The sequence below is a fragment of the Pelodiscus sinensis genome, chromosome 4 (assembly GCF_052426305.1).
Source record: "Pelodiscus sinensis isolate ZL-2025 chromosome 4, ASM5242630v1, whole genome shotgun sequence".
Classification (NCBI taxonomy): domain Eukaryota; kingdom Metazoa; phylum Chordata; order Testudines; family Trionychidae; genus Pelodiscus; species Pelodiscus sinensis.
In genome coordinates, this window is record NC_143055.1 from 108,400,424 (window position 1) to 108,544,602 (window position 144,179).

Genomic DNA, 144,179 nt, shown 5'->3' on the forward strand with positions numbered 1-144,179 from the left:
TACCAGCCGTCCTAATTCCCTAATTCGTCGGCAGGTGGCGCGGTGGCGAGCGGAAAGCCGCCACAATGACCTTGTGTGTGGGGGACTATTCCATCTTCTTCTCTTCTAGGGTTAGGGTGGGACTGTTGCTAAATCGCATGTTGTTTGCTGATGTTTGATCTTTACCTTTAAAATACATGGTTTGGCCCTAAATTCTTGTTGATTGGTGATTCCTAAGTTGTTGCCCTGGTGATTAGATACAGGTGATTAGATACAGGATACCAGGCCGAATCTGGCTTCTGTGGGAGGACACCTTAGGCTTAAATTAAATTGCATAGCCCACAGCACAGCAATTGTTTATCTCAGCTCTCCGGGTAACAGTTTGGCGACCGCAGCAGGACCTGGTGAGAAACAGCTTTGGTTTCCACCAGGCCCTAGGCCCACTCCCACTTATAGGAGTGGAGCCGGAGATAAGCATCAGCAACAGTGAGCAACGAGATATGGTCCAGTGACTCGGGGTGGGTATCTGCCCCGGACCCATATCCTTTTTTTTTTTTTTGAGTGAGAGTGATATCGGTGTAGCAGAGTGGGGACACCCCTCTGGAACCCGATTCACCACACGGCAGCAGGCTCCCGACCTGGCTGGCCGAGGGCAAGGCCCAATCCTTGGAAACAGTTAGCCGGAGTAGGCCATGAACCTGCTTCCGGGTTTTAAATCCTTTCGCTGCTTGCCACTTTACGGGCTAAGCAATACAACTGCTCCTTTGTCTTTGTAGTGTTTATTGTTGGGATTTTTTTTGCGTGTACCGGTTTTCTAGCAAGACATTTCTGGCAGGCTTTGAGCAGTCAAGGCTTGCTATAACAAGGTGCCTTGATTTTCTTTATTGGAGGTTAGGTAAGCAGCCTTGACAGCGATGGTAGTGCTCCAGCTTTTCAGCACCGAGGGATGGAAACCAGCGTATAATAAATTGTCTGTGGAATATGCGGTTAATTGTTATTGGAAGGGGACTAACCCCTGGGCTGATGGGTCCTTCAAAGGGGAGGATTCATTGGAAAGGTTCACTAACTTATGGGAAAAGAACATGGGGGTGAAGCCTCAGCCTAAACGCAAACATAAAAAGCCAGCACTGTTGTACGGGCTAGCGATGACGAGCAAGGAGCTTGCCTCGCAGCTTAAAGAGCTGAAGGCCCGATGTGATGAAAAGGAAGGTCAACTAGTGGAGGTAGAGAATTTATTAGCAAAGAAGGTATCAGAATTAGAGGCTAAGGACTCCCAGGTTCAAGGTTTAATGGTTAAAAGTTCTAGTTTAGAAAGTAAATTGATGGAATTGCAAGAAATGAAAAGCAACTTGGAAGAAATCATATTAGAAAAAAACGAACAGCTTACAGATAATCAAGTGGTTATTAGGCAGCTTCTTAAAGAGGCTTGTGGCTCCAAGGCTGCTGGGGATCACTCACAGTGCCAGATAGAGGTTGCCAAGTTAAAACAACAGCTGGGGATGGCTAAAGGAGTGGTAGCAGCAATCCAACCTAAATACCATCAGGTGGATTGGCTGGGAGACTGTGAGATGGAGTCTTGCTTTCCTTCTGCTCCCCCTCCACAGTATCAAGGAGGGGAGGATAGTAAGGAGCTAGCAATCATGGCCCCTATTACCACAACCAGGGTGCAGTATCCTGGACAACCGAGCCCTGTTATAAAACAGGAACAGCGAGTGTTAACACCAGAGCAAGCTCAAGCTCTAGGGAGAAATATAGGGCCATGTAACCAGGAAAAGGTGGTAGACTGGATTGCCAGAGTGTGTGCTACTCCAAATCTGAGCCTGGAGGATATTGTTGTTTTATTAAAAGAATGCATGCCAGTCGAAGACTACTTAGCATTACCATATACTGTGGTTGGTAATCCTGCTATAGACCCTAAGGAACTGTATATGGCTGTATACAAAGTTTAGTTTCCTCAGGAGGATCTGATAGAGAAAGCTTATTCGGACACTCAAAAGACAGGGGAAAAACCTGATTCATATATTATAAGGAAGAAAACCTTATTTTGGTTATTTAACACACAGAATGGTCAGAGGGGTGATAGCATCTGGTGTGACAATCCCCAATTTCGACGGATGTGTTATCAAGGTCTGTTCCCTAGTTTAAAACTGGCATTGGGGGCATATGACCATACCAATACCCCGCTTTCTCTCTTAGAAGACCAAATAATAGAAATTTATAATTTGCAGCAACTAGCAGGAGCAGAGGTCAAAAAGGTATCTGCCCTGCAAGGAGGGGTTCCATCTGAAAAGAAAGAGAAAAGCTTAGAGAAACCTTCTCGTGTGTCGTGGGGAAAAAAGGATGAAATTTTTGCAACGAGGAAAGTCTTGATACAGAGGCTTTCAAAATACTTACCTTGGGATAAAGTAAAAGCTCTAAACACTGATTCCATCTTTACTGAATTAATATACTGGGAAGGAAAGACCAAAGAGGATGCTAAGGCAAATGAAGAGATACCATCTTGTGCGGTAGTTGCGGAATGTATTGCGCCATCTTGCTGTACGGAGTCGCCATCTTGGGATGCACAAGAGGGCAGCCATTTTGAAGGTCGTGGAAACCAAGGTCCTGGGAACCAAGACCGTGGGAACCAGGAAGCTCAATACTGAAGGTGCCAAGCTTCCCAGCCCCAGGGAAATGGAACGGATTATTCTAATTACATTTGACCTCTGCGGAAGACCAACAGTATATATCACCTACAAAGGGAAGTTTGGGAGTTTTAAACAACGAGCCTTGGTGGACACAGGGGCCTCCACCAGTCTCATATGCACTAAGCAATTACCCAATATGAAGAGTGTACCTGTGGATTACATCTGGACATTGCAATCTTATAACGGCAAGACATCTTTGGTACCGTTCATAACTGGAGTCATTTGTCAGCTGGGATTGTTACTGTGACGTAGTGGGGTTTCTATGCTGGTTTCTATGCTGCTGGCTCTGGGGTACCATGACCCAGCAAAACAGGAGGAGTCACTATGCAAACCAGTATGGCCAGACACCCCCCATGGAGAGGAACAAAGGAAGGTGGAATGCTGCCCTGGCTGGGGGGCAGGGCTGGAAGAGTGTGAGTTAGTTGCTGGCTGGGAGCATGGAGGAGACAGCCTAGGGAAAGGGGCTGGAATTTAGGGGCCCAGTCTCTCCCATCTCAAGGGGGCCTGAGGCATCCTAGCCCAGCTCTGTGACCAGACTACATCTGTGCTGTGCTGTAACCTGGAGAGGCAATAAACTTCCTCTATTCCACCGGCTGGTGCAGTCTGTTTGTGCCATTTCGGGGTGCAGGAGATGGGGGACCCCCAACACGCCGTCACAGTTACAAATTACCAACGCTATTGGAATACAGGAGCTGGACTGTACAGGAATCATGGGCATGGATTTGATACAAAAATTTGGATTAATTGTGGATTTACCCAATCACTACATGTACAGAACTAGTGAAAGTAATGATGTGGGAGCAACAATATCTCCTACCCATCATTTAGGATCAATAAAAGCCTGCCACAGCTTTCCAATGCCCACTTGGGAACCATCCATACGGACCATTACCGATCAACATCAAGAGGTATTTGTGCCACATAAAGTAAGTTGTGGTAAAGTAAAAACATCGGTCACGGTATCTGGATCGGACCCTAAGCCAGTGCGCCAATACAAATTTCGCAAAGAAGCAAATGAGGGAGTAAAAGACACAATTCAGGCCTTGCTGGCCCAAGGGATCATAGTAAAGGGTGAAAACCCTTGCAACTCGCCCATTTGGCCGGTGCATAAAGCCAATGGGAAATCTTGGAGACTCACCATCGATTTTAGGGAATTGAATAAGGTAACACCACGGTTAACTCCTGTAGTGGCAAAATACCCAGAAATAATAGCACAAATTGCCAGTGGGGCAAGGTGGTTTTCAGTTATTGATATTTCTAACGTCTTCTTTTTGATCCCAATGACTCCAGAATCATGGTATAAATTCACGTTTACTTACCAAGATCAGCAGTACGCATTTACAAGGGTGCCTGAACGTTTTCATAACGCACCCACTATTTGCCATAAGATTGTGTCTAATTTATGGAAGAACAGTAAATTTGCAGAGCACATTGTTAGTTATGTAGATGACATCTTGATTACGACCACCAATCGTGAGAAACATTTGGAAGTGCTAGAAGAGGTGTTGAGACTCTTAAAAGAAGCAGGATTTTTAATTAACCCATCCAAGGCCCAGTTGGTCCAGCAAAAAGTTACGTACTTGGGGGTGGAGCTAGGAGAAAAGGGGAGGAAGTCAGACCATGAGAGGGTTAAGATGATAGCTGGTCTTCCCGCACTGACGGACGTCCACTCATTATGGATCCTTGGGTTCAGTAGAGACTTTATTGAAAACTTTGGAGCCAAAGCAAAGCCCCTATATACACTACTTAAAAAGAATCAACCATGGTAATGGACCTCAGTTCACCAAGAAGCGTTCAAACAATTAAAACAGGCCTTAATGGAAGCCCCAGCTCTGGCTTATCCTGATTCGTCTAAAGAGTTTTACATGCAGTTATCCACCAATAAAGATGGGATTGGAGTGGTCCTTATGCAGAAATGAGGAACTTCCATTAGACCTGTGGCATATGGTTCAAGAACTTTGTCAGAGACAGAGCAACGATTTTCCACCTATGAAAAGGAAGTACTTGCCTTGGTCTGGTCCCTAAACTATTGGGAGTACCTTGTAAGGATGGCACCTATTGTTTTAAGGACATGTCACTCCCCAGTAAGGTACATTATTTCTGGGCGTATGAATAATGGTCGAGTAAGCCACCCTCACCTCACCCAATGGACCTTGACATTAATGAATCATCCGATTGTGGTTGAAAGTGCTAACACGCCAAGTATTGTCCCTGCAATATTATGTCAACCAGTAAAGGGCTCAGAACAGGAAGATCATGAGTGTCCTATCCCAGATGTCCGGCCTCCTGAAGTAATGTCTCCTTTCATTCTAGTAGAAGGCTACGACCTCGTCCAGAAGAATACCCCAGAACATATATGGGTGGTGGACGGGAGCTGACATAGAAAAGAATGAAAATTAGTAACTGGAGCTGCTGCCCTACATGTCCAATCCAGAAAAGAAATTTTGAAACCCATTAAAATTATGTCTGCACAGGCTGCAGAAATTGTAGCCATGATACTAGCCTTAGAAAACAGCGATCCTGGCATGGACATAACTGTGTATACTGATTCGGAGTGGGTCCTTAGAGCGCTAGTAGATTGGATGACCATCTGGAAAGAGAGAGGGATGTGCACAACCAACAATAAACCAGTAGCCCATGCGTTGCTGCTCAATTATGTATGGAACCTAGCCAAGATGTGTAAAGGAAAAACCTATCTATTTAAAGTGAAAGCACACTGCAAAAACCAAGCGGAAATCTCCAAATTTAATAATGAGGTGGATCAGCTAGCAAAGACTGCAGCTTCATTGCCTCTGGATCAAGCCTGGGAAATGACGTTAGAGGAAGTGGTACATGGAGTCAAACAACCTAAAGACCATCAAGATGTGAGTGTTACCATGGACTTGGTGAAAATGCAGACTATGGATAGAGAAATAACAACCCTAGCAAAGGAAGAGAAATATAGAGATCGTTGGATATTTGTCCGTCCTGGTGGAATAATAATGACACAAAGACAAGAGACGGACGACGTTCCAGTAATAGTGTTACCAACTATCCTCAGGCAAGAACTACTCACTCTCTCCCATAATCAAGGGCATTTTGGGTGTGAAAAGACCATGGATCGATTATCCACTGTGGCTTGGTGGCCTAATATGCAATCCAACATAGAACACTTTATTCAGAACTGTTTAACTTGTGCGAAAAACAACCCAAAAATGGACCATCACTGTAAGCCAATCTGTCATCAACCGATCCATGGACCCTGGTATCGATTACAAATCGACTTAATCGGTCCACTTCCGAAAATAGCAGAGGGCAATTCATACTGCTTAGTAACAGTAGATCCATTTACTAAGTGGATTGACGCAATACTCACACGAAACTGCATGGCAAAGACCACTGCCAGAGTACTATTGAATGAGGTATTCTCCAGGTTTGGGTTGCCCCACGAAATAGATAGCGACCAAGACACTCATTTCACCAGTGACGTTGTAAAACAATTATGCATAGCCTTAGGGATCAAACAACGATTCCACATAGCCAGACACCCTCAATCATCAGGGTTGCTTGAAAGATCAAACCGGACACTAAAAACAGTGCTAAGAAAGGTGATTGATTCATCGGGGAAGAGATGGGATGAGAATATCCCACTAATACTTATGGCTATCCACTCGACCATAAGTGCAAATGGTTATTCACCCCACGAGGCGTTACTGGGAAGATCTATGAGGACACCAGAATTATGGTGGATACAAGGAGGGGTGCCACCCGATGAATTTCAACCCAGGATGATGACAGACAATTATATTCAGAAGATCCTTACAGTCATATCATCCATACAATACAACGTAGCGTTGAATTTAAAGAAAAATATGCAGAAAATGGACCGACGATTAGGAAGTCAACTGTGGACGCAAGAATGGGAAATAGTAGACCAAGTATTGTATCGGTATATCAGTGAGAAGCAACATCCCCTCAGCCCAAGGTGGATGGGACCCTGTTTCATTATCAGTAAAACAGGTCCTACTGTAAATCAAATAGAAATAGCAATAGGAAAGCGAAAACTAAAAAAATGGTTTCACAGTTCCCAGTTAAAGAAGTGGAAGCCTGGACATCGACGAGATCCTCCTAATAACCTGTTGAAAGATGTAACTGAAGTCAGTTAGCTAATGTTTGTTTTCTTCTTTTTCTTTACAGAACAATATGGACACTGTTATGCTTTTGATTTTATATTGTGTCTAGATGACATGGGGCCTGTTATTTCTGGAGAATGACTATTGGAGGTGTACAGCTATAGATAAGCCGTTAAGCGAATGGAACATCCCAAAGACTTCCTCCATGATCATCAGGAGGCAGGGGAAAATATATCTAGAACGATTCAAATCACAGGACCTAATTATGTATGCATTTATGGCAGAGGGAAAGTGTTATTTTAAAGTCATGGACGAAAGATCAGGCTACCCAGAACTAACTTTTGCAGCTGCTAAGCAGTCTAAGAAGATCATCTTGAGAACACTCAACTGGTTCGATATGGGTCCTAATCCCCATGGAAGATGTGATTGGGGAGTAGACATATAGCAAGTTGGATGCACAGAGAAACAACCAATAAGGTGTCTTGTCAATTGTATACCACTTATCAGCAAATGGGACCAAACTAAATGTGTATTCAAGTCCGACAGTCGTAAAGCCTGGACCTATGAACATCTCCATTCAAATAGTCCATCTGGCAACAGGCGTGGAAAAGGTGCCAGTACAGGCAGTCCCCGGGTTACATGGATCCGACTTACATCGGATCCCTACTTACAAACGGGGTGAGGCAACCCCGCACTAGCTGCTTTCCCCCAGCAGACCAGGGAGACGCGAAGCTAGCGCCCTCCCCCCCAGCAGACCAGGGAGACGCGGAGCGGCTTTTCTCAGCAGACACCTCAGCTTGAGAATAAAGGACTGAAGGAAGTGAGGTGTGGGAGAATAAAACTGAGCTCTGGAGAAATGTTTGGCTAGAGTTTCCCCTACAATATGTACCAGTTCCAACTTACATACAAATTCAACTTAAGAACAAACCTACAGTCCCTATCTTGTACGTAACCCGGGGACTGCCTGTAGTTATTTATAGCCCTAATGGTCAGAAGATATCTCACCAAATTCATTGTGGAATGCATGGACAAACAGCCCAATCCAACACCCACTATGAGTCGATATATTTTAAGTGGGAAAACAGGAGGAATATGGTCGGCTATGGATGCCATGGTGACGTTGAAGTGAAAGCGGAAGCTTCCGGCACCTGGACTGTTAGGGGACCATACGAAGTGGTATACCAATTAAAAATTACGGTAGCTCAATCACCTACTGTCACTAATATAGACCCGTATGTAATTAAAAGGGACATTGCTAAAGTGATGATGATAGAACTGAAGTATTCTGTAAAAATGATAACTATGCCTATGCAAATTTCTACCAGCAAAGTCAATCCGGATTGTCAATCATATGTTATCCCTATGCTGAATGGATGGAATAGATGGTTAAGAATTATGGAGCCTGAAATTATAACAAAACAGCCCAAAAGGGATCTTGTCGCAAAATTGATAGGAGGAGCAGGAGCGAATATAGGACCGTTAAATGTCATAGGCCAAATCATTATGCCCAACAACAGGCTGCGCTTTCAAACAATTTTGTGGACTTAACACATCCCATACAGGATGCATTGCTAGCTGTGGAAAAGCTGCAGTTGGATATTACTAGACTGTTGCCCTTATGGATTGCCGTCCAAGAAGCAGATAATTTACTTCTATTACAGACCATGGAAAATATACAGAGCAATGTGTCACTCACTCTAGCTTGTATCCAAGCTCAAGCAATATTGATAGATATCACCAAGGACATCTTGCGTGATAGTGCTAGTGGGAATGTACCTGTTGAACTTTCAAAATTACTTCAGCCTTATTTGAATGAGTTTGAAAGAAACAATCCTGAATGGTGGTCGGTAATACACACCAAATATGATTTGAAGGAAGAACAACTTCAAATGTCCATCCTTATAATGCAGGAGGCGCTTAAGGAATGCATATATCCTATTATACCCATTGGGATGTTTGTGAACAATTCCTTGCTGCTTCCATTGCCGGATAGAATGTGGGCACATGTGAAGGAAGAGGATTCTACAGTTAGAACTGTAAACCTCCAGGCATGTGTGGAGCAGGTCAGTCTCGGATACACGTGCACCACCGGATTATGGGAGTATGATCACATCTGTTTTAATCCCGATTTTGGAAAGTGTCACTACGACTTGCATCCCTCTAATAATAACAACAATCATTCTATCGTGGTTCAGATAGCAGATGGGTGTATATGCATTCAGAGTTTGTGCCCCCAGTTTATGGTAAATACATATTATAAAGTAATGAATCCAGGTACTTCCAATCTATGTTTATGTAAGGTATTCCACATACAAAGATGTGATATAGAGGTGACCTTGTCCGAACCATCAGAGGAGCAATATACAGTTAGTTTGCACATGATAAGAAATATCAAGCCTATAGCAATTGGCCCTAACTTAAATGCTATGAAGTCTTTGTTCCACCACCCAGAGCTTATTGGTCTAGTAAAAGAAATAAACGAATTAGGGAATAGGACTGGGATAATTATACACAACGCTGTTGACAAAATCAGTGAAGTTAGAAAGAATGTGAAGACAAATGTAAATATAAATGCAAATACAGATGTACCTGTACACCATTGGTGAGATGTATTTTCCTCTTTTAACAAGATGTCGCCACTAATTAGTTACCCCATGATCATTAGTTTTGCGTTACATTTTTGTGTTCTGGTATACGTGACTGCACTGACTATGGTTATGTGTAAAATGGCTAAGTATGGAAATCGTAAGGTCAGGAAAACTTTTGTATTAGAAAAAGAGACAGCTTGATACTGTTAATAATGTTACAATGTTGGGTACCTATTTTGTATTTTATTGCATATTGTAATTGTGTAACTGTAAGCTTTGGAGTGACGGTATGTAACATGTTCAGTTCCTTCACATCGTAACACCGTCAAGGAGGGGAACTGTTGCCTGGGCATAATATATAAAATACAAAATGGAGTCTGAAGGGTTCTCTTTTCCTCAGAGCAACTTTCCCACCAAAACCAGGAAGGGAAAGGCTGTGCACTCAGCACCAAAGACTATGCACACCACCCCATTTGCCTGCGTGCGCATCCATCCTTTGCACATGGCACTCAATTCCTTATGCACCTGGCCCTAGTTCTCTGCACCCCTTTCCTTTAGCATTTTCCCGCCTTAAGGTGTTTATAAGCTCTTGTCAAGGAACATTCGTGTTCTTTGGCTCTCCTCACGTCCTGCATGTGCGTCTGTGGTTCATCATTTCCCTGCGTCGTCGTCTACCCGGAGAAGGTTCCAGCCTGCAGTCTGACAAGGCTACCCATTTCTAGTGACATTATTTGGAATAAGGGAAGTCTTTTTTGCTACCACTAAGACTTTGGGACTTATAATATCGTCTCGCTTATGGGATACTTGGACAGGATCCGGTACTCCACCAAGCGTCAGCTCGCAGGAGGCGAGGACTCGGTTGCGGTATCCGCATTGGAACCGGCAATGGACATCCATCGAGGGATCGCTCCGTTTGTTCTCCCTTAAAGCTTTACATTAGCCGCAAGGTTGAAGGTCACGGACATCTAGCATCAATCACCGATTGTGAATGTAATGTACGACCTTGTGTGTGTGGGACTATTCTATCTTCTTCTCTTCTAGGGTTAGGGTGGGACTGTTGCTAAATCGCATGTTGTTTGCTGATGTTTGATCTTTACCTTTAAAATACATGGTTTGGTCCTAAATTCTTGTTGATTGGTGATTTCTAAGTTGTTTCCCTGGTGATTAGATACAGGATACCAGGCCGAATCTGGCTTCTGTGGGAGGGCACCATAGGCTTAAATTAAATTGCATAGCCCACAGCACAGCAATTGTTTACCTCAGCTCTCCGGGTAACAGTATTGAAATTCATTTTGCATGTGTACATAAAAAATTAGAGAGGACACTGAATGTGATATCTTTAAATCAAGATTTGAGGTCTTCAGTAACTCAGCCAGAGGGATGGGCCTATTATAAGGGTGAATCATGGGTGGATGAAATTCTGTGACCTTCAACATGCAGGAGCTCAGGCTCCCTTTGGGCCTTAAAGTCTGAAGAGATGTCAGTATTTTAGCATTGCAAGTGTTGTAATTATACTTATGGATCACTGCCACTTATCTGTAACATTTATTTGGCAAGAGTGATTTTATTAAGGGAGTAACTTTTAGTCTGCATAGCTTTACATTTCAAGCAGTTTGATCCTGATGAATGGCCCAGATGCCCAGATTAAGGGTAGATTGAGATGAGAGGGAGCATGGAGGGAAAAATATAAACATGAATATATATATTGATTCTGCTGGCATTACACTTAGTTTTGAGATTCAAAGCTTTCTTTGTTTGATCCCTCTTTAGCTCTTAGTAGCTTCTTCCTTTCTGATAGTTTGTCCTTCCTATTCAAATGCTCCCAGATACCGGGAGCTTTATTTTTTATTCTTCCCTAAGGGTGCGTCTATACATCACCTTAAACTCAAAATAAGATACACAATTTGCACTACACAAATTGTGTATCTTATCTTGAATCTGTTTTGAAGTAGCGTATGTTGAAATTTGGCAATTCTACACAGTGCCAAATTTCAAAATAACATGCTATTTCAAGCCATCCCTTATCCCTCACCGGGGCAGCCCGTCCATATAGGCGAAATAGGCAGTCGCCTAGGGTGCCAAGTTAAATGGAGCGCCAAATGGTAGCACAAAAGCATTGAGAGGTTTGGAGATGGGGGTGCCAATTGCATGGTTTGCCCAGGGTGCCAGTTGCTGGCAGCTAGTCTAGGGCCGCCCCTGATCCCTTATGCAACAACGTTTACCGGGATGGCGAAATAGCGCACCCGTTATTTAAAAAAATATTTCAAAATAATGGGCAGCTTTTGTAGATGCAGGGTAGCTATTTCAGGATACTTCTGGTATCCTGAAATAGCTGTGCAGTGAAGGCGTACCTTTACATTTTGAAATGTGATTCTATGGTATAATTCCCTCAAGAATAAAAGCTCACAATTAAAATGATATTTTCACTGCCTGGCCACACTATACACCACTGCAATCTAACTCTTGATTCATAACTTTGCTATGAAAGATTATCCATTGAGAAAAGAGAGTTTCCATAGGTGCACAATAAAATCTCTAATTTCTTTTAGAAATGAAGAATCCCATTGTAGATTGCTGATGTTTCTGCATCAACTCCCTTTGACTTTGGTGCAGGATGAAAGCACTAAGGACCTGATCCAATGATAACTGAAGTCAACAAAAGTCTTTTAGAGTGTGTCTACACTGCAGGGCTTAACTTAATATGGAAATACACATATTTCATAGAACTGGAAGAGACCTCAAGAGGTCATTGAGTCCAGTCCCCTGCCCTCATGGTAGGACCAAGTACCATCCCTGACAGATTTGTCCCAGATCCCTAAATGGCCCCCTCAAGAATTGAACTCATAATCCTGGGTTTAGCAGGCCAATGCTCAAATCACATATCTTATTTCCAAATAGCTTATTTCAAAATACTTAGCGTCTATACAGCACTTATTTCGAAACTGAGCACTCTTCCTCTGACTTCCCTTACTCCTTGTTCAGTGAGGGTTACAGGAGTTGGAGTAAGAAGTCCTCCAGCTTGATAGTATTTTGACACTATTTTGAAATAACTGCCTGCTGTGTAGATGCAGACTAAGTTATTTTGGAATAGCACTAGTTATTTTGAAATACTGTTGCAGTGTAAACATGCCCTTAGATAGAAAGGACCCGATAAGCAAAAGTTTATACTGCCTTTGAACCACACTCACAAACCCCATTGACATCAAAGGAAGACCTATCACAGACTGAGGGTGGTATATGGCTCTAGTTCTGTAAACACCCTCAAAGTAGGAAAACAGAAGAGAATTTTAATCTAAGGGCATGTCTAGGAAATTATTTCAAAATGATTTATTTTGAAATAATAACCCCTGAAATAACTATTTTGAAATTAGCTTATTCTCCAAGGAAAGTAGGAGTTATTATTTTGAAATAACTAGCCCCTTACTTTGAAATAACAGGCCTGGCAGCACGAGTGCTCTGCTTGTTATTTTGAAATAACCAGGGCTAAGAGAGGTTCTTCAGGAAGCCTCTCAGATGAGGCTGTTTTAAGCCTTCAAGTCTGGCAACTATCTACTGTATATTTTTACCTTAAAGTGATACCTGTTTATTAAATATATTAGATTTTAAAAGAAGTTGATCTTGCCTGCACTTTAATTACTGGGAGTAAATCACCTCATAAACCGAATTTTAAAAGAGTTTTGATCACATCTGTTAGTTTTTTCCTTGGCAGCACTTCAAAGAAATGCATATGATATCACAGAATGGTTACGTAAATAAAATAAATAATAGTTATGTCTTGCACAAAATTATTCTAAAATTTCAGAGCATTTTACCAAAATTAATTCACCCTAAAAACATTCCTGTAAAATAAATATCATTATCTTTATTCAACAGAAAGGAAACTGAAGCACAGAAAGGCTAAGGGCAACATTTGAAAAATGTTGATCACTGATTTTTGGGTATCCAACTAAGGTACCTTGAGTCACCTTATTTTCAGCAGTACTGGGCTGTACCTTGAGTCACCTTATTTTCAGCAGTACAGCAGTACAGGTCCTATTTTCTTAAACTTCAGAGTGTTTATCTGGCACATCAAAAATCAGATCAAGGTGTCCCAAGCCGAGCTCCTAAAAACTGGGAGTGCCAAAAATTAATGGCCTATTTTTGATAATTTGAGCCTGAGTGATTTTCCCAGAGTTACATGAAAGGAACTGAATGCACAGTTCTTAACTCCTTATCCTCTGCTCTGACCAGTAAATGATATTCTCTTTGTATTTCTCTATAGAGACTTCATAACAGCTGTTTTTATGAAGCCATTTTTCAGCGTTTAATGCTAATATGGTAATTGGCCACCTGAGTCGTCATTATCCACATGCACAACATTTTACTCTGTAAAATGTTCCATATTAAATGCTTTTCCTAACTCTTCTTCTTTGGTGTCTATAATAGCCTATTCTACTATGAACTAGTTGCTAAGGTTCATTTAAAAAAAATGAAACCATTTAAGTTGACTAAACTTAATTTTATTCATTACTAAAGATGAGTAAAACAAAACATTTGTAGAAACTTCATTTTAAAAATTGCTGCTGACCTAAATTTTTAAAATGATGTGCCATAGTTTCACTATGTAGTGAAACTACACCTGAAACTATCTCCAAAATGTAGCACATAAGAGCCACTGCCAAATAAAGTGGGTGAGCTTGGGACACAGCCATCTATTAACTATCCAAGTACCTCTTAAACATAGAGAGAAGTACAAATTGTACTGTACTTAGGCCATGGATATGAATGTTAAGAAGTAATGAATTATTGAAAAGCACTCTGTTTGTAATGCTTTCTTCTCTATTTCCTACAAATCAAATGACCGAGGGCAACATTTGATTGTGAATGGAGAGAAAGTGGGTTTTTTTGGTATATAAAAAAAACCCTTTGAATTATCACTACAAAAAGAATGGGGCTGGACCCCCAATATATATTTTTGGGGTAGTAGCGAAGAAGATGCAGATCACCTGAAAATTCAGTGAGGCATCAGTTAGGTAGTCTGGAGACAGCGAGAAATGGTCATGCAAACATTTATGCACAGTAGGATGTGCAACAGACATTTGCTTCAGGGAGTCACAAATCATTGTCAGTTGTCTGGGGAACCTTATAGCCAAAGGGTCTTGTTGGGAAAAGACAGCCTGGGAGAAGTGGTACTTTGGTTTTGTTAACAGATATATCAGCCCTCTCCTCTTCCCTAGAAAAGGAAGAAGAAGCTCAAGCAGTACCGCCCTTCAACCCCCACCAGACCAGCTGCAACATAGGGAATTTGAGAGCTAATTGCTTTGGACATGGGCAACTATGGTTATATCTAGACTAGAGTTTTGTCAGAAAAATGGCTGTTTTTCCAACAAAACTTGAGTTATGTCCACACAGCAAGCGTGTTCAGGGGACTTTTTGCACAATTGGTAATCCTCATTCTACAAGGAAGAAGTCTTTTTGCAAAAGAGCTCTTACGCAAAAAAGGTGTGCGTGAACAGGCAAGAGGGAGTTTTTCGGAAGAAGAGGGAAGGGGAAAAGGCACAGGTGCCCTCGTGGCCATTCTGTCCATAGCAATCACTGCTTACATGCGAGATAGCATCCAGTCTGGATGCTATCTTTTGAAAAAGCGCATCGCTTTTTCGATGTGCTTTTGCAATGTGGACGCTCCTTTGCGCAAGAAGTTTTTTCAGAAGATCTCTTCTGAAAAAAGCTTTTTGCACAAGAAGCCTGTAGTCTAGACGTAGCCATTATATGTTGCTACATTGAGAGTGGGAAGTGCACAAAATCTGTTTATTCTAGCAAAAGACAGAAAAACTCCACATATTGTTTACCAACAAGCCCAATCTAATGTTTGAATCACTTTCATTCTTTTAATACAATTTTTTTCCTTTTTTAAAAATTACAGGAATTTAGCTAAATAATAACAAATGGTCTGGTAGCACTTTATAGACTAACAAAATATGTAGATGGAATCATGAGCTTTCGTAGGCACAGCCCTCTTCTTCAGATGACCGGAGGTATGAGTAGGGGATATGAAAACTGGAAATAAATAGGAGAAGGGAAGAGAAAGGAAAATGGAAGGGTACGTATGGGAGAGAGGGGAGGAACAAGGCATCATTAAGTATCTGGAGAATGGGTACTTAAACCTAAGCAGATAAAGATCAATAGATAGATTGCTGAGACAGGAAGGATACCGCACAGAAAGCTGTTAGCACCTTCAGTGGTAGAGTCCCCACCAGCCCATATCTCGATTGAGTCCATTAGTATGTGAATTGAATTTGTGGATGTACTGTAATTCCGAGCTTTCCCTGTGGATTTGGCTTGAAGAGCTGGCTTGTGGCAAGACCGCCACCTGCAGGTCTGTCAGAGTGTGGTTAAGCAAGCAGAAATGTTCTCCAATTGGCTTTTTGTGTTCCTTTTACGTATATCCTATTTGTGTCCATTGATTCTTTCCCGCAGAGACCGTCTAGTTTGTCCAATATATATAGTGGAGGGGCACTGTTGGCATTTGATGGCATAGATCAGATTACTAGATGTGCAGTCAAATGACCCTTTGATTTTGTGGCTTATGTTTTCCTTTTATTTTGTGGCTTTTCCTTATTTTCCTTATTTTCCAAACACCCTCCCCCACAATAATCCATTATTTGATTTCAAGACCCAAACAATGCCAGGTAAATCTGCTAGTGAGTATATATTTGAGGATGAAGGACTTGGTGAGGTGATAGAAATGTAGCCGTGTTAGTCTGGTGTAGCTGAAACAAAATAGTCCTGTATTTGGTGAGGTGGTGTTCAGTGAGTATACATAAGTTCACAAGCTTCTCCCTACATTTTTGTTTATATCTGATATGGTGTGTGCACAACTGAGGGCCTGTAACAATACGGTTTTTCTGTAAGCATGTTGGAAGGCCTGTAGCCATATTGGTAGACCTGAACAAAAGCCTTCTTCTGCAGCCAGAATGAAGAGCCGCAGCCATTAGCTGGAAAGCCTGGAGTCACAGACTCACATGCCAATCTAAATTGCATTAAAATAGTGTCACACTAGGCTGTGAGAAGGCGACCTTGTCCTAATGGCCCCCACTGTCACCAGATAAAGAAACAGATCAAGATGGGTAAAGAAAACTTAATTAACAGCATTTCGTCTGTCAAGAAACTGCTTATTTATTCTCCTATTTATTTCGAGTTTCCTTATCCTCTAATCATAACTCCAGTCATCTGAAGAAGTGGGCTGTGTCCATGAAAGCTCATGATACCATCTACATGTTTTGTTAGTCTATAAAGTGCTACCAGACAATTTGCTTGCTGTTTTTTTCTATAACAGACTAACTCAGCTGCCCCCTGAAGCTGCTTATCAATAGTTGAGGTTGTGGAATCCACATTCTGTGATCTGAAGAAGTGGGTTGCGCCCACGAAAGCTGATGATACCATCTACATGTTTTGTTAGTCTTTAAGCTGCTACTAGACTATTTGTTGTTTTTTAAGTTTTTCCTGTTACAGGCTAACTCGGCTACCCCTCTCAAGCAGGTAAATCTAATTAGCTATAATTGTTTTAAAAGGCAAACTAAAGACCATCAGCTTTAATTATTTCCTATGCATGTATTCCCTCCAGTGGAGGACATGCACTATTACAGATTTCATATCAGTAACACCAATTATTTCATAAACACCAATATGCAGGGGATAGATCATCTTTTTTTTTTCCTCCTCCCCTCGGGGGGCCCTCTCCCTGTGTTTTATTTTTAAAATGGCCCAAACTTTTCATTTAGAGATTGGTTGAACCTAAGTGAGTGGTATTATATGTCCCTCTCTCTCTGACAGCATACAAGTCCTCACGTGCCCTTTACATTTGGGACTACTTGGTTTCTGGGCAGTGTGACCGGCTATAGAGAACTGGGCCCAAGTATGAACCATTTTCTCTGGCATTATCCAATTCTAAAATCACACAGGTTTCCCCTCCTGAGTTTTGGTTTGTTAATTTCTTAGTACATTCTTTTTGTACCATTCATGGATCTTAAAGTCCTTGAGTAGTATAAATAGATCTTGTTGTTTGCATTAATCCAGTCAGTCTTGCTTTAGTATCTTTTTCTAGTACTGTCAAGGCTGTTCCCCACTCTGGCACTCAAGTGCAGAAGGTGGGGACCTGTAAGAGACCTTAAAAATACCTTGCCTTTATAGGCTTCTGCTTAAAAAGCTCCCCAAGGTCAGATTCCTAGGCTGCCACCACCAAGCAAAAAACGCCTTTCTTCTTGAACCCAGGAAGAAGCACTTGAACTTCTTCTATAGGAGTACCCCCAAGCTCTTTTACCAGAAGGGAGCTTGGAATAAAAAAAGAAGACAAAATGCAATCTCTGATAGTTGGCCTCTCAGTCTTAGGCATGCATACACACACAGACCTTCTGCAGCCTTCCAGGACACAAGAATCAAACCATTGCCTTAAAAAAGATTTTATTAACAGAACAAAACGATATACTTGGTTGCTAGGTGTTAGGTGCTTTAAAGCAATTGAGAAAAGAGCAATTGAAAAACACTGAAATTCCATCCATGGGATACAGCTTAAACTTACAACTTAGAGGTGGGGTGGGGGCATGGACTTAGCACAGAGAAGTTTAACCAAACAACAAATAAAAGAAAATAATCTGATCGTATGTAAATAGACATTTCCCTATCTACTCATTGTCCGTGCTTCACATTTCCATGCCCAGTATTCTTTGTAGGCATGGTAGTTCTGTATGGTTCAATTCATCTTGTTCCCCCAACTCCTTGGGCTGCCTGCCTTGGCTGGGCTGCCAGCCACTGGCCCCAGCAGGGTTGCCAGTCCTGCTGCCACCAGTCCTAACTAGGTTGATTGCCACCAAACCCACTCAGGTTACTCATCCTGGCAGGGCTCCCCGCCGCTGGGGCTCTCTGGTCCAGGAACATCTGGTCCAGAGGTTCAACCTGTATTTAGAAATTGATATACAAGTACTTATAAAACACTGGTCTACAATTTTTTAGAAGTTGTCTGCTTCAGAGATAAAATGTGCTATTTATTATGTATTTTGATGTGCTGAATTCAAATATGACAATTAAAACAACTGTTTCCAAGATATTTAAGTTTTTACATTTTACGTCTGTGTAGATAGAGTTTTAATAATAAATTGTAAACCTAGGTCTTTTCATGTGTTTATGGTTGCTTTACATGATAATATTTCACCTGTCCTGTTTATGTAAGACTTTAAAAAATCAGTAAAAGGGTTATATAAATAAAATGTATTATGAAACAAAAGGCAAAAAACTATTATGTACATAGTTTAGTCCTATTCAGTGTCTACTCAGCGCTTCTTGGCTTGTCTCTTGTATTCATTAAATGGAGCATCTCTTGTCACTGTCCAGCAATAGTCTGCAAGCATTGATGGGCTCCATTTGCCCTGATAGCGTTTCTCCATTGTTGCAATGTCCTGGTGAAATCGCTCGCCGTGCTCGTCTCTCACTGCTCCAAAGTTCGGTGGAAAAAAAAAAAAATCTAGAGAGAGTGCAAAAAAAATGTATCGTTAGTGACATGTTGCAACCAAGGCTTTTGTATGCCTTGAGGAGGTTTTCCACCAACAACCTGTAGTTGTCTGCCTTGTTGTTTTCGAGAAAATTTATTGCCACTAATTGGAAGGCTTTCCATGCCGTCTTTTCCTTGCCACACAGTACATGGTCAAATGCATCATCTCGAAGAAGTTCACGAATCTGAGGACCAACAAAGACACCTTCCTTTATCTTAGCTTCACTTAACCTTGGAAATTTTCCACGGAGGTACTTGAAAGCTGCTTGTGTTTTGTCCATGGCCTTGACAAAGTTCTTCATCAGATCCAGCTTGATGTGTAAGAGTGGTAACAAAAATCTTCCTTGATTCAACAAGTGGTGGCTGCTGAACACTTTTCCTCCCAGGCTCCAATGACTGTCGGAGTGGCCAATCTATCTTGATGTAGTGGGAATCTCTTGCACGACTATCCCATTCGCAGAGAAAACAACAGTACTTTGTGTATCCAGTGTGCAGACCAAGCAAGAGAGCAACAACCTTCAAATCGCCACAAAGCTGCCACTGATGTTGGTCATAGTTTATGCACCTCAAAAGCTGTTTCATGTTGTCATAGGTTTCCTTCATATGGACTGCATGACCAACTGGAATTGATGGAAAAACATTGCGATTATGCAGCAAAACAGCTTTAAGACTCGTCTTCGATGTATTAACTCATCATTCACTGTTTTGCCTAAAAAGCAAGTACTGTCCAAACCCAGTCATAGATTTATTCATAGATCCAGTCAAAGATGTATTTTAGTCATTTCTGGTTTAAATTGAGATCCCTTCCCTTTATAAAACTCACTTATCCTCCGCTATTACCAAGTCAAGGGTCGTATATACTGACCTAATAGCATATCTTGAAAACTAGAGCCAATCAACAATTTTAAGCATCATTTTCGTTCTCAGTGACCCAGAATTAGTAAATTTTGACTACATTTATTTCAGAAGCATTTTGGCTGTAGAGCAGTGAAATTTGTGAATATTTAGTTCTCTGCTTTCATCTGAATGGGACTCTTTTCTTTGATTGTTTTGCTTCAGTTCCTATTTTTATCAGTTTCTATCCTCTTTACTAGGATATAGAATATATCCTCTAACAGATCCTTCCCTAAAGGATGTCTCTGTCCAAAACTTGTGCTCCTCCACAACTGTTAGCTTTCCCCTAGCCATTAGTTTAAAAGCACCAGTTTTGCTTTTTAAATTTTACATGCCAGCAATCTGACTCCTTTTGGATTAGGTGGAAAGCATGTTTCTTGTATAGGTTCCTTTTTCCCCAAATTGGTCCTCTGTTCCTAATAAACGTAAATATCTCCTCCCAGCAGCACTGTCTCCCTCATCCATGCATGCAGGTCCTGCCGTTCTGCCTATCTAATTGGCCTTGCATGTGGAAATGGAAGCATTTCTGAGGCTATGTCTAGGCTGCAGAGTTTTATTGGAAAAAGATACGCAAATTGCAGTTTGCAATTTGCGTATCTTTTTCCACTTTTTTCCCCCTCCCGGAAGAGGCTTTTCTGAAATTTGGCCCATCTACATGGGGCCAAATTTCAGAAAAACCTCCTCTTTTGGAACATCCCTTATTCCTCTCACTGAGAGGAATACAGAGATGCTGAAAGAATGCGTCCGCTTTTTCGGAAACTGTTCCAAAAAAGTGGACGCATTCCTTGGATGTGGCAGGGGTTTTCCAGGATATCAGAGGTATCCCAGAAAAACTCTGCAGTCTAGACATAACTAGAGAATGCTATGCTACCATGCTTTCTACGGGTAGGCAGGGCTGCTACTAGTTAGTCAAGCTCTTGCACCAGATAAGAAGTGGCTACGGAACTTCATTTGTAGATAAATACACCAGAGAACTTTCTTCCATAAGGGCCTTTAATGCATTGCAGTCCCTGTCTAGCTATTACCAACTCAAGATATTTTACACATGGGGTCATCTAGTGGACAAACAGTATAATACAGTTTAGCTTTCCATTACACAGCATTGTCCATCTAAAAACACTCAACAGATCAAGGAAACTAGGGATATTGTTCAAATAAAAACCTTACTCAATACTATATATTTCAAATGTGTAATTTTTTTTTCTGTATTAAAAGGTACATAGTAACTGTAGCTTAGTTGCATGGCAGGCAAAATCTCTATATTTGTAGCCACTAATCATGTTTAACTGTTTAGTGTTGTACAGTGACAGGATCACATTAGCAACTTTTACTCTCTGAGCTAAGGTCTTCTATTGGCGTTAACACAATACCTCTCCAGTTGTGCATGTGATTAAAATAGGTTGTCCTTTCAGACAATATCAAAATGTACAGACCTAATTTTCCTTACACCATTGGAATTTTTGCATGTATTTAAAAACAAACAAAAAAACCTCTTGAATTTCTAGCTCCTCCCAGGCTTTTAGCTATACAGTAGTAGTTTTTCATTTCTAGGCGTGTCATTGCTTATTGAGCTTCAGGTTAGGAATCCTGGGTCATAAACTAAACCCTATTGATTTTCCCCTCTAAGCAAGGTGGTGGACCTTCCTGCAGAGGGGTGGGGATGAGTCATGGTTGGAACACCTCACTGAAAGTGAGATGGTTTAGGCTATGATATCACTTATCATAGAATACTATCATAGAATCATAGAATACTAGGACTGGAAGGGACCTCGAGAAGTCATGAGTCCAGTCCCCCAGATGGAACATCATTATTTCCTGTGAAATCATAACAAGAGCTGGGAGAAATTATTCGAACTAATTATTTACTTTTCAAGAAATGCAGATTTGGGTTTACCAAAACTGTTTGGTTAAGTTCACTGAACAGTTTTGACCAAAAAGTTGAAGTGTTTGGATAATACAGGCAGTCCCCGGGTTACATGGATCCGACTTACATCGGATCCCTACTTACAAACGGGGTGAGGCAACCCTGCACTAGCTGCTTCCCCCCAGCAGACCAGAAAGACGCGAAGCTAGCGCCTTCCCCTCCCCCCCCCCCAGGGAGACGCGGAGTGGCTTTTCTCAGCAGACACCTCAGCTTGAGAATAAAGGACCGAGAGAAGTGAGGTGTGGGAGAATAAAACTGAGCTCTGGAGAAATGTTTGGTAGAGTTTCTCCTACAATATGTACCAGTTCTGACTTACATACAAATTCAACTTAAGAACAAACCTACAGTCCCTATCTTGTACGTAACCCGGGGACTGCCTGTACTGAAATATTTCATCGCCAATCTCTTAACTCTCTGTCATCAGGTCTATGGGAGCTAGGTCTGTAACTGTCTTATCCCACCCAGAATAACTGATTGTCACAGGTGCCTCACTAGTAAACAAGCACATAGACCTAGTTCCCAAGTTCAGCAAGGGGGGAACTCCAAAGGGAGACATAAAGCTTCTGTGGAGAGACACTCCTAAGAGAAGTCTGAGGCCAGAGGGCTGAGCAAAGGTACCTAGTCTGAGTTTGCTGGGAAATCTATCAGAATGGGGGACCTTTAAGAGGTAGTCCTAGAGAGAGGAGCCTTTTAGATGGAAAGCTGCAGTCAGCAGGCATCCAAGAGGTCCTGGTCTCAGCCAGGGATCTCAGAAGCCTGGCATAGCAAAGATCACTCACCTACCATTCCTGGAGAAGAATCACCTTGCTGTGCTCCTGACTCCAAAGAAGGATCTGATTCTGCTGGGGTAAGAGGCCTAAGGAGCAGAGACTGGAATTGAGAGAACACCTGGGGAAGATCCAGAATAGAGATGAGCATTGGCCTCAGCTGGCGCACAGACGGAGGACACCCTTTCATAAGCAATTGTGTTAATCTGTCTTCCCTTCTAATCACAGATGGTTCCAGTGATGGAGCACAGTTGGTTCACCTCCTGCTTCAATGAAGAAGGCAGAGAGTTGTGCCAAGTCTTTCTTTCAAGAACCCTTTGCCTAATGTGATGGTCTTTAGTGAAGCTAGACTGGGATGTTTTTCTTTACTAGTTCAAATCTATACCTGGACTTCCTCATTCTCAAGAGTGATACTCAAAAATTAACCCACTGGTGAGGTTACAAGGCAGCAATGTCACCACAAGACAATGTCATCATGGTAAGGGGAGAGCTTTTAGAGCAGGGGGGTGGGAGTGAGGTGGGAAGTTTGGGTAGAAAAAGGTGTTTTGAGGGTTAGTTTTGCAACCAAGGAGGAAAGAAGCTTTTGAGTTTGATAAGGCTGAATGTGCGTCTGAGGTGGGATTGACTGAGGGAGGGGAGGATCTGCTGGGAAATGGATACTGAAGATATAGGAGCAGAGGCAACTTGAGGGAATGCTTGTGCTGGGATTGGAATCTTGGTTTGGCAAGGATGAGAGTAGGTGAATTAAGATTAGTGTGGATTAATTTTTTGTACATTATTGGGGAGAATTGTCATGATAATAGCTAGATTGGAGGGGCAGAGATTGAGAGGAGGGAACAGTGAAAGGACCATAGGGATAAATGCTGATCTCCTCCCTTTACAACAAGACATCCCAGCATTCCATTATGAAAGAGAAGGTGGTAAGAATGTGACCCTGGCTGGCAAAATGCTAAGCTCAGATGTTAACTAAGAACTGACAAACTCATAGCTGGAGACTAGAGAAGTTCACTTACACATTAAACCAATAGGATTTAGCTCAAAATAGGTATTAGTCTTATAAGAACGTAGTTAGTGTTTAGCCTCTATAGAATGCTGGTGCATGAATTAATTTTATTTGCAACGTCTGTATTCCATGCTAAGAGGAAATGTGTAAGTTTTGCTTTATAACTTTGAAAATTTTTGCTGTGAACTCAGATTGTTCATTTTAGCTTTTCTCAAACTGAGTCAGGACCCCCTTTAATGGAATTGCCAGAGCTGGCTTAGACTTGCTGAGGCCTGGGGCCAGAGCTGAAGTCCAAGTCCCAGTGTCTGTGGTCAATGCCCGAGGATTTCAGCCCTTGGCAGTGTGGCTCAGGTTACAGGCTTTCTGCTGGGGCAGAAACCCCTGCACTTTGCCTCCCCCGCCCCACCAAATCCACCAGGTGTAGAGGGGCTCAAACTTTGGCTCAGGCTTCCATCCCCTCTCCTGGGATTTGTTACACCTTGGTTCGGTGATGTGATGGGAGCCTCAAGGGTTAAAGCCGACTACCCAGTGAAAACTACTGGATGATGGTGAAACAAATGATTTTTATTAAGTGGTCAAAACCAGCAATTAACAAGTAGGTGTTTGAACTAGCAATTGCTTAGTACTTTTACAGCGTAGAAAAGCTTGGACACAATTATACCCAACTGATTACAATTCTTTGATTACAATTCACTTATATCAAATCACTATCCCTAATTCGCCTACGACAACGTAGCATACAAATGAAAAATACAAAAAATAAAGCCAAAATAATGATAATAAAAGAACCACCCACAGCCAATCCCTCCAATGTCACTTTAGGACAGCTGGTGGAGTTAGTCATTGATTTTTTACTGTTACAAGTTGACAACTCAAAGGTTTTTCTTCTAACACTAATACCTGGGCTAAAGCTTAACCCTTTCACATAGCACAAAATCACACTATCTATACAATACAATTAATATGACTTACTTATACTTCACAGGATTATAGGATATAATTAATACAACTTAACTATTAACTAAACCATCAATTAATAAATTTAAGCAATACTTACAAATCCAGAAACGATAACAACATAAAGACACACTAGAACTCGGAGCATGCTCAGGACTCGTGCACCCCTATATTTGATTCGAAGGGTGGAGAGGCAGCCTCAGGGTGATCAATCCTTTAGCCGGGCAAAAAAAAGACACGTGCCCTCAATACACGGAACCTCCGTCGAACAAAGGAATTGAGGGTCTTTTATACAAAAATTTGGTGTCTGTTGCCATGCTAGGGTCTGCATTTGGCAGGGCCTGATAGGCTAGTGATGAGGTAGTATGACAATACTGCCCTATAGAAATTTTCGTGATGTATGCGTGATCCCCTCGTGGACAGGACCAGATGGGGCATAGTTAGTGTTAGACAATTATGTTTTATTACCCTATGTTTACTTTTTCCCTTGCCCCTAAGACTGGTCAAGCAACGGTCAAATGAGGCTTATCTGTAAGCACTATCTAGTCATGCTCACCTCCCTATTTTTTGGCGCCTGTGAGTCCCAGAATGCCTATAAGATCAAATTCCATTCACAAAACTGCATTGTGCTGCCCATGCTCCTCTGAGTATCTGGGTTTTGTGTGAGGGGCCTTGTGTGGCAGGATGGGCTATACGCGAAGGCTATGGACAGAAAAAGCCTGCTTTACAACAGGATTGTATAGTATTTTTTGCTGTCAGAAAGGGCTCACAGTGCAATGAAGTTTGAGAACCCGTTTTATTTTTTTCATTCAACCTCCAAGTCCATAGAAAGAGCTTCCTTGCATGTATGATCTCCAAGGTGCAATAGAGCCATTAACCAATCCTTTGTATTTAGATGTTCCTGGATGGCCCATCTGAATTTGATAGTTCTTTATTTAGATAGATGGGCAGTGGGCAGGGAGTGAAAATTTTTCAGGAAAGTTTTCCATCTTCTTTGCTCTTTGAACTCTCACAGGGCCAGAGTCGCTAAATTGAACCCAGAGATGCCCTGTGGTTACTCTGGATCAGCCCTGAAAGACATTTTGAATTGTGAGATCACTATGGTTCTGTCACTCTTAGGAATTAGATTGCAATTCATTTGTGGGTATATGGTTGCTTGTTTTGACCTGTAAATAATGCTTTTATTTCTTTTTCCTGTTTCATAAAACTTTAGTTTGTTATAGGATTGCTACAGGCATTATCTTTCTGGCGTAAAATCAAGGTACCAATTGATCTGGGGTAAGTGACTGGTCTCTTGAGATTGGAAACAACCTGAATATTTTACGATTTTTGGTAGAAGCGACTAAGTTCAGCTTGCCTGGCTAACAAGATAGACTAGAGAGTCTAAAGCAGGCATGTCCAAAGTCCAGCCCGCGGGCCAATTGCGGCCCGTGTTCCGGTTTAATACGGCCCCACAGCTAATTTGGCAATATCTATCTTTTATGGCCCCCAACGAATCCATATGTATTGAGATGAATACATTGTAAAATCTCAGTTAATGTCAGTTGGTCTAAATCAGTTATAAATATATTTGGACACAACATGTATACTTGGTGTTATGGTCCTGTTCATATTTTTTTAACTTAAAAGTTGACAGACAACCTTTATTACCAATAATATGTAATGTACTTTACAATGTTCCTGACATATATTTCAGCTTCCTGGATTTTTTTTTCATCTGGCCTTCAGATATGAAAGGCAGAGTGATTTAACACCTGTTTAGATTTGTCATCCATGTGACGAAATGAAAAGTATGCCGTTTGCAATAAACTTTGCATAAAATAGTTAATTTGCATTTAATTTTAATGGTTCAAAGAATGTCAGGCAAAATGGTCGGCCCTCACGCTTGTTCACTTCATCAAATCTGGCCCTCTTTGAAAAAAGTTTGGGCACCCCTGATCTAAAGACTGTCTGGCTCCATGGTAAGACTGTTACAGTGATCCAGAATTTGTTACTGACATGGTGAAATCTATTTATAAAGCACACCACTAGTTTGGGGTGTCTGCTTTGGTTTTGACAATCCACCTTGAGGTAGGTACCAACAATTGTGAGCCACTCCAGACAGCATAACAGAGTGAATGGGATCTCTCTTCCTCCTACATTGTCAACCTCCCGTCCCTCACTAAAACCCTAATCCCACTTTACTCCTCTTAGTTCCAGATCTTACACTGGGAAACACTAGCCAATCCCCAAAAGTAGAGTGGAGGACAGATACCACTCACTGAGTCTTCCTCTGTAGTGATAACTGAATTCATGTCTCCCATATTGTAAACGTTCTTCCTAACCACTAAACTGCCTTTCTCAGATTTTTCTTTCCCCGAGAATAGAGAACTCTCCTTCTAAGATGAATTGATTCAGAATAACTCTATTTTAGCTAATAAAATTTCTCCATTTCTGATATACACTGATTGGCATCTAGCCAGCTTGATTTTTCTGTAATGCCATGAAGGAAGAATTCCAATTAATTCATATATAATGTCAAAATAAATTTAGTTAGTCCTTTAAATTAACATTCATGAGAGAAAAATGCATAAGTGCTCATGGTGAGCTAAACTCCCAATTTTCATAGTATAGACAAAACTCCTCTTGTGTTCTGATTAACTTTATTCAAGTGGAAGAAGTGATGTTCGGCATTACACTGAGAAATGATTGTCTAATATTTTGCAAAATCTCCCCCCTCATTTCAACAAATAAGTACTATGCCATATGAAAAGACTCAGGAAACTAATTAAACAAGGTTCTCATTGCTGCATTTCCTTTATGGATTCTTTCTAAAATAAAGGATTTGCAAAGCTGCGGAAGGCATTACTCTCTAAGGGTATATCTACACTACAAAGTTAGTTCGAACTAACGGACGTTAGTTCGAACTAACTTTCATAAGCGTTACACTAGCGCTCCGTTAGTTCGAACTTAATTGGAACTAGCGGAGCGCTTAGTTCGAACTAGCAAAACCTCATTTTAGGAGGATTAAGCCTAGTTCGAACTAGCTAGTTTGAATTAAGGGGTGTGTAGCCCCTTAATTCGAACTAGTGGGAGGCTAGCCCTCCCCAGGTTTCCCTGGTGGCCACTCTGGCCAACACCAGGGAAACTCGTCTGCCCCCCTCCCGGCCCCGGACCCCTTAAAGGGGCACGGGCTGGCTACGGTGCCCGTGCCAGGTGCAAGCCTGCCAGCACCCAGCCAGCAGACCCTACACCTGGCACGGATCGAGCCACCCACCCGATGCCCCCCAGCCCTTCCCCCTCTTCCCGGGACCAGGCTGGCGGCTCCCGGGAGCTTGCCCGGGACCGCAAGAGGCGGGCACCTGCCTGGACTAGTGCAGACATCGTGGACCTCATCCACGATCTCCGCACTAGGCACAGGAAAGTGGCCAGCTAGGGCAGGAGAGCTGCCAGCCTGGCCACCCAGGAGCAGGTGTGCAAGAGAATCAAGGGGGTCCACTGAGACCCCCAACCCTGAGCCCTGAGCTTACAATGGCCGTCCTGGGTCAGACCAAAGGTCCATCTAGCCCAGTAGCCTGTCTGCCGACAGTGGCCAACCCTAGGGACCCTGGAGGGGATGGACCAAAGACAGTGACCAAGCCATTTGTCTCGTGCCATCCCTCTCCAGCCTTCCACAAACTTTGGGCAGGAACACCACTCCTACCCCTTGGCTAATACCACTCCATGGACCCAACCTCCATGACTTGATCTCACTTCCCTTTAAACTCTGTTCTAGTTGTAGCCTTCACAGCCTCCTGCAGCAAGGAGTTCCACAGGTTGACTCTTTGCTTTGTGAAGAACAACTTTCTGTTACTAGTTTGAAGCCTGCTACCCATTCCTTTCCTTTGGTGTCCTCTAGTCCTTCTTTATGGGAACTAATGAAGAACTTTTCTGTATGCACCCTCTCCACCCAACTCCTGCTTTTAGAGACCTCTATCCTGTCCCCCCTTTGTCTCCTCTTTTCTAAGCTGAAAAGTCTCAGACTCTTTAGCCTCTCTTCATATGGGACTTGTTCTCAACCCCTGATCATTTTAGTTGCCCTCCCCTCTCCCAGCCTCTCTCTTCCCTTCTTCCACCTCCTTTTCCCAGTCTCCCCGAGTTTTGTTCAATAAAGACAGATTCCATTTTGGAAGACACGTTATCTTTCTTTTGTACATCAAGAAGAGGGGCTAGGGAAGGGTAAGTGGAAGGAGGTGAGGGAGGAATGGAGCCCCCGATGGGGAGGACTGGGCTGGCTCTGCGGGTTTCTGGGGATGGAAGCTATCCTGCAGCCCTCCAATTGCCCCCTCTCCCCAGATGGCAGCCTGTGGCAAGTGCAGCCGGTCTGATGGCCGAGTGCTGTGATGTGCCCCGTGTGGGTACTCCGGGCACTCCAAGCCAGGACTGCTTTGCAAGCGGGGCACCCCTGAGAACTGTCTGTCCAGGGTGGGGGTCGGGACCCTTTAAGCACAGCCCTCGGCTAGCCTGAGACAGCATCTCCACGCTCTAAGTCCTCCTCTGATGCCCTGCCGGCACTGCTTCCAGCCATCCTTAAGCCTGGTTCAGGGTCCACTTAATGTGGACATGCTAGTTTGAATTAGCAAAACGCTAATTCGAACTAGTTTTTTTAGTCTGGATCCGTTAGTTCGAATTAGCTTAGTTCGAATTAACTAATTCGAACTAAGTTAGTTCGAATTAATGTTGTAGTGTAGACATACCCTAAGGGTATGTCTACACTGCCACCCTAGTTCGAACTAGGGTGGCTAATGTAGGCATTCGAAGTTGCAAATGAAGCCCAGGATTTAAATATTCTGGGCTTCATTTGCATCCTGCCGGGCGCCGCCATTTTTAAATCCCCCTTAGTGGGGACTCCATGCCCGCGGCTACACGCGGCACGGAGTAGGTAGTTCAAATTAGGCTCTCCAATTCGAACTACCGGTATACCTCGTTCCGAGGCGTGTAACCACAGGCACGGAGTCCACACCAAGGGGGATTTAAAAATGGCGGCACCGGCAAGATGCAAATGAAGCCCGGCATATTTAAATCCCGGGCTTCATTTGCAACTTCGAATGCCTACATTAACCACCCTAGTTCGAACTAGGGTGGCAGTGTAGACATACCCTAAATTGGCTGACCCAAGGGCTTTCCAATAAAACTCAGTTCCTAATTTTGTGAATCCTGAGGCTTGCCTGTTTACGTTGCTCTGTGGGCCTACATTCAAACTAGCATTGTGACTCTAGCCCAGTGGTCTCCAACCTTTTTAAGCACGAGATCACTTTTTGAATTTAAGTGCAATGTAAGATCTACCTCAAACCCAAATACCCTTGCTCCCCTCCTTTGTAACCCTTCTCCAAGGCCCTGCCTCTGCTCACTCTGTCCTCCCGCATCCTCCCTCCCTTTCACCAGGCAGGGGCAGAGGGTTGGGGCACAGACTCTGGTCTTGGTCTAAGGGATTTGGAGTGCGAGGGGGCTCTGAGCTGAGTCTAGGGCAGGGAGTTGGGGTGCAGGAGGGGATTCATGATTGGGGCAGGGGATCAGAGTTGGCTCCTGTTGGACGCTGCTTACCTCAGGTGGCTCCTGGGTGGGGGTACAGTGGGGCTAAGGCAGGCTCCCCCCTGCCCTGGCCCTGCACCACTTTCCAAAACAGCCAGCAAACTCCCTCCATCCCAAACCCAGTTGTGCCCCTTCCCCTCCCTGCCCATTCTGTGGAGATAGAATACATGGTGAAAGAGGGGACACCCTGACATCAGCACCACTCCTCTCCCTCCCCTGCCCTGCACAGCAAGCAGGAGACTCCCAGGGAGGGGCAGCTCCAAGCCAAAGGGCAGGAGGTGCACAGCAGTGCTGCACTTGATAATAGTCTCTTGGCCAAACTAGTCAAGATCACTAGTCAGAGGCTCCAAGATCTACCAGTAGATCCCAATTTACTGGTTGGTGATCACTACTCTAGCCTATGCTAGTCTTAGACACCTATCAGGTGCTCTGGAGGGATTTCTGTGGGAGTTAATGTTTTCAGCAACATTACCTTCATGATGGATTTCTATTCAGAAACTGACAAATGTTTTGAAGGCAGCCTGCTTTAGATTATGACTATTTGTTGGCTTCAACATTTTCCATTCACCTAGGGCTCTCTGGAGTTTGGGTAGCACAGCATAAGCTAGGATTATGACAAAGATGACGAATAAATGTGGGGGCATAAGCAAGGGCCCACTGAAAAATAAATTCTTGAATCCTCATCTTAGAATGTGGCTCTGAGTGCTTGAGGTTTGCCTGAGAGTCATAACTTGGGCTGAAAATTTCCAGGATGTGCTTTCCCTATGATGTGTGGTTTTTCAAGTATGTGCACACAAGCACCACCTAGCTAGATTCCCTTTTCGGCTACTGTATCTACGTAGTTTTGAGAACTAACTGTTGAACAAACTACATATACATCAACCTCAATTTCCCCATGCAAACAGCCTCCTGTTTCTCAGTGGGGATTTTGCAACTCCTAAAATGATTGGCATATGAGGATATAGTTGGATAAACTAAAACCTCACTCTTGCTAACATGTCAGAATGATGCAATAAGATAGCTGTGGACATGTGTGCAAGTGTCTTTTTTTTTTAAGTTTCATTTTTGTCAAAGATGCTCCCAAAAGGAGCTGGAGTTCATGCTTCAATCTTAGTGAGTAGGAGGGAAAAACCCTCTTGAATTAACTACACAAGCCTTTTTTCCAAATGGCAAAATAGTTTCCTATACTGTATATGTACTCCTTTGCAGGTAACCTTTAATTTTAATTCATCCTGCTCAACCAATAGTACAGTGGCAGATTTAATACAGTATTTCAGAAATCTTGTAATGTGAAACATGGGAAACCTGGTTTCTAAACTGAGGCTATGTCTACACTACAGGGTTTTTCTGGGACACTGGAAAAACTCTGCCCCGTCCAGGGAATGCGTCCGCTCTTTTGGATCAGTTTCCGAAAAAAGCAGGCGCGCTCTTTCAGAAGCCCTGTATTCCTCATTTATGAAGAATAAGGGCTCTTCTGAAAGAGGAGATTTTTTACCTATTTGTACCGTGTATATGGGCTAAATATTAGAAAAGCTCCTTCCAAAAAAAGAATCAGAAAAAGGAGTGCTAATTGTGGTTCGCAATTTGTGTACCTTTTTCGGAAAAATAACTGCAGTGTAGACAACCTCAGAGTCATAATGTAGCTTCACTTTCAAAAGTGAGCTTTGGTGTAATGGAGACAGAGCCTGAGAGATGGATTCCAGCACTTTCTAGGCTTGAGAGAGATGACTCATTAAATTCTAATAGTTTTAAACCTGTGTAATGGTGATGTCCATCAAAGAGAGGGATATATAGTATGAAAAAACTAGCTCTAGTATTTTGCTTCCCAGCAGTATAATCCATTTGGAAAACAGATTTGCATATAATTTATAACCATTTAAAATTTCAGAACTCAGCCAGTATTTTTTTTTTCATTCCAGAAATTAAGAATGAAGTCCCTGTAATTTTTCTGGATAAAATATGCCTGTGATATATTCATTTATAACATGATATCATTAAACAGCTTTTAACTGTTGATGTCTTCACAGAATAATGGACTATGGGACTAGAACAGGGCTGCACTGAACGGATCAGGGCAGCAAAATATCATTCCCCAGTACCAGTGAGTGCCTTCACATTTTGCATTGGGATTCTGTTAGGACCATAAAATGCTACTTTATTTATTTGTTAGATAATTTGGAGATGCTCAGATATCATGAAGATGGGAGCCATATAAGTACGTCTCTGAAAAAAGATCTTCCAGAGACTAAAACTCTACATAACTTGTGCTGAAACCGGGTTATCAAGAACTGTTTAAATATCATCTGTACTTTGATGTCTGCACCAATAAAACTTGTTAGTGTTGCTGATTGTCTGTTATGTGTATGCTGAGTGTCTGTATATGTTTTCTTGGTTTTCTCTGAGGCCAAGCTACTTTTACATATAATCTCCATCTAAAACTAAGGTCTTATGGCTCTCCCTAAAACCATATAGTTTATGCAAGTTTCCTTGCTGCAAGTGTTGGTGAGGGACCTGTAGATCCTTCATCTTCCACCTGATCAATTACTACTATGCTTCTACCTTTCTGATCACTCTTAGACCTTAAGCTATCCTGCCTATACAAATAGCAATGCCTCAAAGAAAACCAAGAAAACACTGAATTTTTTCCAAAGCTATCCTTGAAATAAATTCCTTTACCCATAGCTATAACCCTGGTCATAAAAGGCAATATGTGTAGAGATTAGAATTAGTGGACAATCAGCAATCTTAGCTAGTTTTATTGTTGTAGAAATCAAAGTACAGATTATTTAAACAGGTCCTGATAACCCAGTTTCAGTACAAGTTTATGTAGCGTTTTAGTGACTGGAACAGCAATGGGCAACCAACACTAGTGAGTGGGCCGCATGAGTACCCTTCTTCGTCTCAGTGGGCTGCAAGATTGAAAGTGGTGGGCAACTTGGGGTCTGCGGCTTATTCGAGTTCCACCTATGGCCCTTGTGCCCAGCACTTATTTACTCCACCTTCTCCCTTCCAGAACTTTCAGAGTGCATGAATTGACTGATTTGCACTCCATCTCCTCCTCTCCCCCTCCTTCCCAGAGCTTGAACTCCACAAATCAGCTGATACAAAGTGCTGGGAGGGAGAGGAAGGAGCAAAGATGGGACACTCCTCCCTCTCCTTCCCAGTACTTTCAGAGAGCCATGAATCAGCTGATTTGCACTCTGTCCCACACCTCCTCCCTCACAGAGGCTTGAATGCTATGAATCAGGTCTAACCTAATTCAACCTAATAGTAAAACAGAAGAAAATTTTTAAATTTAGTTCAGTAGCTGGATGCTCTTTCTCTGTCAACCTATGGAACTCTTTGTGAGATGAGTCATTAATCCAAGGATAATATCCAAAGACTATGACTGTCAATCTCCATCATGGCCAGTGTGTCTCCAGGTAACAAGGGATCGTCTCTTCATCGTTTTTGAAATGCTCCCTCACCCCACCCCAGTTTGCATTAAGTGCTTCATTATTGCAGCATGTCAACTTCTCACTAATTTCAGACCTCAATGCATAATTATAATAATAATTATTAATAATAATAACAAATGTATTTCCAAATATTTTGTTTATTAATACTTACTTGCTAATTGTTTATTTCTGCCTTGCTAATAATTTATCTGGACACGTTTCCAACTGTTCTTCCATTTCAAAGAACCAGTTTATCCTGTACAGACTAACTTGGCTACCCCCTGAAGTTTCTTAAACTTGTGATAAGTGATTTATATGTTAGATTAATACATAAACCTTGCATGTTGGTAGCTCTAAAAAAGTATCTTCCTAATTTATGGTTTTGAATAAAACATTCTCCTTAGAATCATAAAACTTGAAGGAACCTTGAGAGATCAAGTCCAGTCCCCTGCCCTCATGGCAGGACCAAGTACAGTCTATGTCATCCCTGAGAGATGCCCGTCTAACCTGCTCTTAAATATCTCCAGTGATGGAGATTCTACAACCTCCCTAGGCAATTTATTTCAGTCCTTAACCACCCTGACAGTTAAGAAGTTTTTTCTACTGTCCAACCTAAACCTCCCTTGCTACAGTTTAAGCCCATTGCTTCTTGTCTATCATCAGAGGCCAAGAACAATTTTCCCCACTCTTCTTTGTGACATCCTTTTAGATACCTGAAAACGGCTATCATGTCCCCTCTCAGTCTTTGTTCCAGACTAAACAAGCCCAAATCCTTCAGCCTTGCCTCATAGCTCATGTTTTCTAGACCTTTAATCGTTTTTGTTGCTCTTCTCTAAACCTTATCCAATTTCTCCACATCTCCAGAATAGGGCTTTTGTCAGAAAACATACAACACAAAGACAAAATGCTTAATTTATATAGTAAATATAATTCATATATATCAGTGATTCAAGGTACAGATTGTCAGTATCATTTCTCTCTTACATTTAGCATAAGTGATAAAGCAATTGTTTAGGGACCTGTGAGTTCCCTCTTTTCAGCTTGTCCAGTGGGGTCTTGCCAACAGTAAGATCAGCCATTGTGAGACTGTGATATTATCATTGGAACACTTCAGCGATTGCTTTTAATTTTCTTTTTTTTAATTGCTTTTCTTTTCTTCTTTTTCCTGTTTTATAAGTTCCTTTGGCTCCCACACCACTCTCTCTCCATCTGTTTGCAGTGGTGGTCAGCTGTAGTTAGGAGCAGGTATCATTATGTGTGTACAAAATACTAACCTCAACCTTTGAGCATAGGTATCAATTAATTCACTGGCAGCTTTTAATTTTATAGAATCATAGAACGCTCAACCTGGGAGGGACCTCCCAGTCCCCTGCCCTCATGGCAGGACCAGTACCGTCTAGACCAGCCCAGATAGATATCTAACCTGCTCTTAAATATCTCCAGAGAAGGAGATTCCACAACCTCCTTAGGCAACTTATTCCAGTAGAATTCCAGTGTTATGTCAAATTATATCACAAATAAGTATTTTAAAGATGCTTTTTGAGAAACATTCTGGGAACAATCAAAAGGGGGCTACTATTTGTATACATCAGTCTTAAAAGACAAATGTGTGTCCTGAATTCCTAAGGCTGCATTGGCACATTGACTAATGCAATGAATAATCATGGTGGTGTGTCAAAGTACCATCTTGCGATGATAGAACTTGCTGTCATTCTACAACAGTGTGTGGCAAGCAAACGGCAGCGCGCTGAGCCAAGCTTTCGTCAAATCTATCGCAATACATAGTGCGGTGACCACGTGAAGCAACGTGGCGTGACCGTGGTGTGGCTCAAGAGCCGTTAGGGCAACGTGTCTCCACTTCTCCTTTGGGAGGGGGCTATGTCGTTGGTTTATGTTCCCCTTCCACCGGGCCCTGCTGTGTGCTCATGGGGACCCCCCCAGGGCTCCACTGAGCGGGCTCCACTGCCCGTGTCCCAGCGAGGGGCCTTGGCCAGGGGAGGGCAATGGGCTGCCCCCGTGCAGAGAGCGCGAGGCAGGCCCCGTCTCCACACAGCCAAGCAGGGAGGGGGGGAGCTGGAGGACCTCAGCTCGAGACCCTGCGGCTTGCGTGAGACTTGCGCCGCCCCCCTCTCGGGGACAAACGAGCGAAGATGAGCCGCCAGGCTAGAGCGGCGACACCGGAAGCGCCGACTCCTAGTCCACCCCCTCCCTCTTGTCTGTCACGGTGCAATCCGCTCCTTGCGCATGACGCAGTCGCGCACCCCCCCTCTCTCTCCCCGCCCCCGGTGCGTAGCGGGAGGCTGGCGGCGCGCGTCAGCCCCTCCCCTTCAGCGACGCAAGCTGGTTCTGAGCGCGCGAGCGGCAGCATCCGAAGAGTCTCTTCTCCGCCCCTACGCCCCGGGGTTGCTGTTTGGAACCCTCCTTCCTCCCCCCTCCCACGCCCCTCCCTGGTGATGGAACGGCCCGGGAGCCAGAGCAAGAAAGTCAAGCTGAGCAACGCGGTGCAGAGCTGGGTGAGCGCCGGCCGGGGGAGGCGGGAGAGACGCGGGGAAGCTGGCGGCTCGCGCTCCGCCTGTGCTGATGTGGCAGGGCTGGGCTGGGCTGGGCTGCAGACCTGGTTGCTGAGCTCTAGCGAGGCAGCTGCACCAGCCGCCTGGGGCGAGGGTCTAGCTCGCGCCTTGCACGGGCTGGGTCTGCAGTTTGCAAAAGGTGAGGGGCGGGGAGGGAGGATGCGCACGGTGTGTATGTGGGGGGGGGGAGGATTAGAAGGTGTTGGGGGTGTTTCCAGCAAGGGTGACTTGGAAGCGTGGTACATGGATGGGGCACGGTGCAATGGGCAGGGTGTGATGGTGCAATGGGATTGTGAATTGTCTCATTGTAACGTCGGCATCTTCCTTACCCAGGGGAGAGATGGTAAATGCTCCCTTAAAATGAATATACCCATGAAAGTTTGCCTCCCCTAAGCGAGTGAGACAGGGTACCAGCACATCTCCCCTCTCCCTGGGTTTCTGCCTTTGTGGATCCTTTTATGTTTTGAAAGTTGGGCTCTGGGGGACAAAAGGGGAGGGGGGTTGCATGGGGAAAAATGCTGATTTCAAGGTTTCACTTCTGTCTTTTGCACCTTGGTGTCTCTGCTTCAGATATGTTGGAAGAGGGGAAAATGAAGAATTCAGTGTACAAAGTAACCATTCATAAATGCGGGGCAGCTAAAGACTGAGGTTCTTTGTAATGTGGTGGCTAAATGGAAAGCTGTCAAAGTAAGATTTTTTTTTTTAAGCCAAACAACGAAAACCATGGTTCTTATTCATCGAGGTACTGGCACATGGGCAGATCAATTTACAGTGCAGGCCAAAGACTAGAAAACTCAGAGAAAGAAGAGGCCTTCCTTAAGAGCATGTGAAAAATCATTGAGATTCTGAAAAAAGTGCTGTATTTAATCAGCTGTGAGAAGAAGAGCTGGGGCATATTCCTTGTCATAATAAAATATTGTGTATCTCTTATGGTACCATTAATATTGTAGAAATAATCAAGCAGCTATTGCCAGAGTAGTGGTTTGTAGTTTCCTGTATATTCATTTGGTAAGGAAACTTCGACATTGAAAGCCATTACCTGTTTCTGTAGGACCTGGTGAATGTTAGACAAAATAAGTCGGAACTCTGTTGCTAAATTGTGTAGTGTTCAAATCTTTCCTTTAGTTTTTAGAGATAATACTTCTGGTCAAAACGTGCCTGTAAGATGTTGCCATACTAACTTATTAGATTCAGTTGTTGGAAGTTCTTAATTCTGTGTCAAAAGGAATAAGGAGCATATGAAATATTTTAATCTTTTGCTCTTAAGCTGTTTGTTTTCAGGCTTCTAGGGTAGGAAGACACTCTGACAGCATTGGGCTTATGCATGAATGAATTAAAAGCATGTTTACCTAGTATTTTATGACATTCTGGGCAGCAGCAGAAAATACTAGTTAAAATGAAATATTAAAAAAACTCAAGTTACTAATATCTCCATATGTTTTTGAAACATTTCTTCTAAAACCTACTCACCACTGACCATGCTGGTCTTTTGTTGAACTGAGATGAAATGTAACAAACTAGTCATTTACCTCTGTTTTATAGTCAGTTTCAATTTCCCCCTAGTTAGTGCATTGTTTGGTGTGGGTTTTTTTAATAAACAAAAACATCCCCTGCAATGTTTGTGTATCATCTGGGATTTTAATACCATCCTTCCCCATTTCTGTTGAGTTTAAGGTTGTATAACTTGCTTATATAGTCTAAATGGGTCAATGGCAAATGTGCCTCAGTGTCGTGTAATTTTAGGAATGTTTTTAAAATCATTAAAATGGCTAATATCAATTGTCGGTGTACATTTGTTGAGTTTTCTGTAGTACTGATGAACACTTAAAACTGTGTTGATGTGACTGACCTGCAAAGGTAAAGATGCAAATGCTATTAAGTTCACCTGTATGTGCTAGATCAGTGGTCTCCAACCTTTTTGAGCAAGAGATCACTTTTCACATTTAAGTGCAATCCAAGATCTACTCAAATTTAAATATCATTGCCCCACCTCCTTCCCACCCCTTCTCTGAGGCCCTGCCCCTGCTCACTCTGTCTTCCTCCCTTCCTCACTTACTTTCATCAGGATGGGGCAAAGGGTTGGGGTGCAGACTCTGATCTTGGATTTAGGGGTTTGGAGTGCGAGCAGGGCTCTGAGCTGCTCTTGGGGCAGGCAGTTGGGATGTTGGAGGGGGTTTTAGGTGCAGACTCTGGGAGGGTGTTTGGATGCGGGGGTGCTCAGGGCATATTGGCAACTGGTACAACATAATATTGTTTTGCTTAACTTTGAGGTCTCAAATGTGGGATTTCCAAAAGCACCAAACTAACATAAGAGCGCAAGTCTTAGGACATATCTAGATTGCCTGCGGCTTTTGAAAGAAGATATGCAAATTCAGCACAAATTTGCATATCTTCTGATCCTGTTTTCGGAAGAGATATTTGGGGAAAAAAGCAGTCTAGACACGGTTCTTTCGGGGTGGAGGGGAAACACCTTTTGAAATAACCCTGTACACCTCACCGTTTGAAATCACCCTGTACACACTTTTTTAGGAAGAAGGGTTCTTTCAAAAAAGGGATTTTTTTCCCTGAAAGAACTGCATCTAGACTGATTTTTTTCCCCCGAAAAACTCTTCCAGAAATGGGATTGGAAGAAGATGCGTAAATTTGTGCCAAATTTGCATATCTTCTTTCGAAAGCCTCGGGCAGTCTAGATGTGCTTACTGACCATTAGTGACTTATATGCTATAGAAAATCTCACTTTAGATAATGGGCAGCTATTACAAATGTTTACTTAAGATAGTAAATGTATGTTACATGCTTCCCTGAGACATATTCCTTAACAAAGAACATTGTTTTCAAACATTAGGACTGGGATTTGCTTGTTTTTTTTGTCTTTGTGATGAAGGAATGTAATATTTCTGGGATGTCCTAGATTTTCTGTATCAGTGGTATATACATTTTTTTTCTGGAAAATCAATATTTATAGAAGTTGGAACATTTACTCTTTCTCAAGTGAATGGTTTATTCTGTGAAATGTAACTGGGTGGGCAGTACTGAATGAATAATCTTGTTCTTTACTGCAGTGTGAGCTCCAAATGTATTTTTTTCTTCTTTTAAATCAGGAAGTGAGTCTAGCCAATTAGTTTACTGGCACATCTCTAATTTGTTATATGTACCTGAACTTGTTTGTCTCTTGAATCTATTCCAAAGTTGTGTGGTTACTGACTTAATACAGTGCTTGTAGCTTTATAAAAGCCTCCTTGTTAACTTCTGCAGGCAGGCAGAACAAGAATTGGGGAAACCTATTTGCTTACTGTTTGAATGGAAATATTGCATGGAAACGGAAAGATTCTGAACAGTAAGAGTGGAATTCAAACTTTCATTTAAAAATTCAAATGTACGTTGGTGCTGCAGATCAGGCTGGTAGCCATTGCCTCATATCTTACTCTGCTCTTTCTTTGTGCTGTTACTAGCTGGTTGGTTTTTCACCTACCTCCCTGACTCATATGCTTGGTAAATGTCTGGTGCCTTGAGGTCAGCTGGAAAACATGGCCACAGAATTATTTAAAAACCCTTTTGTTCTGGAGGTATTTAAATCTGCCAAGTGTACCAATGTTGAAAATTCTTTGCCAAAAATCAAGCTGAATACAGAAGTCTATGTCAGTTCTCCCAATCCTTTCCTTCTTCAGCCATACGGAGTGGACATGATACTATCTATATTTTTGTTAGTCTGTAAGACAGGATTGGGCAATAACTTTTGGTGGGGGGGCCCACTCCAAGATTTTGGAAAGTGGTTAAGGGCTACACTTTTCTGTGGAGGAGATGTGGGATCTAGGATAGAGGTTGGGTGCAGAAGGGCGCAGGGAGTAAGGGACTGGGATGCAGGAGATGGTGTGAGGTCTGAGAGGGAGTTGGGGCAAAGGAGGGGATTGTAACCTGGGTCAGGGGATTGGGGTGTATGGTCAGGGAGGGGTATGGGTGCAGGAGAGGATTCTGGCCTGGGGGAGGGGTTTTCGGAGGGGGTGCAAAGTCTGGAAAGGAATTGTGACCTGGGAGAAGGGGAAAAGGGAGTGCAGACTACAGATGGTGACCTGGGGAAGGGGATTGGGGTGCAGAGTCTAAGAGGATGTCTGGATGCAGGAGAGGATTCTGGCATGGGGGAAGGGATGTTTGAGGGGGTACAGGGTCTGGGAGGGAGTTTTGATGTGGGGCGGGGGGGTGCAGAGGTTTGGATAATGACTTGGGGGGGAGAGAGATGGGGTATGGGAGGGGAAGGGCTGCTAGAGGCAGGCACCTCCAAGCCAGCAGCCCTGCAGCATCCCCAAGGCAGGCTGGGCTCCCTGCCTGCTGCAGCCCCAGATGCTTAAAACTGCAAGTTGCTCCCTCCATGTGTGTGTCTTGCACTGTCCCCATCCCCCAGGCCACTGTCTCAGCTCCTACAGGCTGCTTGTTTCCAGATGATAGGAGCTGAGGATTGGGCTGGGGGCAGGTAGATCACACAAAGCCTTCCCCTCCCTGCAATGCAGTGAGCCGCAGAAGTCTGGGTGTGAGTATGTCAACACTCCTGAAATTTGAAGAAAACTAAATTTTTGTTTTATGTTTTACAACACTTCATTATTTTTGGACTTTTTACACCCAAAAATGTAATCGCCCACCTGGCTACGATTAAGGTGTTTAAACAAATGTGTTGCAATGCTAGAAAAAAATGTTGTGTGTCTGACAACTGTACGTGTTCGGGTACTTATACTTACCCCTTTTAAAGGGGGTACTTATAAAAAGGTTGAGAGACACTGGCTTAGTGGGTCAGATCTTGCCCCTGAGCCGTATTTTGCCCAGTTCTGGTCTAATGTGTTGCAGGACCATTTGTTGTCTTTTTAAGTTTTTTCTAGAGAATCATAGTTTGTCAAACATAATGCAACATGCCGAGCATAGAGGGCAAAATAAACTAGGGTTAGATGCAGTACAGAAATGGATGTTACTTTCCATTATTTAGGCTAGCGGTGCTAGAGCTCCTGAGGTTACTGTGAATCATTCACTATTCATAATTCTATTTTCTGTAGCACTAGCTGCACAATTTGGTGATAGACTGTCTAGATTAGGCACATTTGTATTACATCAAAACCCAATTATGCTCAGTTGAGAACAAATTAACAAAACCATTGAATCTCAGTGCAACTTATACTAATAGTTGCTCTCGAGATTGTTTAGAAGATCTAGTTTGTTTAGAGTTACGGGGGTTTTGTCATTTACTTGAGAGGAAATAGGATTGAGCCTTTTGGGTTTAAACGTGACCTGCAAAATGAAAAATGAGTCACGCTGTTAGGAAAGGAGTGTATTCTGGGATTTGTAACAAGGTGGTGTCTTTGGAAATCTTAAGATTTCCTGACATTGAGTGTTGCCACTGGAAGTATACCCACAGCGGGGGGGTTGTGTCATCCCTTCACTCCCTCAGCTTTCTGGTTGTGGAGTGTCTCTGCTAATTTATCCTTGGCCAGTTGTTCTCCCTAGTGAATGGCTGCAGTGCTTCTTTCTGCTACACTTCACAATTCTTTCAAGCAGCAGAATGACAATGACCTGTTCTCTGTCACTTACTGCTGCCTACAGCTTTCTCTGGAACACTAGGGAAAACCGATCTGACTTCTGCTTCAGTTTGGGAGAGCCAGCAATGGAAGCACTGCAATAGTCTGTCCTGGGTCCTTTATTTTGAAAGCTAATTTTGACACTGAGTGCATTGAGGGCTTTTGGACAGAGATAAGGAGGATGACATTGTGGGTGCTACTGGAAATAGTCATAATGAATGCTTTTTAAATAAGTTGATCAGGGTCTTTCAGTACATACAACTGAGTGGAAATACTATTTGTTAAACTTCAGGTTACCTTTTACAGAAGGTTGAAAGTTTTACCGAATGGCATGATGAGCTAGATGTTTGAGTGCGAAACTGGAAATCAGACCACAATTTGCAGGGGAAAGGGCCCCTTTTAGAGAAATTTAGAAAAGAGCCAACGGTAAGCCCTATAATGGGAACTGTGAGAATAGTTTCTCCTCTAAAGAATTTACAGTACTGCTGCAAGAATCTGATTTTTCTAATTACCTAAATAAGAAGGTTTTAGAACCCAACCTTGTAATTTTAGCCAATCCAATTTATTGCAGTAATTGACTAGCCAGACACTCCAGTGGTGGAAAATGGGGAGTATAATACTGTATGTGGTCCACACAGGTGGTCTGTTTGACTTGCTTTGTGCCCTTTGGCTTTATGCAGCTGAGAATCTATTGTATATTCTCTTTGCTTTTATTGGTTTGCCTGCCAGTCTCAACTTTGTATGTGTGAATAACTTAACCTAATCAACTGTGTTACCTACAGGGAATGCAGAGAGCTACCAATGTCACTTATCAAGCTCATCATGTCAGCAGGAGCAAGAGAGGCCAAGTGGTGGGGACAAGAGGCGGCTTTCGCGGCTGCACAGTCTGGTTAACAGGTACAGCACAACCAAGCCTTATGCATGGATTTATGAAGCTTTTCTTCATTTTTGTGTGAAAATTCTATTTTCCCTTTTCTTCATATCAACTTTTTCTTGCTAAATGTGGGTACGAGGCTTAAATTAAACCAAAAAGTCTACTGATAATGTATGGGCAGGGAAGGTTTGCTTATGTTCAAGAAATTTCACAGGGTAGAGAAAGGTTTGCTTATGTCCTAAAGAGAGTTTAGAGTTGTCTGTAAAAGAAGATATTCAGTCCATTTTTGTTTTGTTGAAAAGAAGTTTTTGGAAAGGGGAAGGGTTCCCTGGATCACGGGTCTCCTAAAACATGTTTGTGTAGAAGAGCAAAAGTTTTTCTCTAAATATGTGCAGTGGGGTCTTGGTCAGGCTTGCAGGAAATGACTTCAGGGCAGACAAAATTTTTTTTTTTTTTTTTTTTTGCTTTGAACGTGATTTTGAGTAGGCCGAATATCAGCTTATGTTTGTGTACATAAGACTGCACCATGCCACAATCAAGAGCTTTCCTCAGAATATTTCAAATGGCACTGTTGAATCATTCTTTCTCTCATATGTCTCTTTAAACCTTTTTTTTAACGTTTCCTTTACTCTGACTTTGGGTTTCTGTCCCTCTTAAAGTATTGATTGAGTTATCATACTCATTATTAAAGAAGTGTATTACCTATGTTGCTGAGGTTTTCTAGATGAGAGTTGAATTATATGTAAATAAACCCATTGTACTGCAATGGTTTAAACCCAAATGTGTCAGTGCTTATATCCCTACACGTTTACTTTATGTTCACACTTACCACTTTTCTAAAGGGCTTCAGTTGCAAATTTGTCTGAGTATTTATCCCTCTCTTCCTAGCACAGCTCCCAGAAGAAGTTTGTTAGAGGAATTTTAAAAGGCTGCTAGTATATTGCTGCACGTTTGAGAGGTCTTGTTGAACGATTTACACTTGCACAACATCCATCTGCAAGTATAACTAGGCTCAGTATACAGCGCACTGTTTAAGTGGCGCTTTCAGAGAGTTACTGTTGCTGTGGAAACTGCACTGGCGGCCCTTTGGATTCAGAGTGAAGTTCAAGGTGTTGGCTTTTGACCTACAAGGTCCTAAGTGGCTTGGCATGATTCCTGTCTATTTATGGTATGGGTAGAGGTGGGCTCCTGGTTCCACAGTTGCAATCAGCTCAGGTTCTTGAGCTCGATCCTCTGATTAAAAATAAAAAGACAGACCGGGCCGGGAATAAGGCAGGGGGCTACTGGCTAAGCATTGTCTATAAGGGCCATTTTTCTTTGGTATTTTCTCACTTTGACCTCTCTTTGGACTAAGACAACCCAACCTGAGCCCGTAGGCGTTGCAGGTGCAAGGCAAAGCCCATCTGTTTGAATGCACTTTGGCTGAGTGCTGACCAGTGGGGCTTCTGGTCATCGTTTTAAGCTGTATTTGTCAGATGACCAGGAATAAAAGAAATTGTGGGAGGAAAGAGAAATGCTGCTTTTTTGGGTGCATGTTTCCCAAATCCTGTGCTAGGTGACTAGTTATTTCATTTATTTATTGAAATATATGGCAGTGTTACCAGACCTTTAAATTAACTCTCTGATGTGGAGTTTTTAAAGGCTGAAGTGATAAAAAGTAAATAAAACAGTAATTTACCCTACTTGTTAACAGTTTGGATCACTTTTGTGGATGGACAAAAGGTGTGGTGCTATAGTCTTAGGGGGGACAAATTGTATTTGTATCATGGGAACTTTCCCTGGTATAAATAAAGCTTGTGTGAAAGGTTTGATAAGGACAAAAGAGAAAAAATGTCAGCCAGAGAGGCAAGCAACACATTTGAAGTGCTGTCTGCTATATCCTGTTCACTTTTTGGGTAATAGCTTGATGCCCCTGTTCTCCCCATCTCTACACCACTGCACACCAGCCTTGATCGGCATTAGTGATAATCTTCAAATTCTGGAAACACCTCTTCCAGACAGCTGCAATAAGAACTTATGCTTAGCTGCCTACTTGACCACCTTTCCAGGTAGCTGCTTCCATAATGACAGCTTGACCTCAGTTTTGAAATTGTTGAGGAAGAGGAGAAAGGGAGGATTAAGGTCTGTGGGAACAGAAAGCTAGAAAAAGAATATGAATGGAAATCATGTACCCCAAGATGATGGACTGATAGTTCTGGTGACTTAGTACTAGAAATTTGCCTCAGGGAATGATGTGAGTTTCCTCTGCCACCTTCAAATATAAGTATGGCCGATTCTAAGAACCTAGGTAGGCAGACTTAGCGGAAAACCAGAGGCAAAAGGATTGATTTTTTTTTTTAAAGTAATCACAGGATGAAATTGGCCCTTTGTTGCCTGATTAGGCTCCAGATAGAGTTGGAGAGGCTGCTTCAGAAAAATCTTGAAGCTGCACTATTAAAAGATAGGATTTTTCAAAAGTGGCAAGTGAAAAAAGCGTAAGACTCTCCGTGGGACATGTGTTAAAGGCGCATCTTTGCTTTTGAAAATCTCACTAAGTGTTTGAAATACAAAAAAAGTTTAAGGCTATATCTGTGCACAACATAAGACATGATTTTAAAACTGGAGGGGGAATGCTTCAGAATGTTCTGAAGATGAGCCATCTCTGTTTTACTTGTTTGGACAGCACAATCGAAACTGAATTCTTGTTGGATCCATAGATGTTGCTGGTGTGTGAGCAGTGTTTAATCTGTCTGGTATTTCTCTCAGTAGTCAAAGTCTGGAAGGAAGAATTAACAGTGCAATCAACAGTTTCTTGTTGTAGACCATGGAGCACCTATTCATATAGACTCTTGTTAAGTTTTCCTTCATGTGCTTAAAAATATTGAGGGGCATGAGAGAGTGACTAAATATAAATAGAGGAAGTAGATGACATTTATATTTTTTCTCCTAGTTCCTTAAGTGGTGACAGTTGAATGGTGAATTGATCCAAGATTGTATTTTGTTTTTGACTAATTTAGGGTTGTCCGGTGCTGGGAAGACCACAGTTAGTATGGCACTGGAGGAGTATTTAGTGTGCCACGACATTCCATGCTACACATTGGATGGTGACAATATTCGCCAAGGCCTTAATAAGAATCTGGGCTTCAGTCCTGAAGACAGGGAAGAAAATGTCCGACGTATTGCTGAGGTTGCTAAGTTGTTTGCAGATGCTGGTCTGGTGTGCATCACTAGTTTTATCTCCCCCTATACCCAGGTAAACATATTGTCCTGATAAATATTTATGTTGCTACAGGATGCATTTAGTTTTGCTGTCCCAAGAATGTTATATCGGCAGTCTCACTGAAGAAAACATGCGTTAGTGCCACTCAAGGGAAAAAAATTGAGCTCTAGGCATCTTTCATTTAGCCTTTCTGAGCTGATGAATATACAGTAAAACCTGTGTTATCCGGCACGCTCAGGGATTAGGGCATTCTGGTTATCTAAAAATTCTGGGTATCTGAGGGTCCCATCAACCTAGGAAAAACCAGCGGACAATAATAGTAAAACTCAAGTTTTTAATATTGGTAGTTTTGTAGTGTGAGGCAATTCTCTCATTTCTGTTTTGAGTTAAAGATGATTAGTACTTGTTAAGCCAATAATGGTAAACCGCTGTGCGCCTGAAGATATGACAGTATTGTGGCTGGGAGCAATGCTGGTTAACAAAGTTTTCTGGTTAACAGAGTGCCGGACAACAAAGCTTTCACTGTAGTATAAAATTGTAGTATGCAAGCTTCAATTTCCTTTGAGTTGCCTTAAAGACACAACTGTAGGTGACAATTCATTTGTTAAAACCTCCTTCCCCCACTTCCAAATATATATCATAGCCTTTACTTCTAAAAATTGGGCCTAAATTGTGCAAGCAGAATATGTAGTTGAGTATGCAGCGTAGGTAACTGTTCAACTTGTTCAGTTTATTGTTGAATGTGGTTTTGCATGTGTATTTAGATGTGGCTTTTTGGAAATACAGACTAAATGTGTGTGCTCATTTTATACTGTGAAGAATTTCACTGTGTCCGTGGAAATTGACTCAATGAACTTGAAAGGGAGAGAGTTGGTGAAGGGACAGCAGGGAGCGTCTTCAAAAATAGTTTTATGCATGATGATTATAATATGACAATTTCAAAGTGAAAATTACATCAGTATTTCTTTGGGCAGTGTTTTTTAAAGAATAGTTTGGATAGTTCAGGATTCTGTAGCAGGCCAGAAATTCTGGAGATGAGAAAAATACGCACACGCATGCACTATGTATATTTATCTAGGGAGCAAGAAATCTAGATTTAATATTTGAATGATTTGGTTTTTTTAATGATGACTAATGATTGGAAGTCTTTCAGCAGGACCATATTTGTAAAATGAGTGTGTGGTATTTTGAGCTGTGTAAAATAGTCTATTGAGCCTACTCAAAATTGGTGCATGCAGAAGGAAAGCTGGTGTTCTGTGGAAACCCCCCCCAAAAAGTGTGTGTGTTTGGTAGGGAGGGTGTCAGCCGACGGTCAGGGCAGTGAGTTCCTTATGACCGGCTGAAGTTCTTTTAAATTGTGCTTGGTTCTGTTACAGCAACTGAAGGAGTCAGGTTAAAGCTTAAACAGTTACTATTTATTGTTACAGGGTAAACTTAGTTGTTAAATGCTACTACTGTGTTACAGATAACACAAACACTACAAAGGACAGGACAGAAATTACACTAATAAGTTACTTACAGGTACCATGAAACCCTTTGGTTCTCTGAGCTCTTATTAAATGCATGCAAAATAGACACATAGCAGGTATATATTCTCACCCCTGCGTTCCAGACTTGGCGTGGCCAGCGTCTTTCTCTCAATCCCTCGGGAAGAAGTAGGGCGAGGTTGGGCGTCCCACAGACCTCGGGAGACAATCAATACCTGCCAGCAGGTATAGATGATTGGAGCTCAAATGGGGTTGGCAGCAGAACCTCTTTTTATACCCCTTGGGTCATGTAGGCTTCTTCCTGATCTCAAATGGCCAATTAGGAAAAGTGGCTTTGAATGCCAAGTTTCCCACGAAGGGTGCAAAGCATAATTTACACCTGGGAAAATGCAGACAATGGGCACCTCTGGTATGTGATGGGCGAAGATTCCTCTCCTGGGACAGTGCAGGCGTGTCAATTACTGGTACTAGCCATCAGGGCGACGGGAGGTCCCGGGTCGTCAGCTAGCCCATTTACTGTCTGGTTTCTGTTTATGGTAGAGTCAGGGACAGGCAGCAAACCTGTGTTCCCAGGGCATCAAAGGCTGACTGCCTTTCTCTTGCTCTCGGGGGGGGGAGGGGGGGAACAAGATGGGGCTCGTGGAAAAACAAGATGGGGTTTTGTGTCTGGCTACAGAGGGTTGTGGAGAGTACAGCCACAATGGTAAGTGACATCTCTTTAAGGCTTCAATGAGACGGGTAGATTAACTTCTTAATATGGAGATAACACATAGTCAAAACTATTAGGAGTTATGAAATAGAATAGCTCATTGTATATATAATTTGGTTATAAAATACAGTTCTGTATAAACAACCTCTGAATTTAGTGTCAATTTTACTTTGCAAAGAGCAGTAGACCTACTAATCCTATGTATTTTGTACTTTGTGGAAGAAAAATTTCAATTTTTTTTTTTTTGTGATTGCAATCTTAAGTAAGCCAATGTCCTTCAAATATTTTTTTCTGCTTCAACATTGTATTTAAAATCTGTTAATATCCCTTCCCTCTTCCCCCTCCCTCCCATTCAGGATCGGAACAATGCCAGAAAAATTCATGAAAGTTCAAGTTTGCCTTTTTTTGAAGTATTCGTGGATGCTCCGCTGCATGTCTGTGAAAAGAGAGATGTCAAAGGGCTCTACAAAAAAGCCCGGGCTGGAGAAATTAAAGGTGAATTTCAGTATAGTTACTCCTTTTCCATGCTCGACTTTGATGCTGTAATGATCAGGTCTATGGACAAATAAAAAAGGCACACTCTGGGCCACATCTCATTAAGGTGCAGTATGGTTCAGTGAATAGAAACTGGACTGGGACTCAGAAATGCTGATTTCGCTTCCCTGTTCTGCCCCAAGCCTGCTGTGTAACCTTGGGCAAGTTGCCTCTTTGTGACTGTTTCCCCTTTCACTCTTTATCTAGCTTCTGTATTAAGATAAGCTCTTAAGAGCAGGAACAATTTTTTTTTCATTCTGTATTTATACTGACCACTGTGGGAACCTGATCCAGTTTCCATGTGTAGACACTGCTGTAATGCTAATAATGGCCTTCCAAAAAAGTTATGGAAAAGTACATTCACAGCCATTCCTTCTATAAAACTGCATCACGAAGATCGCTTTTATAAATAGTTTATTTCTATGGTGCTGAAAAAGCTATGGCTGTGCACTGATGCCTTGTTGCATTTTAATACCACAAATAAGCTCCACTGCCCCACTACGGGGGGAAAAAAAACAAAGCTGGAAAACATCCTAGTGGATTGAATACCTTTTTGCTGGATAGTAGTCCTGGAACTTGTGGTCATTAGCCATAGTAATTGTTGCTGTATTTGGAAACAAAACAGTATTGTATAGTATCTGTTACTCGATCTTATAGATTTTAAGGGCAGAAGGGACCATCGTGATTGTCTAGACCCATGGTGTCCAACAAGTTAGCCAAAAGCCACATGTGGTTATTTGCCTGTTGAGGGTGAGTAGTTCGCGATAGCAGTATCTGCGGTAGTGGCTGGTTGAACACCACAGGTCTAGACTGACCACCTGCATGTTGCAGGCAAGAGAGCCTGCAATAGACCCATAACTTCTTGCTGAGTTAAGTCCTGAAATCTTGATTCAATGTCGTCAAGTTACAGAGAATCCACCCTCTTTTTTTCCTCTATAGAAAATTAAGCCATCAAGTCAGAAACTACTTGCTACATACCTGGATTTACATGGCAGTGATTGTGGAAGAAAGGCATGATTGGTTTAAGGAATACACGATAAGTCGATAAGGGGCCACTGCCACGCTGCAATTTAAATGTAGGAGGAGCCAGGCAGCCCAGCTCCTACTATATTTAAACTGCAGAGCTGCAGCCGAGTAGGTCTGCCCAGTTCTTACTACATTGAAGAGGCAGAGGTGCAGCACCTCTTCCTCCCCTGCTTCTCCCCCCAAACACCACAGAGATGGTGCTGGGAGGACCTGACTTTTAAGCCAGCACCAGCTCCCAAGCACTGGCTCCTGATTCCCCCCTCATTTGTTGCCTCTGATATAGAGGCTGGGTGTGTGTGTGGGGGGGGAGTAAGAGGTGGTGGGAGGGCAGGAAATACGAGTAGTCAACTTAAGCCTAGGTTTATCAGATGGTTATCAGGTAGTTGACCAATTGACCATTCTTACATCCCTAGATTGGTTAGAAGCTCCTCTGTTTCAGAGTAGCATGTTAAGTAGAGAAGGCAGAGAAAATGATATGGTCTCAGATTTGGGTTGTAAATACAGTCTTCAGAAGTGCAGTAGCCATGTGTCGCAGGCTTTATTAGCTCAGTTAACTACTTCACCTGTATTAACCAGTCCAATGTGCCAGAAAAACCCTGAAGTTTTGCCCTTTAGAACGTTGCTCATTGAATCAAAAATTTCTGTAATCTTAAATACAGATAAGCAAAATACTTAGATTATTCAACAATGCATTCAGTATCAAAGCAACTTATGGTAAGGTCAGCCAAAAGGGTGTGTATCTAGTAACTCAAGATGGTCGAACATTGTGCTTTTTACAACACTACTTTCCTTCTTCCTCATCCATGATATATTTTGTTATTTACCATAGATGCCTGCATTTAGAAAGATCTGGCATTAATAATAAAGGGCCTCATTTAAAAAAAAAAAAAAAAAAGAAGTCAAGCATACAAAAAGCGTCAAATTAAAATTGTGTACTCTGTGTGTCTGTCCACAACCACACAGCCACAGTTGAATACTATAAGAACCATTCTGAAATGTGGATGAATTTTCAATTCTGTTTTCTTTTATGCAGGTTTTACTGGCATTGACTCAGAGTATGAAAAGCCTGAGGCTCCAGAACTAGTGCTGAAAACTGACTCCTGTGACGTGAATGAATGCATTCAACAAGTAGTAGAACTTCTTCAAGAACGGGTAAGGAGATGTAGCAGGCTCTTCTGAGACCTTTCTCAGGCATAGCATTGATTTTAAATTTGTCTCCAAATTGGAATTTAAAAAAAAAAAGTTTTATACAACTAAAGAGAAATAAAACTTTTTTCACAGTTTTTAAAAAAAATCCACTGTAAATAGTTGTCTTTAAACACCACCCTGCAGAGTCTTTTTTTAAAAAAAAGCATCAGTAAGAATGTGAAAAAGGATTGTGAACAGAAATGAAATTGAATTGTCATTGCTCAAGATGAAAGATGCAAAAAGAGGAGCTCTGTATTTGTTATACTGACTGCTGTCACACTATTGTAATAATCTTTATACAAGGTATGTTTCTGAGTTATCAAGTTACCTCACATCTTGCTCATCACTAATATCACAGAAAAGTGCATTTAGCAACATTATATGTAAAGTTATGAACATACACTTCAGCCATGATTTCAGTTTATTTCCCAGTTACAGCTAGGGCAGTGGTCTCCAGCCTTTAAGCACAAGATCACTTTTTGAATTTAAGTGCAATCCAACATCTACTTCAAACCCAAATACCCTTGCCCTGCCTCCTTTGTGCCCCTTATCTGAGGCCCTAGCCCTGCTCACTCCATTCTCCCTCCTTCCTCACTTTCACAAGGCTAGGGCAGATGCTTGGGGTGCAGGCTCTGGTCTTGGATGAAGGGATTTGCAGTGTGAGAGGAGTTCTGAAATGAGCTTGGGATAGGCAGTTGAGGTGCAGGAGGGGGTTCTAGGTGCAGGCTCTGGCAGGGCATTTGGATGTAGGGGTGGTCAGGGCTAGGGTAAGGGGTTGGGATGCAGGAGGAGGTTCATAACTGGGTCAGGAGTTCAGGATGTAGGCTCCAGCTGGGCCTTGCTTACCTCAGGTAGCTCCTGGGTGGTAGTGCAATGGGGCTAAGGCAGGCTCACTCCTGCCCTGGCCCTGCACCACTCCCAAAAGCAGTCAGCAAACTCCATCCCAAGTCCTGTTGTGCCCTCCCACTCTGTTCTGTGGAGATAAGATACAGAGTGGGGGGAGGGTGGGCACCTTGATATCAGCACCCTCTTCTTCCTCCCATGTCCTGCACAGCAAGCAGAAGGGTTCAGTGTGTGTGTGTGTGTGTGTGTGTGTGTGTGTGTGTGTGTTGGGGAGGGGGGGAACAGCTCCAAGGCAAAGGGCAAGAGATGCGCAGCAATAGGAGGAGGGGCAGCTGAAGTTCTGGCACTATGGCCTCTCAGCCAAATCAGTTGAAATCACTGGTCAGAAGCTCCAAGATCTACCTGTAGATCTCGATAGTTGGTGACCACTGGTCTAATGATTAAACCAGTTTCTCAAACGCAAAGGGAAAGCTGATGTCCCAGTCGTGTGGGGAGAAAAGCTTAATGAACCATTACTTATCACTTGGCCATTATTAGGCAAGAAAGTGGGGCTGGGACAAAGACTTGCATCTTAGGACTTGTCCACGCGGGCACATGTTGTTGCCAAAAACTGCCTTTTGGGGACAAAGCAGTGAGAGTTTACACAGCAGTGCAACTTTTGTCAGGAAAAAATAGTTTTGGTGACGCAAAAGTTTCTTGAGAGCTGGATGCTTTTCCTTTTTCCCTCCCTTTATTGTTGACAAAGAGCCAGTGTGGACTCTGCTGTTTGTTTTGTTGAGAGTACTGGCTTCCTCCAGTATCCCACAATGCCTACCTTGATGGCTGTGTTCAATGTTTTGTGATCTCTGCTGGCCTGCAGGCATGGCCCCTCCCCTTTCAAAGCTCTAGGAAATATCTGACAGCTGAGTGAGCTGCTCCATTTGGGGAACGAAGAACAAATATTGGAGTGCTTCTGTTCTGCCCTGCACGAGGAACACAACAGTAGGCAGACTGCCGCTGCATGGAAAGACTCCTATGTTGCGTTGCTTTCTTAGTATGGAGAGCTTACAAAGCTATGAGGGAGTCCTAAGAAGTGAGGAGATCAGCTCTGCCTTCTTACAATACTGCACTGTGGGATGGTTATCCACATTGCTTTGCTCTATCTGTCAACAGGAATCTAGCAGTGTGGCCAGGAAATGTTGACAATGGGAGGCAGAAAAACTGATTTGACCAATTTTTACTTTTGGCGACTTGCATATTGATAGCACTTTTGTCGCCAAACCTTCCCCCATATAGACATAACCCGAGTGAAGAACAGCATGAAGTTTTTTCCCTTCAGAGACTGGCTTTCTGTTAGTTTCCAGTTAGAAAGGGGGATGGGTCCTGCCCTGAAATACAGAATGCTCCTAGCAAGACTGAGTAATTTTGCTTGAATCTAATGTAGTTTTAAGTATTTTTGTCTTGGTTTTTTTTTCATGTAACTTTCTGACTTATGCCTCATTACTTTTCATTGCCTCATCACTTAAATCTCAATCTCTGTAGTTAATAAACTTGCTTAATCCAGTGTGCGTAAATTGATGTGTCTGGGTAAGTATTAAAGATGATGACATGCTGTATTATTCCCTTAGAGGAATAATGGGTCCAGGCCAGAGCTGGGCAATACAGGGAATACGTTTCAGGGAAGTGGGGAGAATCTTGGACTGGGTAAGTGGTTTAAGGTTATACTGCACTATAACCAAGGATGGTCAGAGCCAGAGTGTAACTAGCAAGCTGCCATTAAACACAAGTCACACCGTGTGTGTCATAGGTGAGTGACCAAGGTGGGACCTACTACAGCAAGACATTGTAAGACACACAAGGTTGCAGAACAAGGGTGACAAAGCCCCTGGCTGGTCTGAATTTTACCTCGCTATGGTTCATGCAGCCGTCCCCCTCTCTGTAGTATCTCGCAATTCATAATGTGTTTATCCTTGCAGCACACCTCTAAGATGGGGCAGTAGAGATAAAGTATTACCTTCATTTTACAGAGTCTCTGTGTGTCTCAGATCCCAAAGTGACCTTGGCAGAGTAAGGAATTAAACTCTAGATCTCCGGAGTGCCAGGCTTGTGCTAATTATAAGACATCTGTTCTGAATATTCTTGTACAGGGAAGTGTTACCTGCCATGCACAGGACACTAGTAATAACTTGATTGCAGATCTCTTGCACTTTCTAGTAGGAAAAGCCTGGAGAACAGATCTGTTGTAAAACTTCATCATTCAAAAGACCAGCAGCATATGAGCCCATGTAACATGCTCCAGCTCTTTGCTTAGTGTACTGTCTCTGCTATGCTGCATAGGATTTCAGTTTGTCTGTTTACCCTGCCCCTTGTTTAGGCCATACTCTCTCACTTACCAACAAGAGTGAGAGTGAATAACTGTTCAGGGAAGGGCAGAGGAGACTTTCTTGCTGTTCCTCCCCTGAAGAGAGAAAAGGAGGGATCCAGAAAGGAAGTGTGTTCTGTTGTATCTGAGACTGTCTACATAATTTACAGTGGTGTGGTTGCACTAATGCAGCTGCACCTCTGTAATGCTTCTGATGAAGCTGATGGCAGAGAGCTCTCCTATTGCTAAGCTTATGGCAGAAGATCTTCTCCTGTTGTCTTAAGCGCTGTCTACACCAGTGTGTAAGTTGGTATAACAGTCGCTCCAGGGTATAGCTTAATCACACTCCTAAATGCTGTAAGTTATATCAAAGTAATTTGTAGCAGAGAGGTAGCCTTAGTTTCAAGTGAATTATGTACGTCTTAAGAATCAATTAAGGGTAGTATTTTGCCTGTAAGTAGCATCTGGATTTTCTTCTACTACTCCTAATGGATTACTAAAAAGGAAAAGCAGCAGAAGGAAGACAGAATTTAAAAATTGACTTTTGTTTAAAACCACTCTGGAGCAATCCTTATGCAGAATGTTAGTACTTCCTCAATTTCAGATGAATTTTTTTTGAAGGGAAAAAGGCAACTTTGGCCTTCTGAAATCTATGCTAAATGCTGGTTGTTTAATGGCTACTTAAGGAGTACGTAGTTCCAAATTACAGGAACATGCCTTATATTGGTATAACCTCCCTCATAATCCTGCATTTTTCCATTTCATTCATGCTTTTAAAATTGAATAGGAGAATTTTTCTGTAGCACTGAATCATGTTTGGATCCCTGTGGTTCTAGCTATGGCTAGAGAAGCTGTACGTAGCAACATCAGTACAGGTACAGCCCTCTGCTAGGGGGCATGAGAAGCCACAAATAAAAATAAGATAAGATTCAGTGGGCAGTTTTAGATTAATAGTTGAATTGTGGAGATGCACAAAAAGATGGAAGGTAGCAGTGAAATGGAAGATGTTAGTTCTTGCTAGGTTTGGTTCATATTCTCATTGATATAACTGTAGTACGTGAGGAAATAGCATTGGTGAGATTTAGGAGGAGCATTAATGTGAAATTACCTACTAGGTGCATGTAGGGGGAGAGAAAGATACAGAATATATTTCCAGGGGCTCCTGGGAGAAAAAGAGTGAGGGAAACTAGAGAGTAATGAGGAGTCATGGGAGAGGCAAGACATCAAAAAGGTTTTGAAGAAACCCTTACAGGAGAGCAAAAAAGGCAGAAAAGAAAGGAATTAGAACATAGATGAAATGTAGGAATTTAGTTACAGTTGGTTTGGTGGCTGAAAAAGTTTAAGCACCCTGTAAAGAAAGAATCTTCTTATTGCTGCTCACCTGAATGAACTAGCATATATTTTGTTCTCCCTTTCCCAGTATCCATTCAGCTATAATCACATATATAGTGTAGCCCAATGTCTGAGAGTCTGTAATGCTGAAATGCTGGCTGTTCCTTCTGGGTGGCTCGTACTGCATGGGGAGTGCGGGGCCCAAATGGCTGCTTGCGCCGCTTGCTCCCCCACGGCGGCCCGGCTGAGCGGCGCAGAAGTCAGCCGAGCACCATGGTGGGAGGGGAAGAGGGGCGGGGCAGTGACGTACACATGGCCAGGGGGCAGGGCCTGACTGTGTACGTCACTGCTCCGCCCCTCCCCTTCACCTCCTGCCGTGGCGCTCGGCTGACCTCTGTGCTGCTCAGCCGGGCTACCGCGGGGGAGCAGAAACGTCCGCTTGCTCCCCCGTGGCAGCCCAGCTGAGCGGTGCAGAAGTCAGCTGAGCCCTACGGCAGGGGGCGTGGGGCGGTGACGTGCGGTGTGACAGCGGCTCCAGACCCCACCCGCTGGCCATGAATGTCACCTCCCTGCCCCCATCACCTCCTGCAGTGGTGCTCAGCTGACTTCTGTGCCGCTCAACTGAGCTGCCACGCAGGAGCAAGTGGCGCAAGCGACCGTTTGGGCTCCGCGCTACCTGTGCAGCATGGGGAGCGCAAAGCCCAACGGCCGTTTGGGCTCCACAGTCCCACAAGTGAGAGGCAGGAGGGGGAGGAGAGCTGAGAGAGAAGGGGGAAGGCAGTAGGAGCAGGAGAGAGAGAGAAGACATGGAGCGAGAGACTGGAGGCTCAGGAGAGAAGAGGGACATGGAGATGAGACCTGAAAATCCTGCCTTATGATGGGCTAATTGGCTAGTACAGATATAACAACCAGTAAAAAAAGCATACTGCTCAAAAACTTTTTTGTCTAACCTTGAGAAACAAATGTTCTCCTTGTTACACCAGGAGAGGTACTTGCCGGCTTGCCATGTGACCAGCCAGAAGTTAGTGAGTAGTTCTCAAAGGGTATGTTTACACTGCAGTTAGACACCTGTGGCTGGCCTGTGCCAGCTAATTCAGGCTTGCTGGGCTCAGGTAATGGGGCTACTTAATTGCAGTAGATGTTCCAGCTCAGGCTTCCACCTGTGTTTTGGCTCGTAGAGCCCAGGCTCCAGCCAGACTCCAAATTAAATAGTCTCTTAGCCTGAGCCTGAGTCAGCTACTACAGGCCAGCTGTGGGTTTTTAACTGCAGTGTAGACATGCCTGAAAGGTAATAATTTTACCAGAGACTTTTTTTTTGTTAGCTATTTTTCTTTTGTTTATTGTATAAGGCTAGCTATTTTCCATTTGCTTAGTTACACATGGTCCCATAATTGTTCTGTGAAAGTTCTTCTTCTAGCTGGCACGCTTTCCAGGATGTGACATCCTGGATTCTGTCAGTCTTAAAAAAATATTGTGTATGAAGCACCATTTCCCATAGTGTGTTTATACATATCACAACAAAGAACAGCTACTAAGACCAAATCAGTCTCATAAGATCCAAGCACCAGTTCAGTGCTATGCCAAAAGTCTTGATATGAAAAAAAAAACCAACCTCTCAACTATTATCTTAATTCCTCTTCCCCCAAACTTGTGCTAACTATGAGGTTCAGGAGTATAATAAGTGTGAACTAAAGAAACAAAAATATAGGCCGAGTCTAAATCACATGAACCTTAAAAATTCGAAGCACCATACTCTCCAGTCCACTTGGACGGCAAAAGTGCAGCAAAATACTTACACGGTTTTTGTTTGAGACACCCTGGTGTAAGTCAGTGTACATGCCAACAGATGGCTTACTCTGTATTGCCTATAGGAAGGAGGAATTCCTCCCTTCACATACTGAGCTTTGATAATTGGCTCTGGTTTTACATAGTAATACTGCTGCTGCATTTGAAAGGCATGCATTTTTGGTTGTCTATTCGGCAAACAAGAGGCAAAGCCTGTGTCTCCAACATCATCTTTGAGATGGTTTTAAAAAAAGGCTTTGTCTCTCCTGTAATCTGTTTAATTTTACAGTGGTATGATCAAACCAGGGTAACGTCATTAAGTTTACTGGTGTGTCTACTGATCAGTAAGAGTTACGATAGAGCAGAGTTTGGATTGGTCTTTTAGCTTTTTATGTTTTGTGACAAATGGTTTTGTTTTCTAGAGCAGTGGTTTTCAGACTTTTTTTTTTTTTCTCACAACCCAGTTGAAGAAAATTGTTGAGGCCTGTGACTCAACATAATTTGACTAGTTTGTGAGCTCTGGGGTGGGGCGGAGGATGAGATCTTTGGGATATTGGAGGAAGCTCGGGTTATGGGGAAGGAGGTCAGTGCTGGGGCTGGAGGGGGTTACCTTGAGCAGCTGCTGGTCAGCAGTACAGTGGGGAGGCTAGGGCAGGCTTCCTGCCTCTCCTGGCACCACAGACCATCCTGTGCCCCAGAATTAGTCAGCAGTAGGTTCTCAGTGAATGCAAGTGCAGAGTTAGTGGTGAAATTAGGGTAGGCTTAGGGCAGTGACCATTTCTTTCAGCAAAATGAAGGACATCTATGTGTGGCATGCATGAGATTAATTATGTTAAAGAGTATGTAATTACATTTATTTGTGGCTACAGACAGTAATGAAGTGGTAGTAAGAAATAGTTGATAAAGGGTTTAATATTGAATATTCACCTCTGGGTGAATGCTTAGAGATATAACTTCGTGGTGGTTCTTTTCTGCGGTAGTGCATTCCTTTTATTATAATCACATCCAGCCCGCATGATTTGATCCTTATAAGTGGTTGATCATCATTACAATGGGAATTGTAAAGTGTGGATGAAATTGACTCGGGTTGTAAACTACCATCTTTCTTTAATTGAGAAACTTCTCATTTACTGTAACTAATTTCTTTAGAACAGTGGTTCTGAAACTTTTTGGCCTACAGCGCTCAATGCAGACCTTTCCACAGACTACCAGCCAGCCACTCATGATGACAATATGTGTTCAAGACGGTGGGGATGTGGGAGGTTGGGTGTAGGAGGAGGGTGGGACTGGAGAGTCTGGGAGGGAGGGTGCAGGAGAGGGTTGAGGGTGTGGGGTCTCAGTGGGAGGAGAGTGCAGGGTCTGGGCATGAGGGGATTAAGGGGAGCTTGGTGCCTCCCACTGCTCCCAGGCACCCCTCCCCACTGCTCTCATTGGCCATGATTCTGGCCAATGGGAGCAGTGGGGCCAGCTTCCAGGCAAGCAGTTTCCTGTGCTGCCATTCCCCCCCCCCCCACAGCTGGGGGGAGGAGAAGCAGTTCACGGAGTCACTTTCTTCCCTCGTTAGCCGGATCCAGACTGTGAGGCTTGTGCCTCCTCGTCTCCCTTCAGTGGGAAGCTGGCGCTATCACTCCAACCTCGTGGGGTGGAGGGAGGGCTAAAGCACCAGCCTAGGCTCCCCTCTGTAGGGCAGGGAGGGAGTTCCAAGCCTGAGGCCCACCTGAAAGGCAGTCACCGACCGCTAGTGGTCCACGGCCCACGCTTTGAGAACCACTGCTTGGTACTTTAAACATGATCTTAGCCACATGGAACACAACCACACCAACATTCTAACTGAGCAACATGCTGCTATGATCATCAAATCATTTAGCTGCTGCTTTAATACTGTACAGCATGTTATAAGTTTACACAAAGGGTTGGTGGAGTCCTATTCCTCTTAAGGTAAAACTCCAAAGATAAAATTTTTTAAAATGGCTGAAATAAACTGCAACAAACAACATATGAATGTGTATAAGTACAAATGTAAATCGGCAGAACAAACTGTTTTAACTGTATTGCCTCATTAATATTTTCTTTTGGTGAGCCTGGGGATAAAAAGTACAAAGTCTGATTTATTACTGGATAGAACACCGTGTTTAAATTGTAGCCCAAAATTATTTTCCTTGAGTCACTATGGGTATGTCTGTACATCAGGCAGTTATTTTGAAATACTGTCAAGCTGGAGGACTTCTTACTCTGTCTCCTGTAACTGTCATTGTATGAAGAGTAAGGGAAGTCAAAGGAAGAGTGCTTTGTTTCGAAATAAGTGCTGTGTAAATGCTCCCAATTTCGATATAAGCGATTTTGAAATAAGCTATGCAATTAACGTAGCTCAATTTGCATAGTTTATTTCGAGTTGAGCCCTGCTGCGTAGACGCACCCTGCATTTTATCCTGTGAGTGTTGCTGAAATACTGAACAGTGTGTTCTGTTAACTTCATGTGGAACATGAGGTTCAGAAACCTCAGTAAGCCATAGAGAGTCACAATAGGACATACATGTAGGGATAATAGATCAATGTCCAATCTGCTGCTGTGTTCATTTAGAAGAATTGATTTAACATGATACAATGAAATATTGTGATAGATAAATATTAAGGTGGGTTTAAAGCTGTTTTCCTTCATTCTGAGCTCCACAGATGCATTACAGTGGTTCTGCAGCTCAGGGGTAGAACCAGATCTGTCAGCTAGTGACAACAGGAGATTGTCCCACCTTCTGAAATAACCTGCAAGTTTAACTGACTCGGCTGCAGCCAATGGTGTAGACAGACTTGCCTGTATCAGAACATTACTGAGGAAACTTCCAAACTTCATTTCCAATTTCCAGGCTAACATTTCAGTTCAATATGTCCATGCAATTCCTAGCTGTGTCCCTGGCCACATTAGATTCTTGGAGTGATTGTTCCCTTAAGTCCTCATTCTGCCCACCACTTATTTCCTTCCCTGGCCTCCATTGAATAAGACCAGAACGCTCTTGTGTATGCGGTCAAAACTTAACCTGGTAGCTGTAATAAAGATAAATGTGGTTTTTCTCCGTCATGGTCAGGGACTTGATATCTTCTGATTTTTACCTCCTCACTATACAGGCTCTTTGTAGATAGCAGGCAGGCATTCTCTCAGTCATTTCTTTTGAGTGTAAAATCTCAGGTGACATGAGTAACAAAAAAAAAAAAAGAAATTATGAACTGTCAACTGACAAGATGTGCCTTAACATGGTTTCACAAGCAGTGCTAACATGGGTGAGCAGCATTGCAACTATGGTCTCTCTCAACTTACAAGTCACATAGCCTAAGGTAAGGGTCAGCAAGTGGCATGCCAAGATTTAACCCTCCTGCCATGGGACGTGCTGCTCTCTGGGGAGGGGGAGGAAGGTCTCTCTCTACCGTGCACCCTGTGAACCATTGGGGTCAATGCAAACCTTTCTGCGGATGATCAGTTGCTAATGGAAACTCACCGTTAATTACATAATTACACCTGAGTCATTTTGCTAGTGCTGCGGCTGGAGAGAAGGGTTTAATTTAAATTATTAAACAGATTAAGCTTTTTAAATTCCTCATGTTAGTTGATCAAACTTCATTTTAAATACAGTGAAGCATTATGTCCAACAAAAGGTTTTGATGTTTTCTTTCTTTATGGCAGGGGTGGGGGAACCTCTTTTGAGTCGGGGTCATAGATTCACAGAAAAATCAGTTGGGGATCCACAAAGGACAAACAAAAAAACTCCTTCAAAAAACCCCAACCCTCACTGATGTGGTCACCAGCTTAGACACCTCACTTTTCTGTCGCTCCAGCCCCAAAGAGGTGAGGGGAAGGGACAGGAAGGACTGAGGTTCAGATTTACTTTTCTGGAGTTGGTGCATTTTATGGACCCCATTAGGCTCTGGGGTGGAAACAAAAATGAGGGGTTCAATGTGCAGGACAGGGCTGCCAGTGACTGGGATGGGGATGCAGGACAGGATGAAGAGGGCAGGGTTAGGAAGTGAGTTTGGTGGCAGGAGAGGGTGGGAGTTTGGGGGGGACTGGGGATGGGAGAGAGTTGGGGGAAGTAATACAGAACATGTGAGAGGGTGAGAATGCAGCCAAATAGCTAGCTGGGGAGGGAGGCAAAGAAGTGAGGAGTAAAGGTACTTTGCAGAAGCTGCACTTTCAATTGTACTCTTCCCCCCCCCCCCCCCACATCTTCCTTCTGCTCCAGCCTTGCTCCCCTCAGCCTCATAATCCCCCTCCAGCTTGATCCCCTGCATTGCCCCATGCCCCTCAGTGCAACCCCTGCCACCACCCCCTCCTGCCCCTATATGCCTGTGCCCGAAACACTCACTGGCAGGGCAGCGGTGCTGAAGCAAGGAGAGGTTGGGGTGGGGGGCAGTGTCTCTTCCCTGCTCAGGCCAGCCCTTTGCCCGCAGGCTACAGTTCCGGGGATGGGGCAGGCAGAGCCAGGAGCTGCCCAGGACTGGCTCCTGCCCTGCTGGGTACAGAGTGGTGCTGGGGAAGGGGCTTCCCGCCCCAGTGTCCCACGTGTGACTTGCCACCCAGCACCAGCTCTGAAGAGCAGGCTCAGCCCCAGCCCACAAAAGCTCATGATACCATCGACATGTTTTGTTAGTCTTTAAAGTGCTATCAGACTATTTGTGTGGATTTTTTTTTAAAGTTTTTCATGTTACAGACTAACTCGGCTACACCTCTGAAATAGTTATACCGTTTGTCAAAATATTATATTCACAAAAGAAATTATACAACGTTAGTCCATAACTGGAGAGGGCTCTGAGCAATGTAAGGCACTTGTTCTCACTACCAAGATTTACAGTAGAAATTCTCGGCTATGTTCTACTGAATGAATGGTGGTACCTATAGGCCACCAAAACATTTAAAATATCCAGTGAAGAGTGATACCTTTTTAGTACTGTACTGTAAAATACTTGTGACTAATACGAATATACAGTGGTCACCATTAAGATTTCAACACTTGTACTGCAACCTGGTTCATGATGCTTCCAGTTTACCCTATACTTGGACTACTGCAGCAAATGCTGTTCCAAGCTGAAAGTAAAGTATCTGTATTACTCTTATTTTAATAGCTGGTTTTTTGAGTGCTTAGCTTCAAGTTAGTCAATTTACTGGTGTAACAAGTGCCCATCTATTGGTGTAAGTTAGCTGAAGGCTGTTTCTTCCCCAATAGCCTATGCTTTCTGCTATTCTCTGGTATGCTTAATAAACTGATTTTTTAAAAAAATACCCTATATATTCTCTTAATGCTTAGATTTTGTTTTTGTATTGGTTTGTCATGTATTTAAATGCACAAAAAAGGGAAATGCTCATAGGTATTGAAAGATGCTCACTGCAACATTATCAACCTTAAAGTGGTCACTAGATGGCCTGCTAACATAGCCTTTGTACTGAAGTTTCATATGGTTTGAAGACACGTGGATTCTTCTTGCTGCTGTTTTTAATCTAAAGTGATGTTTTAAATACTGTTTTTATATCTACCAGGAAAACTAGATTTACTAATGCTGTAAGTTATTCCAATGTCTGTCTCTTTGTGAAATGGTTTAAGGTTCCAAAGTGAATTTTTACACCGCACATAAAAAACAGGTTTCACAAATGAATTTTAGTGTGCTGCCAAAGATATCATTGGGTAATGTCTGCCCCGTTGGATGGAGCAGAGAGGGTGTGCATGTATGTATGCAACGTACACATTACACAGATCAGATGGTAGAGGTTGTAGAAGAGATAAAATATGACTCAGTTTATCTTTCAAAGGCAAGTTTGGGTGCAGAAAATGAAGAGGGTTGGATTCTGAAACTAGCCATCACTGGAGAAGAATTAATTTTCTGATGAAATTTGTATAGTATTCCTCCTTTCCTTGCTTTAAATATTTATATTTTCCCTCCAAAATGGTGAATGGACACTTGAATGTGTCCTGTATATCTGAAGGAATCTGTTATATATATATATTTATTAAAAATAGAGATGGAATAGACATTTATGTTTATATTAGACTTTAGTTGATGTAGATTTGCATATGGGTAATAGCAGAAGTCTGTCATAGCACTTTTATTGTTAGTATCTAACTGCCATGTTCTGTATTTCAACTTGGGAGGTTAAGGGCTAGAGAGAGACTCTTAGTATATTGTTTGTCATCCTCAAACAAAAAGAAACTTGAAATTTTTAACCTGTGCACTTTTTTTCTTGTCATGACTTTAGTGTGTATGCATAGAATGTTTGTTTCCATTTAACTCAAATTCTTGTTTTGAAAGCTACTCCTGTTAATGTTTGGATTGGTGCAATTGTATTTTCCACTCTTTACATGTAATATTTAAATTTGTGCCAGTGCTTTTGCGCTAATCAGATTTGGTTGAGAAGCATATTTTGCAGCTCCTTTAACATTGCTAGTCTCCTGTGCAGCTAGTTGCTTAAATTCCAAAACACAGCTTTTTTTTTTTAACTTTATTTCCTTATTCGGAGAGAGAATATTATATGCCCTGGCAATAGCTAATTTTGTAACTGACAAATACTGTACTAATGAAAATTGTATTACTTTCAGTGATAGTTACTCTGTATTTACTAGAGAGTATGCCATGCTATATAATTGTAAGAATTCAGAAAAAGACTATTTCAGCAGACTTCACCTATGCAAAAATTAATACCTCTGGCCATCAACTTGGCTAGGAATATATCAACATTTTAGAATGCATTTGGTTTTCAGCCGAATAAAAATGATTTAAGATGTATACTGCTCTGTAGTGAGACTTTTTGCAAGAAAATATTACCTTTGACCATATGTTCAGCAGCTGAAAAACATTTTGAGTGCATATTGAATTATGATTCTCTTTTTATGTAGGACATTGTACCAGTGGATGCTTCTTATGAGGTGAAAGAGCTGTATGTGCCAGAAAACAAGCTCAAATTGGCCAAAAGTGATGCAGAGACTCTGTTAACACTGGAAATAAATAAGGTAGAGGGGTAATGGTATTGTGTTTTGGTGACGTGATTTCTGAAGCTAAAGCCAGAGCCTAATCTGTTTTTCAGAAGATATAGTTTATATCTCAGCTATTTACAAACAGTAACTTCTTGAAGATGGCTGCAAAACTTGCTTTTCTGATCTTTTGGTATCTTTGAGTCTCCATGACTTCATAACAAATTGTAAGCATTTTAAATACATTTTAGTCAATTCCAATAATAAGCGTGGATGATGTATGCTTTCTAGTTTCCTAAGCAAAACAGTCTCATACCTGCTTTTTTCTACAAGGTCTTAATTCTTTTATAAATGTCCAGGCTTTCTTTCTTAAAGACAGACTTATACTAGAGAAGGTGACTTTATTAATTTTGTCATTTTCTTTTTATTAATGATGCTAGATTTGTTTCTTGACACTTTTTCCTTTTATGCCTTTGGCTGTCATGAACTCATGCTGCTTTTTCACTCCATTTGGCTTTCCTGCTTAATGCCTTGACCTGCTCTGTTCTTATTTGATTAATTTACTACCCTTCCAGTTCAAATTTGGGCCAGTCTTTTGAAAACACACACTGCCTGCTTTTTGTTCCTTGTATTCGTCTTTTTTCAGAGGAATTGGGCCATGAGCCAGCAACGCACTTTAACACAGACTTAACTGTAAGCACATGCGTTTTCCTTTTAACTTTTTGACAAAGTTACTAGTGCTTAAGCACATGCTTAACTTTAGGTTGCTTTGTGGGATCAAGGTTTCAGTCTGTCTTGGAATGATGTCTTCGGATTTCCATTCTTTTTTTTCACACCTGTGGATTTAACACTTCCTCTCACCTGCAGTTTGCTAGTTTTCTTGCTCTGCTGTCTTCTGTGAAATTATTTATTGCTTTGCTGAATTAAAGTCACTTACTGGTGACTAGTACCAAGCCTTCCTTTGTCTCTTATGGTAAATTGCTCCCTCCTGTTGGTGAGAAATGGATCAATCCTGGAAAACTAATTCCTCCCCTCTTTAATATTAAATAAGTATACAATACAAGCTGTGGGAAAAATCTGCATCTGAATTGTCTCGACATGAGGTAAATAGTAAATATTTAGTCATGTAATTGTACAACATGCGCTTTTTCACGATGGACCCTGCTCAAGCCCAACAAATTCCTCCTTGTGAAAAGCTCTTTACTCTGTCTCCTTAATGAACATATAGAAATATTAAAATAGTTGCAGTACATCTCACTGTGTGGCCTTTACTAAGTGTTAAGGGAGGAAATTCCCTGAAAACTGATATCAGTCTCTTAAACTAAAATATGAGGTACTCTGATTATTATGAGTCTGAGCAGGAGAAAAAGTCATGATTGCTTTTTGCTATAGAAATACCACTTCTCATTGATGGAAAGATGACACTTTTTTCAGTTACCGACTAATATGGCTACCCCTCCAAAACATTTTATTAGCGACTCCAGGTTTATTTTTCAGTTTTTTGTGTTTCTTGTTCTCCTATTTCAGATTTTAAGTAGCCCTATGTTCTACACCCAGCTCTGCAATGAAAAAGGCCATCTGAATTCTGCATTTGAAAGTTCAGCTAATGATATGATGGAAATATGAAAAGTAGCTTATATTTATAAACTGAGGAGCAAAAAGACATTTTTTTCTGAATGAAAAGACTTTGAGCTCTATTCAAATGATACATGCTCTCTGTTAAAAGCTGAGTTGTACTTACGTACACATTAGATTTAGTATGGAGGAGATAGCTGTATTCTGAAAAAATTCTCAACAAGTAGTTACTTGGCTTAGTGCATGGAGTTCACTGGTGTCAGTGTGTGTCTGTCTGTTTCTGTCTCTTTACCAGGTGGATATGCAATGGGTGCAAGTACTGGCAGAGGGCTGGGCGACACCACTTAATGGCTTTATGAGAGAGAGAGAATACTTGCAATGCCTTCATTTTGACTGTCTGCTGGATGGTAAGACATTTCAGTTTTAAAATACTTCTAAAAACAAACTTAAGCATTAGGGATATAAAATACCATTTAATTGGTTAACTTATGTTTAACCAGTTAGCGGACTAAAGGGGTATGTCCAGGGGGGCTGTCACTGGTTTGGAGCGGTCCCTCCCTACCCAGCTGCAGCAGGGAGGTTGGGCCAGGCACACCACAGATGGGGGCTGCTCCAACTGGCTGGCTGGGCTTGCCTTTGCCTGTGGTGAGCACCAAGGTTCTGGAGCAACTCCTTTGGGCGGGGAACTGCTTCATCCCATACCGGTTAATCATTCACATCCCAACTAAACACCCAGCTTGGTAGCTTTTTGTGGTATGTTGTTTTGTCATGTGAGAGAACTACGTTCAATAAGTTTCCACTCCTGAGCACAAAGAATCAAAACTTGCAAGGGATTAAACTTAATATGAAACGTTACCTTGCTTTTTAGCTTTTGCCAACTTGTGACTGGATTAGTTTTATAAACTACAACCCTCCCACAATTAATAATTATCTTCAGGGATGTACATGGCTTTCAGACTTTTCTATCTGCTTTTGAAAAACTTTGTCCTTCTCCAGTATTATTAATTTTCAGTATTCAGGATTATCTGCTATCTCACTGTTAATATGTAGCTCTAGACCAAGAGTGTTCTAAAGACACATTCTGCGATTGTGCTGGAGTGAAGCGATTCTTTACAGAGGTTTGGCACCATGCAGACAAAACCAAAAAGAGGGTTTACGCCCCTTCTGGTCCTCTTAGAAGCTCTGCTTGATTCCAGCCCTGTCTGATTTTGCTTGTGCCTCTTACAGCTCCCCTTTGTCAGTCTAGCAATTTGTTCTCTGTGTCTGCTATGCTGCTTCCAATACTTGTTACTTCTGTCTTATCCCAATGTTCCAGATACCCATTTTCTCTCCATGCAAATATCTCTTTAACTCCTTTTATTTCTTGTGCAAATATCTCAAATACTAACCCATATAATAAAATGCAGTCGCCATTCCATTATTTCGTACTCTTCAAGTTTGCTCATCCTTTGAGACTTCACACTTTTATTCCATACTGTTCTATTTCTTGGTCTCTGCCCTGTAAAGCTCATTTGTATAGTGACTTTTGGCTGTCTTTTGCATCTTGTACATGGCTGAATATATGTTTTAACAACCTTGTATAATGGTACTATAAATACAGCTAAAAATGTAGTGAAGAGGGTTTGTTTGTTTTTAAATGGTGGAGTATTTTTAATATTCCTTGGAAAAATATCTATTTACTGTTTTTGAAACAAATGTAACTGTCTGTGCATAGCTGTCCAGTAATTCTGTTCTGTCCTGGTTGTGTCAATAAACACAATAGCTTTGAGTTTTGTCTCCATTTCTTTAGTTCTAGTTTAGGTCAGGCACATGGGGAGAGTAGAACTATAGGAAACATGTGGGAAGAAAGATGTTGAGGGGAGGTGTGGAAAGAACTGCACTCCTGTAAGTACACCTAAAATCTATCCTTTGATCACAGATTTTCAACATTTCAGAGCTGTGTAATGTCACAGATGGTCATTTGAAGGCTGGCTCTTCAGTGAGGTAGAAAAGAAACTTCAGTTTTCAGATTGAAGGTAGAAAGGAAATGGGGTGCTTAGGGAAATGTTAGCAACCATTTGGTGGTATTCATTTTGAAACATGCATTTGTCCCAAACCACTTCTGTTCATCTGTTCTGCTCCTTATTTTTTTTCTTTGTGTATTACTGGTTAATTACAAACTAAAATATTTTTGTAACATATAACATGTATTCCCTGGTTTTCCCCATTCTTTGTGTGAATAAAGTTGTACTTCAGCACAATTCAGTTTTGAATTCTGTAACTCCAAATTTTTTTCTTCATGGCTTTAGTTTACACCCCTTTATAGTTTCTATTGAGTGCACATCTCAGGCAACAGGCTCTGGGTGAAACCCAATCACTGCTATGCTGGATTTCTGGGTTGCAGCCCCCACTGGTCCCAAACAATATTAATATGATGGTCCCCAACTTTATTTAACAGATCTATGAACCTTCTCTCTGGGATGCATTCTTTATTCACCTAGAGGTATGTAGCATTTAGAGACATAAGTTAAAACAACAAAACATGGACATGTCTAGATCTTATCTAAATCTGTTCTTTGAAAGTTTTGGGGAACATTGACTCAGTCTAGGTCCCCTGACTGCTAGGCTGAGAGAGAGACACTGCCTTCTTACATTCTCTTGCTTTGTCTCTTCTACTTGATCTCTGAACTGCTCCTTCCCATTCCCCCTCCTCTTTCTTCCTTTAGGCAAGGTTTTTTAACTGATGCTTGTTTTGGTTTCCAGGCTCTGGCTTTGGCAAAATTGCTGTAAATTGGCTAATGCCTTGAAATAAAATCTTCATAGTTAATGACGTAGCCACTGTTTTAACTTCCTTGAAGTGGTTTAGCCCTGTGGTAGTGTTTCTAACGTTGTTTTCACTTCCTGTTTGCTATTCCTAACAGCTCCTTTCATTTAATTCTGTGTATTCCGACTGAATAATGTCAAGCAGGTAAGTGGAGCGAGTGCGCTCTGCTTCCCTTTGGCTACTGCCGCCATGCTGCACCAGACCCCTTGGCAATCCCTGAGACCTCATCCCTGAGGGATGGGATGCCATGGAGGGGGAAGAGGGCAGGGAGGTGATAGGAAGGGACAGGGCGAGACCTGAACAGACAGCCTACTGGGACTCCCAGGCTGGATTACATTACTGCTCTGTCTCGAAATGGCCCACAGGCCGTAAGGTTGAGACCCCGCTGTAAAGCTACTTACCTTCCAATACTTTTGTATGTATGTATTAATGTAATTTTGTAAAATTGTACTAAAGAGGGTGTACTGGATCGTGTTGGAGCCTTGGCCCAATCTAGAGTCAGAGTGAGGCCAGCCTGCCTCACTGTAAGCAATCAGAATAAGTTAGCAGTCTGGCCTCGGCCCTGGTTCAGGGTGGGGTCCAATTACTCAGGCCTGTGCTAAGGCCATGCAAGAAGTCAATATGCCCAGGCCACAGTTCAGGGAGGGGCAGCAACAGTTCAGGTGATCGGGCCTGGGCTCAGGTTGAGCAACAGTCAGTATGCCAGGCCCTTGCTCAGGGTGGTGCTGCAAACAGTTCAGGGTGCTCAGTCTTAGGATCAGGTTGAGCAACTGTCGGGTCTTCTAGATCTGGCAGAGAGCCAACAAGCGCAGGCATTTTGCCCAAAACAGAGAGACTGCCACCCACTTGTAGGTTTAGAATGAACGTGCTCTGGGTTAGTTTTGTGGGAGTTGACGGTTGATAAGATTGTAACAAAACAAACATGCTAAATGTCTGATCACCTCAGTTGTCAATCTATTCTGAAACATGGGTTCAAGGAGTTCAGTCTGAAAATATGTGGTGCTCTAATTATTATAATATTAGAAACTTTGAAATAACTGAATAGCATACACTCACTAGCTGCTTTAACATTAATCATCTTCCATCATTTTGAACTTTCCAAGCATCTGAAGTACAACTAACAAAAATGATAGTGGGAAAGAGAGGTTAAAATTCAGATTTATTGCCCAAATGATGTTTTCATAATACTCTGATTTAAAATGCAGCATTAAACAAGAAGCAAAGAGCTACCTTTTATTCACTGTCACTTCTGGAACCATATGCCCTTGTATGGAAAGCCTGTTCTAGGAGCCTTTTACTAGTACACATGTTGATTGTGTTTCACAGCCAATTTTTAAACATGCTGGTTCTTACTCTAAGACTTGGTGCCTAAATTACTGTATAACAACCTTGCATCTCAGAGAGAAGTACATTCTCAAGTATTTTATTCCAGAATGTGCCCCTTCAGCACCAGTTAAGTGTAATGAAGTGAACCATATGTCATGGAATGTGAAACTTGGGTTTGTACATGTCATTTTGTAACAGTTGGTTGAGTGTGTATTCTTTACCCTACAGGGGGAGTTATTAACCTGTCAGTACCTATAGTGCTGACAGCTAGCCAGGAAGACAAAGAGAGACTAGATGGATGCACAGCACTTGCGCTGGTGTATGAGGGGCGTCGTGTGGCCATTCTTCGTAACCCAGAATTTTATGAACACAGGAAAGAGGAACGCTGCGCCAGACAGTGGGGAACAGTATGCAAGGAACATCCTTATATCAAGGTTGTTTGAAAGCTGTATTATCTAGCTCTAACTACAACTATCCTTTCTCTAGAGTTATAGTTGCAAGTGGAGTAGAGCTGACAACAGCAAGTGTTAACCTTGACCAAAAATTCTTTGCTCTTCAATTTTTAGACAAAAATAACGCTTTTTCTATTCAATGTAGCTCATCTCTATTGTATTGTCCTCACTTGTTAATGTGGCACTCTTAACACCAGGGATGATCTGCATGTGAAAATGATTAGTATGTGCCATGGTATCTTCAGTATTTCAGAGGAGAGAACTTTCTCATTTTGATACATTTAGGAAATGTAGCCTTCTTTTCAAGGTGAGCCCTGATGGGTCATCAAAACTATTCAAGCAGCTGATAAACATGGTACATATAAGATGTATCTGTACTTCCTGAATATATAGTCGGTAGGTAGGTCTCAATTGATTTGGAGGTATTAAACATTTAGTCTCCCCTCCCATAGAGATAATTCATTTTCCTGTTCCTTTGAACTCAGCTGTAGCTCTCTTCCTACCGCAATACTTAGTGACTACGTCTAGACTGGCCACAAATTCCGGAAAAGGGATGCAAATCAGGTAAGTCAGCATAGGGAAATCCGCGGGGGATTTAAATATCCCCCGCGGATTTAAATAAACATGTCCGCCGCTTTTTTTCCGGCTTGGGGAAAAGCCGGAAAAACGTCTAGACTGGCGTGATCCTCCGGAATAAAGCCCTTGAAAGTAGGAATAAGAGATCCTCCAGAAAAGGGCTTTATTCCGGAGGATCGCGCCAGTCTAGATGCTTTTTTTCCGGCTTTTCCCCAAGCCGGGGGGAAAACGGCGGACATGTTGATTTAAATCCGCGGGGGATATTTAAATCCCCCGCGGATTTCCCTATGCTGACTTACCTGATTTGCATCCCTTTTCCGGAATTTGTGGCCAGTCTAGACGTAGCCATTCTGTCATTGAGTAGTCTTCATGACTGTGTCTTAAGGTTTGTAGGCTCTGTGTATTAGGATTCGTAAGCTCTGTGTGGACACAGCACTAAAGATGACCTGTTATCCCTAGGTGAGATGTTTTTCGGATAATATTGTCGGCATGTTGATGACTGAGAGTCAGCTTATTTTTTAAAAATTCAGACTAACCGTGAGTTTGTTCTCTTAAAAGGAAAAGCTATTGATATATTTTTTTAAAAATCTATACAACTAATACCCAAATTTGAAAATGTATACTGCCCTACTTTGCATTAACCTTTTTAGTGTTCTAGTGCACTATAATGCTGTTGAACATTTTTGCAAAAACATGACTATATCTAGAATAATGCATACTAAGTCACAGTTATTTCAATTATCATGCATTCAATCCTGTACAGTGACAGGTCTTTTGGATATGGCGGATCGAGGGTGAGATGGCAAATTCAGTGAAAGCTGACAATTGTATTGTTTAAAGAACTCCAAGACAATGGAATGCATACAGCAGGTGAATATCACCTTACAGTATGCTACCAATCACAATATATCTTGGTTAAGATTGGTGTAGAAAAATATGGACCTACTTTTTGTGTCTGCTTAATGGCTTTGCACCCACATTGTCAGCACGGAGCATTGGATCTGTCCTTTAGAATTCCCTGTAGTTAAGGGGAAAGTTTAGGGTGTTACGGAGCTATTCTAGTCATTCCTGTGTTTTGCACATGCCATCTTTTTTCTGCCCCGGGCCTCTAGGTTAGCAGGCTTTTTTTGGAAGATACGGTGGTTGTTTTTGCATTCTTGAACCCCAGCGAGCCCTAGCTGTTGGAATGGTCCCTTGGGAGAACTGGAAGCTATCCTAAGTTGAGTTGCAAACAGGTGTAGCTTGGCTAGAGCGAGTAATATAAGCTTTGTTACTTCAATATCCTGATTTGGATAGCTTTTTAAAAAAACTTTCCTGTATTACTGCCTTATTTAGCATGAAGAGATTTAAGGATAACTTTCAGTACACAGTTGCTCTTTTGTATACAGCTGGGCAGTTAGGGGCTCAGTTGCTCATTGGTGTGTCCTTGCAGCAAGGCCGCCCTAATCTTTTAAGAATGTTAATTTCATACTTTGAGTTCTACACACATGTTGCTGTTTTGTGTATTTAAAACAAAATTTTCCATAAATTAATATTTTGGTAATAAAGATTGAGATGACATAATACTTCTTACAATTTATAAATAGCTAAATACCTGATATGACGCTGATGAATAAAAGTCAAGGTAAAATAAATCTAAAAACTCCTAAGTGCTTTAACATTTTCTACACAAATGTAAATCATTGCAATGGATGAATAGTTAACTTTATTTAAGAACATAAGAACAGCCATACTAGGTCAGACCAAAGGTTCATCTAGCCCAGTATTCTGTCTTCCAGTAGTGGCCAGTGCCAGGTATCTCAATGAGAATGGGAATATTTTATATTTTATCCATTTCATCACTCATTCCCAGCTTCTGACAAACAGAGGCTAGGGACACCATCCCTACCCACCTTGGTAATAGCCATTGATGGACTTGTCCTCCATGAATTCATCTAGTTCTTTTTTGAACCCTATTATAGTTTTGGCCTTCACAGTATCCTCTGGCGAGGAGTTCCACAGGTTGACTGTGCATTGTGTGTGTGTGGGGGGGAAATTCCTTTTGTTTATTTTAAACCTGCTGCCTACAAATTTCATATGGAGACCCCAAGTTCTTGTATTATGAGGAGTAAATAGCACTTCCTTATTTACTTTCTCCACACGAGCCATGATTTTATAAACCTCAATTATATCTTTCCTTACTTGTCTCATTTCCATGCTGAAAAGTCTCAGGTTTTATTAGTGTTTCCTCCTGTGGCAGTCATTTCATGCCCCTAATCGTTTTTGTGTTTTTTCTGAATTTTTCCAATACCAATATCTTTTTTTTTTTTTTTTTTTTCTTTTTTTTTTTTTTTTTTTTTTTTTTGAGCTGGAGCGACCACATCTGCATGCAGTATTCAAGATGTGGGCATATCATGGATTTATATAGCAATAATATGATATTTTCTTTATTACTTATCCCTTTTTTAATGATTCCCAATATTGTTTGTTTGTTTTTTTGACTGCTACAGCACATTGCGTGGATATTTCCTGAAACTATCCACAATGACTCCAAGATCTTTCTTGAATGGCAACAGCTAATTTAGTCCCCATCATTTTATCTGTACTATTGGTATTATGTTTTCCAATATGCATTACTTTGCATTTATCAACATTACATTTCCTGTGCTTTTGAGAAGTCTTTATGTGGCTCTTTGCAGTCTGCCTAGGTTGTAACTATCATGAACAGTTCTGTATCATATGCAAATTCTGCCATCTCACTGTTTGTTAGGGATCTGAATGGTTAACCAGTTAACTGGTAAGCATCTCCCAGTAAGGTTATGGTTAACTAGAGGGGGCTGATTATGGTTAACCAGAGGGGACTGAAGTACCCCCCTCACCCACCTGATGTGGGCGGGGGCCTGCTGCCAGTCTGCCCTGGTCAGAGCATCGCATCGCAGGTGGCCGTGTTCCAGCCTGGCTAGAGCAGTCCTTTACTATAGCCGGGGAGGGAGGGCTGCTCCATCCCTGCCATCACAGTTTAAGAAGTTAACCAGTTAAACACATAATTTAACAGTTAACTAACTAAATGGGATTTTATATCCCTCCTGTTTATCTCTTTTTCCAGATTGTTTATGAATATGTTGACTAGGACTGGTCCGAGAGCAAATACCTGGGAGACACTACTAGTTATCTCTCTCCATTCTGCAAATTGGCCATTTATTTCATACCTTTTAATCAGTTTCCAGTTCTTGAGAGGACCTTCCCTCTTCTCCCATCACAGCTTACTTATTTAAATTTATACTATTTTCACTGAATCTCCCTTGTCCACATGCTTGTTGACTCCTTCAAAGAATTCTAGTAGATTGAAGCATGATTTCCCTTTACAATTTTTTTTAACTAAATGCTTGTTAATTAGTGATTTTTGGGTTGACTAGAGTTTTTCTAGGCTTCAGTTCAGAGCCTGGGATGAGAAGTTTGAACAACAATTAGCATGTCACTTGAAGTAACAAACTTCCCAGGCATCTCCATCTTTTAGCTGTAGATGCTGTATAGCTGTATTGGTTGAGATTTTGATTACTGTTCATTTTTATGTGGCAATGCATGGTACATTATTTTGAAGAGAAATGTATGTGCCAGTCATGGACTAGCTATTCTCACCTCCTTTGTTCTGTAGTATAACTGGTTCACACCACATTCCATTGATTTTAAAAATTGCCATTTAGAGTCTCTCTAAAATAGAATGAACTCAAAACGGTTTTTGGCAATTGCACCTTTGGATGATCAGGGCAGCTGACAACAGTCTTCTCTAACTGAAGTGTTTGTTTTAATTTGTGCTGACACAGTCTCTTCTGGTCTTTCTCCTAGATGGTAATGGAGCAAGGGGACTGTCTCGTTGGTGGAGACTTACAAGTTCTTGACCGTATTTATTGGAATGATGGTCTTGATCAATACCGTCTCACCCCTGCTGAACTAAAGCAGAAATTCAAAGAAATGAATGCTGGTGAGTCACTTTTGTAGCTGTATCCTAGTATTACCTATATTATCTAGAAGTTGCTTGTGCAAGACTGAATGGGCTTCTTGCCCATTAGGGACAAACATTATTTGTGGGACTCATATTTTGAAAATGCTTTGTGTTTTGGAAGACTTGAAATTCTCTCTTTTGGATCAAAAACAGACCTTTTTTAAACACCTGGGTGAGTTGTGACTTGCCTGGTTTGGTGACCCTTGAAGTCCTGTCTTCACAGTATCTTTCAGTAACCACTTACTAGCTCCACAACTTTAAAAAAAAAAAAAAAAAAAAAAAGGTTGTGGTGCAGCATTATTTAAATAAGTATAAGGCAAATGTACACTAAATCTCTCCTCTTCTGTTCCCAACAGGGTAAGAGTGCAAGTCTGTTTTGTGTGTGTTCTTTTAAAATTCAGTTCTTCAGTAAATTCACTAACCCATTGCAATATTGAGTCAGAAAGGTAATTAGGGATGTTAGATATCACAACAAATTTTAGTGGTTACACAACTATTTGGTAGTCCTTGAGGGTGGGGCCAGCCGCCAGTGCACTCCTAGCCCCCCTCTGAGGGAGCCACCTGCCATTCTACCCTGCTGCCTCTAATAGAGAGGCAGTACTCCCACCTGATGCCTGACACTGCTGCTTCTGATACAGAGGCAGCAGCAGCATGGGGCAGCAGAAGCCCTTTTCCACAGGGCATCCAAGCTCCCACAGACAGTGCCTGCTCCGTAGCATCAGTCACTGTCTGTGGGGAGTTTGGACATCCCTGCGGACAGGGGCTGCTGCCACGGAGAGAGGCTGGAGACTCCCCTGCCTCCCTTATCCCCAATGCTGCTGCCTCTATCCGAGGCAGCAGTGGGTTGGGGAGGGAGGCAGCTCTGTGCAGCCAGCACACGCACGTATTGGCTTCCACCTGCCCCCCTCACCCTCCATGCTGCTGCTTCTCTATCGGAGGAGACAGCATGGGATTGGGAGGGTGGCAAGCAGACCCAGTGCTTGCGGGGAGGTGGCTTAAAAGCCAGCTCCCCATCCTTTGCTGTCTCTGATACGTTCATATAGTCACCAAGAATAAACCAATATGCCTAGGCTTATCCGTTAATCGTTAAAAGTTGTCTACACATTTCCCATCCCAAAGATAGTCTTCAAAAACAGGAAAGTGTACTTTTATTTTCTCCTTCCTGATAAGTAGAGATAGTGTACATTTTCAAAACGCTTCTTTTGTTCAGTAGAAATACTGTGTCCACACACTCGCTTCACCCCCTCCTTAGAGCACTAGATTGGCTTGACTAAAAACTGAAATCTGAACTAGTTGGAGAGGAAAATATTTTTTGTGAGGCTTTCTATAACTGCAATGGATGTGGTTGTGTTAATGATGATGAAACAGAAGGCTGGCCTCCACTGTAGGGAGATGCATGCTACTGCAATCAGTGCAGTGGGGATTGATTTAGAGCAGTGGTCTTCAACCTTTTTACACCCAAGATAACTTTTTAAATGACAGAACAAGCCAAGATCTACCGCCCCATCCTTCCCCTAATACCCCAACCCTTCCTTGAAGCCCCGCCCTCTCTATTCTCTTCCTCTCCATCACTTGCTATCCTCAACCCTTATATTGCTGCTTTTTTTTTCCCAATTCTTCTGTAGGAAGAGGTTTTTCCAACATTTGGCCTGTTCAGACTGGACCAAATGTCAGAAAACCCCCTTCTTTTGGAAGCCCCCTTATTCCTCGTGGAAAGAGGAATACAGGGGTTACTGAAAGAGCATGTTTGCTCTTCCACTAAAAAAAACGGAAGAACAAACGCATCCCTGGATGCAGAAGAGTTTTTCTGGGATATCTCTGGAATCCTGAAAAACTCTTGCAGTCTAGCTGTACCCTTGCTGGGCTGAGACAGGATGTGTAGGCTCTGGGATGGGAATGAGGGATTTGGGTGTGGGAAGGGGTGAGAGGTGCAAGCTCTGGAAGGAAATCTGGATGCAGAAAGAGGTGGAGAAGAGGACGCTGGCTCGGGGAGGGGGCTTCAGGCCAGGCACTGTTTGGGTCAGATGGAGGGTTTGGGGTACTATGCAAGCCACAGGCTTGTGGATATGAGGGTGCAGGAATTTGGGTTGGGGTTTGTGAGGGGTCAGGGCAAGGGGTTTTAGTGTATTATAGGCTCAGCTCTAGGGTCTGGAGGAAAGGGGGGTGCCAGGAGTGTTATGATCCTGTGATCAGATGGGGGCTTGGCCCCAATTGGGGGTTTGTTGGCCAGGCTTCGTTTTTAAATAAAATACTATGTCAAACACACAAAGTTTCTGCATTGTTTTTATTTATGAGAAGGGTGGGGAACCTGTTTTCAGTCAGGGGTCACTGACCCACAGAAAAGTCAGTTGGGGCCTCACAAGTGAGATGCAAAAAAAATAACTCCTCCAACCCCCCCCAGGCCTTACTAATGTGACCCCAACTGTGCTGGTGGGAGCAGGGGACATGGTACTGGGGAAGGGTGCTAGTGGGTGCTGGGGCAGGAGACAGGGTGCCAGTGGGGGGCAGGATTCTGCTGCTGTGGGAAGGGGAGAGGGAACAGAGTGCTGGGAGGGCAGGGGACAGGGTGCCAGTGGGGACAGGGTTCTGCGGCAGGGGACAGGCTTCTGCAGCAGGGGACAGTGTGCCAGTGGTGAAGGAGAAAGGGTGCCGGGGGGGAGGGGGGGCGGGGGGGTGGAAGGCAGGGGACAGGGTGCCAGTGGGGACAGAGTCCCTTGCATCTGCCTCCTCCCAGGACTGCCCCCTCCCACTCACAGAGGAGGGAAGCCCTGTCACACCCCTCTCACGGGGCTGCAGTGCACCTCCCATGCAGCAGGGAAGTTCCCGTTGTGTGCCCCCTCGGGGCCCGACTCCCCCCTCCCGTGGAGCAGGGAAGTCCCAGTGCGTGCCTCTGGGGACTCGCCCAGTAAGCTTCCAGTATGCCACACACCTGGGGCAAGGAAGCAGCCAGTGCATTTCCGGAACCCCTGGAAGTGACGCGCAGCTCAGGACTTCGGTCCACCCAGCGGGAAGCCGCCACTACCTCCATTGTCACTGGAGATAGGTAGTGGGGCTTCTTGGGGGTGGGGATAAATGGGGGGCCCAGAACGCCTCGCGATCGACTGGTTGAGGTCATCGATGGTTCGGTGACCACAGATTTAGAGGGTCTAGTGAAGACCCAGTAAATTGATGGCAGAGCACTTAAGACTATACTGATACTCCAGCTCTCAAAGAATAGTAAGGGAAGTTGACTGGAAAGCATCTCCCATAGACTCAGTGTAGTGAAGACATGGGAGTAAATCAATGTAAACTATGTCCACCATAGCTACTTTATTCACAAAGCTGGAGTAGCGTAACTTAGGTTGACTAAGCTTATTAGTGAAGACAAGCCCTTAGTTTTCTGACACACTCTTGGTAAGGTAGAGGGTGGGTATGTGGCTTTTTTTTTCTGTGAAAGATTCGACATCCCTGCTCCTTTAGTTGAATTCCATGAATTCAGCCTGTTCTTGGTTCCCTAGTCCTCAAAGAAGTCCTCCAGCAAAAATAGAAAAGACAATTGGTATTTCTAATTGCTTGAAGGGCCAAAAAAAAAAAATTACTAGAAAATAAAATTTTTCAGACCTTCTTTGTGAATCATCAAGAAGCAAAAAACAAACAAAAAAGAGCATAAGGTTTTTTTTTTTTTTTTTTACTGGTCACCTTTTTTAATTACTTTAATGACTGGTTGATGTTCTGAGTGCTTAATTCTTTGGAATGCCTTTTTAGTGTTTTTCCTTACATATTATCATCATTGTCTTGTACATTTTCTTTAATTAAATCTATTCCATGCTGCTCTTTGGGGGGAAAAAGTCCATGAGCCTTGCAAGGGAACTAGCATAACAAAAGGTACTGCAACTCTTTTTAAATGATCTGGGACGCAATTACTAGCGTCACATCAGAGAAGAGTAACCACAGTGTGTTTTATTTGTTTTCCATTTTTAGAAATTTATGTTGGATAAATAAGTAACAGACCAAGTGGCAATGGCTTGGCAATATAGTTGTTTGCTCTTTGCTCTTCTAGTGGGGCAGCAGTACACAGGCTGCTAAGAAAGCACCATAAAGTGTTGAATAGGGAGGTGAAAGATAGCAGCCAAATCAGCTAAGACTTGGGTTTCTGGCTTATAATAAATTGAGTTGTCCCATATTTGGAGAGAGAATCCTTACATGAACTTAGTTATCCAGTGAGCAGACAGAGTTCTCGGATACCCAAAAAACCTAATACTATGATGTTAGTATGCAGAATCATGCGTGAGCCTTATGTCCCTCATTGATTTTCAGAAAAGACAATGAATAGTCTTTTGGCATCTTACCGACAAACAAATATTTTAGATCATGAGCTTTCAAAAGTTCATGATCTAATGTTTGTTAGTCTATAAGGTGCCAAAGGACTGCTCATTATTTTCCGATACAGACTAACATGGCAACCCCTCTGAGATTGATGTCAGTGTAAGGAAGAACACCAGGTTTTCTTGATTTGCTGAGTATTGAATTGACTTCAAGGTAATATTAATTCTTGTCTGCCTGTGTGTGTCAGTTGCTTACACTGCATAGATTTTATAGGTCAAAGGTTTCTAGTCTGGTACCTTCAGAACGTGTCTGGTGCTGAACCAGAGAATTTTCTGGACCACAGGAAGTCAGTGTTGTCTAGCAGCATTACCAACACTTCTACTGCTTACTGGGCTCTTAGAAGACATGTAGGAGTAAATTAGAGTTAAAGGACAGCACAGAACACTGAGAGCCAGGGCTGGTGGCTGTGAACAAACTTTATGGGACTGCAGGAAACTTGGCCACACCCATTCTAAGTGGGCATTTGGCTAACTAAAATCATACTGTGTCATGGACGTTGCCAGACAATAGTGTGCTGGACTAGAGAGGTTCAACCTGTACTATGATGATGTAAGGTGGAGGATGTCTGTTGGGTTGTGTTAAATACCCTTGCATAAGGTAGGTCTCATTGTTTTAATAAATATCTTTTAATGACAGATTTACAAATTTTATTAAAGCTAATGTTTGAAATAAAAATACATGTTACACAGGTTTAAAGGAAATGTGCTATACATCTGGGGTCATACTTGGATTACTGAAAATTACAAGTTTTGTTAGAAAGTCGTGAGACACACATGGTCCATTACAAGCTTTGACCCAGAATAAGGAGTGTGAGCAGGGCAGTAGGGAATAAGTTTAGAGCTTAGTGCAGATACAAAATGTATATCACCAAATATAAAGTGGATGTCTGTGGAGTTGCAGGGCTCCCCCTGTAAACAAATGAGACCAGCAGGGCCATGGCCAGCAACTGGACAGGAACTGTAGTGGAAAAAGCAGCAGCCAGTAAGGTCTCCACTTGCAGGAGACAGTGTCCAGCCTGGACACCTCCAGCATGGCTGTACCTCTCGCAGCCTCACTTACTGGGGCAGGCACCAGGTTCACCAGCAGCTGTCCCTGGCTATGCTAGTGTGTGCAAGTAGCTGGCATACTCCCAGACAGAAGATGTAGGCCACCAGAAGGGACCATGGCCCCAGCACCATAGGACCAGCCAGTTTTCTGTGGACCATGATTTGAGAACCTCCTGGTAACCAGTGCAGATCATGGAAGCAATATGCTCTTGGGAAGATGCCCCACTTGATAAGCAGACTTTGTATTTTAGTCTGTTCTGAATATTTTTAAGGGAAAGTAGCTTTGTGTAGAGCTCAATTGTAGTATTTCAGAATGATTAACGCAACTATATAGGCACGCCATTATTGACACAACTTGATAACCAAAACCTGTAATTATCTAGAGGATTTAGCTTCTGCACTGTGAGCAAGGTTTGAATCCATATTGTTTGGCTACTTTCAAAAGGCTGATCAAATACCTAGAGCAGTGATTACAGTTCAGCGTTGTTAAATCATGCAATCTGCTGTCTGGGATCTAGACTTTGTGAATAGTAACTCTGAACGTTTTGGCCTATTTTTCTTCCCATAGATGCTGTCTTTGCATTCCAGTTGCGCAATCCAGTACACAATGGTCATGCTCTATTAATGCAGGATACCCATAAGCAGCTCCTAGAACGGGGCTACCGGCGTCCTGTTCTGCTGTTGCATCCACTTGGTGGCTGGACAAAAGATGATGATGTTCCTCTGATGTGGCGTATGAAGCAACATGCGGCAGTACTGGAGGAAGGAATATTGAATCCAGAAACAACAGTGGTGGCCATATTTCCATCACCCATGATGTATGCTGGGCCAACTGAGGTAGATGAATGATGAGAGTTTAAAAGCAATTAGTGTCTATGTAATGTTTTCTGTTGTGCTGGTTTTTTATTGTCAAGTGAGTCTTTAATAATAATCTCTTCCTTAACCAACACCACCACAGAAATCCTTTTGCTATCCTGACAAAAATCTGTTTTTCTATGCAGTAATTCCTATTTGTTTTAAAGGGTTTTGAACTGGGAGATGGGAGACAGAGCAGTGTCAAATTTTTAGCTGCTGTTTCCTTTCCTGCTGTTAAAAAAGGACAAGATATAATATTACCTCTTAACTTCATCTAAAAAAGAAAAAAGACTATCAGGTCTGTTACCATACTGAATAATTGTCAATAAATTTGTTTTCTAGAGATTCTAGTTTTATGTCCCAATTAAAAATGGGACAGTGGGTGCGAGGATAGGGGGAGTGTATCTTTGACAAACTTAATCTAGGGAGAGTTGTTTTATGGTGTTACATAAATAAGACTATGAAATAACTTTTGGCAAGATTTTATTAGAGGTTTGCATTCAAATTAAATTCTCTAGAGGTTGTGAGATACAGTGAAGAGAATTAAACATTCACATTTGAGAGAGATTGTCTCAAGGGACATTAGTTCTGTATCTCATTACCATTTTTTTTCTTCAGGCCATGGGAAGTTCATATCCTGACCAGCTTCACAATGACTGAAAATTAACCACCTAAAGATGTTTTAGAGAACTTAATATAGTTATCATAGACAGGGAACACACCTAGCAAAAACCAGGAATCACATTTAATGTTCTCTCTCATTGTTGGTAGACAAGTTATGAAGTCTGAACCGCCTTTTTCCCCATAGTCAAGGAATGTTAGCTAGGCACCAGGGAAACCTTGTGCTGTTGATTGCGGTGGATGTGTTTTGAGAATAAACAGCAGTCTTCTACTTCCAGATCTACCTGCCACCTCTCAATAAAACTAGATTCCTACAGATTTTTAAAAAATGCTCTTTTTTGGACTTAACAATGCTCTTGACTTAAGATTTTTGAAAGGGCATTAATGTTTGGCTACTTGTACTCTGTTGTGGTTTAAGAAAATGAAACACTTGTATATTATGTCGCTTATGAATACAGTGTCCTTGTGTCCATGTTTTTCCAAGTGCAAATCTTGAGTGTGTAAGAGGGATTTGAATGCCTTCTACCCACAACCCTTCAGTCATTATATTGAATAAAATAAGAAACATCCCCTAATTTGTGCAGCATTTCCAGTGATATCAGAAAGCAGCCTACCATAATGTGTTGTAGCCAGCTAAGGGGGAGAAAAAAAAAAAAAGATCCTCTTCCTTTAATTATTTTCTGTAGGTCATTTAGAAGACATTGGTACCAGATTTGTTTCGTTAGAGCAAATGATTTACAGAACAACAGGCAGCTGTTAAGCCAGTATGGTTATCAACAGGATGTACATGGTTTTCCAGTCTGTAAAGATTTAATGGGCATGTTTTGTAGGCCTCAATTTAGCATTTTTGTAAGTTTTAAAAACCTCTTTTTATGGTGTGTTGAATAACCAGCTAGGAAACGACATTTGCGGTTGTGACAGTTATCTATGAAGGAAAAGGATCAACTTCAAAAAGAGCAGATTCCATATAAAAATCTTAACTGGTTCACCCACTGGGGAAGATGAGCACATTTCTAAGAAATACGAATGTATCAAACTTGGACAATAGCTGCTGATTGTGTTCTTGCCTCTCACCTATGTGTTTTATGATTCTAAAACTTTCAGAAATTATTCTGATGAAACACCAGTTGTATCCTCTACCATGTCTCATTGTGTCTGGGATTTTTTGGTTGTTCTTAGCCAGTATGTTACTGTCAGGTGGGGGATTTGAACTTTGGACCTCAGTGAAGGAGCCTTTACTGCTTGAGCTAAAAGCCAGCAGCTCTCAGCTTAGGTTGTAGAGCTCATTTGTCCTTATCAGTTGCTGTAAGTGGTCTAAGTGCCACTACGTTGGACAGTGACCCACACTAGATGTGTGGGTTACAAGTATAACAAATAAAATTTTCCTTTAAAGATCAGGAAAATCCCATCAGCTGTACTAGCTTATCTGTATGTTACTTGTGTAAGTGATGGTGTGTTCATGGTGCAAAGATTTAAAATCTTGCCTAACAGACTTCAGAATGTTTCTTTGCAACCATAGCCCTCATTGGCAATGGAATCCAGTACATGTGCTATCTAACTATGGTCAAGGTGAAAATTCATACCATTTGTACAGTGGTAAATCTGTAATTTGTTCCTGGTTCCAGTATTTGCATAGTACTTAGATATTTTATGAGCTCCCCTCTTAAATGTTCAATTCCGTGTTTCATGCCCTGATAGCACTATGAAGACTTACAGTATACTTTAATGCAGACTAGACTGTTATGCACGTTAATCTTTCAGTAGAGATCTGTGTGTGAAGCATCTGCAGAACAAGTCCCTTGACTCTTAATACTGTAAAAATGCAAATTTTCTCAGTTCTGGGAGAACTCAGTTATAGGACTTAACAGCATCCAGAAGCACAGCCCTCAAAAGAGACCACACCCAAAGAAATCCATCTTACTCTATAAAAGTTTTATACAAAGCTCATAAGTTCATTCTCTTTATCAATGAAAGAGAGAAATGCACTGTTATTGTTCCCTCCTCTCCCCGCCCCAGGCAGCTCCGTCCGGGTCAGGATTCCATCAGTGAGGTCCAAACCGGGGTCCTGACGGATTGAGCCAACATGACCAGGGTCCCGGCTGGCCACTCAGGCCACTCTGTTGGGGCCAGAGTTCTGCCATCGACTCCAGGGCTGGGGTTCTGCTGGTGCAGCCAGAGTTCCGTCGTCTTCCCAATCAGGCGGGGGCCCTGCATGGTTGCCCAGGCCATTCTGGCACAGTCAGGACCAGGGTCACGCCAGCCCACACCAGTGAAGCCGCGATCTTGCATGGCCACCCACGCTGCTCCATCATGATTGGGGCAGGGGAGCCAAGGCAAGCGTGGCCCTGATTGCTGCCCCCGTGCAGCCAGCCTGTAACAAAAAATCAGGAAATGCAAAGTAAATTTCTAATAAGTGTTGTTTCCTCTATTCAGGATATATTTTAGTCTAACAAGTAATCAGAAATACAACACAGATGCAGTATGGCTGTATTTAAAATTGCTGTGGGAACGGTATAGTTCACATTTCACATTTTCTGACTGTTGCGATGATGTTGGGGAAGTGATTATACTTGTAACGTTCTATTCTTTTAAGTTACAGAATCGTTTTCTTGAAAGATTAGTCTGAATATATTGCTAACAGAAATATTAGTATTTCGGAATTAGACAGAGGTACAGTAGATCTAATATACATGACATGGGGAATACCCATCTTCTAAGATTCTAAGGGACAGATTTTCAAAAGAGCTCCTGTTTAAACATCTAAACAAAGTGGCCAAATTTTTCATTTGTGCTCAGCATCTGCTGAGACTACTGGGAGCTGCTGCTGGCTTCAGAATACTCTTGAAAATCTTTCCACTTTAAGTATCTAAATAGGTGCTGAGCTCATAGAAAAAAGGCTCCCAGTCCTGGATCTTCAGAATGCCACCGGTTCATCCCATAGTCTGCATTTGTTAGTTTGGGCCTCTTGTGTACAGCTTGAAGCAGTTGTTGGTGACACTGCTCTTTTACACAGGAATAGCCGTACGGAATCAGACCCAAGGTCTGTCTATTTCAGGATCATATTTCCATCAATTTTTTTTATCCACCCTGCCAGGAGCTCTTAGCGCTAAAATAATCCCTCTTTCTCTGGTTAGTGGGAAATAATTCTGGCATCATTTTGTTTCAGTCTTTAGCATCTTTTTGATCATGTGTAGAGCTGTAAAAATACATCTCAAATATGAAGACACATGCTAGTTGGACCTCTTTAATCTCATTCTATCCAAAATGGCACAGCCTAGGTCTTCAAAGTTTGCTGCAGGCAAGATGTTAATATCCTGCACCAATTGGAATGCTCAGAATCCGAAAAAATAACTTGCGAAGAAAGATTCACATCTCTTAGTGGTCTTACAGAAAGTCTTGTTGGAGGAAGATTGCAGAGTAGATTTCCATTGCTTGCAGAGGCATCCAGTGGTAGTGTAATTCTTTTAAATTACAAATCTCTTGCTGTAGTTCTGTTACAGTAATTAAAACTCTGCTTGTCTCCTTCCCCCCCCCTCCCCCCCCCCCCCGGTTATGTGGTTCACTACTTCTCATTAGTGATGAAAGAGGAGAAAAGCTGTGAAACAGAATAAGAAATTTGTGGCCTGGAAATACTCTGTTAGCAGATTCTCTCCTTATTCAGCCTACCCTGGTGGTCTGATAAATGACTAGGATGCAATTTGTAACTGAATTAATTGCTTAAGGTTATTCTATATAAATCAAGTTGTTATTTTAATGCTAATCCATTACTGCTGGAGGGTTTTTACAGTTTTGGAAGAGCTCTTCTGGTGGGCTGAGCTGCAGCTTCCAGCAAAATTGGATTACCTCCAAATTTCTTAGGTAAATGGTATTAACCCATTATTCGTGGGAGAGAAGCTGTTAACAGCAGAGAAGCTGTTAACAGAAAATTATCAGGTAAGAAGTTGCTCATTCATATATAATTTTTTATTATGACCTGACAGTAATTCATCAGAAGCTGCCATTTTTCTCTAATTGCTCAGTTCTTGTCATTTGCTGACTTGTTCTACTATGAAAACTCTTTGTGATAAAAGAAAAGGACAGTGGGGAATATGCAGTCCTTTGGCATTCTGCCTCCTAGCAGTCTCTTTAGTCTCTTGCCATCTTGCAGAACTTGCTAATTGATCAAACTGTCTTCAAGATGCCAGATGCCTCCTGATCTACTATGGCCACCCAGTACAGTTTGGAAGGCCAGGGAAACACAGATGGAGAGTTGTTTCTAGTTTGACTTTAGTTTGGCAGAAGTAAAACCGCTGAAAGTGCGTAAATGTTTATTTCATAGTTCTGATTAACCTATAGTAATGTTTGTAATTAAAATGTTTATATATGTTTTTTTAATGCTCTGATGGGATTTTTGGCAGAAAATCACTGGGCTGTGCATCTTTTAGAGGAGGAATGTATTTCATTTACAAATGGAAACTTGGAGCTTAGATCATATTTCATTGATGGAAAGACTTTGCATTAATCTGTCATTATGCTGGAAACCAATAAATTACCCCGGGGGGGAAAAAAAGGAAAAAAACAAAACTTTTTCGGAGAAATTACTGTGTGTTCCCAAAAAGGATAGCAAAAAAATTCAAGGTTGCTTAATTTTCTTCCCAACTGTATTCTTGGTGATACGCAGATAGTTTGTGAGGCGGGAGCCCAGAATCTCATCCGAGGTATTTGTTGCCGTCTCCGTTCCTGCTTTTTATCTCCCTGTGAACCAAGCAAAAGTACTGGGACACAGAGTGATCGAGCCATCTGTGTGCTCAGAGTTCCCGACTTGCATGCAGAACAGTGCAATGTTTGACCAACTGTGTGGCTAGAAATACTCTTCTTACTGGTCCGACTGTTGAATTGGTGTATAGAAATAGATGGCTAACATGTAGATTTTAATTAGTGGTTTATGTTCCAGTGTGGTGTTAATAAAGGGAGCTTTCTAAATTGCAGAAGGTTATAGTGCGTCTTCATGGAGAGGGCTCTGCCACGTTGAAAGTCTTAGAAAACCCATCAAATCTGGTGTCCTGTGAAATCTGCTCTTTGTGTGCTTTTAGAATAATAGAATATTAGAACTGTAAGGGACTTTGAAATCCTTACAACAGGACCAAGTTCTGTCTAGAGCATCCCTGATAGATGTTTATCTAACCTACTCTTATATATCTCCAATGATGCAGATTCCACAACCTCCCTAGGTAATTTATTCCAGGGCTTAACCACCCTGACAGGAAGTTTTTCCTAAAGTCCAACCTAAACTCTCGCTTGCTGCAATTTAAGCCTGTGCTTCTTGTCCTATCATCAGAGGACAAGAAGAAGAATTTTTCTCCCTCCTCCTTGTGGAACACCTTTTTAGGTACTTGAAAACTGCTACCATGTCTCCTCTGAGACTTCTCTTTTCCAAACTAAACAAACCCAGTTCTTCTGGTCTTCCCTCACAGATCATGTTTTCTAGACCTTTAATCGTTTTTGTTTCTCTTTTCTGGACCCTCTCCAATTTTCTTCTTTTTTGAATGTGGTGCCCAGTACTGGACACAATACTCAGTTAAGGCCTAATTAGCACAGTACCCTATGCCAGTGGTCAGAGTACATTTAGGGGTACTCAAGAGAAGTCGGGGGGGGGGGGTACGTTAACACAACTGAAATTTGGAGAAAACTGAATTTTTGTGTGAAGTTTTACAGTGCTTTATTATTTTTGTACTTTTTACACCCAAAAATTTAATCGCCCGCCCAGCTACAATTAAGGGTTTTAAACAAATGTGTTGTAATGCTAGGAAAAAAATTGTCTGAAAATTGTAGGTACTGGGGGTACTTAAATTTTTTTTTTAAAAGGGGTACTTTATAAAAAATGATTGAGAAACACTACCCTAGACTAATATAGATATTACTGGGGAGACAATCCTTTCTAAATTTGGGAGGGTCCTGAAACAAAAGGTGCTTGCAGGGGGACTCACAAGGTTATTTTAGGGGGGGCCAGCAGCTGCAACTGTCCAGCTGCTCATCTTTGAATGCAACACCACCAGCAGTGCAGAATTAAGAGTGGCAGTAAAATCCTCTCTACAATAACCTTGCAAAACCCCCTCAAAACTCCTTTTTTAAAATTTACACCACCATAAAATTTCAGATTTAAATAGCTAAAATCATGACATTTGCAATATTAAAAATCCCATGACCATGAAATTGGTCACAATAGACTATAAATTTGGTAGAATTGTAGAATACTAGAATTTAAAGGGACCTCAAGAGATCATTAAGTCCAGTCCCCTGCCCTTGTGGCAGGACCAGCCACGGTCTATATAATCCCTGATAGATGTCTGTCTAACCTGCTCTTGAATATCTCCAGCGATGGAGATTCCACAAGGCAACTGTGGCAATTTATTCCAGTGTTTAACCACCCTCACAGGTAGGAAGTTTTTCCTAATGTCCAACCTAAACCTCCTTTGCTACAGTTTAAGCCCATTGCTTCTTGTCCTATCATCAGAGGAGAATAAGGAGAACAATTTCCCCCCCCCCCGTGACACCCGTTTAGATACCTGAAAACCGCTATCATGTCTCCTCTTAGTCTTCTCCTTTCCAAACTAAACAAGCCCAATTCCTTCAGCCTTACCTCATAGCTCATGTTTTGTAGACCTTTAATCATTTTTGTTGCTCTTCTCTGGATAGTCACCAATTTCTCCACATCTTTCCTGAAGTGTGGTGCCCAGAACTGGACACAATACTTCAATTTGAGGCCTAATCAGTGCACAGTAGAGTGGAAGAATGACGACTTGTGTTTTATTCACAACACTCCTGTTAGTACATTTGGGGAATAAATATAAAAATTATATAGATAACTGATTCAATTTTAGACTAAGGGTATATCTAGACTACAGAGCTTTTCTGGGATACTTCTGGTATCCTGGAAAAGCACTGCTGCATCCAAGGTATGCGCCTGCTTCTCTGAAAAATAAAATGTCGGAAAAGTGGACGTGTTTTGTCGGCATCCCTGTATACCTCGTTTTATGAGGAAGAAGGATGTTCCAAAAGAGGGGTTTTTCCCCAACATTTGGCCCTGTGTAGATGGGCCAACTGTCAGAAAAGCCTCTTTTGGAAGAAAAGTGGAAAAAGATATGCAAATTGCGTCTCTTTTTCTGACTTTTCTTTGTAGTGTAGACATAGCCTCAGTCTAGATGAAGGATTATATTTACAAATTGGAGAGTTTTGAAAGTCATTTCAGTAGTATCATTTATAGGCTAAAGGCTATTTGCCTATACTTGTCCACAGTTTGAACATGTGACAGACTCTCCTGTCCCAGCATATTAGGTTCAAGTACATTTTTTTTGTAGAATTATCAGAATAGCACTTCTGCATTGTTTTCTACACACAGGTTAATTTTGACATTACCGTGAAACATTTTTTTTAAAAGTAGTGATTTACACATTAGTTCTCTCTGTTGTAGTCTCTTGTCTTTTATAGTGGGCAAGTTTCAGAGAAAGTTGTGTTTAAAAAAGAAAAAAAAATTCTCCTAATGATATCTACATTAACACTGCAATATTTTACCTCAAGGGGAGATGTTCTTCCCTAGTCCTCTTTTTTAGAAGATTGAAACATGACAATTTTTACCTCATTGTTAGTACAACTAAAGATGCTCTCATGCATGCAAATGGCTAATCTATTTTGAATCCTACTCGCTATCCCACACAAGGGTGTTGTGTAGCCTAATAAATTACTTAGCATTTGCCCTCATAGATTTTTTTTTTAAATTTAGTTCTTTTAAATTTAGAAGTCCCTGCTGACCATTCAGTTCATTATTCATTCCATACCTCTGTCATGTCAACATATTCTTTCCAACCTGTGTAGTCATATCAATCTCCTGCTGAAGTTTCTCCCTGCATCTTAACATGACATCCCTAGAGCAACTACAGCAATTGCTTACATGTAGAAGTAGGAAGGAAATATTCATTGTAGTCTGACTACCTTTTAATAAAACTTACCAGCTGAAATTAGAAAATCTGCACTGAGACCAGTCAGGTCTTTCTGAACCTAATAGCAAGTGCTCTGTTGAACCCTCACTGATTTATGGCTTGAGAATTGTGGACCTGACTGATGTTTAATATGGCTTACATCCAAACTCTTGTTTTATATTTTTTACTATAGAACAAGAACAAAACTAGATACACTGATGCACATTTTATTTATTTTCTTGAGACCCATGAGACACCAGAGCATAGTCCTAAATTATAAGCAATTGTACTAGTTTAGCAGGAACAATAGCATTATCCTAGCCTCCCAACAACTTCTTTATCTCCTGTTCATATATTTTTCCCAAATTGCATTCTAGGTTCAGTGGCATTGCAGGTCACGGATGGTAGCAGGCGCTAACTTCTACATTGTGGGACGAGACCCAGCAGGCATGCCACATCCTGAGACTGGAAAAGATCTCTATGAACCAACCCATGGTGCAAAAGTGCTGACTATGGCTCCAGGTCTTAAAACATTGGAAATTGTACCCTTCAGAGTTGCAGCTTATAATAAGAAAAAGAAGTGCATGGATTATTATGATTTTGAGCAGTAAGTTGTTTTAACTTTAAATCTTATTAATGTTCTGAGTAACATGTGAGATTTTGGTTGTACTTTTTTTCCAAGTCTTTCAGCTTTTATATCCTAGTTTTTGATGAACCCCTGCTTTGAAGCATCCCCTCCTGTTCCCCCTCCCCTCTTGCTGCCTTTTTCTGATAGAGGCAGCAAGGGGGGAGTGATTAGTCGACTAATGTCGACTATCCGATAAGCATTTGCTTATCAGATAGCCAACTAGTTGTTCACGTTCCCAAACACAACTGCTTTCAATAGGTACTTTGAGTCTACAGCATACATCTTCCGTATACTACATCTGTGCACTATATGGTGTATATCAGGCCTCAATTATGAAGGCAGCTTGTTTGCCCTGATCACTCAGCCTGCTCAGGGGTGATGTGTGGCATTACTACTCCCTCCCCCCTTCTCCTCCCTGCATTGGCTGGCCTTTGTAGGAGCTTCCTGGCCCTTCTGGATACTGACCTGGTCTGTCAGTGATTCTAACTTTTTCCTGTGTATGCACGCGCACACACACACACACACACACACACACACACACACACACACACACACACACACACACACACACACACACATTTTTGTTGTCTTCTAGCTCAGGGAGTAGAAAAAATGTGTCTTGGCTTCAGGGCCTGTACATGTCTTCAGGGCCTGTACATGTGAAAACATGCATATATTTCTGAAGTTCCAGAATCTCTCCCTCAAGGTCTCTCTCTAGTGTAGGAAAGGTAGTCTAGCAATTCGGGCACTGGACTGGGATTCAAGAACCTGAGTTCATTTACCAGCTCAGCCATCAATTTCTTCTGTGACTTTGGGCAAGTCACTTAGTCTATCAGCCCTTAGCTCCTCTTGTGTAAAATGGAAATCCTCAGCTGGGGACTTCCCTGCCTACCAGCGGTCTATTGTGAAGATAAAAACAATTGGTGATTTAAGAGAGCCAGTGCTTTTTTTTTTTTCTCCTTTCGTCAGCTTAAAAGCCAGCTCACTGTAGGGACCGGCTCCCAATCTCGCCCCACTCCCGCCTTGCTGCCTCTTATACAGAGGCAGCAAGGCTAGGGGAGCAAGGCTAGGGGAGCAAGGGTTATTTATTGACTAATTGAATAGTTGATGCATTTTGCATCAACTGTTTGATTAGTTGATAGGTCCCCCTTTGCCTTTGAAGTGTAGCAACAGCACTTCAAAGGTGAAAGCGCCGCGTGGAGCCCAGGATCAGCTGGGGACTCCCTCCCTGATCCTGGGCTCCACGCAGTGCTGCCGCTTTGAAATGCGGTTTGCAGCCTGGGGACACCATATGCTTAGTTGACTAGTTGCTTACGTCCCTAGTGCCCACTTACAAACATATTTCATGGAGTGATTTTACAGTTTCAGTATACTAGTGCTCCAATACAGTAAAACTTTGGTAAAACTTCCATCTCATTGGTGCATATTTTGAAGATCAAGCTTTCTGTTTCTCACACAGTGTTGACAGTTTCCATAGCTGGTTTATTCTTGTCTGTTTGGAATGAGTGTTTAATTGCTGTTGCTCCTCAAATTGTAAAATTTAAATGGAGTTGTTAATCCTTGTGTAGATTCTTCATGACATTTTCTGCTATACCAACAAATCTGTATAGCTGCTCCCTAACACAAAAATAGTTTCTGAGGCTAAGGGGGAAATAAACCAAGGACATGCTCTTTTTTGTTATTGGGGACTTCGAAAACCTTTATCCTTTTAAAAGGTACTACATCACACCAGTGCTGCAGACTGAAATACAACTGGTAGGAAACTAATTAATTTAAAATAAATTTTGTAAACATATGCTGTAAAATACCAAAGCTAATTCCATCCCATAGATATAATTTTCTCTAAGTCTTATTTTCAAAAGTGATTTAAGCACTTAGCAGCCTCAGTGAAATGAAATTTAAGTTTCTAAGTGGATAAGTCTCTCTTTCTTGAAGGTCAGAAATGAGACTTAGGTGCCCATGAAACATGCACCCAGCATCAACATTATTCTTATAGTAAAGGTCTTTTTCCTTTCCTCACTCCATTTTATTCCTGCCTAATTTCACATTCTACAGAGTAATGACCCCAATAATTCCTAACTTGTCCAGCAGTACTTGTAGCAGTCTACCTTGAGCTGCATTATTTCAGATACTTTCTCATAAAACACCTTTCCATGTGGAAGCAAATTATATTTACCACTAAAGTGTTGTTTCAAGAATGTTGGGTCCTATTGAATCATAGTTACAGTAATGGTGTTGTACAAAGCTGCCATTTCTTGCTAGTTACATCCTCAATTGCTAATGCTCCGTGAAGAGCTGATCTTTATCATTAGTAAATATGTCAAATTTGTGGAACAATTAAGGTACTTGTATAGTATTTTCAGTTTTAAAATGAAAAACTTTCTTACAACAAATACAACTTTAAACCAAAGTCTATGCAAAGCTTACGCAAACATGATTGGACCAGCTATACATTATTGTAATACCTAATGTAAGTATTAATAAGATAATAGTTTCATTTGTCAGTTTAGCTAAATTTATTTATGCCAGGTAAGAATTGGCCTGTTGGTTTTAAGGAAAGTCATGTAGCATGAAATAAAATGTTTGCTGCAGGTAAAAAGAAGTGTGGGAGAGGAGGAATGACTTCTTGATCATATCAAAATTTTAATTTATGGAGATTTGGGTAAATCTTTTTTAGATATTGAAACTTCTTCCAGCTTCCTAAAACATTAAAAATGTAGCAATGGACCTCTATTTCTTTATACTATTTCCCAAAGTTCTATAATCAGAGGCTTTTATGTATTTTATTTAATTTAAAATATTTTTGCCCCACCTCTCTTTAAAATATTTGAGGTGGCTTGCAACATTTTTAAAACACAATATAAATATATATAAAAAATAAAATTTTATTAAATATTAAAAAAAAATTCAGAAGTCTGACATTTGCTTCACGTCTTCAGGTCTGTGCTGTTTGGCTGTTCCTTAGGGATGCTGCTGTTCAGACAAATAGTGTTAGGGAGAGGTCAAACTATGCATTTATTGAGATGCATTTGAAGGGCCTCCTAGTCTTTCAGTCCAAAAGCTGGTATACCCTCTTCTGATCCTCTCTGTTCGAACTGAGCCTCTGTTCGAATTCCTGCCCCATTGCTGCCTGTAAATAGCTAGGTGTTAACATTTAAATTAACACCCCACTGGGTAGAATGTGGAAAGTCTGTTTCCCAGAAGCTTTCTTAATCTGTAAATTCTGTATTATCTTCTTCACACTAGAAGGTTATCCTGGGAACCTCCTCCTGCAAGCCATTGTTGAAAACAGCTACATGTGTAGATAGGACAAAAATCTTTCCATCACAGTTATTGAGAGGTTCATAGACACCAAAGTCCTACCTATGTTGGGGGGGGGAAAAAACTTGATGAATGTTCTCTAATTTTCATTCCAATTTGAAGAGTACAGCTTTTCTCCATTCTGGTGCCCTCCCTTTTAAAAATTATTTTCTGATTTGACGTGTGAATCATATGCTGTGTAGTTATAGTACTTTTATATATTTTTCTCCTTTGTTGCCACAATCTGGGCACCCACCCCTGCTGAGAGCAGGAAGATCATTCTAGGCTTTACTGTTGTGCATAGGACTACAATCCAAATAAAAAATGGGACTGTGGATTGATTTCTGTACCTTGCTAACCTCCAGCTCATACTGAGCATGGTTTAGCATTTAAACTACTGCCCTCTGATGCACACACTTGGTTCTCATTTGTTTCAGTCTGAACCATGTGCATGTGAGGTCAATATTTGGCTTTTATTTCAAACAGATCAGTGAAGAATGAGTAACAAATACATGTTGCAAATTGAACAAATGAAGTAAGTAAAATTGCTGTATTTAATTTAACACTAAATCACTTTTGCTTCAGAACTTGGTTGATTTTCTGACATTGTGTTTTTGTTTTTGACATTGTGTTTAATTCCGATGAAGAGAAGATAGTTTGGTTCGAACTGCTGGGATTTTTCTTTTTTTGTTACCAACTCAGACTAGATTACTAGTGTTTTTTTGGTGTTTAAAGTGCTGTAGAATATAATCCTCATTTCCCTCAAATTTCCCTCAGTCTTGCTGAATTTTATCTTTAAGAATAACAGTTCTCAGAAAGAAGATAGGCGGTGGAGCAGAATGAAACTATCTGTCATGAGTGTGTGCAGACATACTCTTTATTTGCCTTATTATATGTATGTCTATTCTATAGGGTGTATATACTTTCAGAATTCTGTAACTCTTCATTAATAGGATGTCTGCAACCACAGTTAGGTTCTCAAATTCCAAGATGGAGTTGTATTAAAGTAATATAAAGTCACTTCGAAAGAAATGGAGGAAAGGTCAGTCTCAGATATAATGTTCATCTTTTAAATTTACATCCTCTTTTTGCTTGTTTCTTTTAGCCATGAAGACTTTGAATTTATATCAGGAACCCGCATGCGCAAGTTGGCTCGGGAAGGACAAAACCCTCCTGAAGGTTTCATGGCTCCCAAAGCCTGGACAGTGCTGACAGAGTACTACAAATCCTTGGAGAAGGCTTAGGCTTCTTATTAACTACAGATCAATCTTTGACGCTTGATTTATTACCCAGAAGGGGACCACACAGTCACCGTTCCTTCTGCTTTGTTGTGGTGTCTGTCAGGAAGTTCTTCCTGGAAAACAGACTCTTTTTCCTGAACTTAGCATCATTTGTTGTATGTCTTATGGGTTCTATTATGTATTGGCACCTAACAACTGCTGATTTTAATGTCTTCTCTTTTATTACAGTCAATACTCTTGCAGTAGAATTTTTAACTCTTGACTTTTTTATATTTTTATGCCTCTCTCCTATGAATTCTGCAGCTGTTACATCGATGCAATTTTTTTCATACACTATTTAAGCAGTCTGATTTGGTTTTGATTTCATGGCTTGCAGGATAAATGTAATAATTAAATCTTAAAACTAGGGAAGTAAATGAAATATTTTTAAACTATACTCTATACTTTTTCTGTCAACTAGTGATCACAGAAGCATTGTAACTAAGCTCTTGTTTTATGTAATCTCAGCGAAACGTCTTTATGCAGCTCAATTAAACTTTCTTGCTTTCTGTATTAAATTTTGGAATTCATTTTATTTTGTACTTCTCTTCTGTATTGGAGCAGCAAAGTGAGAGCAAATTCATAACTCAGAAATAGAGGAAAATACAGGTTTTACTATTAGGCATAATGTATATTCCAGAGTTTTAGGGTTTCTTGGATTTCTTTTATTTGCTTGTTGCCAATGGTATACTATCTCTCTATCTATCGAGTGTGTGAGTATTTTATCTAGTTTGATTTTAAATCTTCCTAGTATTTGGTGCCAATTATTGTCTCCTGATCCCCATAATTAAAAACAGTGGGAAATCCTACATCCATTTTACCTAGTTATTTATATTTCTGCATATATATGTTCCTTGGCTGAGAGTTCATTCTCACCAAAAAATCTTGACGTCTCGGCTACTGTTGCAGTATAAATGGATGTCTCGAGAGAATTTAGCCCAACATTTGAACTCCCTATTTCCATCTTTTCAAAAGTTCCTGATACAAAGTAAAATCTAGCCTTTTTTTCCTAGAACTACTCTGCTTGTGTAAATGATGAAGCCCACATGCACTTTAAAGATCCAGTAAAAATATTTAACTAGTTTAATTCAGCATCCAAGACCATATTTATTGCAAAAATTACAAAAATGCAAATTCTCAGTGTGAAATACAAGCATTTTCTGGCTCTCAAGCTATTTTTCAGTGTAAAATAAACTTGAGTGATTGGGATTCATTCCATGAAGTTTTTGGAAATCCCGCAGTTTTCTACATGGAAGCTCTGTCAGATGTGAACTGTTTTCCTCATTGCCCACTTCTATTTTTCGTGCAGAAATCATATTTTTATAGGGATACAGGCTAGGTTTGAGTGTGTGTTTGGAGAGTTTCCAGAGGCAGTATTTATTGTAACTAATGGACTGTTAGTCACATATTTCAGCTACTTGTCCTCAGTGGAATTTGAATAATCTGCTACCTTTATCCAGTTCTGAAACTATTTTAGGCATTTCAGTCTTGTTATGGGAATTGAAAAGTTTTGTGGTGCTGTGCTCTGAAAATGCCTGACTTTACCCTGCCTCCTAGGTTTCTTTAAACACCAGACATATGCCTGTGTAAAATAGGCAATGCCACCAAAAGTTATCCCTATTTACATTTACAGAGAGTGCGGTGCTGTTGCATACAGAAAAGAGGGGAACACTGATTAAGCCTATCCACATCAACAGCTTCTAACAAATGGCTGAATGAGGGGAACAGTTGTAAAACTCATCACTTTAAAATGGCTGTACAGACTTTCTTCAAACTTTGCTTCTTTTTAAAGATCTTGGCAAGAATTATAACACATGGGGCTGTTTGAACAAAATGGCTTTTTTTTTAAGTTACACGTAAAGTTTTCATGTGGAACATGTAGGTGAACTAATGTTAGCAGCCATTGAAATGGGGATTACAATGAAAGTTGAAGCTTGGCCTTCAGTAGTCACCTTTGCTGACTCTTTTAGCTGCAATGTCATAATTATGCTTTTGCAGATTGTTGGTGTGGAGATGCAAACAGTCATAAGGTCTCAGCGTAAGAGCGGATGCTGTAAAAATACTGTTTCCTCTGTATAATATAAGGATCAGAAATCTGTGCGAGCAGATGGGCGGACTCAAGAAGGTGACCCTCCTATGTTGTTACATGTAGAGACCAGCATATAAAAAGGGGATTGGACAACTGGCTTCCACATTTCGGGTGCTTTAAGGCTGAAACTCTTATTGTTAATTGTGGAAGTCTCTCCTAACCAGCCTCTTTATTATCAAACATTCAATTTAATTCTTATATTAAACAAGCAGCCCATACCATCCTCACTCTCCTCTGAAGGCTCATAATGCTCAGCTAGAAGCAGAGACTGGTTTGTGTAGGCAGCACTGGCCTTAATGCAGCATGCTATAGCCTGTGCTTTGGCTGTCCCTTAATTTTCTTTCTCTCCTAGCTATGTAATAGTGTAGTTGATTAACCAATAAGCAAAAGCTTATAGGTTAATGCTAAAGTTGACACACATTTCTTACCCCCCCCCCCCCCTTGCAAATAAAGTTTTAGCAGGCTGGCCAGCTTAATCCTGGCTTGTGCCAAGTCCGGGACCTACCCCCTCTGCAGCTCTGCATTTAAAGTGTGTAAGAAGCCAGGCAGCCCAACTCAGTTCCAGCTCATGCCAGGTCTGAGAGCTCAGTCCCTCCCTGCCCTATATCGGAGGCAGCAGAGTGGGGTGACAACCAGTCTGTGAGGGGAGCTGGTTTTTAAACTGGCTCCCCTTGCTGACAGGCTCCCGCCTGGCGGCGTCTACTGCTGCCTCTGATAGGCACCAGCAGAGTGGCAGGGAGCTCCTTGGGAGTGGGGACCATAGAATAGTCGAGTAACCAATAAGAATTCATGAGATTAATCGACTATTCAATTAACTAATATTTAATGTCCCTATTCTCTCCCCCTCCAGTAATGGAACTGAGTGATTAGCTCTGCTTTGCCTGTGTAGACTCACTGTTTCTTCTGAAGTCTTTTTCTGTGTAGAGGCAAGCATGTGCTCCATGCCACAGACTCCTCTGGTGTCTCAACCCTTACTTAGTTGTTCATGATTCAGAACACTTTCTATAGCGGTCCTTCAGCTTCACTAGAGAAGCTTCTCACTGTCCTTAACTACTTGGCACTGAGATTTTTTTTCTTCACTGTGAGTGCTACCTTATTAGGGGACCAAAACTTTGAAAGCCTTAGGGAGAAACTAGTAATAAGTGTCTTACACAAGGCAGTAGCAGAACGAATACATTTCAGAGGTAAATTTATCCCAAACCTGTCCACGTAGCTTTTGGTACTTAACGGAAGACTGACCAGGGTTTTAAAGTCTAAAGGGGTTGTGTTTATCTCACGAATACGTGAAATTAACTTTTGGAAATACTGATGTTGCTCTGAATTGCAAAAAGATAAAGATGTATTTATTTAGATGTTTGTTACATGACAAAAGAAAATCACATGCACAGCTCTTCATTTTGAGGATCATCTTCCTAACATATAATGGACCGGATTTTCTTCTGACGTACAGAATTTGGATTAGATATAAATTTCTAGGTGACTTTTTTTTCCTCTTGTTTTCGGGCTAAAATCTTTACAAATGGACTGTGGCCTCCCCTTCAAATATTTCACAGAGGGACCATACCTTTTGCAGAGCCCTGGAAATCTTAGTTGCCACTATCAAATCATTGACATATTGAGTGCAATGGCTTAAAGTAATAAAACACCAAAAAACAAAACCCCTTTCCTGCTGATTTTAAAACCCTGTATCAGTGATACAAGGACAAACTGGACCCAGCTTTCCAAAAAGTAAGAGTTAATGAGGTGGATGGAGTTTACCGAGTCCTGGTCTGTGGGGTTGAATAACTGTTACAAAATGATTACAACTCCACAGTGACGTTATTTATTCCAGATGATGCCAATTCCAGCAACATGCTTTGAACAACTTGAGAAAATTGAGAGGTTTTCATGTGAAGTCACCAGGAAGTTTTGAATGAGGTTTTCAAAACTGACAGCTTTCGGGATAGAGGACTTGGGCTGCCTATTTTAATGTTACACCAAACTGCTTGTGAATGTAATTTGTGTGGAGATAATGTTCCCAATTGGATGCCCTGCTTTGTGATAGAAAAGCAGCTAACACAGACTGAGGATTCTGGCTCCTATCTGGAATTGTCAATAAGGGATCTAAACACTGACAACTCAGTATTATGCCAGACATGGAAAATGTGGAATTGGTTGCATAAACTATTAAAGCAAAAGCCTGGAGATAACCCAATTTTCTACATCTGGAATGATTTTTTAATAAAAAAATCAGTAACAATCAAATATACTGAATGTTTTGGATGGGGAATAAAAGGATATGAGTGATCATAGATCTTAAAGTGGATCTTAATTGGGGGTGGCAGTCCTCCATGTGCTTTGTATCTGGGCTGGCTATGGACTTCAGTTTTACTTAATCCAGAGGAGGATAACTTAAGGCCCAAGGGCTGGATGTGGCCCCTGGATTGCCTGGATGTGGCTCCTGAGGCTCAGGGCTCCCCCCTCCCCCAACATTGGGGAGCCTGCACTGGTGCTCCAGTCCTCCCCCCACCATCTTCCAGCATGGGGCCCTCCCAAGTTTCTGGCATGGGAGGGGAATGTGGAGAATGTCCTCTTCTCAGTCAGGGGCCATGTCAGGCAAAAATATTTGATTCTTGCTTGGGCTCTCTGCTTTCTTTTTCCCCCCTGTGCATCAGCAGCCCCAAACCCAGAAAAGGTTCTCCTACATGTAATCCATTGACATCATTGAACGTTCCATGATGCAGGATCATGCCCAATGACTTTTAATGGTCTAAAAGAAAAAGATACAAACACTAGGTTGTAGGGTAATTTAGGAAATGCTAACCAGAAAGTCCTGGGCCTCCTATTCCTGATGGCATATGAATTAAGATATGTCTGCACTAGCAACTATACTCATGTGCATGGTTGTGTCATTCTCCTCCCCCTTATCCACATATAGACTTCTGCTGTCTCAATCTGAAGGAGAATACAGGGTGTGTAAGTGAGCACACTTGAGTGTGGATATGTGTTGTTGTTGTTCGTCCACCGTATTCGAAGAGGACCTTGACATCTAATGGGTTGTGGACTGTCCACGGTGTGTCTGCAAATGGCTGATAAGGCCAATACGGGCACGGAATGTTCTGCCACATGTCGGGCAGACGTGTGGGCACCACTGTTGCAGCTTTTGCAACTCTGGCTTTACGGAGTGCTCGCTTCTCTTGTGCTATGGTTGTCCTTCTGGCTTCAGATGTTTGACAGCCTTTGTAGATCAGCGTGTGCCATGTCGATTGGTCTTGTGCCAGGGTCTCCCAGGAGGTGGTGTCAATATCCAGGGATTTGAGAGAGGCTTTAAGCGTATCTTTGTATCGCTTCTTTTGTCCCCCGTGTGATCGCTTCCCTTGAAACAGCTCACCATAGAAGAGCTGTCTAGGGATGCGATGATCTGGCATCCTTGCAACATGGCCTGCCCAGCGTGTCTGGGCTTTCATCAGCAGGGTGTAAACTGACGGCAGGCCTGCTCTAGAAAGGACTTCTGTGTCTGGCACCTTATCCTGCCACCGGATCCTCAGAAGTCTGCGGAGGCAAATCATGTGGAAGTGGTTCAGTTGCCTAGCGTGCCTCCAGTATACAGTCCAAGTCTCACTGGCATACATCAGGGTAGTTAACACTACTGCTCGGTAGACTTTAAGCTTTGTAGCAAGGCTTATTCCACGGCGGTCCCACACTTTGGTCAGCAGTCTGCCGAATGCAGAGCTTGCCTTGGCGACTCTGCAGTTGACCTCGATGTCAATTGTCACTGCGCGGGAGAGGGTGCTGCCAAGATATGTAAATTGGTCCACTGCTTGCAGCTTTTGTCCCTTCACTGTGATGGTGGGTTCTTGATGTTGAGCTTTCGGAGCTGGCTGGTGCATCACTTCGGTTTTCTTTGTGTTGATGAGAAGGCCGAAGTTGTCACATGCTGTTGTGAATTTGTCCATGCTGGCTTGCATTTCCTGCTCTGATCCAGCATTCAGGGCGTAGTTGTCAGCAAAAAGGAGGTCTCGTAGCACAGTCTCCTTTATCTTGGTGACAGCCTGGAGTCTTCGCAGGTTAAACAGTTTCCCATCGGTCCTGTATCTCAGTCTGATTCCCAAGGAACTGTTCTGAAAGGCGTCTGACAGCATGGCTGAAAACATTATGCTGAACAGGGTCAGTGCCAACATGCACCCTTGCTTGACGCCGTTTGTGATGGGAAAGGCCTCTGAAGCTTCTTCATCGTCCAGAACATGAGCCGTCATGCCGTCGTGGAACTGACGTACCATCAGGATGAATCTGTCAGGGCACCCAAACTTCGACATGATGCGCCACAGACCTTCGCGACTGACAGTGTCAAAAGCCTTGGTGAGATCCACGAAGATGGTGTACAGTTCACGATTCTGCTCTTGACACTTCTCTTGGAGCTGTCGGGCTGCGAAGATCATATCCACCGTGCCACGCTCTTTGCGGAAGCCACACTGTGTCTCGGGTAGTAAACCCTGTTCCAGGTGGTCAATCAGGCGATTCAGCAACACTCGTGCAAGGATCTTACCTGCGATGGAAAGCAGTGATATTCCTCTATGATTATCGCAAACTTGTCAATTTCCTTTCCTCTTGTAGAGGTGTACGATGGATGCTTCTTTCAGTTCCTGAGGAATAGATCCTTGATTCCAGAAGGACTGGAACAGCTGAGTGAGTTTGTCGACAAGCACTGCACCACCACCTTTATAGACTTCCGCTGGGATCGCATCAGATCCTGGGGCTTGCCACTGGACAGCTGGCTGATGGCCTGTAAGGTTTCAGTCTCTGATAGTGAGACATCCAGGCTGTGGTTGATATCCACCTGGGGCATTCTATCAATCTCCTCGTTATTGATGGAAGATGGGCGGTTCAGTACGGATTGGAAGTGCTCAGCCTAACGCTGTAAAATCAGAGTCTTCTCAGTAATGAGAGTTGCACCATCTGAGTCCAGTAGAGGGGAACTCCCTGAGGGCTGAGGTCTGTACAAGGATCTAAGGGCTTCGTAGAACCGTTTGGCATCGTTTCTATCAGCAAACTTCTTGATTTCATCTGCTTTGGCACTCAACCAGGAGTCCTGCATCTTGCGAAGCTTGCTCTGTACGATCCTGCGAATGTTGTTGAATGCATTTTTCTTAGCTGTTGACGACAGGTCATTCTGATGAGCACGGTGAAGACGATGCTTTTCAGCAAGTATGGCCTTGATTTCTTCATCGTTTTCATCAAACCAGTCCTGCTGTTTCCTGTGTGAGGGTCCAAGAACCTTTAGTGCAGAAGAGTGCACAATATCCCGGAAGCGTTCCCAGTCCTTCTCAGCATTTTCCTCTAACTGCAGCTCTAAAAGTTGGTTGCCAAGATCTTCTGCTAGTGAAGCTGCTGTGTTGGGGTTCCTCAGTCTACTGACGTTGATCTTTTTCATCACAGCTTTGTTTCCCTGCGGACGTCTCTTTGGCTTGATGTGAAAGCTTAATTGGGAGATAAGTCTGTGGTCAGTCCAACAGTCAGCACTTGGCATGGCCTTGGTCACCCTTACATCCTGTCTGTCTTTCCTCTGCACAATGACATAATCAATGAGATGCCAGTGCTTAGAGCGTGGGTGCATCCAGGACGTCTTTTTGCGAGTGGGCAGGCGGAAGATGGTATTGGTGATGATCAAGTCATGAGCCGCACATGTCTTCAGTAATAGTAGGCTATTGCTGTTACATTTACCGATTACATTTTTTCCAATGACGCCATCACAGGCAGTGTAATCAGATCCTACTCTCGCGTTGAAATTGCCAAGTAGAATCAGCCTGTCGGTGTGCTTCATGGATGAGAGTAGGGTATCGAGATCTTCATAAAACTTGTCCTTTACTTGGGGTGTATGGGGTGTTCAGGGATGGGTAGCACCTCTAATGTACGGGCATGTCGTGTCCTTTTAGGGCAGCTCATCCACCTTTGGTCCCCACTTGTCACTCAGCTCTCACCTGTGGCTCCTAGTAGCTGTAGCATATGCAGCGGCCACACCCCGGGCAACAGCTTCGACAGGCTGGCTAAACCAGGTTGAGAGTAGCCGTCGGGTCATCGACCTTTGGTGAGATAGGGACTTGTCTATCCCGAGCATGTGAAGACAGACTCCGGCGGATGAGACCTACTAGAATAGGACCAACGGTCATGAAGGTGGTTTCTGCAAGCGATGTGGTACGCTAAGAGCACGGCAAGACATGAAAGATGCCCTGGTCAACCACTGCGCCCAGCCCATCTCCAACCGTCTTGACATTAGTCCTGCCATTGGAGCAAGATGGAATCCGGGAAGAGAGAGTGAGGCTGACTATGCGCACCTCTCCCTCACTTTAATCCAATTCACGGCCAAGTCTTGACATCTCGACATCCCCTAATTCCCGTAAACCTTAAAGTCCTGTGACGACGGGCGAGCGACGAAGCAGCAGGTGTGGATACACTGGGAGCTGTAGCCGCGGACCTGCACACAGGCAGCTTAGGTCTAATGGTCGTCATCTTGCTGGCCGAAGCAACAGCTGGATTCGGCGTTTACCTGAGTGACTGAGCAGCCCTCTTTAGGATTGCACTGCTCACCTCCGTAGTAAGAGGAAGGGGCTAGAAAAGGTGCCCTAAACATTGTTTGCTTCATAGAACCCTGGCCAGCTTACCACGGCTGGAGGGGATCCCATCTCATGCGGTCGAACAATAAAATTTCAAACAAAATGCAAGGTGACACCACTCACTATTGGCACATGGAACGTACGCACACTTCAAGACAACCCTTCAGCAGATCGACCAGAAAGAAGAACAGCCCTGGTCGCCAGAGAGCTCACAAGATTTAACATCTATATTGCGGCACTGTGTGAAACTCGTCTAGCAAATGAAGGTCAGCTCATGGAAACAGGAGGTGGTTACACATTCTTCTGGCGTGGACGCAGCGGTGACGAACGTCGTGAATCTGGAGTTGGCTTTGCGGTTAAGAATCATCTTGTCCGCAAACTTGCCAGTCTTCCCAAGGGCGTGAATGACCAACTCATGACACTGCATCTTCCACTACCGAGAGGAAAGCAAGCCACACTGATCAGCGCTTACGCGCCCACAATGACGAATCTGGATGAAGTAAAGGACAAGTATGTACACACCACACAATAGCACAGTCACATACCTGACCTCTTATACAGTATGGTTGACGGCAAGGGCCAGTACAAGGTGCCAAATTTCAGTAGTTCTCCACTTAGCAGTGAACACTTTTCTTCCTGGTCCAGTCTATAAAGATCCTAGTTTACCACTTGTCACTGGTGGTAGCAAACTGTACTGATCAATGTGTTTTCTGCTGCATTCTCTTGATCAATACACATAAATGTGGATCATGTCCTAAGAGCAGCTGTCTGGTCCACCAAGCATGCATGAGTGTTGGCAAAGGTGTGGTTGGACACCATCCTCCACAACTTCTTCCAGAGATGTGAGAACTTTCATCTGTACTGGGAAATGTTGTAGAGCAGGCTTTCTCTGACCATGGCCTTCGCGTATAGCCCATCCTGCCACACTAGGCCCCTCACAAAAAACCAGACCGTGAGATACTCAGAGGAGCATGGGAAGCACAATGCAGCTTTCTGTGAACGAAATTTAACCTTACAGGCATCCTGGGACTCTCAGGCTCCGAAAAACAGGGAGGTGAGCATGACTAGATAGCTGCAGTTATAGATAAGGCTTGTTTGACCGTGGCTTGACCGGTCCTTGAGGCAAGGGAAATAAACAAGGTAATAAAGCACAACTCTCACACTGACCATGCCCCATCTGGTCCTGTCCATGAGGGGATCACATAAGCATTACGAAAACTCCATTAGGGCAGTATTGTCATACTACCTCATTACTAGCCTATCAAACCCTGCCAAATGCAGACCCTAGTATGGCATTAGACATCGAATTTTTGTATAAAAGACCCTCAACCCCTTTGTTCGATGGAGGTTCCGAGTGTTGAGGGCACGTGTCTTTTTTGCCCAGCTGAAGGATTGATCACCCTGAGGCTGCCTCGCCACCCCTCGAGTCAAAGATAGGAGTGCGTGAGTTCTGAGCATGCTCCGAGTTCTAGTGTGTCTTTACGCTGTTATCGTTGCTGGATTTGTAAGTATTGCTTAAATATATTAGTTATTGGTTTAGTTAATATCTGAATCGTGTTAATTTCACTGTGTAATTCTGTAGAGTGTAACAGTTCTATTAACCTCACTGTGTAAATTGTATAATCTTGTGTTGTGTAGTGGTGTTGTATTTAGGCCAAGTATAAGTGTTAGAAATAGTTATTAAGTTGTAGAGGTAGATTTATGACTAACTCCACCAGCTGCCTAAAATAACAATAGAGGAGCTGGCTGTGGATGGAGTTTTTATTATCATTATATTGGCTTTGTTTTTGTAATTTTTGCTTGCATGCTGCGCTGCCTTAAATCATTATCCCTAATTCACTTAATATAAGTGAATTGTAATCAAGGAATTGTAATCAATTAGGTATAGTTGTGCTCAAGTTTTCTACCCTGTAAAAGCACTGGGCAATTGCTAGTTTAAAAAAGCCATTTGCTAATTGTTGGTTTTGATAAAAGAATCATTCCACTTAATAAAGATCATTTGTTTAACACCATCATCCAGTAGTTTTCACTGGATAATCGGCTTTAACCTTCGAGGCTCCCACCACATCACCGAACCAAGGTGTAACGTGGCGTCACGAACAGGATGTGGTGAATGCCTCTGGGCAGGCAGGCCCCCGAGTGAAAAATCAGGAGGATGTATTTATTCATTTAACGTATCATAAATTGGAAGATAAAGAGGGTAATAACCCCCCAATGATCTTTAATATTAAAGTAAGGAACGGGGCAAGCCTCAAAAACATGGGCAGCCCCCCTAACAATGTCTTGTCTGGGGTGTTTGTTAAGGACACACCACTCTATCACATTTTATCCGGAAGAGGAGACAAAAGGCCCCACCTGTGTAACAGGGTCAAAAGGGGATGAATCAGACCTGGTGAAACTTTTGACTGCGGCAGAAAAAGTTTTAAAGAAATCTGATATCCACATGTCAGCCACCCTCTGCTACCCCTGTTACCCCCGGTAGTCCAGGACACACCCTCTTAATAGAATTAGTCCAAAAGTTAGAAGAATCCCGAGAGCAAAAAAGATTAAAGCCTGATAAATTCCGAGCCCGAAAAAGTAGCAGAAATGTTGTGGGTCATGTTTAAAAAGACCCTCTGAAAATTGGACTCAAGCCACGCAGCACTAAGTTTTGCTGCATGTGGTGCTCAGCAAAAAACCGAGGCTAGTTATCCCAACCGAGATATAGATGTGCCTCCAGAGAAAAGAGCTGGGCCAGCTAAGCCCCTCCTCTTATCCTTGAGAAGCTCTTGAAAGTTTAAAAAACACCAAGTACCCCACCTTCAGCAAAAGAACCCGAGGTGGAGGTGCTCCCAGTAGCCGTTACAAAAAACAACTTATGATGCAGCAACCGTACTTACTAACCAGGTCACAGTTCTATGCACCCAATCCAGGACCGAATTAAAAGCCCTTTGAGAGGACACACAGCGTAATGCAGGAGAGCTCCCTACAGTATGGTTGGTATGAGTAGCTTTAAATAACGGATCGGAGGTAGTAAATAAAGAAGAAGTAAAACACCGAGTTTTGGAATAGACTTCACAGCTTGTGGGAAGTGTTCCTCCAAATTCTGAAGGAAGGAATACCCACAGACCATCAAGCCATATTGGCTCTAGGCATTTTGGTTGAAAACACACACACAGAGCAGCATGCAGAAGCAGGAAAGGGCTGCAAGCAACTTCACAAGATTCTCAAGCCTGTGTTAGCAAATAGATAACTACAGCCTCTCTGGCTGGAATTGCAGGCAACCCAAGGATGTTTCAAAACGTACGAGTGGGGGGCTGTCCAGAAAAAAAAAAAAAGTCAAAACCTTCCCCCCAGACACCATTATAATTGGCTCGAGGGCGTGAGAGGAGGTAAATTAAAAGCCACCCTAAGTCAACTGGTAGAAATTGAATTTGAAGATGTAATTACTAGAAGCTAAATCTGCCCTAACAAAGAGACACATTCTGCAGCATAGATCTCCTTATAAAGCACGGGGGAGTGATCCACCCCAGAGCCAGCCGCATAAATCAAGCCTGCTACAGTTTAACTGCTATGAAAACCCCTGTATTAAAAGGTTTAGAAATTATAATTAGCTAACTGCAATAATAAACATGTGAATTTACCCATGAAAAGGAACCAGAAGCTGTGGGGGCTAATTGAAAAGCCCACCCTTCATACTAAATTAATAATGGACAACACCTGTATCATTGAAAAGGCTATTTAGCAAGTATCAAGACAGACAATAGAAGGAAAAAGCATATGTTAAGGGGGTAATAAGTTTGGAGTCTTATGGGAAGACTAGGGAAATAAGAAATTCTACTGAAACTTAATTGGTTAACTGCATAAAAGAATAAATCTATACATTATAAATTTGTAAAAGCTGCACCCTTAAAGGTTAAATTTGCTCTCTAAGAAAACAAGTTATTATTTTAAGAATCCAAGCTCTGAAACTTCACTGTGTCTCTGTTCAAGGCTGAATTAATAACACTTTTGGCTTGCTCTCAGATCTTTTCAGGAAAATAAAACCTTTTTTTGCTTGCTAGAATAGTAACTAGCAAACACCTTGTTCTAAGAAAGAGTTTCTGTGGCAATGAATCATTTGAAGCTTCACTCATTAAAAAAGCCTGCTCTACAACAAGAAACTTCACAAAGGCTGCAGGAGGTGGGCATTCATTGGACTCTGTCCCAGCACTGTAAACACCTGAAGCACCTGTACTAGAGACCAAACACTTAAATAGTCTCTCCAGGAGGGATAGTCATACATGCTCATTCTATAATAAATTGAACTGGGTGAATCTATGGTTCCCCATACACCTCCTCAGGATTGGAAAACATCTCTTTTCCATTCTGGTACCTTGAAAACAGCCATGTTCTCCTAATGTGAGTCAGCCTTTAAAGAAGAAATTGTCAATTGGCAAAGTAGCCCCTTGAAGGACCTGAAACCCATCTCAACTGCCTATTTGAGCCACTAAACATTACCATTCTTTTAAAAGCATTGCCATATGTGTTCTATCATTATTAGCCTCTGCTGCTTGGGGGGGCTGTAAAAGTTGTCTGAGAAGCAAGAATAGTGTAATAATCACAGTCCTGAAATGTTAAAGTATCGATATTGTGGTCTTCAGCAGCAAAGTTCTACCAGAAGATGAGAGAGCACCCCTGAGACAGCAAAGGCAGATGGAGAAAGACCCTGGAGGACCTGCTCATTGATATGGAGACAAGGAAGCACAAGCTGTCTGAGTTCTTCAGTTAACAGGAGAATCTCTCTCTTTAGCAGGAAGAGGCACTGATGAATTGGTTCTTTGACTTTGTCACAGGGAATGGGTGCTTACCCAAAACAAATGGGAGAATGCCCTCATGTGGGAATTGGCATTACCACCTCCTCCCATCTAGGAGGGCTCACCTCCCCCCCCCCCCCCCCAAGTGATTGGGAGGAGCATGACTCTTGACACACCCTTCCATCAGCACCTAAAAACCCTCATAAAAAGGAGCTCCACTGAGAGTGCAGGAGGGGATCAATGAGCCTGAAGCCCAGTAAGTTGCCAAGTGTCCTGTTTTTTATTTGAACATGCAGTCAAAAAGAGAACCTGGCAACAGCCAGTCAGCCACAATAGCCACCCATTCTATCCCATCCCAGCATTTGCATGCAGTAGTTCCTCTGATCCTGGCTGCCCTGCCTGAAGGCTCTGTCCTTCACAGCGGGACAAACTGCTCAGGGCATCCCACTCCTCTCTGGGCTTTGCCTCTCAGCTGCACCTGCTCCTCACCTTGTTGCAGTCAGAGGTGACTCATAGGCTCTGCCTCTCCCCTCCCGGCCTCCTGTTTCATCCCACAAGAACCCAAGGTTCCTGATTGCAGCTGATTGTAGTTATGAGCTGCAAATAGTAATCAGTCCTGTGCTTGCATTACTCAGTCAGCAATGCTCCAGCTGAACAGCAAGGCTTTCTGTTTGCAGAAGAAAGAGGAAAGAGAGTGAACATACACACACTCCTTCCTTATTCTCTCACACCATAGGTCTGCTCTTTCAAATGTGAAGTGCAAAACTGCATATGCAAAACAACAAATAAAAGAGCTTCTGTAATGATCTCAATTGCAATTATGGGTCAAGCTTGCAAATGTATTATTTTAACGTGCAGCTGCCAGAAGTGTGTGCGTGCCTTTTTTGCACACACAACTGCAACAAAAATCATGTGTGTGTGTAAAATACTATTTCCCCTCAGTGTATGAATGATGTCTGTCAGGCCTGCCTTCCTTCCCCTCCCCCTCCAGTCTAAGGCTAGTGCCAGCCCAGTAGTCACAACACAGCTGATAGTATGCTAGCCATCAAGGAGTTAGAACCCTGCAGAGGAAAGTTCTTGCATTTCAGGTCAATATCAGCAACCCAGCTGAAGTGACAAGGCTCTGAGCCCAGGGGCGAGGGGTCTGCAAGCTGCCTTCTCACAGACAGGCCATAAGGTAGGGCCAGTGGCTTCATGCATCTTCTATGGGCTGCTAGGCCACTAGGCCCATCTCCATGGCAACAGCTAAGGTGTGGTGCAAAGACCCAACTGCACTATCAATGAGCTCCATTCACAAGGCTTGGTTTGGGACAGGGAGTAGCTTCTGGGCCTGGGAACAGTCTGACCCATCCCCACCCAATCCGTTGCTAGGTGACCAACCTGATGGAGCAAGCCGGCAGGCTGCAGGTCTGCTTCTCCTGGCCGGGCTCTGCAGGCAGCAGGTGAGTCCCAAGGGGCAATGGTGGGAGGAGAGTGAGCAACGGAAGGAGGAGGAAGAGACTAAACAAGAGCTGGGCCTCTGGAGAAAAGAGAGAGGGAAACATGTTCTGTTCTTAGCAATGAGTTGGCAAGCTTATCCAGGAGACATCCCCGGTTGTCTCCTCTCCCGACCCCGAACAATTTTCTGTAGCCATTTCCCCTCTTGTCAGGGGGAGTGGGAGGCGGAGGGTAAGGAGACAGGTTTAGAGATAATAAGGAGTGTATGGTGCTCTAGGGAGCCAAAGGCCCACTATGTTTTGACAGGCAGTTCCTCTTTAAAAAGTTTCACTTTTACATTACATGTGACACTTTTAATAAATGTTACAGGTTCCTTGACTTGCAGGTGGACCTTCTTGCCTGAATGGGACTTTTTTTCCCTAGTTTGCGATAGGGCCCCTGATTCAAAGCTCATTACTTTGATTTGTGAAATGCTTCATGGTGTCATCACACGGCAAGGAATTTTTTTCCCCTCCCACAACCATTTCATCCCCTATGGCCATAAATATCCAAATTCCAAAGAAAACACCAGGGGGATGGGGACGGTGCAGTGTGCTTATAGTGCAAGAATAGTTTTAACATGAGCAGAAGTCACAAAACAGAGGAAGATTATATAGACTTATTTATGGCTTTGTTCATATACTAGTAAGCAGGGTCTGAATGAGCTTTCCCATCCCACTCCCTTGACATCTAGTGATGAGTTGGCAACAGACCATATTTACAGAAACCTACCTACTCCGTCTAGGAATTCACCAGAAGGAACTGCTTTGCCAAAGTGATCAAGTTTGGCTGATGTTTGGTTACAAATCACTTAAATATTGAGTACAGGAGTAATGAAATATAATCCAGACTGTATAAGTAATAGGCAGCAAAACTTTGCCTGCCCTGAAGCACACTTGCTAAACCAGGGGTTGGGATGCCAAATCCCAGTGAAAGGGAGAGGGTGGAACAGGTGTTCCTACCTGTTGACTTTGTTTCCTGACTCTTTGTTGTTTGCTAATTAATGGTTCTTATCTACCCCCTTTGACTATCTAGTCTTTAGGTGCTTATAGACTTGGCTTTCCCTTGATATACTTTTTACCCACTGCCTTTTCTTGTCCCCACCCCCCTCTCGCAATTTTCCCTTCTTCCACCCCCCCTCCTATCTCCCCTATTTATTGTGGTTCTAGACATCCAACACTCCGGTCATCTGAAGAAATGGGCTGTGCCCACGAAAGCTCATAAAATCATAGAGTTGGAAGAGACCTCAGGAGGTCATCAAGTCCAGCCCCTGCCCAAGGCAGAACCAATCCCGACTAAATCAACCCAGCCAGGGCTTTGTCAAGCCGAGACTTAAACACCTCTAGGGATGGAGATTCCACCTACCATCTGCATGTTTTGTTAGTCTATAAAGTGCTACAAGACTAGTTGTTGTTTGTTGTTGTAAACTGTGCCTAAGGCATCCTAGGCACTATTTTAGTCTCTCTTTCTCCACTGTTTAAAAATTGAGTTAAGAAGACAAAATTGAGAGTCATTCCTTTGTTTAAGTGATTACTAGAGCTAAAATCTGGGTCTGAGAAGAAAGCGTTAGACTAGGTGTGGGACAGAGTTTTAGTGAAAGAGACTGCACAGCTGGCACACTAGCAGTGACATTCCCCACTAGTGAAAACATGTAGAGCTTGGTTAAGAGGTGGGACCTGAAGATGTGGTGGCACAGGCCAGCAACAATGGGGAGTGAGCAGCTGGGAGGTGCTCTAACCCTGCTGTGCTGCTGGTTGTGGCAGTGGGGTCCCCCGGTATCGTTTTAAATCTCCTGGAAGCAGCAGGCAGGTCTGGAGGACACATGGAGAGAACACACAGGTCAGGGGATGCAGGGGTCAGGGAGCACAGGAAGTTGTGGTCTAGTCCAGCCTTGGTCCAGAAACATTTCTGGTGCCAGGGCATCACGGGAACATATAACATATGGAGGTGGCCATAGCAGCCGAGGTCTTGTGGATGCCTTCGTCCCCCTTTCCCTGGGTGGGAGACAAGGCCACTTGACAGGGGGCAAAGAAGGCAACTGTCCCGGGAACAGTTTAAGATTTAAAAGGGTCAAGGGCTCCCAGCTGCTGCTGCTAATGCAGCGGTGGTGCTCTGAGTTCCTGGTTCTTTAAATTGCTGCTGAAGCCACAGGTAGCATGCTTTAGGCACTGCTAAGGGCGGGCTGGGGGAGGGTTCAGTTCCATCAGTGCTGAAGCCTGCATGCCCCAGCCCTGCCCCTTCCACTCAAGGCCCCATACCCTGGCATCTTGAACCTTTCCTATGTTTCCAGGGTTGGTAATCATGAACTCTGTGGTCTGCTATACCTTGCAGAACTAGTAGAATTAATAACTTTTGGAATCACAGATTCACATACTCCTTTTGATGGGCAAAGTATTGGGTTGTGGGTGCCATTGCTGGCCCCGGCACTGTTCAGAAAATCTCATCCTCTCAAATCCAGCTAGATTGACACATGCTTGGGTAATAGCAATGACCCATGGATAGATGATAGTGTTGATTGCCTTGCAGCCACGGCTTGCCATCCCAACCTTCCAAAACAACTTCCCAAACAATTTTTTTTCCAAAAAAATCCCACCTCACCTTGTCGATTCTTCATCAGTGGTAATACGGGCAGTCCCTTTATATGAATAGTAATCACTCTATCTTTTTTTTGGCATGACAGAAAGTTCCAGTCTGTTTCTGCCCATTATCTCAATGACTGCACCGCAGAAACTTTTGCCTCCTAAAAAAAGATCAGGAGCAGAGCTACATTGTTGTTCACTTGTACTGTGTCTTCAGCCAAGTGTCATGGAAGAGAGAGGTGAGTGGGAACTGCCATGGACAAATGTGAAAAAGTGCCGGACAGTTCAAACTATACACTGCAAGACAGTTCCTAGAGTATCTCCTGTGCCCCTGAAATGGTAACACTAACACAGCATAGCAAACAGACATGTACATAGCAGATATCCATGTCCAGCACTGCACACGTGAACACTCTGCACCACATGTGGGGTACATGTGTGGTCATGTATGATCAGCTACCTAAAAATGCTTGCAAATGCAGACTTAATCTTGTAGTCATGCAAGATTTTTAACTGAAAAATCACAGAGCATCTTCCTAGTGCAGCCATACATCACCCTACTCTGGCTTGTGTTCTTCCTGAGATTTGTGTGCAATAAGGTCATTAATTATTTGTATAGACTTAGAACATCTGGGACACCATTGTGCTAGGCGCTGTACAAATACTGGACAAATAGACAGTCTTTGCCTTATTTCTAAGTCTACAGTTACTAAGTCTACAGCCTCACTCTTCTGCATGTCGATATGAGCCTTCTGAACCACAAGAGGGGAAAACAGCTGCCTTCATGGCACCAACTCCAAGGATAAAGAGGGAATGGTCCATGGCAATGTGCATCATTCCTTTGTTAACAACACAGAAAGTTCACAGGAAAAATGCAATGCCGTCTGAATCTTTCTCCATCCAGCCACTTACATAGCTCTCATCATCCTATCTAAACACTTCTGCAGTTTTAAATCCTTGGAAGATGAGTATGTCTAAACTACATTCCTCTTCCAAAAGAGAAATGTAAAGGAGCCTGATCGAAAAGGCAAATGAAGCGCGGATTTACAAATCTTGCGCTTCATTTGCATAGTCGTGTGAGTGCGCTTTTTTGAAAAAGGGTGCTTCAAAAAACAAACCACAGTCTAGATAGGGTTCTTTACAAAAAAAACAACCCCCCCCCCAAAAAAAACCCCACACTTTTTCAAAAGAACCCATTTTTTCAGGAGTATGGGTTCTTTCGAAAAAAGGTTTTTTTTAATGTATAAATTGAGTCCAACTCATAAGTGGAATAAAATATCTTGCTAAAAACTATAAAGCAGCCAGAGATATCAATCTGAAAGTGATGCACTTTAAGATCATGAACCAGTTAACTCTAACAGATCCTTGAAAGAGAGAGCAACTGGTGGCTCAAAATTAATAATTTGTTCTGATGAAAGGATTGGCCCTTAGAAATTATTCAGAATTGTGGTTTTTTGTTTATTTTTCAATCTAAGTGCTTTAAAATATGAGTCTGATATTTGGTATGTGTCCTTTTCCTTCTAGGGCATAATGTTAAAAAAAGGTATTAGACTGTATTTCACATTTTTAAAAGTGTAAGCCTGCCCTGTGGTTAGTGTGCTTGTTATATACCAAAGCACTCTTGACTATGCACAGCAGCTGTTCCTCAGCTAGTGACTTGAGAGAGGAACATGTAAGCATTGCTGAACAACTGTGTTGTTTTACCTTGAAGAAAGCCTGAGGGTTGATATCAGGACCTCTTTTAAATTTGCTTTCTACTTTCATAATAAACTTTGTTTTTATTGTTAAACAAGTTGGATTTTTACATAACCTTTAAAGTGGACATGAGGTTTCTCAGTCTCTTCAAGCCTCATACCTGCCATTGTGATGTTTTACCTGTGTCCCTTTAGTTAATTCGGATTTATGAAAATATTACATTTTGCTGCTTTACAAAGAGGGTGGGTGGGAGTGTGCGCACATTATCAGAAATGAGTGTCCCAGAAACACTATCTAGATATAATATTTAAGCTGAAGGGGAAGGCAGCTTCACTGAAAACTAGAGCAGTACTTTAAAGTCACATCAGAAATTCTTAAAGACAATAAATAGTTGCAACTTAAAAAGGATACAGAGGTGTGCCATAAAATTCTATGAGAATTGGATTCAATCGGAAGATTCCCTTTCAAAGTATTTCTGTGTAGAGTGGGTATAGTCAGAAGGCTACTTGTATATAAAATGGCATTTTATTCAACATAAATCCCAGTGGTGCTGCATTTGCAACCAAAATGAAATGTAAAAAAATGTGGTCCATGGTACAAAAATTAGGAGAATTCTGCTATATACAATTACTTTATTTGTATTATCATAGTGTCTAGTAGCCCTAATCATGGACCAAGATACCTTTAACTTTATATTCACTTTAATTTTATATTTTGTTTACAATTTCATCTATAAAGCCTTCCAAGACTTGCCCACTAAACTTTCCTTATATTTTTTTTGTCTGAACTGAAGCTCATTTGAATCAAATAAAAACACTCCCAGCCCTGGTCTACACTAGGGAGTTATTTCAAAATAACAAGTGGAGCGTCTATACTACCAAGCCCGTTATTTCAAAATAAGGGGATGGTTATTTTGAAATAATAATTCCTGCTTTCCATGAGGAATAACGCTTATTTCAAAATAGTTATTTTGAAATAGTGGTAGTATGGAAACTCCACTGCTGCTATTTTGAAATAACTAACACCGCCCCCCTAGAATCATTCAAAGTAATTACTCCCCAGTATTTCCTGGGACTCTAAGTTGAGGTAGCGTATCATATTAAGGGTACATCTACACAGTTGCACGTAGCTCGAAATAATGTCAAATTTCGAAATAGGCTGTCTACACAGCGCCAAATTTCGAAATAGAGTGCTTTTCCAGTGTCTTCCTTATGCCTCATGCAATGAGGTTTACAGGAAACCGGGATAAGATACCTGTTTATTCAAATGTATTTCGAAATAACAGGCAACCTGTTAAGACTTTCACAATGCTATTTTGAGATAACGAATGTTATCCCAATATAGCGCCACTGAGTAGATGCACCCTAAGGGAGCCTGCCTTGGACTAATTTTAGAGGTTTCCCTGTAGTGTGTATTTTGAAATAACTTATTTTGAAATAAAAACTCCCAAAAATAACTATTTCATAATAATTTCCTAGTGTAGGCCTGCCCTTAGTGACTTCAAACGGGCTTTGGATCAGTCACCTTGAGAGTCTGTAGTTATTTCTAAGACACAAATTCTGGGTGAATGTCAGGTTTGGCAAATGTTACTGTCCAAAAAGCATCCAGGTAGAAGTTTAAAGGCTACAAAATTGAACAACATTCTGACTCTGAAACATAGACCAGATATAACTCAATCCTACTTTCCGGGCAAGAATGCAAGTGTATTACAGTGTATGTAGGTTTTAACAACAATCAAAGCTGAAAGATCCTGTGGGCCAATTGTGTGGCTCTTCTGTGGCTAGAACTTCCTTGATTTGCTAGCTATGAGTGTCAGCAGGGCAGAATTGAGGCTGCTTTGGAGGACCATGCCATCGATGGCAACATGAAAAGCACTATAAACAAGCTCTGTATGATCACTGTTAATTATTTAAAAGACCTTTATAAATAACTCTTATTATTATTGGTTGTTTCTGTAAGTCACAAGCATAGAAGCTTGGGTCAAAATACTGCAAATCTACTTGACAAATAAAGATAAATTGAGTAACAATTAACCAATGATTATTTTCAGCTCTTGAATATACTATTTTGCTTCAAGATTTTCTAACTTTAGGGTTTTTTTTTTAAGCTAACTCTTAAACTCTTGAGAACAGTACACCAATTTAAGATTTTTTTGATGACAATCACTAAACATTCCTCTTGGATCACATTTTATATTTGTTTTACGATTTTTGACTCTACAAGAGCTAGCTATTTTATATAGAGACTAACTAGGTTGCATGCAGAAAACTTTTGAAATAGTCAAATAGCTCTTAGTCAACAGTTGTGATATGATTATTTCCTTCTTACACAAGAATTCAGCTCAGTGCCCTCTGCATCCTTACTTCTTGGGTGCAGTTTCTTCTTGTGAAACACCAGTTCCATAAGATGGAGAGACGATTTTGGCTTTGTTGTGTGTATGTGTGGGAGAAGGGAAATCCTCAAACTGAATCAATGAAACATTGAATCAAGCATAGATTAAAGTATTTTAATTAAATGGTAATACATTATTTTAATGAAATTTAATTTTAATAAATTAAATGGTATTACTGAATCACCTCATATAATAAGAACAAATTTGCTATTGCTTTATAGCTGACTGTTTTACTAATCTGTGGAGGGTTTTATTTTCAAGGGTAAACAAGTACATATCTCTAGATTTAAAGCAATCTTTAACTGAACAGGGGAAACAAAGGAAGAAAGAATGTCCTATAGTAGGGGTGGGCAATAATTTTTGTAGGTGGGGACACTTCACTGTTGTTGATAGTGGTCGCAGGCTGGTTCTGGAAGGGGCAGGGCTGTAGCCTGAAGGGGGAGGTTCTCTCTAGGCACCGTGTGTGGGGGGAGGAGACTTTGCACATTCCCCTGTGGGGCGTGGGAGCATGGGAGGTCTCTCCCCACCTCAGCCTGCCAGGGGTGTGTGGTACCCAGAGGGAACCAGTGGTTCCCTCTGGTGCTGCATGCCCCTGCCAGGGGGAGGAGACTTTGCGTGCTCCCCCACCCTCAGATCCCACTTGGTTCTCCCCACCACTACTACCCCACCTTTTCCCGGGCCACGCTATATCTAGATGGAACCGTCAGCTATTTTGAACAACTGGCAGTTCCCTCTGGTGCCGCACACCCTCGGCAGTGGGAGGAGACTACGTATGCTTCCCCTGCCCCAGGCCAATCAAGGTCTGGAGGCAGGGGTGTGGCAGGGCAGGCAGTGGGCCAGATGAAACAACTTAGCGGGCTGGATCCAGCCCTTGGGCTGTATCTTGCCAATCCCTGTCCTACAGTCACTATAACATATACCTGATAGACAAATCTTCCTTTTAATCGTGTGCATATTCTCTGGAGAATAATTTTTTCCCAATGAAAGATGTGTTTTATAGAGCCCATAAAATAGTTATATAACTGAGACTAGATCAGGTCTCTCTAGTGTTATACTTGGACATGAGCCTTTATGCTACTAGCTTCCATTGGTTCACTTATGTAACTGTTGAATCATCATCAGTGAGATAATTTGCTGAACATTTTCACTGAACTGACCTATGCACATCACTTGTGACAAAATCAAAAGCTATTCTTTTCACTCAAATACTCTGTTGTGTGTTTCACTTTTGAGTTTAAAAGCAACCAGGAAGAGAAATGCACAAATGTTGTTTCCAAATTACCTTCAAATCTTACATTCAGTGTCATGTGACACTGATGCTCAGGAAGCCCCCTCACGCTGCTTTTATGATGTACATTTTGCAAGAAGACAGCCTTCAGTCTTTAAAATGTCAGCTTAAAGACAAATTTAGCTGGCTGTGGACAAACTGTGACTCTGACTCACGGAATGTATCTGCAAAACATCTCCAATGAGCTAGTTCTTTTCTTACATGTCTGAAAATGAGCTATCAACATGAAGGGTTTGTGTGATGACAGGAAATGGGAAAAGCCACCAAGTTGTGAACCGTGATTTGGAACTTCATAGTGACAAACTTGGCTTAAATAGCTAAGTGAAGATTCGATACCATTTAGGTTTAAACAAATTTTTGATCCATGACCTACAAAACAAACAAAAATTTGTTCCATTGCCCACCATAACCCACAATTCCTTGCAACTTCATCGCCTCAGGGGAGAGGAATTTAATGTGAAGGATTCCTGTTTTGAAGATGACTCCACGCTGAACACATTTACTGTGCACTTTATGGCTGTTGTGGGATCTTTAATATTTATTCAACCTCCATGTGCAATTTTAATAAAACACGTGCCCATGGGGCATTCCACTCCTGTATCCTCTCTTCCTTTTCCCATAAAAGAGTCCTTTATTATTTCAGGCTGAAAGTTTCTCTTGAATTTGGACATATCTGCAAGAAAAATACCACAATTTTATCATGCAAATGATGAAAAACTCAACCAAATTATGTCTCTCTCATCATGGATTCACAACTTGTAAAAAGCCACATAATTATTAACCACAATTGTAAGTAGAAACAGAGACTGTCCACACAGTTTAAATGCCTCAGAAGGAAGGGAACCACTTTCCTCTCTTAGTCTACATTTCCCCAATGTATAAAGGTAGGGGAAGTGTAGAGTATGGGTATGGCTACCCTGCAATTAGAAAGTTGTTGCCAGCCCATGCCAACTGACACAGGCTCATGAGGCACAGCTAACGGCTGTTTATTGATGGTTTAGATAGCTGGGCTCTAGAGCCCTGCATAGAAGGAGGGTTTCAGAGTCTGGCTGAAGCCTGAGCCCAAATATCTACACTGCAATTAAATAGGCCCTTAAACTAAGCCCCACAAGCCTGAGTTAGCTGTCATAGACCTACCACCCTAGTATCTAGTTGCAGCATAGGCATACTCTAGGGAAGGAAGGGGCATTGAAATAATAGGTCTATATGTAAGTAATGGCAGAGAGGAGTTTATGAAAGGAAGGATGATTTCATGGTTAAGGCTCTAAGCTCACAAGACCTATGTTCGGTTCTCAGCTCAGCCCTAGATTGATTTTGAGTGAAGTGTTTTATTTCTTGATGCTGCAGTTCTTTATCTGAAAATCAGGGATAATATTTCCTTTCTTTCATCTTTTAGTAGTCTCGTCTATTTAGATCTTAAGAGCTTAGGGTATGTCTACACTAAAGGACAAAGTTGAATTAAGACACGCAGCTTCAGCTATGTTAATTGTGTAGCTGAAGTTGAAGTAGCTTAACTCGGCTTTTGGCACTATTTACACTTCAGGAAGTTGAAGGAAGAACACTCTCCCTTTGACTTCCCTTACTTCTCATGGAAGCAAGGTTACGGGCATTGACTGGAGTGCCCCTCTCACTCTGAATTAGCTGTCTTAACTAGACTGCTAATTTGAACCCTGGAAGATCGACAAGGGCAACTTTGATCTTCTGCATTGTAAGTGTACCCTTAGGGGCAAGGACTGTCCCTTACTATCCTTGGGTATAGTACTTAGTACAAAGGGGTTCAAATCTTGGTTGAAGCATATACATCACTATTAACTAACAGTTCACAAGTTCTTTTTACATAAAATCAGGGAAGGGGATTGTTACATTAGAAGAAATAAAAAGAGAAATAGTAAAGACAAAGAAAGGACAGAAGGTGCATGAAATAAGCAGTATCCATCAGCTAATTACACATATCTGTTTAATGCAAACTCCTTTTCTTCTCTTACATCTACAAGAAACAGCTAACATATGATGGCTTTTCTTCCCAGGTTCATACACTGACATCCATCACTATAGTATAGATGGATCGAGGATTTGGGGAGAAAGTTAATATTGATGTAAAACCCACACATGTATATAAAAATGGTATACATCTGTCTGTCTCATTCTGTGCAGCCTTTCATGTGTTGCTCATCTTACATTGTTTTTCAAGGCAGAGGCCTCCGATTTTGCAGCCCTTAACTCAATAAGGGCCTGATCCTGAATGTGACTTCTGGGCACTATTGTAATCTAAACATGCCAGAGCTGAAATTAGAATGCAAAAGTCCTTCAATTTCTTCCTCCGTTAGCATGCAGCTTTGTTGTTTTTTGGTACCCAAAATCAAAAAGGCTCCTATGAGCCTCAACAACCGGATTTGTTGCAGAAAAGCAGCACCAGCTTTAGTCTAAAGGACATTGAAACAGCTAAAGTTCTAAACTGGGCCTACTTTAAACATTCTCTCCGGTTAGGCAAGTGATTAGCTGTGAGTTTTGCTTTTCTACTAAATTCTGTTCATTTTATTGCTGCCCTCCATCCTCCCAATTCATTTTCCCCATCCTCCTGCTACGTCCTGTCTGATACCTAGATTACAAACTCTCTGGTTTGGGGGCTTTTTTCCACTGTTGCTTATTGGTACCATACCAGTCTAATGGTTTTTGATTTTGGGTTTCAAGGCTATACTGTAATATAAATAATAATAATGGTGGTGGGGAAAATCCTCTGGATCAGCAACGTTTCATACATTTATTCTCCTGCTGGCATCACTTCACTGACAAAATGTTCCCAAAGCCACTCTAACTTAATCCATGATACTAATGCACAAACCAGGAAGTAATCAAAAAGCCATCTTCATTTCAGGCTCCATTAGAAACATGGAGGGAAGGAGAAATCTTGATGCTCTCCAGACAGAAAACATTACCAAGTCAGTAAGCAGGGGATATTTAAAAAAAAAATCTTAAAGGTTATTTGAAACCAGATACAATATAAGACAAAAGAATTTCAATTATTTGACTAATATTGGGCCTGATGGCAGCAGAACTGCCACTGAGACTTTGCATAAGTTAGGACTGCAGGATCAGACTTGGTGGTGTATTTTTATATCATGAATGTTGCCACTTCTTGTTCTAACACCATCTTTCAGTTCTAGTCTAAGTGCTGCCTAATTTAATTTCTTAAATCAACACACTTTTTAAATTATGAATGTCTGAGGGGAAAACATCTGAAACTGGTAAACTTGTAATGGGTTTTTCCTTTTTAAAACGTTTTTAAAACCTCATTGTCTGATTTAAAAATTGCCAAACTCTGTGTGTGTGTGTGTGTGTGTGTGTGTGTCTGTCTCTCTCTTCTCCTGCCGCCATCCTTAAATCTTTAAATAAAATAAAATACTCAGGTTTTGGCTGAGAACTTCTTTGCTAAGATTTTGTTTTGAATTAACTTTTGTTTTTTAATATCAGGCTAAAACTAGGATATTTTGCAGTAAAGTGTGTTATGCTATAACCTGTGTGTTAAGCGTGGTCTGAAAATTGTAAGTCTTAGGAAAAGAAGCCATGACTGCCTTTGTTTGTATATACCTATCACAACAGGACTCTGAACCAGATCATGGTGAATAGATACTTCTTAATAAAAATAATTTGTATAATTCTGTCTTTAAGAGCTCAACTCATATTAACTAACTTAACTGATAGTTAAATTTTTAAAATTCCTTTTTCCTGCTTGTATGAGATGACTAAAAGAGTAAAATATTCAATTTATCAGCATCAGAATAGTAAGCAAGGAAAATTGAGGCTTGATTCTAATTTAATGCCAGGGTAAGCTGGGTGCAATACCATTTAAGTCAGAGCTCCACTGATGTAAAATTCATATCAGATTTGAATTTGCCCTTTACTGACAATTTAAAGTGGGTCTAATGCAGGCATCTGTTTATTCAAAGAGACTGTTTCCTTTGAGTCTCATCTATTTTTCTTTGGCAACAAAACCAAGTGTTTATTCCCATTGACATTGTAGATCAATACAGCTCGGGAACAACCAGCTACATTCCATTCAACGTAGTCAACCAAATGGTCAGCTACATTCAGATTGTGCAATCTTTATAAGCAGAAAGAACTCAACCTGATTTTTCAGAACTCAGGTTGTGTTTACTGTGCTGGCAATTATTAAAATAAAATAATCTTCTGCCTTTCAGTATGAACATAAACAAGAGAAAACAATTGGAGGAAGCCTCCACAAGGTGAAATGGCACTTTTCAGAGATGACTCCTTGTTTGAGATTTAATAGGGGCCTGTGTTGTTCATCAGACTTAGTAACATTCCTGACGTCAACACAAGAAAAGGTCTTACTTTGCCAAAATAAAAAAAGCTTGTTGCTTTCATGTGCTTGTGGACATAAATCTTCATCTTTTAACTTGACCTAAAATCAACTTTCTCATGGTTTCAGTAGTTTGAGAATCAGCAGCTTTAAAGACAGAAGTTCTTCTTTCTCTCTCCTTTTCCACATTTTTCTCTTCTTTTATACACCCCACACTTGTAATTATATATAAAGGACCACAAGGATAGTACACAAAGCACTAGAGGAAATATGATCTCTATCTGTAGTATGCTGTATATTTTAATTCTTGTATCTAGTAATTACATAAGGAATTGTTAATGAAAAGCAATGTTTTCATGGACTTGTGCCAGCCTCCAGAATCCTTGTTCTTTTCCAGTTGATTTGTCTTAATAAAACTGCGAGGAAAAGTTTCTTAGAATTCTGCATAATGTCCACTTCAGCTAGAGTAGCACACACTTCTTTGCAATTCTTTACTTTAATTGATTTTTCTTGGAAAAACTCTGTATGTATCTAACTGCAAAGACAAAGAAGTTATTATTGGAGAAGTGTGATAAATCAAAAATTTCCTTGTAAGCTCAAAGATAAAGAAATTTTTAATTGCAATAAGCTTTTACTACTCTTCCAGCTTTTATAAACCTTTTTTAATTCAAAAAGGCTTTTAATTTCTTTCCATCAGTAACATGTAATACAGGAAAAATCATGGTTTGAGTTAACTTCTTATTTATGCAGAATATACTAAAAAAAGTTCATCATTAACTCTTCTGTGTTTATAAAATGTAAGTCACGTGGCAGAATTGAAGTTGATGCCAAATAGAGTAGAATTTACCTCTAGTAAAGACTTCTGTGAAACTTAGTTGCAAGTAATACTGATGTGTACTCCACCCTAAAAATCAGTTTTTCACAAGTTGAGCCAGTGGAAAATTTGAAGGCATGTCTCCTCTACTGCCTCTCTCCCCAAAGTATTTTTTGTTTATGATCATTTTTGTTCTTAAGATACAACATGACTGAATGTTCACAATATTGATATCTGGACATATTAGTAAGCAGTGGGTTTTTTTTTTAAATGAAGGGAGTGGGAGGGAAAAAACGGGGTCAGTGGTAAGGTGAATAACTCACAAGATTTTCTTATTTAATTCCTCCTATGCCAGTAGAAGGAATTTTATGTGATGCAGTGGAAACATTGGACATTGGAATAATTAAAAAATTGTGCTGGCTAACTTGGCTGTGAGTAAAGGTCCATATTCATTAGACAGCAAACCCATGAAATATTTGAGTCCATTGGGATCACTTGCCTAAAACTGGTTAACTAAAGATCCCTGCAGGAGGCCTACATGACAGGCTCACCTATCTTCTCTCTTCTTTGTGGCCTGTTCACCACAAACACCTTCACCTCCTGTCTTGATTTCCTTAATTTTATTTGTTTGTTTTTGATATGTGCCATAAAATCCATCTGCTGGAAATACATGGGACATCCAAATATTGTGTAAATATTTGGTCTTCTCTGATGTGTAGTGTTTCTTTGCTTGTTGTATATGCTGGCACCTAGAATTTGCTTGGTTTGTTATAAGAAAATTGAAAACATTTAATAAATAATACGTTTAAAAATGCAAAAAGCTTTGGTTAAATCTTACAGTTTTTTAAAGTAGTAACCAAGACAAAATCTTAAGAGTAAAGAATCTTTTGCAAAGTTAAAATAAGCTTCATTCAAATATGTAACATATCAAATAGCTCATCATATTTTTGCCACGCCACCAGATAATGTGTAGTGTGATCTCAAAGCAAAGCTCATTGTGGCATTGGAACATGGTGCATCTTCTCTGCTGTGACACGAAGAATACCATTATTTAAAGGTAGCAAAAAAAAAAAAAACCTTGTCACTTTGTAGCATGATCCCTCACTATCTTTAGTGAGTTCTGTACTGCAAACTCAGTGGGTGAAATTTGCTCTTGTGAAAAGGACCCACACAAGACCAATGCACCTTTTAATGAGCAAAATTCTCAACTGATAGAGAATGGAGTTCTGTGGAAATCAATGGAGCTATGCGAATTTACACCTGCTGAAGGTATGGCTCACAATATCATAAGCCACTCAGTGCTCAGATGGTGCTTGTGCTTAACTCTCTGTACATGGGTGAATTTACCCATGTATGAATGGACAAACCCACCCTTACATGAAAGGGCTTCATCAGCTTTTAATAAACCATATGGTAAAAACATTTTTCTGTTACCTTCAGGCACTGTTAAGCAGCTGGTATTAATGAATAAAAATAGCCAGTGAAATCACAGCATGTGGTTGCTAGGAAGGAACAATTTATAGCCAGGAGTATTATTATAGATTATGGGGTGGGGGGGGGGAGAGGGTAGGGGAGGAGGAGGGAAGAACTCATGACCTCTGAATTCATGTATGATTTCTACATTTCATCTAGATCTAGGGCACCTGTACCACTCAAGGCAACAGAATGCTGGATCGATTAACAAATATTAATTTTATTCTTACCACTGATCAGTACAGGGAGTGGGAACCTGACAACTGAAGTTTTTTAAAAGGGTCATTACTGTCATTTGTTTTCTTGTCACTTATAGCATGATGTCATTAATAGAAGGCACAGGACATTTTATAAGGGAAGTTTCCCTCTCATATTCAGTGCCTCTCGGAAGTATTTTCATATAATCCATATGTAATCCATAAACTGTACCACTAAAGGTGACTGTCATATTACTTAGTTTAATGTGAAAGCAGCGTACCCCATGAGACAGATATTCATAGCTGTGGGTTAGATTTCCACCTTTCTGTTTAGTAGAGTTCAACAGGACTTCAGTGAGTCCCTTTCACATACAGAGAGCAGTGGCTAATTGCAGAGCCAAACAGGGGTAACAGTAGTAGAAAACTAACTAGAAAAGTTAAACTGCATCTGATTTAATGCAATGCCACAGTATAAATCAAAGTTCCAGGGCTGCTCCCTCCTATCAAAAAAACAGTGGAACAAAAAGTGTTGGGCAAGGGAAGGGAATGCTAGCCAAATGCTCTAGAACAGTGTTTTTGAAAGTGTTCTGCAGAATCACTCTCAGAAACACATTAACTGGATGCCCCGGTTTGTTTATTTACCAATGCCACGGCCACGGAGCCTCACGGCTCCCATTGGCTCTGTTTCGTCCTTTGCAGCCAAGGGGAGCTGCGGGAAGTGGTGTGGGCCAGGCCACCACTTCCTGTGGCTCCCCTTGGCTGCAAAGGATGAAATGGAGCCAATGGGAGCCGCGAGGCTCCGTGGCCACGGCATCGGTAAATAAACAAACCGGGGCGGACAGTTAATGTGTTTCGAGAGCGATTCCACGGAACGCTTTCAGAAACACTGTTCTAGAAGATGCAGCAGGACAACTTAGTACAAACTAGGTGAGCTTTTACTGGCACTGTTTTCCATCCAGCTCAATGAAACCTCTCTGAGAAGCCAGCCCTATCCCACTTCCCGCAACTTCCATTGGCTGATAATGGCAAACCGCACCCCCTGGGAGCTGTGGGTGGCTGTGCCTGCAGATGCTCAATGTCAACAAACTGTCTTGCAGCCTACTAGTGGATTACCCTAACTGGCCATGAGCCAAAGGTTTCCAATCCTTGAACCGGATGATTTAGTGATCTCTTATGGCCTTAAACTCTGTGAATCTATTTTACGTGCAATGAAAAGGAAGGAGGTCAGCAATGCAAGAGAAGTGATCCACAAGATAATCTCTCTACAAAGGTGCAACCTGCACAGTGAAAATGTCTGTAAACTCCTATTTTAGGCTAAAAGAAGAGGTTTTGTACAAAAAGTCTCATCCCTAATTAGATTCTTCTGCCATTAAAGTTAATGGGAGCAGAGTCAGGTCAGTGTTTATTTGCTTTTGAAAGTCTCACTCTTGCAAGTGTCCAGAGACATTTCATGTATCATGAAGGCTGTTACTGAGTGGATATTTCAGTCTCCATCTAGCTCACAGTGGAACAGAGTGAAGGTCTGTAATGTTTTGTGGCAAGCACTAACAAGGACTTAATCACAGGAACATTCATCAAATTATAAGCAGCAGCAATCATTCAGTACTTGGGAGCACCAAATGTGTTTTGGCAGGCAAATAGGCCTGGTAGAGACTATAATTACATTTTTAATTAATTCATTTATATTTAGTATTTTAGCTCTTAGAAACATGCTTCAAAAAGCATTTGGAATTTTTTGTTTGCTCTCCATTGTGGGTAATGACTTTTTAAAAGCTGGGAAATGTAACATCTTTCCCTAATTTTGTTCTTTTCCATTTGGTAAATGCTAAGCCCGTGTATTTGTCTGTTTCTAATATTCCCCTCTGGCCTAGGTATCTGAGGGGCAGTGATCCTCTGCCACTTTCAGTGACTTTTAGTGGCAGTTAGTGATACTCTTACTCAGGCCATCTTTAAGGCTTGCCTTTCAAAGCAGCTGAGCACCTGCAGTTCCCATTGTCTTCAACAGGGTTTGTGAGTGTTGAGCACTTGTGAAAAGCTCATTTATTTTTAATGTAGCTGTGTCTGTCTTCCTAAAAACCAATCTTAGCTAAGGACTTAATGTAAAAAACCAAAATGACAGTAAGACAATTAGTTCTTCATGTGAGCAAGATAATTACAGATAGATCAGCCAAACAATAATTTGAGATATTTGTTCTGAAAGCAGAACTCCACAGGCATATAGCCAAAGACTTAGAAGAAGGAAGTTTTAATATGCATAATTGTCATATTTTTGCTAGCTGTCCATAAACTCCAATTCTTAGACTCTCACATTAGAGCCATTTCTAATTATATTCAGCTGAAATTTGACAGAAGAGCTGCCTATCCTGATCTTGGTTTTTTTGGGGGTCTTTTGGTAGTGGTGATGGGGTAAAGGAAAGAGTTTTAACTGGAAATAATATTTTTAAAACTTAGAAAGCAGCCAGTACCATACACTTTTCTAGCATTTGGAGACTTCAGTGGCAGAAACTGCAGATTAAAAAAAAATCCCTGCAGTAATACCAGTATCTGTGCATTCACTACAGAAAGTGAAATTTATGATGCTGAACTCTTTCTCCTTGGTCCCCAAAAGTTTTAAACACAATCTTCTCACTTCTTCCAGCACTTCATAGTGAGTCTGGCTCTCTGGGGTTAAAGGACTGAGGAGGGAATTGCTTGGTTCCATGAATTCTGACACTGTTTTCCACAGTGTGGTGGTGATTTTATCTGATATCTCATTCCTATGGGTAACAAAAGCAGACAGAGCACATATGCTGCTGGTGTTGTAAAGCATCCTGGGCTTAGATGCTGCTAGCCTGTTGCTTGTTGTAGTTATCACTGACTGATATGGGAAAGTGTCCTATTCTTCAGGGAGAAATAAGGTGTCATCCCTAGAAATCTTTGGCAGAGTATTTCAGGGCCCTGTCATAGAAGTGTCATTGAGATCTCTCAAGAGGATTCAAGGGCCACCCATGTGTGCATAAACAATGTACATGCTCTGCATGGTCCCATCCCCACCAACTCTCAAGGGGGATGAAAAGCAGTTTGCAACTCTACCTCTGTTGATTGTACCATTACCTCATCCAGCATGAATAAATTAATGAAAAGTCAAAAAATTGTGTCTTGTTGTTTTGGGGATGTCATTCCAGTAATTGAAAATGTATTTACACATTTACCTGAAGTTCCTTGCCCTGCATCAAGCTCACCTGTGTTTGACTAATGAGACTGGCTGGACTGCAGTCAGTTAAAAACAGGTCCTAGTTCACTACACAGCTGGGTCTGCTAATTGCCTGTCCCCCATACTTTTCATCCACATCTTCCTTGTCCACTACCACCACTTCCTCCTTACTAGTCACAGCAGGGGCTTGACCTGGCCCATCCGTCTGTCCTCCCAGCAGGCCCCGCTTTCCTGCTCACCCCACTGGGATGCCGCATGCCATGGCTCACTGCTGGGCTATACTGCCAGTAGCTTGCTTAAGGCAGCTTGCTGCCCTGCTGGCCCACAGGGTTCCCTGCTGCTAGCCCTCCACCCGGACTCTCTGGATGTTGCTAGACCAGAGAGTCCCAGTTTAGAGAGTTTCAACCTATAGTCACATACACAATTAAGACAACCACCTAACCTCAAGATGATTCTTACCAACAACCACAGAACATACCACACTAATACCAACCCCATTGCCAGCTTTGTCCACATATTCACTCTGCTGATACCATTATTGGACCTAACCAAGTGAGTTATAAGATCAAGAACACATATTCCTGCGCATCCAGATATATAATTTATGCAATCATGTGCCGAAAGTGTCCATCTGCTATGTACATTGGACAAATGTCTCAGACACTTTGCCAAAGAATCAATGCCCACAAAACAGATATTAGACAGGATCACAAAGAAAAAACAGTTTCTTGCCATTTCAACCGCAAGGACATTGTCTCAATGACTTGATTACCTGCATCCTGCTTCAAAGGCCTTCTAAGACTACACTTGAAAGAGAATCCTCTGAACTGTCATTTATGCTTAAATTCAACACTTTACACTTAAGTTTGAATAAAGACTCTAATTATCTTACCCATTACAAAGATAGCTTCCCCATTTATCACTTCTAATATCATTAGCTCACAGACATTTACCGCCCCCCTCATCTCCCTTCTGTTCTGAAATTTGATTTGTCCTTTTCATATGTGTTCATTTTTTTTTAATTGTATCCTTTGGTATATATGGTTGTGACAATTTTCTTCCACTATTTGATCTGAGGAAGTGGATCTGGCCCACGAAAGCTCATCACCTAATAAACCATCTTGTTAGTCTTTAAAGTGCTACATAGTCCTGTTTTTTGTCAAAGTGTTTTTTTCTTTCTAAGATTCAATTTCAACAATAGCAGCTGTGACATCTTCACTCCATCTCAGCCAACTTCTTTTTTCTTTTTAGTACCACCTTTAATACCATCAAAGAGACTGCCAAACCAGGGATTTTTCTACCTCTCCAGCTAAAGGTAAAGGAAACAGAAAAATTTTGTTAAAATGAAAGCCTTATTTTAATACTTTACGTTTCAAATGCTTTGTTTTTCCTTCTTTTTTATCTTTAATGTAAGGTTTAAAAGGATTTTAATGGCGCGTGTTTGCCATAGTGCTAAAGAGGCAGAGGTCTCTGTATGCCAAACCCTGAACCTTTTTTAATGTTGTTTAATGATAGACAGTGACTAAGTTATGTTAAACCTTTGGCCTTTATATTCCATCCAGATTAATACAGCATATGCATGGTACTTAGGTGTGGAAAGAAATTGGAAGCATTTCCTGAAATGTTTTGCATGATTACTAGGCTACACATAAAAGTTTTAGAGCAAGTATTAGAGGGAAAGAGAGACAAGGGGCATGCATGAAGGCTAATTCAGTGGAGACAAAGATATTGTAAATACTGGAAACTGTGACTATATTTGTAACTGACCTTCAGAGGGGGACAATCTACTTTCTAATCATTTTGTTCTTGATGCTTCCTATGCCTGAAACTCTAGTAGGATCCTGAGCTAATTATTTCAAAATATGTTCCCAATAAGCAAATCAAGAAGGGACATGGAATCTGATGAAAATCAAATGTGTGCAATGTTACATTACCACTCAAATCAAATGCATGTCCGTCACATTAACACTTTTCGTAGTTTCTTTCCAGCTGGATTAAACTGGTTGTACTACAGTGCATGATTGGTCTGCGTGACTACAATGGTCAAAATACAGTGTAGGAGGAAGAAAACGATAGCTTATTGTTTATCATTTAACTCCCTATGTCATTTAGAAGTATAGAATGCTAGAATATGGGGGAGACTTACACACAGACGCCATTGTAGGACATATGACATGCAGACAAGAACATAACCTTCCAATTTCTCTTCCTTATTCAATCTGCTATTAAATTCAGCCATGCTTTTTAATTTATATCTCAGAATAAACTTTGGAAATCTTAATATAAGGAAAACTATCTCATTTATATTAGTGGTGGTGGGTGCTATAGAAAACACTAAGGCTACGTCTAGACTGGCATGATTTTCCGGAAATGCTTTTAACGGAAAAGTTTTCCGTTAAAAGCATTTTCGGAAAAGAGCGTTTAGATTGGCACGGACGCTTTTCCGCAAAAGCACTTTTTGCAGAAAAGTGTCCATGGCCAATCTAGACGCGCTTTTCCACAAAAAAGCCCCGATCGCCATTTTCGCGATCGGGGCTTTTTTGCGGAAAACAAATCTCAGATGTCTACACTGGCCCTTTTGTACAAAAGTTTTGCGCAAAAGGGACTTTTGCCCGAACGGGAGCAGCATAGTATTTCCGCAAGAAGCACTGAGGGTATGTCTACACGACAGCGCTAATTCGAACTAACTTAGTTCGAATTAGTTAATTCGAACTAAGCTAATTCGAACTAACGGATCCAGACTAAAAAACTAGTTCGAATTAGCGTTTTGCTAATTCGAACTAGCATGTCCACATTAAGTGGACCCTGAACCGGGGTTAAGGATGGCCGGAAGCAGTGCCGGCAGGGCATCAGATGAGGACTTAGAGCATGGAGATGCTGCCTCAGGCTAGCCGAGGGCTGTGCTTAAAGGCACCTGACCCCCACCCCGGACAGACAGTTCTCAGGGTTGCCCCGCTTGCAAAGCAGTCCTGTCCTGGAGTGCTCTGAGTGCCCACACTGGGCACATCACAGCACTCGGCCATCAGACCGGCTGCACTTGCCGCAGGCTGCCATCTGGGGAGGGGGCAATTGGGGAGCTGCAGGAGAGCTTCCACCCCCAGAAGCCTGCAGAGCCAGCCCAGTCCTCCCCATCGGGGGCTCGTACCCCATTCCTCCCTCACCTCCTTCCACTTACCATTCCCTAGCTCCCCTTCCTGATGTACAAAATAAAGAAAACGTGTGGTCAAAAATAGAATCTCTCTTTATTGAACAAAACTCGGGGTGACTGGGAAAAGGAGGTGGGAGAGGGGAAGAGAGAGGGTGGGAGACGGAAGGGCAACTAAAATGATCAGAGGTTTGGAACAGGTCCCATATGAAGAGAGGCTAAAGACACTGGGACTTTTCAGTTTAGGAAAGAGGAGACTGAGGGGGGATAGGATAGAGGTCTATAAAAGCATGAGTGGGGTGGAGAGGGTGCATCAAGAAAAGTTCTTCATTAGTTCCCATAATAGAAGGACTATAGGACACCAAAGGAAATGAATGGGTAGCAGGCTTCAAACTAGTAACAGAAAGTTGTTCTTCTGTGGAACTCCTGTGCAGGAGGCTGTGAAGGCTAGAACTAGAACAGCGTTTAAAGAGAAGTGAGATCAAGTCATGAAGGTTGGGTCCATGGAGCGGTATTAGCCAGCGGGTAGGAGTTGTGTCCCTGCCCAAAGTTTGTGGAAGGCTGGAGAGGGATGGCACGAGACAAATGGCTTGGTCACTGTCTTCGGTCCATCCCCTCCAGGGTCCCTAGGGTTGGCCGCTGTCGGCAGACAGGCTACTGGGCTAGATGGATCTTTGGTCTGACCCAGGATGGCCATTGTAAGCTCTGGGCTCAGGGTCGGGGGTCTCAGTGGACCCCCTTGATTTTCATGCACACCTGCTCCTGGGTGGCCAGGCTGGCAGCTCTCCTGCCCTAGACGGCCACTTTCCTGTGCCTAGTGCGGAGGTCATGGACGAGGTCCACGATGTCCGCACTAGGCCAGGCGGGTGCCCGCCTCTTGCGGTCCCAGGCTAGCTCCCGGGAGCTGCCAGCCTGGTCCCGGGAAGAGGGGGAGGGCTGGGGGGCATCGGGTGGCTGGCTCGAGCCGTGCCAGGTGCAGGGTCTGCTGGCTGAGTGCTGGCAGGCTTGCACCTGGCACGGGCACCGTAGCCAGCCCGTGCCCCTTTAAGGGGTCCGGAGCCGGGAGGGGGACATACGAGTTTCCCTGGTGGTGCCCAGAGTGGCCACCAGGGAAAGCTGGGGAGCGCTAGCCTCCCACTAGTTCTAATTAAGGAGCTACACACCTCTTAATTCGAACTAGTAAGTTCGAACTAGGCTTAGTCCTCGTACAATGAGGTTTACCTAGTTCGAACTAAGCGCTCCGCTAGTTCGAATTAAGTTCGAACTAGAGGAGCACTAGTGTAGCGCCTATCAAAGTTAATTCGAACTAACGTCCGTTAGTTCGAATTAACTTTGTAGTGTAGACATACCCTGATTTCTTACAGTAGGAAGTCAGTGCTTTTGCGGAAATTCAAGCGGCCAGTGTAGACAGCTGGCAAGTTTTTCCGGAAAAGCGGCTGATTTTCCGGAAAAACTGGCCAGTCTAGACACAGCCTAAGGGCCAGGTGTAAGGCTGCCCCTGGAGAAGCCTGGGACTCAGTTATATCATTCCTCTTGCTTCCTTGCTACTCCAGGAAATATTTAGGGCTAGGTCTGGTGGAGAATACTTCCCCAGGCATAAATATGTAGGCTTTGGGGAAGGAGTGGATGCTTGGTTGGGCCCATTGACAGCCCCCCCCATTTGTACATGGGAAGGATGTAGCAGCTCTGTGGATTTTGCCTCCCTTCCCATGCTACTACCCAAGAGGCACCATGTGCCTCTTTCACTCCATTGAGGAGCTGTACTAACTGAGTCACTCTAGCACTTTGATAGATAGAACATTAACAAAGGCTTTTAAAAGGATTTTAAAAAACCTTAAAAATTTTGCACGCAGACCAGCTTGTAGGAAGTGGCTTCTAGTAAATCTCTGTCAATGGACACTCCAGGCTGACATTCATTTTTCTGCTTCACAATGCACTTAGAGAAGTGCAACGCTTCCCCTCTTTTCTCCCATGGCAGAACTGGAAAACAGCCTTGTGGAGGTTTTTTTTCACCTTCCTTTTGGCATCCAGGAAGTCTGCTTGGGAGACAACGTTTGTTGTTACAACTTTTGGAAGGTTTGCAATGAAGACCGCAAATGACTCACAAGTGATTTGTGGGCCCTTAGTTCTAGTTGTGGGCTAGTCAGGCACTGGGTTTTGAATATTGTCTTGGTTCAGTGGGGATTCCAGCCTCAGTATCTCACTCAGCTTGAAGCTCCCTCATACTAAAACTTGACCTCATTTGGCAAGGGAGAAGGGACTCTGGCCATTTGTATCAAGTCCTAGAAGATTGGGAGAGAGGGTATAGATGAGAACTTCCTTCCTTATGTCTTCATTTATATCTGTGGCGAGCTTGAAATATATAGAATCTTAGAACTGGAAGGGACCAAGCACTATCATTCTAGACAATCCCTGACAGATGTTTGTGTAACCTGCTCTCAAAAATCTCCAATGATGGAGATTCCACAATCTCCTAAAGCAATTTATTCCAGTGTGTATCCATCCTGACCGTTAGGAATTTTTTCCTAATGTCCAGCTGAAATCTCCCTTGCTGCAATTTAAACCCATTACTTCTTGTCCTATCCTCCAAGGTTAAGAAGAATAATTTTTCACTCTCTTCCTTATAACAACTGCTATTATGTCCCTCTAACATCTTCTCCTGGGTAGTGTTTAGGGCAGTAATCCCCAAACTCTTTCAGTTGAATCTTCATTCCTTGGTCTGCAATCCCTGGCAGCCATGGTGAGGGATAGGCAATTCTCGATTTAGTCCTGACTGGCATGAAGGATCTGGTCCAAGAGGTAAATATAACTGGACCACTTGGAAATAGTGACCATAATATAATAACATTTAACATTCCTATGGTGGGAAGAACATCTCATCAGCCGAACACTGTGGCATTGAAATTCAAAAAGGGGAACTATGCAAAAATGAGGAGGTTAGTTAAACAGAAATTAAAAGGCACAGTGACTAAAGTAAAATCCCTGCAAGCTGCATGGACACTTTTCAAAGACACCATAATAGAGGCCCAACTTAAATGTATACCCCAAATTAAAAAACATAGTGGAAGAACTAAAAGCCACTGTGGCTTAATAACTATGTAAAAGAAGCAGTGAGAGATAAAAAGACATCTTTTAAAAAGTAGAAATGAAATCCTAGTGAGGTAAATAAAAAGGAGCATAAACACTACCAAATTAAGTGTAAAAATGTAACAAGAAAAGCCAAAAAGGAGTTTGAAAAACAGCTAGCCAAAAACTCAAAAGGTAATAATAAACTGTTTAAGTACATCAGAAGCAGGAAGCCTGCTAAACAACCAGTGGGGCCACTGGACAATCGAGATACAAAAGGAGCACTTAAAGATGATAAAGTCATTGCAGAGAAACTAAATGAATTCTTTGCTTCAGTCTTCATGGCTGAGGATGTTAGGGAGATTCCCAAACCTGACCCATCCTTTGTAGGTGACAAATCTGAGGACTTGTCACAGATTGAAGTGTCATTAGAGGAGGTTTGGGAATTAATTGATAAACTTAAGAGTAACAAGTAACCGGGACCAGATGGCATTCACTCAAGAGTTCTGAAAGAACTCAAATGTGAAATTACCGAACTATTAGCTATGGTTAGTAACCTATCCTTTAAATCAGCTTCTGTACCCAATGACTGGAAGATAGCTGACTGCATGCATCTGAAGAAGTAGGTCTTTGCCCATGAAAGCTTATGCTCCAATACATCTGTTAGTCTCTAAGGTGCTACAGGACTCCTTGTTAGATTTCCAAAAAGCCTTTGATGAGGTCCCTCATCAAAGGCTTTTACGTAAATTAAGTTGTCATGGGATAAAAGGGAATATCCTTTCATGGACTGAGAACTGGTTAAAAGACAGGAAACAAAGGGTAGGAATAAATGGTAAATTTTTAGAATGGAAAGGGGTAACTAGTGGTGTTCCCCAAGGGTCAGTCGTAGGAACAATCCTATTCAACTTATTCATAAATGATCTGGAGAAAGGGGTAAACAGTGAGGTGGCAAAGTTTGCAGACGATACTAAACTGCTCAAGGTAGTTAAGACCAAAGCAGACTGTGAAGAACTTCAAAAAGATCTCACCAAACTAAGTGACTGGGCAACAAAATGGCAAATGAAATTTAATGTGGATAAATGTAAAGTAGTGCACATTGCAAAAAATAACCCCAACTATACATGTAATATGATGGGAGCTAATTTAGCTACAGCTAATTAGGAAAGAGATCTTGGAGTCATCATGGATAGTTCTCTGAAAACATCCACGCAGTGTGCAGCAGCAGTCAAAAAAATAAACAGGATGTTAGGATTCATTTAAAAAAGGATAGAGACTAAGACGGAGAATATCTTATTGCCCTTATATAAATCCATGGGACGCCCACATCTGGAATACAGCGTACAGATGTGGTCTCCTCATCTCAAAAAAGATATACTGGCATTAGAAAAGGTTCAGAGAAGGGCAACTAAAATGATTAGGGGCTTGGAATGGGTCCCACATGAGGAGAAAGTAAGAGACTGGGACTTTTCAGCTTGGAAAAGAATAGACTAAGGGTGGAGGGGTATGATAGAGATACATAAAATCATGAGTAGTGTGGAGAAGGTGAATAAGGAAAAGCTATTTACTTGTTCCCATAATATAAGAACTAGGGGCCACCAAATGAAACTAATGGGCAGCAGGTTTAAAACAAATAAAAGGAAGTTCTTCTTCACACAGCACATAGTCAATCTGTGGAACTCCTTGTGTGAGGAAGTTTGTGAAGGCTAGGACTAATTCAGGGTTTAAAAGAAAACTAGATAAATTTATGGAGGTTAAGGCCATCATTGGCTATTAGCCCGGATGGGTAAGGAATGGTGTCCCTAGCCTCTGTTTGTCAGAGGGTGGAGATGGATGGCAGGAGAGAGATCGCTTGATCATTACCTGTTCCCCTGGGACACCTGGTATTGGCCACTGTCAGACAGGGTATTGGGCTGGATGGACCTTTGGTCTGACCCAGTATGGCCATTCTTATGTTCTTATAAGGACATGAGTATGGCACGAGGGGAGTAGCGGAGATGTGCTCAGGAGTGTGTGTGATTGGAGTAGGAGAGGGGAGGAGAAGCCACACTCTGAGGCTATGTCTAGATTGCAAGCCTCTTTCGAAAGAGAGCGTCTAGACTGCACATTGAACTTTCGAAAAAGCGACTTGCTTTTTCGAAAGAAAGCATCCAGTGAGTCCGGATGCTCTCTTTCGAAGAAGCCCTATTTACATTGAAGAACGCCTTCTTTCGAAAGAGGAACTTTCGAAAGAAGGTGTTCTTCCTCGTGAAATGAGGTTTACCGCCATCGAAAGAAAAGCCGCGTTCTTTCGATTTAATTTCGAAAGAACGCGGCTTGAGTCTGGACGCAGGGGAAGTTTTTTTGGAAAAAGGCTACTTTTCCCGAAAAAACCCCTGAGTCTGGACACAGCCGAAGGGTGAGAGGTGATTCAGAGAGTGTAGGGGAGGGGGAAGGATGGGAGAGCTGCTGGCACTTCTCTTGATAGAGTCCAGACTCCAGCAGTCTCTGTTACCCTTTCCACTGGGTAACTGTATTTTTTGTGTCTGGTTAGCAGTGCTGACTGGACACTGTCAGGTTCCCCTTACTACTGCACTTTCCCGTTGAAAACTGGGCACCTGACAATCTTAAGCTGAGGTCAGGTGGGGAAAGACCTACAGTTAAGGCTGAGGCCAGAGATAGAGCAGAACTGGGTGCAGAGTGGGACTGGGTGGTGCTCTGTCCCTGACTCCCTGAGAGCTATACCACCATGTCCACCTGGTCATTCCTAGGTTCCCATCATTTAGGGACCACTTGTTTAGGTGTTGTTAAGGTTGTGTTAATAATTAATTAATAAATAAAGTTGTGGCATTTTCATTGAACCCACATTACTTTGATTGTGTCCCATTGTGTTGCATCCAAATCTAATTAGTTAGATGTATAAACAATGAATTAGATAAAAGTTACCTTTATAACCTTACAAAACTGATCAAAACCAGTGTAATTATTTGCACTACTTTACGTGGACCATCTGATATTTAATTGTGGTATCACAAAATAAAAAATTTCCAGTTTCATGCAAAATTCCTAGACCTCCAAAACTCCCAGTACAAATGCCTATTTAGCTGAACTCAAGGTAAAAAGTTGTAGTAAATTCTAAGTCTTCGTCTTACCTGCTTGTTCCACAGATTGTGGTAAAACAACTTACTTTTAAAGTATACTCTTATGCTGTCATAAACAGTAATTCTCTCTCTCTGCATATATATATATATATATATAGTTTACCTTTTGACATTAGCCAAAATTTGACAGGGAAACAAAGTGCTACACTAGCATCAATATTTAGAAATTCTTCCTTAAGAAAATGATTGTTCTCCTGACCACACTAGGGACACATTAAAACTTGATAACCCTGATAATAGTGCCATTTTGAGGACAAATTGCATTAATAGTAGCAAAAACATGCTCTCTCCTGTGTTCAGTAAATTACTTTCCATAATTTCAGTCTTCCACATGTTGACAACATTGCTGTACTTCTATTTCATAATTGATAGTAAATCACATGATAAAGATTTTTTGTTTACAATTTTAAAAGTAAATTTTGGTACTCAGAAAAATGTAGGACTGATAACCAGACCAAAGCCAAGTAAAGTTCAGACATGTACTTAACAAATTGCCTACAGATAGCTCTTTGAGTCATAGTCTGGAAAAGGGGGAAAAGGTGAAAGAAGGACCCTGACATGTAACCTTTTTCTTTTTATCAAGAGGAATAATCCTCATGAACTTCCCCATATACTCCCTTGTTTAGAAACATTAGAAGAATTGTGGATGTCCCTTGACCATAGCTCCTATGGTGAAAAAGATTGGTCCCCATCAGAGTAATCAAGTAGGAGAAGAATGGTTAGAGGTCAGACACCAATCCTGACCTGACGTACTTTTTGCTTTGCCACTGACAGAGCACTGCCAATGTACCTCAGTTCTCACCAACGGTAAAACTGGCCATTTCAGTCTTCAGTGCTAAATCTGTCTCTGACTCTAATCCATAACACACCAAAAGTCAGTAGAAAGACTGCCGTCAATGTCAATAGGCTTTGGTGGTTCCTGATTGTTTTTTACTTTGGAGGCTGAGTGCATTTTAGTATTAAGACCATCCTGCTCCTTTCACTTGATTGGCACTTTGATGTGAGACAAGAGCTCTAGAAATGTGCCAACTTGATACTGAAAATGTATATACTTCACTGCCCTGTTCAGTTTGGCATCTTACCAATAGGTCACAAATCAGTATAAGGAATATAGGGGCATCTATGTGCTACAATAGTACTACAAAAAATGAAGCCTGACAATGAACAGCTGATAGCTTCTGTACCACCATATTTAATGAGCCAATTGCAAGACAAGGGAGTGTGTCAATAAAGGAGAGACATGCAGGCCTTGTGAGACAAAATGGACCACAACACTATAATTTTGGTGCCTTTCTTTGTTGTTACATCTCCACACCTGTAAGACTTTCTAAATTCTATATAGTCCTCTTGGAGTGCAGTATGATTTCTCTTGAGAACAAGACTGAAGGGTTCATTAATTAATAATCATAAATGTTCAATGACGGCAAGGGTAAGCCAGAAATTCACATGAACACCAGATGGGTCCATTGTTTTTCTGTTTTTTAAACTATAAGTCATGAATTAATTCACACATTAAAGGTAATAAACACATTTATAACACTATTGCAGCAGGAAATAAACAAAAGATGAGATACTTTCCAAGGCAGAAACTACACATATTTAAAGCTTTATTCTTTAAAGTGTATTGACAAACATTCTTAAATCTTTTAATGAATAATAGTGATTTTCTTTTTTATATGAAAGAAACAACTTAATCCTTTCTCCAAAAGCCCTTACTTACAAAAGCATTTCTCCATAAATGTCTCTTATGTCTTGGTATTATGTAAGTTAACGAATGAATGCTGGATTATAAGAAATATTGGGTAATTGACATTTTAAAACAACATTTGACTGGTTGGTTTTAACCCAAAGTTATTAGTAAATCAAACAAATTCAAGTGCTGCTCTGATTTGTTACTCCTGTTGAGACAGTTCTTTCTTCCATTAAAAATCAGAATATCAGGACCTGGTAGCAAAAATGGAATTAAATATATGTGATTTGTTATTTTAACACTGCCTGACAGCCACCATGAGCTTCCGCCTTCTCACTCTCCCTGCCCCCTGGGACCTGGCACAAGTTGAAGGGAGGGAGGATAAGGCAGCACCTGGAGATAGCAAGATGGGGTGGGTGGGGTTGTGGGTTGGATTCTCCCTTCCCACCTCAGAAGACATCCACTGACAATAGCACAATACAGTAAAATTGTTGTGCGATTGGAGACACAATTCAATTATGAAGTTTGTAATTTTTAATGATAAATACACTTCTATTACTGAACCTGCGTTTATGTATCTTTTGCAAATAAGACACTTTAGTGCATCTTCTAGTTTTCCCGATGTTATTCTTTTGCAGATAACCTGAGATTTGCAGTCCAAACATTTACAACAAAGCACCAGGACTTATTAGTGCTTAAAATTATACACATGCTTAAGTGCTTTTGTTGGTTGCAGCTTAAGTTTTGAAGGGATAATTTGTTCAGTGACAGGAAAAAGACCAGTCACCTTAAAGAAAGATGAGTGCATAGTCAGATGTTAGAATTGGATAGTAGAAGAAAAGCAGATAATCTTGATTTGGAACTGGATAAAAGTGTTTGCTTTTGGTTGTTGTAACTATAGTGGGATGTGATCAAAGGTTTTTTTCCAGTTAAATGACTTAACAGGCAAATCAATTCTTCCTCTTTTTACCAAACCCAGTATATCTCTTTCTGGTTATAGAAAGAAAATATTACGTATCCATTCCTTTATGAGTCACCTTCTCCTGGAAGGCCTTGAAAAAAGCAGTCAAAAGGAGAATTTAGGGAGAAGTTGAGGTAAAGATAGTATGCCTGATGGCCCTTTCATCATTATCTCAATTTTCCTCATCTTCCAAGGAGAAGAAAATTACTCCTTTGAAATATTATATTAAATTATGTGAAAAAGGAGATGAGGAGGATAGTTAGACAGAGGTCCAGTCCCTTAGAGGACATAGACTCCAAATTCATCTTGGCCTCCTTAATATGGATTTTCTCTTTATGAAGATTGTTCTCTGGCTGGCTTTGGAAGGGCCATTGTCAATAAACAATAAATATAATGTAAAAAGAATTTGTAAGTGAAACCACAGTAGACATGAATATTTCCCTTCTGGAGTTCCTGTACAGAGGGAAAGAATCCTGAATTTGAGAGTGACTTGGCTCTGAAACTAGAGGGAATATTGGTGGATGTTTGTGCTGCTGAGTTTCACACAGTTTCTCTGGAAGCAGGAGTGAGTGTTCCATTATCAGAGCTGGCCCTACCATGAGGTGAACTGAAGCAGCCGCCTCAGGTGCCAGACTGTGGAAAGGTGCCACTAGGACTCAGAGTGTAGAAAATTGTGTCTGCTGCTGGTGCATATGTATTCTCTCTGCTCTAGATGCATAGAGATGGTAGAGAGTCATAAAAGACATAGAACAGGAAGAAGACAGAATTGAGACCTTTCAAAGTTTTGGCCCAAGCAAGGGGGTATGGGGGCGTCATTTTAGCTCCCCGCCTCAGGTGCCAAAATGTTGTGGGACAGCTCTGTCCATTATCCAGCTTCCTTTATAATCTTGAACTATACAGAAAAGGGAAAGAATTGGTCACTGTCAACTTTTTCCATCTTTCCTGCCTTCCTGAGGGAAAAGTTGCCTACCAGATGCTTAACTCTTATATCAGAGTCTGATGACATGAAGCATCATATGCATTTTATTTTAATATTTCCCTCTTCCAATGGTCTAATCTGACTCTCCTGTGTTATACAGCCTTTTCTTCCACCTATATTCTAGGTCAGTTCTGTGCTCTTTCTGACGGTGCAGCCCAGGAACCATCAATGGATGGTTATATGATAATGGTGCTAATGCAGCTGCACTTCACACACTTTGGCTAATAGGTCCTGATACTGCCAGATACTAAATTCTTTCAATTTCCTGTGAAGTCAGTGGAGTTGAAGGCACTTAGTGCAGTGCAACATCAGACTAATGAAGACCCTCAACTGGTGTACTTTGGTAATGTCACTTCATGAGTGAGTGCCTGAAATTGAAAGTAAAGATTTCAGATTCTTGGTTCTCCCTCTGGTCTATTTTTATCATTCCACACATTGCAGAACAATAAATAACATGAAACATTTTTCTTTCCCCCTTATTATTATAATTGCTTTAAGTGTCTCAGTTTTCCAGACTGATAAGCTGATTGTAAACAACTGTGGTCAGGGGCACATCTTTTTCACTGCTACATATCCTATCCTCCTGACCTCACAAACATCATGTGTCACAAGACAGACTCCAGATAGGAACATCTGCTTTATTTCAACATCATTTCCAGGCACTGATATTGGGCAACTACCAAGAAACATTCACATAGAAAAATAATAAAAATACCATGAACAATATTAATTTTTAATATAGGAAACTGAAAAAAAAATTAAAAAAGCAAACGAATTCTATGAATGATATGAATCTCATTTTTTTAAATGTGAATTTTTCTGACCTCTTAAAATAATATCTATTTCAGACACTCAGAAACAATGCAATTTGGGTTAGGTAAAATAAACTACATGTGAAACCTGCTCTTTTTTGAGTACTATGCAGGTTGAATCATTAGTGAATTAAGACTGAAATTATAGATCTTTACTAGCACATTTACCCATTGTTGCTCAGGTTCTTAATTAAGGGTTTGGGATTTGTTGGAAAATAAAAGGAAAGTATGCATGATTTATTTAAATGATTGTATTTTCCAAAAACAGAGAGTACAGCTTGTCTGCCCCCTGTGCGCCCCAGCCAGAGTGAGGAATGCAGAAAAGTGTACATTTTCCCCTTGTTCCCTGATGAAGGGGAACAGCCAATAGCCCTGTATGAGTCCAGGGAAAAGGCTGGGGAGAGCTTCCACCCCCCAAAGGGTAGCTGCAAGGTTCAGGACGGGGCATTTCTGGAGTGAGGGTGCACTGCCTTTCACCTGCCTGGTGATTGTCTCTTTTTGGTATAATTTTATGAGAAACAATCCCATTCAAGGCACATCCCATTTTCCTAGTTCAACCAAACCCTTACCTTGCTTTAAGCTTTGATAAGAGGAAGCTGTATACCGAATTTGGTGGTCCTTGCTTTTACCATATAGGAGGAGTTCTTGAGCAAACAGACAAACAAACAGAAAATTTCTCTGAAAGACATATTAGATTAATTCCTTATAAATTCATTGTAATAATCTTGGCATCAAAATAATTAAATTCTCATTTTGGTCATGTACATTAAATGTACAGTACTGCTCATTCTCTTACATTATATATTTATTTTATCATGTGCAATAAATAAAATAATTTAATCCTTGGATCAAGAAATATCTCACACAAATATACCCTTAGGTAGGTTGGTAAACATCAAAAGAAAGCAAACAACTTCATACTTTCCATTCCATCATTCCAAACAGTAGAATTAAACACAGGACCACTTCAAAGATGATTGTTCAGGAACTGGATAAATAATGAATCTTAATTCATCAGAGAATATAGAAGCAGAGCCTAAAAATATGGATCGGAAGCTCAGTACGAGCAATAATTTCATTACTCTGTCACAGAAGTTGCTCAAAGTCCTTTCATTTCCATCAATTTATCCTAATGGTATTTGAGATACTATGGAGTTTTTCTGGAGCTAAGAGTTGTTAAACTAAAGACTCGCAACATCGCTGTACATGTGTTGACTTTAGTGACAACTTGCACATTTTCAGGGTCTGGGATCATGATTACACATCTGATCCTGCCTCTCTGAGTCCAATTTCTTATGTATCTCCTCCAGCTCTGGTTCTTTAGCCTCTGGTCTCCACATGTTTATTTCTGCCTCATTTTACTTTTATATACTCTGGGTTGTGAAGCCTTTCCTTACTTGCTGATTGCAGAAAAAATCAATAGTGATTCTCTTTAGATCCACTGATTTTGATAATTGTCACGATAAATGCACATCTGATTTGCTTGAGATGGATTTTAGTCTGCAGTGGTGGCTTAAGTAGTTATGGTTCTCCCAATTGAAAGCATCCACCACTTCACTTAGGTACTGAGAGAAGGGAGTGAGAATTCAGATGGATTCCTGTTGTAAGACAGGATTTTTCTTTCTTTAAAATATTCATATTGTCAAGAATCTAAACTCCACAGGCAACCAGGTGAGCTGAAAATAAATTCATTTTAGGAAGGAGGAACAGAACTTTAATCATCTGTTCTGTTTTGCTATAGAATGGAGATTCCCTAATTGGACATACTGGCCTCCCACTAAAAGGGGATATGGTCTTTTTCTTTTCCATATTTCAGAATTCAGCAGCCCTCAGAGTAGATGGTATCTCTTTTTTTCTTCAGGGACTGTCCCGGTGAACACCTTTCCTCTGGTGAGTAAAGTCTTTGTAGTCCCAGTTCACCAAGTATTTCATTATATGGTTAACTTTAAGCATGTCAGTCACTATGGAATACTCATATACTTAACGTTAGGCACATGGTATAGTACCTGCTGAACTAAGGCTGCAGAAAATAGCAAAACGAAATACAAGGACATTTCAAGAGTGCCAGGTAGACTCAACAGCTCTGGGAACCAATTTCTACATCACTTTTTTGGGGGGTTTCTGGGCACTACATTTCAAGAAAGATGTGGAGAAATTGGAGAAGGTCCAGAGAAGGGCAACAGGAATGATTAAAAGTCTAGAGAACATGACCTATGAAGGAAAACGGAAAGAACTGGTCTTGTTTAGTTTGGAAAAGAGAAGACTGAGAAGGGACATGATAGTGGTTTTCAGGTATCTAAAAGAGTGTCACAAGGAGGAGGGAGAAAAATTGTTCTGCTTAGCCTCCGAGGATAGGACAAGAAGCAATGGGCTTAAACTTGCAGCAAGGGAGTTTTAGGTTGGACATTAGGAAAAACTTCCTAACTGTGAGGGTGGTTAAACACTGGAATAAGTTGCCTAGGGAGGTTGTAGAATCTCCATCTCTGGAGATATTTAAGAGCAGGTCCCTTCCAGTTCTAGTGTTATATGATTCTATGATTTACATATTCTGCATATTACAGGATTTATATTGTGATGGTGAGTGTTGTTACTGTGGAACTGAGGGCCTCATTTACATCTACAGAGCTTTTCATCTTCCTGTGTCTATCTGCTGGACTCCCACTTTATCCTTGTGAAATTTTGAGAATTTAAACTAGCAGCTAAGACTTATCTTTCTTTCTCTGAATATTTCTACAACTTCTTGGTGTGGAGGTGGTATATTCAGGGATTTTGCATAGCAAACTGGCAGTCAGGATGGCACTTGTGAAAATACAAGGCTTGCATGGCCAGAGGGCAGTTTTCTTGTAGTTCAGGAGTGAAATTCTGGATCCACTGAAATCAATGGTGTGGCAGGGTCAGGCTCAGTCCAGCCCCGCTGACCCCCGCCTTC

At 41.9% G+C, this 144,179-nt stretch overlaps 1 protein-coding gene across 2 annotated transcripts; it reads left to right on the forward strand.

The window, feature by feature from the left end:
• Positions 1-35,722: 35,722 nt before the first annotated feature.
• Positions 35,723-95,108, forward strand: PAPSS1 (3'-phosphoadenosine 5'-phosphosulfate synthase 1). 2 transcript variants are annotated; one of them, XM_006119302.5, is made up of 12 exons: positions 35,723-35,934; positions 42,332-42,446; positions 45,420-45,655; positions 48,175-48,313; positions 50,412-50,530; positions 63,740-63,853; positions 65,685-65,796; positions 69,747-69,952; positions 74,372-74,507; positions 80,508-80,776; positions 89,748-89,977; positions 94,404-95,108. In XM_006119302.5, exons 1-12 carry the CDS (start codon positions 35,875-35,877, stop codon positions 94,540-94,542), a joined length of 1,875 nt encoding a protein of 624 aa, XP_006119364.2. In that variant the 5' UTR covers positions 35,723-35,874; the 3' UTR covers positions 94,543-95,108. The 2 variants fall into 2 exon arrangements, with proteins under 2 accessions (XP_006119364.2, XP_006119365.2); XM_006119303.5 differs by lacking the exon at positions 35,723-35,934 and adding an exon at positions 35,972-36,130.
• Positions 95,109-144,179: the final 49,071 nt, after the last annotated feature.

Coding starts and splice junctions, on each gene's coding strand:
- PAPSS1 (XM_006119302.5), top strand. CDS start 35,875: ATGGAACGGCCCGGGAGCCAGAGCAAGAAAGTCAAGCTGAGCAACGCG. Junction 69,953..74,371: donor AGGAACATCCTTATATCAAG/GTTGTTTGAAAG, acceptor TCTTTCTCCTAG/ATGGTAATGGAGCAAGGGGA. Junction 74,508..80,507: donor ATTCAAAGAAATGAATGCTG/GTGAGTCACTTT, acceptor TTCTTCCCATAG/ATGCTGTCTTTGCATTCCAG.